This window comes from Coturnix japonica, chromosome Z (assembly GCF_054131305.1).
Source record: "Coturnix japonica strain WE chromosome Z, WE-NBRP24, whole genome shotgun sequence".
In the NCBI taxonomy this organism is placed as follows: Eukaryota; Metazoa; Chordata; class Aves; order Galliformes; family Phasianidae; genus Coturnix; species Coturnix japonica.
The window spans coordinates 74,460,055-74,604,233 of NC_140702.1; the positions used below are offsets into that span (position 1 = coordinate 74,460,055).

General features: G+C 48.8%; 2 protein-coding genes across 16 annotated transcripts in view; both read left to right on the forward strand.

Moving 5' to 3' along the window:
• Positions 1-18,634: 18,634 nt before the first annotated feature.
• On the forward strand, positions 18,635-117,141 carry TCF4 (transcription factor 4). 7 transcript variants are annotated; one of them, XM_085529158.1, is made up of 20 exons: positions 18,635-18,792; positions 20,224-20,315; positions 25,715-25,787; positions 30,279-30,340; positions 41,444-41,540; positions 63,001-63,050; positions 66,741-66,864; positions 68,923-68,972; positions 72,998-73,049; positions 73,149-73,231; positions 79,490-79,610; positions 82,373-82,434; positions 82,629-82,707; positions 96,311-96,387; positions 98,095-98,262; positions 104,316-104,451; positions 105,423-105,624; positions 107,590-107,819; positions 112,053-112,268; positions 115,964-117,141. In XM_085529158.1, exons 1-19 carry the CDS (start codon positions 18,678-18,680, stop codon positions 112,265-112,267), a joined length of 2,088 nt encoding a protein of 695 aa, XP_085385284.1. In that variant the 5' UTR covers positions 18,635-18,677; the 3' UTR covers position 112,268; positions 115,964-117,141. The 7 variants fall into 7 exon arrangements, with proteins under 7 accessions (XP_085385284.1, XP_085385285.1, XP_085385290.1 ...); XM_085529159.1 differs by having other exon boundaries at positions 105,423-105,612; XM_085529164.1 differs by lacking the exon at positions 115,964-117,141 and having other exon boundaries at positions 112,053-112,112; positions 112,168-112,264.
• Positions 117,142-129,774: 12,633 nt separating this feature from the next.
• The window catches only part of MBD2 (methyl-CpG binding domain protein 2), a 42,607-nt gene continuing 28,202 nt past the window's right edge, over positions 129,775-144,179 (forward strand). For 2 of the 9 annotated variants that reach the window (XR_014939480.1, XM_085529167.1), the window contains exons 1-2: positions 130,506-130,606; positions 140,133-140,292. Coding sequence is in view for 8 of the 9 variants with exons in the window: in XM_085529167.1 (XP_085385293.1) it covers positions 130,521-130,606; positions 140,133-140,292 (246 nt within the window). In the remaining variant the exon portion in view is untranslated. The other 7 variants (XM_085529169.1, XM_085529170.1, XM_085529173.1 and 4 more) reach the window with 7 other exon arrangements.

Consider the following 144,179-nt stretch of genomic DNA (forward strand, 5'->3'; position numbering starts at 1 on the left):
CGCACAGAGGGGCCGAGGTTGGTCCTGATGCACGTGGCTGGGTGCTCAGCTCTGCCTGTGCTCACAGCCTTTGGTTCTGTGTTCAGGAGCCCCTGAGACCTGGATGCTTGCAGGTTGCAATGGGCCACCACCACACATTTGGTGGAAGACACAACTTCAGGATCAGTCTCCATGCCCCAAACCCTTTGGACCCCATGAAGCAATCGCCTTCTGCATGGACTGCCCAGAAGACCCATCCCAGGGCAGAGGGTCCGACCCAGGCAGCCCTGGCTGCCAACACAGGACCAGGCAATGGGCTGAGGCTGTGTGTGCTGTGGGCAGGAGCCTCCGAGCAGCAAAGGGCAGGATCCTGTGTGAAGGACAACGTACAGACTGCTCTGCAGCATTCAACTGGGGGCACAGCCAAAGAATCAGCTCCTGTTCTTTGTTTCTCTTGAGACTGAGGGGAAAACAAGATTTTAGGACATTCTTATGTATGTCAAATGCAAGCATATCCAACAGTATTGCATGTGATAGCAGCTTTGATATAGCTAGAAAAACAGACAGACTTTGGGGCACAAAGTGCTCCTCCCATTCTGGAACAGGTGGGAAATGCACAGGTCAGTTTGGCTGCAGGTTAACTTCGTGTGCTGATTAAGCAAGAGGCAGCTTGAGGGAAACAGGTAATAAGTGTCTGCTGGGCTAAAGCAGAGACAGAGGTGGTAAACTTGCTAATCCCTTTAGGATGTGACGCAGTCATGTGTCAGCTCTGAAATCTGTGGCTGGTTGAACAGTAGGTGTGGTCAGATGAGTGGAATCCATCGTGCCTAACTATTACATGTGTAATATAGAGGCAAAGTGGCATCACACACACAATTAATTGTCGCACCGCGGGAAGGAGCTGAAACCAAAGTTCTGAAGGCAAAGCTGAAGTGTTAAAATTAACTGCGTTTTAGAAATTGAAAGTTTGAAATTTGCTCTCGGGGAATTAATCATTTCCTCAGATGGAAACACCAGCACTGGAGGCATCTGAGTGCAATGTGTGCTTGGGAGGCTGCTCTGCTACCTGCGTTCTGCTGTAAAATGGTTACGGGATCCCTGCAGACAGCAGCCCTGGCCATTGCCTTGGGGTTCACCACAGCGCTATGGCACGGAGCAGGGGTTTTTCCATGGCACCCGGATATCAGGTGAAACCTGAGGATAAACCAACACCTGTGTGAGAAGTAACTTGATTTTAATATATTAAACCCCACACCAGAAAAACCCACCTTCTTATTGCACCCGTTAGTTCTTATTGCACACTGCTGTGATCAGTTTAAAGACACGGACACTACCAAGAACTGTCCTTTCTCTTGCTTCAGCTGGGACAGATTTAATCAGTCTGAGTTCTCAGAAGCTGCAAACAAGGCCCTGTCGGTGAGCTGGTCTCCTTCCCACGTCACGGCAATGCCAGGACGCATGACAGCACTGCACAGGACCCCGCATGGGGGCTCACCAACACAACCTGAAATGGCTCTTCTGAACCTGATGGTTCTGAACCACTGTTAGTTCACAACTGGAGACGACGCTGCCACCAAACAGAGCAAGAAAGGAAAGCGTTTCCATCAGGAAATGTCGCCGTATTGCTACAGTCACAGGAAGGAAACAGGGCAGAGCAGTTTTAGGGTTAGACTCCAAAAGAGCACTAAATACACCGCTAATGTCAAACACATGTGTGCTCCCATCAAGGTTCAACACAGTGTAGGAGAGTGAAGCACAACTTAACCAGGATTTAAAAATACACCCACGGGATCCAGCCCAGACCTACGTGCTTAAACCACAGAGATAAAGCTGCCCTGTCCCTGCTGCGGAGCATGTATTGCAGTGCATCTTGTCATTGTGCAATAGCAGCTTGGGTGCTTTGTTACAGCAAAGGCTGCTGCACTGCTCCGCAGTGATCCAAGGACATCTGCTCTGAGTGCATGTTTCAGTGCAGTTCTCTGGAGCGAAGCCCGGGGTGTGGAAATAGATGGAAGGGAGGAAGCATCTGTTGTCATACGGAACGCATTGCTACGAGCAGACAGAGATTGTTTCCAACTTCTGAATAGAAGAACTACGAAAGAGGGAAACTCACTGCAACTTCCAGCTGTGAGAGTAAAGGATGTAAAGGAGCCGAGCAGAAATCCTGATGGGAAAAGGGATGAAGGCAGAGAGCCCACCAGGACCCCTGATGTACACACAGCGCCTGGATTGGGGCGGGGGTCCATGGGGATCTGAGGTGACCTGCTGCAGTGACAGAGGGCACCAAGCAAAGCGGGACATGGAACACGCAGCAAAACCACAAGAGTGTCATTGTCATAGAACTGTGGATTCAGTCAGGTTGGAAAAGACCTCCAAGAACCCCGGGCCCAACCTCACCATCCCCGCCATGCACACTGACCACATCTCCTGGTTATGGGACATCACATCTCCTGGTCATGGGACATCACATCTCCATGTTATGGGACATCACATCTCCTGGTTATGGGACATCACATCTCCATGTTATGGGACATCACGTCTCCATGTTATGGGACATCACATCTCCTGGTTATGGGACATCACATCTCCATGTTATGGGACATCACATCTCCTGGTTATGGGACATCACATCTCCATGTTATGGGACATCACATCTCCTGGTTATAGGACATCACATCTCCTGGTTATGGGACATCACGTCTCCATGTTATGGGACATCACATCTCCATGTTATGGGACATCACATCTCCTGGTTATGGGACATCACATCTCCATGTTATGGGACATCACATCTCCATGTTATGGGACATCACGTCTCCTCGTTATGGGACATCACATCTCCTTGTTATGGGACATCACATCTCCATGTTATGGGACATCACGTCTCCTCGTTATGGGACATCACATCTCCTGGTTATGGGACATCACATCTCCTTGTTATGGGACATCACATCTCCTGGTTATGGGACATCATGTCTCCATGTTATGGGACATCACATCTCCTGGTTATGGGACATCATGTCTCCATGTTATGGGACATCACATCTCCATGATATGGGACACTACATCTCCCGGTTGTGGAACACCTCCAGGGATGGGGACCACACCACCTCCATGGGCAGCTGTGCCCACGTTTTATTCTTTTATAGGGTTTATTATTTTATAGAGATGGTGACGGTGGTAACCAAGGAGGAGCACATCACGTCTGACATTGATAAGGTCCGGAGCAGACATGAAATTCAAACTGGAGAGTTTGTGGAATGAGATGGCAGAGTGGATTCTCACCCTGCAGAATGAGAATGTGACCCCTCTGCCTTGCATGTTCACCCACACGACACAATGGTGGGAGAGCTTCCAAGGCGCTTATTAACCCAAAGTGTGAATGTCGGCCAGATGGTTTTCTTGGATTCTGAATCGTCAAAGAGGATCAGAGCTGTGATTGATCGTGGGCTCGGTACGATGTGCAGCTACAACAGGCCGTGCTGCTGTTCTCCGGTCAGCAATGGCTGCATGTTCACGCTGCTTTTGCCTCACTAGATCCAGGTGCTTCGAGTGCGATGGGGGACTGACCAGGAGCCAGAACAGCAGTGTCCAAAGGGAGCTGAGCAGATTGTCCTGCAGCTCTTTGAACCGTCTCGCTGGTCATTTGAATAAAATCTGCCAAGTCTGATGCAGCGTTTTCATTGATGCCATTAGCAAGAACAGTCAGTTCAGATGGACGATTTAGAAACCAGCCGTAAACGTATTTCCCGAATGCTGGGACACGGAATCTTTGGACTCGCTCCCCAAACACTTTGTTGTGCACGAGGGGAAGGATTCCCTGGGGATTTCGCTTTCTCTTTGCATTGAGAAGTTTTTCCGATAACAGCAAAAGGATGAAGAATTCTACTCTTGTAATACGTAGCTGGTTTGGATACGCATTCAATGCTGGATTCTTGGGTGCTCTGCTCACACTTCCCAAAATGACAGCAGACTGTCGGGGTCCTTTTCCATTCTCAGTTCACCCTCCTGATATAGTCTATATCCATATATATCTATGTCTATATCTACTGTACATGGCACGGACAAGTACATAGAGAATGGATGCTCATTGCTGAAACTGAGCGGGCAGCTGTTGGTTCTGGGTCAGCACACGTGGACTGCCATGTGCAGTCTAGGATGTGTAAGAACAGAACTGATCAGAGGTAATTTGGGAGAGAAGATACAGAACCAGATAGAGACAACAGAGAGAAGATACGAAACCAGATAGAGACAACAGAGAGAAGATACAAAACCAGACAGAGACAACAGAGAGAAGATACGAAACCAGATAGAGACAACAGAGAGAAGATACAAAACCAGACAGAGACAACAGAGAGAAGATACGAAACCAGATAGAGACAACAGAGAGAAGATACAAAACCAGATAGAGACAACTGCGGCCCACGTTACACTGAGCGTGGTTTTTTGATGCAATAGATTTTCAAAATATTGACCCATAAAATCGGTGCTGAAATTCCGAAGGTGAGATCAGCCCTCCATGACAGTGAGAAGCTGTTACACCAGGTAACACAAACAACCTTCATTTAAACTCCTGACATGGTTACAGAATCTTTACAACAACCTGTGGCCATTATACTTCTATTTCCTGTACCTTTTCACCTCTGCAATAAGTCCTCTTTCAGTAGCCTTCATCTTACAGTTCTTATAGGAAACTCTTTATCTCACAGTTCTTATAGGAAAGTCTTCATCTTACAGTTCTTATAGGAATCTTTTTATCTTACAGTTCTTATAGGAAACTCTTTATCTTACAGTTCTTATAGGAAGTTACTAATATTTTTTCATGGGCATGTTTGATTTCCATGAAGCTCTCATGATAAACTATCACTGTAGGTCCCAGAGGTCTTTCCATTTCATTCAACTGTATCTGAGAATTTCTATGGAAAGTCCATTGAAGACGAAGAAAGACATGTTTCAGATAAGTTCCTCTACGTTATTTGATATTTTTGTTGTGTTCCATACAAATCCCTCAGCCCTTAATGACCTTATGTCACGATGTGGATGCCCCGCTTCCACCTTTTCCTCTCCCTTTTCATGTCTGTGTCTATTCATTGCCCAGCCATGCAGGTCTCCTGACACTCAGTCTTGCCTTTCCGCGTGTTGGGATGGCTCTTCATTCAGCTCTTCAGCTCTTCAGCTTGAAGGTCCTGGAAGATTAACCAGGTAATTCACTTCAGACCCATGGTTTGCCATGCAAAGAACTTGCAGATTCCAGTCTCCTGGCCCTGCCTGCATTGGGCTGTTGGGCCCATAACTCACTTTTTGGTTCTTTCTCAAAAACCTGAAACCAATTTGCTGTGACAGCTAATTCTACCGTAGAGTTTCCTACCTCACACTCATCCCATACAATCCATTTAATTTCAGTCAAATATTAGCAGTTAGCTGCTTTCAAGTGGCTGTTTTTCTGTTTCCCCAGCTGAGATGGCGCTCTCCCTGTCTGGATGGGGACAGTCAGACTCTGGTGAGCGTGTCAGAGAACGCAGTGATAAAGTTGTGAGTCTGTCAGCTGAAAAGCAGCCCAGTATCTAGAAATAACTGTATTCCTGTTTCTCCATTCCGGAGTATTTCAATAAATCCGGAGATTTTATGTTCAGTCTCTTTGCTGAGCGCAAATGAGTGTTTAGAAGAAATTGTCAGGTTGTGTCTCGGGCTGCTCCCAGGAAACTGCACTTGAAACAAAGGTTGAAATTTCTATCGTACGCTGCGTGGTTTAATAAAAGGAGCTTAATGCAGGAATAAGACAAATCTAGCATTAGAAGAAATAAGCAGAATCGAAATCCATTTAACTGAAACCTGCAGCTCTTTATATTCAAATCATAATACACTTACAGTAGCAGCTCCACTAACAACTGTCTTTGACAGAGATACCCCTTTATTCTTTCTCCTGTATCACTTGTCAAGGAGCTCATTCAAACAGCTAATTGTGCAAATAACTAATCCAACCGCCGTGTATTACTTCAATTATTTTCCTCTTCATCCTCTTTCTGTTCTTATTCCCGTGTATTTTTTTACATCATCTTTTAATTAGATTATAAGGACAAGCAACGTACATCAGCGCACAGAGCCCCAAGTCAAGCATCTCTGCTTGTCTTCTGTGCATCTAAGCTCAATAACAAAAGTAATATAACAGTATTAACAACAACACGACATTCCTCTCTAACCATGTCAAGTCTTCAAATAGCGCTCAGTGAGTTAAATAATACTGCTATGGTGAGCAGGCTATTAAATCCCATAAACTCTCTAAACTCTTTAGTTCCCTACACACAATGTACGGGCCAAGAAAATGCCGTCTATCCTGGCATCTTCCAAGCCAGATTTACAAAGTGCTGTGAACTTTCCCCTTGGCCTCGGGTAGTTTAAAACCATTTGTCTAGTAAAAACTACGAGGGTGAGGACTGCGTAGAAGAGGAATATTAGAGAGAGGAGAATTCCAGCTGTCGTAGCTTGACTTCGATTGGGTAAAACTGGGTATGGAAAATCTCGCCAGCCGACTGAAAACTCTTTGGTGCTTTACTTAATATTAAGAAGAAAAGCTGAGCAGCTATTTTTATGGCACTCGGCCTTGAGTGCAAACATATCACCTCAAATGAATTAGCCATCAGGTTTTTAATCACTTAGTCATGCAGCAGCTGCACACTCCTATTCTTCCATGAAGAGTGTCACTTTGAAAGACGCTTCCTATTTTTGCAAGTGAAGAACAAGCGTGTTTGATTTCAACACAAACAAGTAACTACGATATTCTCGTTCTATGAAATTCTAGGATGAAAGAAGAGAGAAAAAAAGATCTCCGAGTGGGTACATTTTCTTTTGCATTCTCCCATTACTGAGTCAGCACATTGGTTCCTTTGCGGATGGCGACGCTCGTCCCATCTCTCTAAGTTGTAGCCGGGCACATCACCACCCGCTCAGTGCTAACATGGATTTGAACCCAAGATCTCCTTCCTATTTCTTTATTTCTTTATATAGACTGTGAATTCAACATCAGCTGGAAAGAAAGCAAATTCTGAACTGTGATTCTGCTTCCAAATGGCGACTTTTATATGAAAAACTACATCTGACACTACAGCAACGTCTTGTAGATCTTGAAAGCTCCGCGCTACCTTCACACAGATAAAAATGAGTATTAACTCAGTGCAAGAACTACAAACAGAGCTACTGATGGGAATAAATCCATAGAAATTTAAATGAAGCTGTATGCAAAAACTTTAATATCTGCTCAATCTGGGGATGAGCTCCAGCCCAGAAGACTCAAGGAGCTGGCACACTAAACCACCAGTCTGTCAAACCATATATTATATATATAATACTGTTATATTAATGAATATTGAAGCACGGGGAATGTGGACACCTCTTCAGAAAAGGGGGGGAAATAATCTTAGCAGCCACCGAACTTCTAGAATTTACGCTATGAAACGTTTGAGTTTTGAATAAAGCAACAATAAGAACATGGATGTAAAATGGAAGGGGATTCGTGGAAGACGGATCCTATTAGGCAAATATAATGTTTTCTTTGACCTTATGGTTTAAGCAACCCAGATCATATTTGACCAGACTTTGGAAATATTTGATATTCTAATATATATAATATAATATACTGCTGATTTCATCAATGATCTCTGCAGTAAAGCTAATAAGACATTCCAGCTGCTGACAGCTCTTGTGGAGCTGAGGATCCGAATCTGTCCGGCTAAGATCGGGCGTTATGAGTCTCTGGGTTCAATAGCTGTTGGATAAAGGCGATAACCTGAAAGACAGAAACCAGAAATGGTTCAGGATCAGGATCTGGGTGTGATCCTGAATTCCAGGGTAAACATCAGATGGAGCTGAAAGAATTAAAAGTGATGCTAAGATGTGAGCCAGGCGACTTCTAGCCAATGTAGGCAACTGTTAATTGCGCTGTGCGAGATGCAGTAAGGCTTTATACGGGATGCTGAGTATAATCTATTCAACCTGTGTGGGAATGTTGAATTCAAAATGAAAAAAGAAAGGGAAAAAAAAGAAAAAATAAAATAAAATAAAAGCAAAGAAGGGCTACTTAGCAGAGCATGGAGAATCCATTGTGTAAGAGACGTCATTGATCCCTGCGTGATGATCATTGTTAGTGATAAGCCAAGAAAGGAAGAACTGCTCGAGTTAAAGGATGACACTGATAACAAAGATACTGCCACGCTCACATTTGTGTGAGGAATTGAGATGCTTTTATCAGTCAAATCACTGAGTTTCTGAGCAAAGGGAGCAATACAGGAGCATCCTGCGTGGTTTATGATGGATGACTGCACGCGCTTTGGAGAACATTATGCTGGGTGTTTCTCAAGGGGCCAATCGAGACATTTTATCTCCCTCACCTGGAAGGAAAATGCAATATGGAGTTCAAACATGTATTAAAATGTTGATATAAGGCAAACAGTGTTGGGCACTTCCCCAGATCCATTCAAATTTAAGCATTTCAGAAATACTAATGATGAAAATTCAGGTTGTTGTGTCATGCATAGTTCAGAACTTCTTCCTTTACTTACAATGTGAGATCTGTCCTCAAACAACGTCAGGGAGTTGCCTTTAAATCAGACATTTTCGTACCCGTGTCATTACACTGCGTGCTCACAAACCCAGATTAGAACAGGAAATAAAGGAGGCCCGAAGGAAAACAACAAACAAACAAACAAACAAACCCAGCTCTTTCCACACATACAGCGTGTTAACCCAACTGAAAAGCTGAAGACAAAACTCATCTGTTACCCAGAACTTTGTTAGTCTGGTCAAGCAAAAGGACATAAATCATCCCCAGTGACACTCATCACAATGGCCGCAGCCTGGACACCCCAAACACACTTTGTTTGACGCGACAGAGCAGCAAACTCCTGAGAAAAGAGCATTTTAGGTGCCGAGCCTCATTCCAAACATTTCATTCCTCCTTAAATCGGTCTGTTTGGTGAAGAAAGGCACAGATTTATCAGCAGCAGCGGAATATTGTTCTGTCCTTTAGGCATTAATAGTAGATGGCAAGCATTAGACAAAGAGTAGCACTGTCTCTAGTTGTACATGTGTATTACCAAGTTAATTGGCTGTGGTGCGCACCTCCAGTTAACACTGCCCTGTCTTTGCATTGAAAGCATTTCCACCAGAAAAGCGTTTTTTCCAGATGCGGCTCCTTGGGAAATATTAAAGTTCCCCGCTGAAATCTTCATAAGAAATGGTTTATTGCACATTGCGTGCTCTGAGCCGGGCTGTCATCACACCAACATAGCTCCATAACTACCTACATCTGCCCATTCACTCCAGTGAAGGAACTGACAGAACTAACCCCACTGTAGGACGGCTTGAAAAGGAATTCTGACACGCCAAATTTAAACAGCAAAAGGGTAAAACACTGTGTTTCATCTGGGACTGTAATGTTTTCCTCATAGTGCCTGGTACGATGTGATGCTTTGGTTCTAGAAGAAGAACACTGTTGGTAACACACCAATGCTTACAGTTGCCTGCTAAGCTGTGGCCATTCACTGCAAAGGTCCCAAGTTCCTGCAAGGGAACAGAATCAGGGCAGCTGACTTAAACTGGACAGTGGGATGTTCCATATCATATCAGTGGGATGTTCCATATCGTATCAGTGGGATGTTCCATATCATATCAATGGGATATTCCATACCATATCAGTGGGATATTCCATATCGTATCAGTGGGATATTCCATATCATATCAGTGGGATGTTCCATATCATATCATATCATACCATATCATATCATATCATATCATATCATATCATATCATATCGTATCGTATCGTATCGTATCGTATCGTATCGTATCGTATCGTATCGTATAATATCATAATCATATCATATCATATCATATCATATCAGATGGCATCACCTGGGAGGAGTTTTGAAGGGGCTGGAATTCACAGAGCTCTATTCTACTGCTCAGGGTCCAGCTGGGCATCAAGCAAGGTGAGCAACTGCTTGTGCATCACTTGCTACAGACACTCACGTATAAGTACAGTTGAACTATTCTCCTTTTATGTGTCTCAGTAAATGGTTTTGCCTCTTTCTCCGAGTTCCCCAGAGGTGGAACAAGAGTTCCCCAAGATATGGAACAAGGGCTGCTCTAAGCGCCTGCAACTGGTGTGGGTGGAAAAGAAGGGACAATCTTCTGCCCCCGCTGGGCTCAGGGCGCTGGTAGGACACACATCATTTCACCATGGACATGAAGCACCCTCTGTACTGTTGGCCTTTATACAACCCAAGTCTTTTCCCTCCTCCCCCACCTGCAATGGAAGAACATGAGGCCTATCTGTTAAAACTGCAGCACATCCCAAAATGATGACATTTCATTTTAATTGAAGTCAGGCACGCTCTTCCACTGGGGAATAAGAAAGTAAATGACGTTTTAATAGGAATTCACACAAGTGAAGGAGGATATTTTTCTCCCTCCTGTTTTATCTTTCCACAGGAACCCAAAATCTGATATTTCTGAGGCAGCAGATGGAACCTGCTCTCAGTTACAGGGCACTGAAATCAGTGCAGTCACTTCAGGCGTCGCTTTGGTGGCCAACTGCTCGAATCTGAGAACAGAGAGGAAGGCACGGCTGTTGTTTCTGTGTCTGGGCTGGGGGCAGTGACTCTTATAGGGCACGTTTATTTATTATTCTGAGGCCCTTACATATAGGGAAGACTCTCTGGTAATGACAATGTAATAAAGTCACAAATTCAAGTGCCCCAACTTTATTCTGTCCCCTCTTGTTTTCTGCCTTGTTTCCAGAGACCATCACACCACCCAACAAGGAGGCACACAGGGATAGAGGAGAGGCACACAGAGATGATGCAGGAGAGGCTGCATTGAGATGCTCCATGTTTTGGGTGCTCAGTTTTCCTACTTTTCTTTTTAAGAGAGTACATGGGGGTGAGCAGCAGTTTGGTGGGTTGTTCTATTTTGTTTGGTCCGTTCTATAGATCTCATGGAGTTCAATTGTGCTCCAGATGAGCTTCATCCCCAGACATCCCTGACAGCTCCGCGTCACCTCTCTTTAACTGACGAGATTAGCAGGAAGAAAATGATCAGGAAGCAATAGAGTGGACCTGGTGCAAATTATTTGCTTTTCTGTTCTGGGGGTTGAACACTCAATATCTGAAGTGCCGTCATGAATGAAGTACTTTATAGGGATGTGTGGTCTGAGTCCTCGGTCCATTCCAGAACTGAATGGTAACTGAGTGCAGGGTGTGTTAACTTCTGTGCAGGACGTGGCCATGCTCCGGATCCAGAGCCAAGAACAAGCGTGTTTCTGGAAACCACCCCTCACTGCCATGACTTCAAGCAAAGGAAAGACACACCCGCGGGAAGAGCCATTAGCAGCAATGAGGCTTCAGCCCCATTCCTTTAAAAGCAGCTCACCAGCAGCTCAGAGCAGTGGTGTTATAGCAGCGGTGTTATAGCAGTGCTCTGTCACAGCAGTGCTGTTATAGCAGTGCTCTGTCATAGCAGTGCTGTCACAGCAGTGCTGTTATAGCAGTGCTCTGTCATAGCAGCTGCCCCGGCTCCAAGGCGGCTCGTGCAGTGTCAGTGCTGGACCCACAGACACAGCTCCCTCCTGCTCTCACTGCTGGCAATGGAAAGGAACCACCAACGCTGCAGCTTCCCCAGCACCAGCGCCCCTCCTCCCTTGCTATTTCTTCCCATAGGGCCCATGTTGTTGTTCACCGCCTCCCAAGCAAGCTTCCATCTATCCCTGCTTTTGCCATCCCAGCTGACGTGTGGCTCCAAGGCTGAAGGCTGTCGTGGTGCACAGGCCGGGCACGTCACAGTGAGCAGCTTCCTCTGAGTTCTGCCATGTCCCAGCGCGGTGCTGCACATCAATAGCAGTGTGCAATTCAACACACCTTGTGGCGCCTCCAAAGACCCCATCTGCAAACGCACAGGGAGCATCGACCCAGCACGCGCACGCTCAGCTCCCCACGGGTTTATGGCAAGGCCGGATTTTGCAGGATTTTATAGCAATGAAGAACGTGCTCGTAGCCCCAGACCTGAACAGAACGGCATCCAGTGCTTTGCGTTGTGTTATTAAAGCCTGCAGACGGGTGACAGCGTTCCTTTGGAGACACGGCACCAACAGACGCATCCAGGATCCCAGAGATGTGAATTCCTGCCTAATGCTCCCACTTGTACCAGCTCTTACTTGTTAACACACAGCTCAGATACATGGATCCAAATTGCTTCACGTGTCAGATACATGGATCCAAATTGCTTCTCATGTCAGATACATGGATCCAAATGCTTCACGTGTCAGATACACGGATCCAAATTGCTTCACGTGTCAGATACATGGATCCAAATTGCTTCACGTGTCAGATACATGGATCCAAATTGCTTCTCCTGTCAGATACATGGATCCAAATTGCTTCTCATGTCAGATACATGGATCCAAATTGCTTCTCATGTCAGATACACGGATCCAAATTGCTTCATGTGTCAGATACACGGATCCAAATTGCTTCTCATGTCAGATACATGGATCCAAATTGCTTCACGTGTCAGATACACGGATCCAAATTGCTTCTCATGTCAGATACATGGATCCAAATTGCTTCACATGTCAGATACATGGATCCAAATTGCTTCACGTGTCAGATACATGGATCCAAATTGCTTCACGTGTCAGATACACGGATCCAAATTGTTTCTTATGTCAGATACATGGATCCAAATTGCTTCACGTGTCAGATACATGGATCCAAATTGCTTCTCATGTCAGATACATGGATCCAAATTGCTTCACGTGTCTTTGGAGGAGGGAAGGACCCAACTGTGGGAGCTCCTGCAGCCCAGCAACATCTGCACGCGTGGATCGGCGACATGGAACTCGCTGAAAGCTGAACAAAAGGGGACAGCAGGAAATACAGGGGGTTAAAGCCCAAGAATAAATAACTCTGGGGCCACCACGATGGCAATTGCGTTGTTCTTTTTCCTATTTAATTTAAAAGCAAAAAACCAAAGCTTTTATTATTTTATTATTAAGTGCGGCTGCTGTGTTATTTCAGTCTGCCATCCCAGTGTATTGTAAATACAGGGTCCTGCCACGGAGACCAGCTTCACTGTGTTGCTGTGCGTGAAGTTGTATACATCACTTTGAATCTGCATTTCATGTCCCATGAGGATTTCAGTGTTATGAGGTGAATAATCATGTTTTCCTCTATTTCCCCCGAAAGTGCAGCATTTCTATATGGCATTAATACAACCAGCGTTTCGGCCATCGCTAATATTAAAAATGGATTTAATTACGGCTTCATTCATCCAGAGCTGAACCGCGGCTGGTACCTGAGCAGGCCAGGCACAAATCAGGTGCAATTCACATCCCTAATTGTGATACCAACAATTTCTGGCTCCTGAAACATCAAAATGACGTGCCAGGATAATCGTGATGAAGAGCAGCACCCCAGGAAATGAAGAGGTGCTGAGCAAGGCGTACAGTGAGATATCTCAGCAGATAGATGGGAATTACACCCATGGAATATCAGAAATGGATGGATAGGAATTACACCCATGGAATATCAGAAATGGATGGATAGGAATTACACCCATGGAATATCAGGAATGGACGGATAGGAATTACACCCATGGAATGTTCAGGAATGGATGGATAGGAATTACACCCATGGAATATCAGAAATGGACGGATAGGAATTACACCCATGGAATATCAGAAATGGATGGACAGGAATTACACCCATGGAATGATCAGAAATGGACGGATAGGAATTACACCCATGGAATGCTCAGAAATGGATGGATAGGAATTACACCCATGGAATATCAGAAATGGATGGATAGGAATTACACCCATGGAATATCAGAAATGGGTGGATAGGAATTACACCCATGGAATATCAGAAATGGATGGATAGGAATTACACCCATGGAACCTTCAGGGCTGATTTTATTAACAATCTCATTGCTCAACATGCAGACAGAGCTGGGGTCACTGCTAGTGAACGACCATCCAGCTTTACAAAGGCCCTACGTTTATACAATCATTAAAACACGGCATCACGTACGTTATTCATTCTGGTGATTAATCAACATATCCTCAGTTCTTCCCCAAATTGCCGTGTTCCATCCTGGGCCAGGCTTCATGCTTCACGTCTTATCCCTCTTCTGAACTTGTCCAGACCTTCATTATCTTCTTCCACCCGAGCTGTTAGACCAGTCCATCCCATCTGCCTCATGGTTAAACTTTGCATTTTAACTTATTAACTCCTCAAAGCAACGTCAGCACTGCTATTGTCTAACTGCTGTCTATAACCTCACCATAGTCTAACACCCTACATGGCTCAGGGCTGTACAGGGGGGACATGAGTAGCAGATTGGGTGAGAACTTCACCATGTTCACCAAAACTTACCAGGTATTAAAGGGGGTCTGGAGATCAGAGACCCACAGAACCTCAGACCCACAGAAACACAGAACCATAGAACCACAGAACCATAGAACCATAGAACCATAGAACCATAGAACCATAGAACCATAGAACCACAGAACCATAGAACCATAGAACCATAGAACCACAGAACCATAGAACCACAGAACCACAGAACCATAGAACCACAGAACCATAGAACCACAGAACCACAGAACCATAGAACCACAGAACCATAGAACCACAGAACCACAGAACCATAGAACCACAGAACCACAGAACCATAGAACTACAGAACCACAGAACCACAGAACCATAGAACTACAGAACCATAGAACCACAGAACCACAGAACCATAGAACAATAGAACCACAGAACCACAGAACCACAGAACCACAGAACCATAGAACCATAGAACCATAGAACCACAGAACCATAGAACCACAGAACCACAGAACCACAGAACCATAGAACCACAGAACCATAGAACCACAGAACCACAGAACCACAGAACCACAGAACCATAGAACCACAGAACCATAGAACCACAGAACCACAGAACCACAGACCCACAGAACCGCAGGATTTCAGGGTCAGGATCCCCTGCAGACCCCCAGTCCCACCCCTCGTGTATCCTAAGGGCGCACACTGCAGCAGGTCCCAGGCTAAAGAATGAATTCAGTCCCTCCCTCTTTCCTCTGGGATCCCGCTGGTTTTTTCACCTGTTTCTCTGCGTTTACTCTGAGGAAACCAAATAAATAAGTAAATCTGAATTTACACAATAATCGTTTTGGCACCGGAACGGCGTCTGTCCTTTACACAATGTACAGCGCAAAGGACCAATAACGCACCGATAAAAAACAAGCTCTAATAATAATAGAGGGAAATGAGCTGAGTCCTACCAGGACTATGTCCTAATAGTGCCGGGATATGGGAAATGGGGACCCCACCCAAACCTGACCCACCCCACGCGGTGTGACCCCCCAGCGCTGCAGGCTGCAGTGGGGAGCAGGGCTTCTATTCTATGGGGTATCACCCCCAGACCCACAGCACTGCATGGGGCCGTTCTATTCTATGGGATATGACCCCCCAGACCCACAGCACTGCATGGGGCCATTCTATTCTATGGGGTATCACCCCCCAGACCCACAGCACTGCATGGGGCCGTTCTATTCCCACTTCTCCCCACTTCTCCCCCCACTTCTCCCCACTTCCCCCCACTTCTCCCCACTTCTCCCCCCACTTCTCCCCACATCTCCCCACTTCTCCCCTCTCTTCTCCCCCCACATCTCCCCACTTCTCCCCCCTCTTCTCCCCCCATTTCTCCCCATTTCTCCCCCCACATCTCCCCACTTCTCCCCACTTCTCCCCACTTCTCCCCCCACTTCTCCCCCCATTTCTCCCCACATCTCCCCACTTCTCCCCACATCTCCCCACTTCTCCCCACTTCTCCCCCCACTTCTCCCCCCTTCTCCTCACTTCTCCCCCCATTTCTCCCCCCACTTCTCCCCACTTCTCCCCCCATTCCCTATTCCCCCCCACACTTATGGGGGTCTTTGGTCCCCTGGGGGTCGTTGTGGGGCATCACAATGATGGGGGGGGACACAACGACACGGGGGACACAACGACCCCATACGGGGTCGTTGTGTCCCCCGTGTCGTTGTGTCCCCCCCGTATCGCTGTATGCGGGGGTCGTTGTGCCCACCCGGGGGTCGTGGGGGTCTTTGTCCCCCCCGAGGGTCGTATCCCCCTCCATCTTAACGCAGCCCCCGCCCCCCGTCCGTCGTCATTGTGTTATAAGGGGCTGGGCATTGCCCGGATGTGTTGCGATAACGAAGCGATAACGGAGAGATAACGAAGAGATAAGGCTGGGACCCTCCGTTTCACTCCGTGGGTGTCGCGTTTTTGAGGCGTTTTGTGCCGTTTTTGGGGGTTCTCGGGCCGAGTGTGTGTAAAAATAAAAGGGGAAAGTTCGGAATCGTGGGTTCTCATTGTGGGTTTTAGGTTCTTTTCTGGCGTTTTTGGCTTTTCTTTATTTTTATCTTGTTTTTTTATTTTTTTTTTTTACTGTTTCGCTTTTAAACTTTTTCCATCATTTTTAGTTTTTCATCATTTTTATCTTTTTTTTTTACTGTTTCATTTTTAATCTATTTTTTATTTTCTTTACTATTTCATTTTTAAACTTTTTTTTATTTTTTACTGTCTCATTTTTAAACTATTTATTTATTTATTTACTAATTCATTTTTTAAATATTTATTTTTTATTTTTTTTACTATTTCATTTTTAAACTTTTTTTTTGCTATTTCATTTTCAAACTCTTTTTTCTTTTTTTTTACTATTTCATTTTTAAACATTTTTTTTACTATTTCATTTTAAACTTTTTTTTTTTACTATTTCATTTTTAATCTTTTTTTTTTACTATTTCATTCTTAACTATATTTTTATTTTTTTATTTATTTTAACTTATTTCTTTTATTTATTACTGTTCTGTTATTTTAGATGGTCGTTATAATTTTATTTCTTTTTATTTTATTCTTTTTACTATTTCATTCTTAACTATTTATTATTATTTTTACTTCTCATTACTTTTACTTATTACCATCGCTATTATTTTTGTGATGGTCTCTATAATTTTATTTATTTCTATTTTATCCTATTTTCCATCTTTTCCCCTCATTTTGGTGCCTGGGGCGGCACTTTTTGTCTGTGTTACACAATGAATGAAGCACTTTTTGGGCAGAATACGTTTCATTCGCTCATTTTTCTACCCATATATATACATTTATTTTTTTTTTAAATTATATTTTATTGATTATATTTTTTAAATTATATTTTAAAATCATATTTTCAAATTACATTTTTAACTATATATATTTTAATTATATTTTAATTATATTTTAATTATTATATTTTTAATTATATTTTAATTATATTTTTTAAAATTTTATTTTTTAATTATATTTTTAAAAATTATATTTCCCCCCCTTTTTTTTTAATCCCTCGGAATATTGTGAGCACAATTTTGGCCATTTAAGGTAAATCTGCAATTCTCTCTCAGCGTAACTCCTTCCCCTTTTTTTCCATTATTATTATTTTTACATTTTTTACCATTATCGCCGATTTTCCGCCCATTTCAATGACCGGCCCCACGTGTCCGACCCGGGCGCAGGGAGTTGAGCGCAACCAGCGCCGCCGCCACGGGGCGATTTTGGGCCCAAAACGGGCAAAAAACGGGAAATAAAGTGACGGGGGGGTTAAAAACGTGCAAAAAACGGGAAATAAAGTGATGGGGGGGTTAAAAACGTGCAATAAAATGGGGGGGAAGGGTTAAAAATGGGTTAAAAACGTGAAATAAAGTGATGGGGGGGAGGGTAAAAAATGGGCAAAAAACGTGAAATAAAGTTCCAGGGGGTCAAAAAATGTGCAAAAAAAAATGTGCAATAAAGTGATGGGGGGTAAAAAATGGGCGAAAAACGTGGAATAAATTGATGGGGGGGGTTAAAAATATGCAAAAAAACGTGAAATAAAGTGACGGGGGGGGGTCAAAAAATGTGCAAAAAACGTGCAGTAAAGTGTGTGTGGGAGGGTAAAAATGGGTAAAAAACGTGCAAAAAAGTGGTGGGGGGGTTAAAAAAGTGCAAAAAAGGTGCAATAAAGTGGGGGGGGGGTAAAAATGGGTAAAAATCGTGCAATAAAGGTGCAGTAAAGTGCTGCTGGGTGCGAACAAAGCGCCGCGCTGGGCGCCGGGTCGGGGCCAAGTTTGTGGCGGTCGGTGTGAGGGGGGGGGAATAATGCAAAAAATGGTGCGAAAAAAGGCGAAATTGGTAAAAACGGCGGGGAAATAAATAACGGCAACAGAGCGGTTACGTTGTACGGACCCGTTACGGTACGTTGTACGGACCCGGTGTTGTTACTGTGTACGGCCCCGTTACTTTGTACGGCCCCGTTACTGTGTACGGCCCCGTTACACTCTGCACGGCCCGGTTACGTTGTACGGCCCCGTTGTTACGTTGTACGGCCCGGTTCGTTTTGGTTCGGCCCGGTTCCGTTGTACAGCCCGGTCACTGTTCCTGCCCATCCCGGTTACTCCGTTCATCCCGGTTAGTTTCTGCCCATCCCGGTTGTTGTGTTGTCCATCCCGTTCCTGTTGTTACTCCGTCCATCCCGTTGGTTCCCGTTGTCGCTCCGTCCATCCCGGTTTGTCCCCGTTGGTTCCGTACGAAGGGGCCGGTCCCGCCGCGTGTCACGTGTCCCGCCATGTGTCGGTGCGGGCGCTGCGCGCACTGTGCGCCGAAACCGGGCGGGCAGCGCAACACGGCGCGCATCCATGAGCGCAACGCGGGAACCGCAGCGCGCAGAGCCGCGACCGGCGGTACGGGATGAACGGGATGGACGGGATGGAACGGGATGGAACGGAACGGGATGGAACGGGATGGGATGGGATGGGACCGGGACAGGATGGAACGGGACGGGACGGGAGGGAGCTGCGGTTCGGTTCGGTGCGGTACGGGGAGGTTCGGTTCGGTACCGTACGGGTACAGCGCGGTACGGGGCGGAACAGCTCGGTGCGGTACTGCTCCGTTTGGTACGACTCGGTTCGGTTCGGTACGGCTCGGTACAGCGCGGTACGGGGCGGTACGGGTCGTGCGGTTCGGTACGGCTCGGTTTGGTTCAGTGCGGTACGGGGCGGTGCGACACAGCACGGAGCGGTGCGGGACTGCTCGGCTCGGTGCTCGGATCGGCACCGCTCGGTGTGGGGCACAGCTCGGCTCGGCACGCCGTGCTGCACGGCTCGGTGCGGGGAGATACAGCACAGCACGGCTCGGCGTGGGGCACGGCATGGGGTACGGCACAGCACGGCGTGCTGCACAGCTCAATGCACGGCTCGGTACTCTGCTCGGTGCACGGCGTGTTGCCCGGCTCGGCGCGGTGCGATACAGCGCGGCTCGGCTCGGTGCTGGGCTCGGTGCGGGGCGGAACGGCTCAACGCACGGCACAGCACGGCTCGATACAGCACGGCTCGATACAGCACGGCTCGATACAGCACGGCGTGGTGCTCGGCTCGGAGCGGGGCGGTCCGGCTCGGTGTACGGCACAGCACGGCACAGCACAGCTCAGCTCGGTGCACGGCGTGGTGCCCGGTTCGGTGCTCGGCTCGGAGCGGGGCGATACGACTCTCTGATACAGCCCGGCTCGGTGCAGCCCGGCTCGGTTCGGTGCTCGTTTCTCGTGTCGGTGCTCGCCGTGTCGCTCGTCCCTGCGCGGGGCGCGGCGCGGGGCTCCTTCCCGGCCTTCCTTCCTTCCTCCCTTCTCCCTCCTCCCTTCCTTCTCCCTCCGTCCTCCCCCGGTCCTGCTCTCGCTGTCCCGGTTCCCCCCGCCCGGTTCCCCCGCTCTCCCCGGTTCCGTGTCCCGCCGCTGTCCCCGCTCCCGGCACTTTCCTTCCTCCCTTTCCCCCTCCCCTTTTTGTTGTTGTTGTTGGTTTCCCGTCGCTCTTTCTGTTGCTCGCTCCCCGCCTTCCAGCGCCGCGTTGCGCGGACGGAGCAGGGTCGGAGCAGGGAAAGTTGTGTGTGCGCGGCCGCAGTTGGGCTGCGGGACCCTCCTGTTGCACGGCGATGCTCGGGCCGCCCGCAGCCGCCTCCCCCGCCCCGACCCCGCGGCGCTGAGCGGCGGCTCCCGGCTCCGTCCAGCCCCGTTTTGCGGCCCCTCCATCTTCCCTCCCTGCTCCCACCCCCCACATCCGGAGCCGGAGCCCCCTCGGATCCCCCCGGTTGTGATTTTGCTTCTTGTTTCCCTTGGTTTTTAGGTCGGCGTGATTGGGCTCCAATGCATCACCACCAGCGAATGGCTGCCTTAGGGACGGACAAAGAGCTGAGTGATTTACTGGATTTCAGCGCGGTAAGAAACCCGACGGTGGAAATTAACAACAGCTGTAAAACAAAATAGCTTTGAACCGATCTTTTAAACTAAAAAAAGCCGACAAAAAAAAAAAAAAAAAAAAAAGGCAAAGCCAACCCCAAAGCAGCGGATTGCGATCGCAGTGGGTAGTTTGTAAGCGGCAGCTCCGCATACGGTAAATACCTTCCTGCTCCGACCCAATACCCACAACCCCAACCTGAACCAGCCACTGTTCCGCTGATCTGGGAGCACACGGGATGGGGATGATGCTGACGATGATTCGCTGCAGCAGCTGATGTGAATCGCGGGGTTTATCTGCGCCGCACGGAGCCGACACGCAGCTCTCGGCCGGGAGCTGCCGCCGCACGGCAAGGGACGCGACGCTGCCTCCGTCCCTACAGACATCAGACATCCCGACATCTACCTGACATCCATCCCGATATCTGGATATCCATCCTGATACACATCCCGACATCATCCTCACATCCATCCCGACATCCGGATATCGATCCTTATGGACATCCTGACATCCATCCTGACATCCGGATATCAGTCCCGATGTCCATCCCGACGTCTACCCGACATCCATCCCGACATCCGGATATCTATCCTTATGGACATCCCAACATTCATACCGATATCCGGATATCGATCCCGACGTCCATCCCGACATCATCCCGACATCCATCCCAACATCTGGATATCTATCCTGATAGACAACCCGACATTTACCCGACATCCGGATATCGATCCTGATAGACATCCCGACATCATCCTGACATCCATCCAGACATCCATCACGACATCATCCCGACATCCGGATATCGATCCTTATGGACATCCCGACATTCATCCTGATATCCGGATATCGATCCCAACGTCCATCCCGACATCATCCCGACATCATCCCGACATCCATCCCGACATCCGGATATCTATCCTTATGGACATCCCAACATTTACCCGACATCCGGATATTGATCCCGATGTCCATCCCGATGTCTACCCGACATCCATCCCAACATCCGGATATCTATCCTTATGGACATCCCGACATTCATCCCGATATCCGGATATCAATCCCGACGTCCATCCCGACATCATCCCGACATCCGGATATCAATCCTTATGGACATCCCGACATTCATCCCGATATCCAGATATCGATCCCGACATCCATCCCAACATCTACCCGACATCCATCCCGACATCCGGATATCTATCCTTATGGACATCCCGACATCATCCCGACATTCATCCTGATATCCGGATATCGATCCCAATCGACATCTACCCAGCATCCATCCCGACATTCGGATATCTGGATATCTATCCTGATAGACATCCCGACATCATCCCGACATCCATCCCAACATCCGGATATCTATCCTTATAGACATCCTGACATCATCCCGATGTCCAGCCTGATATCCGGATATTGATCCCAATCGACATCTACCTGACATCCATCCCGACATCCGGATATTTATCCCGACGTCCATCCTGACATCCTGACATCTGGATATCAATCCCAATAGACATCTACCCGACAGACATCCCGACATCCATCCTGACATCTGGATATCGATCCTAATAGACATCTTGACATGATCCTGACGTCCATTCCGACATCATTCCGACGTCCATCCCAACATCCGGATATCTATCCCGACGTCCATCCTGACATCTACCTGACATCCATCCCGACATACGGATATCTATCCCGATGTCCATCCCGACATCCGGATATCTATCCTTATGGACATCCCAACATTCATACCGATATCCGGATATCGATCCCGACGTCCATCCCGACATCATCCCGACATCCATCCCAACATCTGGATATCTATCCTGATAGACAACCCGACATTTACCCGACATCCGGATATCGATCCTGATAGACATCCCGACATCATCCTGACATCCATCCAGACATCCATCACGACATCATCCCGACATCCGGATATCGATCCTTATGGACATCCCGACATTCATCCTGATATCCGGATATCGATCCCAACGTCCATCCCGACATCATCCCGACATCATCCCGACATCCATCCCGACATCCGGATATCTATCCTTATGGACATCCCAACATTTACCCGACATCCGGATATTGATCCCGATGTCCATCCCGATGTCTACCCGACATCCATCCCAACATCCGGATATCTATCCTTATGGACATCCCGACATTCATCCCGATATCCGGATATCAATCCCGACGTCCATCCCGACATCATCCCGACATCCGGATATCAATCCTTATGGACATCCCGACATTCATCCCGATATCCAGATATCGATCCCGACATCCATCCCAACATCTACCCGACATCCATCCCGACATCCGGATATCTATCCTTATGGACATCCCGACATCATCCCGACATTCATCCTGATATCCGGATATCGATCCCAATCGACATCTACCCAGCATCCATCCCGACATTCGGATATCTGGATATCTATCCTGATAGACATCCCGACATCATCCCGACATCCATCCCAACATCCGGATATCTATCCTTATAGACATCCTGACATCATCCCGATGTCCAGCCTGATATCCGGATATTGATCCCAATCGACATCTACCTGACATCCATCCCGACATCCGGATATTTATCCCGACGTCCATCCTGACATCCTGACATCTGGATATCAATCCCAATAGACATCTACCCGACAGACATCCCGACATCCATCCTGACATCTGGATATCGATCCTAATAGACATCTTGACATGATCCTGACGTCCATTCCGACATCATTCCGACGTCCATCCCAACATCCGGATATCTATCCCGACGTCCATCCTGACATCTACCTGACATCCATCCCGACATACGGATATCTATCCCGATGTCCATCCCGACATCTACCCGACATCCATCCCGACATACGGATATCTATCCCGATAGACATCCCGACATCCATCCCGACGTCATCCCGATATCCGGATATCTATCCCAATAGACATCCCGACATCCATCCTGAAATCCGGATATCCATCCCGACGTCTACCCGACATCCATCCCGACATCCCGACGTCTGGATATCGATCCCGATGTCCATCCCAATATCTACCCGACATCCATCCCGACATCCGGATATCGATCCCGATAGACATCCCGACATGATCCTGACGTCCATCCCGACATCTACTCGACATCCATCCTGATATCCGGATATCTATCCCGACATCCATCCCGACATCCGGATATCGATCCCGATGTCTACCTGACATCCATTCCAACATCCGGATATCTATCCTTATGGACATCCCGACATCCATCCCGACATCCGGATATCGATCCCGATGTCTACCTGACATCCATTCCAACATCCGGATATCTATCCTTATGGACATCCCGACATTCATCCCGATATCCGGATATTGATCCCGATAGGCATCACAACACCATCCCAACATCATCCTGACATCATTCCGACATCTGGATATCTATCCCGATGTCCATCCCGATATCTACCCGACATCATCCCGACATCCATCCCGACCTCCATCCCAATGTCCATCCCGACATCCATCCCAACATCCGGATATCTATCCCAACATCCATCCCAACATCCATCCCGACACCGGATATCTATCCCAACATCCATCCCGACATCCATCCTGACACCGGATATCTATCCCAACATCCATTCCGACATCCGGATATCTATCCTTTTATAGACATCCCGACAGACATCCCGATATCCCGACATCCATCCCGACATCCATCCCAACATCCGGATATCTATCCCAACATCCATCCTGACATCATCCTGACCTCCGGATATCGATCCCGATATCCATCCCAACATCCACCCGACGTCCATCCCGACATCATCCCGACGTCCATCCTGATAGACATCCTGACCTCTACCTGACGTCTATCCCAACATCCATCCCGACATCCCGACATCCGGATATCAATCCCGATGTCCATCCCGACATCATCCCGATATCCATCCCTAAATCCATCCCTAAATCCATCCCAATATCCATCCCGATATCCATCCCAATATCCATCCCATATCCATCCCATATCCATCCTGATATCAATCCTAATATCCATCCTAATATCCATCCTATATCCATCCCTAAATCCATCCCAATATCCATCCTAATATTGATCCCAGTATCGATCCCGATATCCATCCCTTATCCATCCCAATATCCATCCCATATCCATCCCATATCCATCCTAATATCCATCCCAATATCCATCCTAATATTGATCCCTGTATCGATCCCGATATCCATCCCATATCCATCCCATATCCATCCTAATATCCATCCCAATATCCATCCTAATATTGATCCCTGTATCGATCCCGATATCCATCCCATATCCATCCCATATCCATCCCATATCCATCCCATATCCATCCCATATCCATCCCAATATCTACCCCATCACATTCCCAATATCCATCCCATATCCATCCCATATCCATCCCATATCCATCCCGATATCCATCCCAATATCCATCCTATGGGGTCTTATGGGGTCCCTATGGGGTCTTATGGGGTTCTATGGGGTCTTATGGGGTCCTGTGGGATCCCTATGGGGTCCTATGGGGTCTTATGGGTCCCTATGGGGTCTTATGGTGTTCTATGAGGTCCTATTGATTCCTATGGAGTCTTATGGGGTCTTATGGGGTACTATGGGGTCTTATGGGGTTCTATGGGGTGATATGGGGTCCCTATTGGGTCCTATGGGGCTCAATGGGGTCCTATGGGATCCCTATGGAGTCTTATGGGGTTCTATGGGGTCTTATGAGGTCCTATGGGGTTCTATGAGGTGATATGGGGTCCCTATAGGGTGATATGGGGCTCTATGGGGTCCTATGGGGTCTTATGGGGCTCTATGGGGTGCTATTGATTCCTATGGAGTCTTATGGGGTCTCTATGGGGTCTTATGGGGCTCTATGGGGTGATATGGGGCTCTATGGGGTGCTATTGATTCCTATGGAGTCTTATGGGGTCTCTATGGGGTCCTATGGGGTCCTGTGGGATCCCTATGGGGTATCTATGGGGTCTTATGGGGCTCTATGGGGTCTTATGGGGCTCTATGGGGTGCTGTTGATTCCTATGGAGTCTTATGGGGTCTCTATGGGGTCTTATGGGGTCCTGCGGGGACATATGGATTTAGGGCCGATTTAGGGCCTCATTATCCACTTATAGGGTCAAGCTTCGGCCCTACAACCTCCCATATCCCCCATCCCTTCTTCGATCCCCTATAGACCAACATGGGATTATACGGGACGGAGGCGAAGAATCGAAGGGATTTGGGGTTTTTTTGGGGTTTTTTGGGGGGTTTTTTGGGATTTTGGGATTTTTAGGATCTTTTTTAATAGGGTTTTTTTTGGGTTTTTTTTAGATGTTTTCGCCTCCCGTCAGCGGTGGAAAGAACGGACCCACGTCGTTGGCGAGCGGCCACTTCAGCGGCTCCAGTACGTACCCTATAACCTTCTGTGGGGTGATACGGGGTCCCTATGGGGTCCTATGGGGTCTTATGGGGTAGTATGGGGTCTTATGGCGTTCTATGGGGTCCTATGGGGTCCTATGGGGTCCTATGGGGTCTTATGGGGCTCTATGGGGTCTTATGCGGTCCTATGGGGTTCTATGTGGTCCTATAGATTCCTATGGAGTATTATGGGGTCTCTATGGGGTATTATGGGGCTCTATGGGTTCTTATGGGGTCCTATGGGGTCTTATGGGGTACTATGGGGTTCTATGGGGTCCTATAGATTCCTATGGGGTCTTATGGGGTCCTATGGGGTCTTATGGCGTTCTAAGGGGTGATATGGGGTCCCTATGGGGTCCTATGGGGTCTCATGGGGCGCTATGGGTCTCTATGGGGTTCTATGGGGTCTTATGGGGTTCTATGGGGTCCTATGGGGTCTTGTGGGGGTCTGTGGGGTGATATGGGGTCCCTATGGGACTCTATGGAGTCTTATGGGGTTCTATGGGGCGCTATGGGATTCTGTGGGGTCTTATGGGGTTCTATGGGGTCCTATGGGGTGATATGGGGCTCTCTGGGGTCCTATGGGGTCTTATCACTTCAGCGGCTCCAGTACGTACCCTATAACCTACTATGGGGTGATACAGGGTCCCTATGGGGCTCTATGGGGTCTTATGGGGTTTTATGGGGTCCTATGGGGTCCTATGGGGCTCTATGGGGTCCTATGGGGTCCTATGGGGTCTTATGGGGCTCTATGGGGTCTTATGCGGTCCTATGGGGTTCTATGTGGTCCTATAGATTCCTATGGAGTATTATGGGGTCCTATGGGGTCTCATGGGGCGCTATGGGTCTCTATGGGGTTCTATGGGGTCTTATGGGGTTCTATGGGGTCCTATGGGGTCTTATGGGGGTCTATGGGGTGATATGGGGTCCCTATGGGACTCTATGGGGTCTTATGGGGTTCTATGGGGCGCTATGGTGTTCTGTGGGGTCTTATGGGGTTCTCTATGGGGTCCTATGGTGTAGTATGGGGTCCTATGGGGTCCTATGGGGTGATATGGGTCTCTATGGGGGCTCTATGGGTCTCTGGGGTCCTGTGGGGTCCTATCGGGTCCCTATGGGGTCATATGGGGTCTTATGGGGCTCTATGGGGTCTTATGGGGCTCTATGGGGTCTTATGGGGTGATATGGGGCTCTATGGGGTCCTATGGGGTCTTATCACTTCAGCGGCTCCAGTACGTACCCTATAACCTACTATGGGGTGATATGGGGTCCCTATGGGGCTCTATGGGGTCTTATGAGGTTTTATGGGGTCCTTTGGGGTCCTATGGGGCTCTATGGGGTCTTATGGGTTGATATGGGGCTCTATAGGGTTTTATGGGGTCTTATCACTTCAGCGGCTCCAGTACGTACCCTATAACCTACTATGGGGTGATACGGGGTCCCTATGGGGCCCTATGGGGTCTTATGGGGTTCTATGGGGTCCTATGGGGTCCTATGGGGTAGTATGGGGTCTTATGGGGTCCTATGGGGTCCTATGGAGCTCTATGGGGATCTATGGGGTCCTATGGGGTCTTATAGGGTCTTATGGGGTGATAATGGGGTCGTATTGATTCCTATGGAGTCTTATGGGGTCCCTATGGGGTCCTATGGGGTTGTATGGGGTCCAATGGGGTTCTTATGGGGTTCTATTGAGTGATACGAGGTCCTATGGGGTCGTATGGGGTCTGATGGGGTTCTATGGGGTGATATTAGGTCTTATGGGGTGATATGGGGCTCTACGGTGTCCTATGGGGTCCTATGGGGTAGTATGGGGTCTTATGGGGTATTATGGGGTCTTATGGCGTTCTATGGGGTCCTATGGGGTTCTATGGCGTCCTATAGATTCCTATGGAGTCTTATGGGGTCTCTATGGGGTCTTATGGGGTGATACGGGGCTCTATGGGGTGATACGGGGCTCTGTGTGGTCCTACTGATTCCTATGGAGTCTTATGGGGTCCCTATGGGGTCCTGTGGGGTCTTATGGGTTCTCTATGGGGCGCTGTGGGGCTCTATGGGGTCCCTATGGGGTCTTCTGGGGTCCTATGGGATTCTGTGGGTTCCCTATCTGTCTCTATGTGGTCCTATGGGGTCCTATGGGGTCTTATGGGGTGATATGGGGCTCTATGGGGAGATATGGGGTTCTATGGGGTCTTATGGCATTCTAAGGGGTGATATGGGGTCCCTATGGGGTCCTATGGGGTCTTATGGGGCTCTATGGGGTTCTATGGGGTCCTATGGGGTCTTATGGGGCTCTATGGGGTCCTGTGGGGTCCTATGGTGTCTTATGGGGTTCTATGGGGTGATATGGGGCTCTATGGGGTCCTGTGAGTTCTTACGGGGTCTCTATAGGGGTCCTATGGGGCACCTGTGGGGTCTTATGGGGCTCTATGGGGTCCTATTGATTCCTATGGGGTCTTATGGGGTTTTATGGGGTGATATGGGGCTCTACGTGGTGATGGTATGGCGTCACTATGGGTCCATTAGACCCCATAGCTGCCCCATAGGGATCCATAGAGACCCCATAAGACCCCATAGAGACCCCATAAGACCCATAGCTGCCTTATAGGGATCGATAGGACCCCATAAGACTCCATAGAGCCCCATAGGACCCCATAGAATCCCATAGAGACCCCATAAGACCCATAGAGCCCCATAGGACCCTATAGAGACCCCATAAGACCCCATAGGACCCCATAAGACCCCATAGAGCCCCATAGCTGCCAAATAGTGACCCATAGTGCCCTATAGGACCCCATAGGACCCATAGAGCCCCATAGAGCCCCATAGCTGCCAAATAGGGATCCATAGAGCCCCATAGAGACCCCATATTGCCCATAAGACCCCATAGAGCCCCATATAACACCATAGGACCCATAGAGCCCCATAGGACCCCATAGGACCCCATAGGACCCCATAGAGACCCCATAGGACCCCATAGAGACCCCATAAGACCCCATAGAACCCAATAGAGCCCCATATCACCCCATAGAACCCCATAGAACCCCATAGCTGCCAAATAGGGATCCGTAGGACCCCATAGGACCCCATAAGACCCCATAGAGCCCCATAGAGCCCCATAGCTGCCAAATAGTGACCCACAGAGCCCCATAGAGACCCCATAGTGCCCATAAGACCCCATAGAGCCCAATATAACCCCATAGGACCTATAGAGCCCCATAGGACCCCATAGAGACCCCATAGGACCCCATAGAGCCCCATAGAGCTCCATAGCTGCCAAATAGGGATCCATAGGACCCCATAAGACCCCATAGAGCCCCATAGGACCCCATAGAGCCCCATATCACCCCATAGAACCTCACAGCGCCCCATAGAGACCCCATAAGACCCCACAGGATCCCATAGAACCCCATAGAGACCCCATAGGACCCATAGAGCCCCATATCACCCCATAGAACCTCACAGAACCCCATAGAGCCCCATAGGACCCCATAGAGACCCCATAGGACCCCATATAGACCCCATAGGACCCATAGAGCCCCACAGAGCCCCATAGCTGCCAAATAGGGATCCATAGGACCCCATAAGAACCCATAGAGCCCCATAGGACCCCATAAGACCCCATAGAGCCCCATAAGACCCCATATCATCCCATAGAGACCCCATAAGACCCCATAGGACCCCATAGGACCCCATAAGACACCATAGAGATCCCATAAGACCATATAAGACCCATAGCTGCCAAATAGTGACCCATAGAGCACCATAGAGACCCCATAGAACCCCATAGAGCCCCATAGGACCCCATAGGACCCCATAAGACCCCATAGAGCCCCATATAACCCCATAGGACCCAATAGAGCCCCATATCACCCCATAGAACCCCATAGAACCCCATAGCTGCCAAATAGGGATCCATAGGACCCCATAGGACCCCATAAGACCCCATAGGACCACATAGAACCCCATAGAGACCCCATAAGGCCCATAGCTGCCAAATAGGGATCCATTGGACACCATAAAACCCCATAGAGCCCCATAGGACCCCATAGAATCCCATAGAGACCCCATAAGACCCATAGTGCCCCATAGGACCCTATAGAGACCCCATAAGACCCCATAGGACCCCATAAGACCCCATAGAGCCCCATAGCTGCCAACTAGTGACCCATAGTGCCCTATAGGACCCCATAGGACCCCATAGAGCCCCATAAGACCCCATAGATCCCCATAAGACCCCATAGAGACCCCGTAAGACCCCATAGGACCCATAGAGCCCCATAGGACCCCATAGAGCCCCATAGAAACCCCATAAGACCCCATAGGAATCAATAGGACCCCATAGAGCCCTATAGAACCCCATAGGACCCCATAAGACCCCATAAAACCCCATAAGACCCCATAAGACCCCATAGAGCCCCATATAACCCCATAGGACCCCATAAGACCCCATTAAAACCCCCTTTATTTTGCCCCATAGATGGAGAAGACAGAAGTAGCTCAGGGTCCTGGGGGAACGCGGGACATCCGAGTCCATCCAGGGTAAGTATATGGCGGCCATATTAATTATGGGGTCTTCATGGGGTCTTATGGGGTCCTATGGGGTCCTATTTGTCTCTATGGGGTCCTATGGGGTCTCCATGGGGACTTATGGGGTCCTATGGGGTCCTATGGGGTCTTATGGGGACCTATGCGGTCCTATGGGGTCTTATTGATTCCTATGGGGTCCTATGGGGTCTTATGGGGTCCTATGGGGTCCTATGGGGGCCTTATGGGGTCCTATGGGATCTATGAGGTCCTATTGATTCCTATAGGGTCTTATGGGGTCCTATGGGGTCCTATGGGGTCCTGTGGAACCTTATGGGGTCCTATGGGGTCTTATGGGGTCCTATGGGGTCTCTAAGGGGATTTATGGGGTCCTATGGAGACTTATGGGGTCCTATGGGGTCTACGAGGTCCTATTGATTCCTATGGGGTCTTATGGGGTCTTGTAGGGTCCTATTGGTTCCTATGGGGTCTTATGGGATCCTATGGGGACTTATGGGATCCCTATGGGGTCCTATGGGGACTTATGGGGTCCTATTGGTTTCTATGGAGTCCTATGGGGCCTTATGGGGTCCTATGGGTTCTCTATGGGGTCTTATGTGGTACTATGGGGTCCTATGGGGCCTTATGGGATCCTATGGGGTCCTATTGATTCCTATGGGGTCCTATTTGTCTCTATGGGGTCCTATAGGGTCTCCATGGGGACTTATGGGGACCTATGGGGTCCTATGGGGTCCTATGGAGTCCTATGGGGCCTTATGGGGTCCTATGCGGTTCTATTGATTCCTATGTGGTTCTATTGGTTTCTATGAAGTCCTATGGAGTCCTACAGGGTCCTATGGGGTCTCTATGGGGTCCTATGGGGTCCTATGGGGTCTCTATGGGGGTCCTATGGGGTCCTATGGGGTCTAATGGGGTCTATGAGGTCCTATGGGGTCCTATGGGGTCTTATGGGGACTTATGGGATCCTATGGGGTCCTATGGGGTCCTATGGTGTCTTATGGGGTCCTATGGGTTCTCTATGGGGTCTTATGTGGTACTATGGGGTCCTATGGGGCCTTATGGGATCCTATGGGGTCCTATTGATTCCTATGGGGTCCTATTTGTCTCTATGGGGTCCTATAGGGTCTCCATGGGGACTTATGGGGACCTATGGGGTCCTATGGGGTCCTATGGAGTCCTATGGGGCCTTATGGGGTCCTATGCGGTTCTATTGATTCCTATGTGGTTCTATTGGTTTCTATGAAGTCCTATGGAGTCCTACAGGGTCCTATGGGGTCTCTATGGGGTCCTATGGGGTCCTATGGGGTCTCTATGGGGGTCCTATGGGGTCCTATGGGGTCTAATGGGGTCTATGAGGTCCTATGGGGTCCTATGGGGTCTTATGGGGACTTATGGGATCCTATGGGGTCCTATGGGGTCCTATGGTGTCTTATGGGGTCCTATGGGGTCCTATGGGGTCTCTATGGGGTCCTATGGGGTCCTTTGGGGTCCTATTGATTCCTATGGGGTCCTATGGGGGCCTTATGGGGTCCTATGGGATCTATGAGGTCCTATTGATTCCTTTGGGGTCTTATGGGGTCCTATGGGGTCTTCATGGGGACTAATGGGGTCCTATGGGGTCTCTATGGGGTCTTATAGGGTCCTATGGGGTCCTATTGATTCCTATGGGGTCCTATGGGGGACTTATGGGGTCCTATGGGGTCCTATGGGGCTTTATGGGGTCCTATGGGGTCTATGAGGTCCTATTGGTTCCTATGGGGTCTTATGGGATCCTATGGGGCCTTATGGGTCCTATGGGGTCTTATGGGGTCCTGTGGGCTCTTATGGGGTCCTATGGGGTCTTATAGGGTCCTATTGGTTTCTGTGGGCTCTTATGGGGTCCTATGGGGCCTTATGGGGTCCTATGGGGTCCTATTGATTCCTATGGGGTCCTATTTGTCTCTATGGGGTCCTATGGGGTCTCCATGGGGACTTATGTGGTCCAATGTGGTCCAATGGGGTCCTATGGGGGCTTATGGGGTCCTATGGGGCCTTATGGGGTCCTATGGGGTCTATGGGTCCTATTTGTCGCTATGAGGTCCTATGGGGTCTTATAGGGTTCTTTTGGTTTCTGTGGGCACTTATGGGGTCCTGTGGGGTCCCTATGGGGTCTTATGGGGCCCTATGGGGTCCTATTGATTCCTATGGGGACTTATGGGGTCCTATGGGGTCTTATTGGTTCCTATGGGGTCTTATGGGGTTCTATGGGGCCTTATGGGGTCCTATGGGGTCCCTATGGGGTCTTATGGGGTCTTATGGGGTCTATGAGGTCCTATTGATTCCTATGGGGTCTTATGGGGTCTTGTAGGGTCCTATTGGTTCCTATGGGGTCTTATGGGGTCCTATGGGGCCTTATGGGGTCCTATGGGTTCTCTATGGGGTCTTATGTGGTCCTATGGGGTCCTATGGGGCCTTATGGGGTCCTATGGGGTCCTATGGGGTCCTATGGGGTCCTATTGATTCCTATGGGGTCCTATTTGTCTCTATGGGGTCCTATGGGGTCCTATGGGGTCTTATGGGGTCCTATGGGGTCCTATGGGGTCCTATTGGGTCCTATTGATTCCTATGGGGTCCTATTGATTCCTATTGGGGTCCTATGGGATCTATGAGGTCCTTTTGATTCCTATGGGGTCCTATGGGGCCTTATGGGGTCCTATGCGGTTCTATTGATTCCTATGTGGTTCTATTGGTTTCTATGAAGTCCTATGGAGTCCTACAGGGTCCTATGGGGTCTCTATGAGGTCCTATGGGGTCCTATGGGGTCTTATGGGGACTTATGGGATCCTATGGGGTCCTATGGGGTCTTATGGTGTCTTATGGGGTCCTATGGGGTCCTATGGGGTCTCTATGGGGTCCTATGGGGTCCTTTGGGGTCCTATTGATTCCTATGGGGTCCTATGGGGGCCTTATGGGGTCCTATGGGATCTATGAGGTCCTATTGATTCCTTTGGGGTCTTATGGGGTCCTATGGGGTCTTCATGGGGACTAATGGGGTCCTATGGGGTCTCTATGGGGTCTTATAGGGTCCTATGGGGTCCTATTGATTCCTATGGGGTCCTATGGGGGACTTATGGGGTCCTATGGGGCTTTATGGGGTCCTATGGGGTCTCTGTGGGGTCTTATATGGTCCTATTGATTTCTATGGGGTCCTATGGGGCCTTATGGGATCCTATGGGGTCTATGAGGTCCTATTGATTCCTATGGGGTCCTATGGGGTCCTATTGATTCCTATGGGGTCCTATGGGATCCTATGGGGTCTCTATGGGGTCCTATGGGGTCCTATGGGGTCTTACGGGGTCCTATGGGACCTTATGGGGTCCTATGGGGTCCTATGGGGTCCTATGGGGTCTATGAGGTCCTATGGGGTCCTATGGGATCCTATGGGGTCTTATGGGGACTTATGGGGTCTCTATGGGGTCTTATGGGGTCCTATGGGGTCTCTATGGGGCCTTATGGGGTCCTATTGATTCCTATGGGGTCTAATGGGGACTTATGGGGTCCTATGGGATCTTATAGGGTCCAATGGGGTCCTATGGGGTCCTATTGATTCCTATGGGGTCCTATTAATTTCTATGGAGTCCTATGGGGTCTCTATGGGGTCTCTGTGGGGACTTATGGGGCCTTATAGGGTCCTATGAGGTCTTATGGGGTTCTATTGATTGTATGGGGTCCTATTGATTCCTATGGGGACTTATGGGTCTCTATGGGGTCCTATGGGGTCCTATGGGGTCTCTATGGGGTCTTATAGGGTCCAATTGATTTCTATGGGGTCCTATTGGGCCTTATGGGGTCCTATGGGGTCTATGAGGTCCTATTGATTCCTATGGGGTCTAATGGGGAGTTATGGGGTCCTATGGGATCTTATAGGGTCCAATGGGGTCCTATGGGGACTTATGGGGTCCTATGGGGTCCTATTGATTCCTATGGGGTCCTATTAATTTCTATGGAGTCCTATGGGATCTCTATGGGGTCTCTGTGGGGCCTTATGGGCTCCTATGGGCCCCTATTGGTTTCTATGGGCTCTTATGGGGTCCTATGGGGTCATATGGGGTCCTATGTGGTCCTATGGGGTCTCTGTGGGGACTTATGGGGCCTTATAGGGTCCTATGGGGTCTTATGGGGTTCTATTGATTGTATGGGGTCCTATTGATTCCTATGGGGTCCTATGGGTCTCTATGGGGTCCTATGGGGTCCTATGGGGTCTCTATGGGGTCTTATAGGATCCTATTGGTTTCTATGGGGTCCTATGGGGCATTATGGGGTCCTATGGGGTCTATGAGGTCCTATTGATTCCTATGGGGTCTAATGGGGACTTATGGGGTCCTATGGGGTCTTATAGGGTCCAATGTGGTCCTAAGGGGGCCTTATGGGTCCTATGGGGCCTTATGGGTCCTATGGGCTCTTATGGGGTCCTACGGGATCTCTATGGGGACTTATGGGGTCTTATAGGGTCCTATTGGTTTCTATGGGCTCTTATGGGGTCCTATGGGGTCTCTATGGGGACTTATGGGGTCCTATCGGTTTCTATGGGGTACTATGGGGCATTATGGGGTCCTATAGTGTCCTATGGGGCCAAATAGTGACTCATAGAGCCCCATAGGATCCCATAGGAGCCCCATAGGACCCCATAGAACCCCATAGAGCCCCATATAACCCCATAGGGGCCCCATAGGACCCCATAGAGCCCCATAGGACCCCATAGGACCCCATAGAGCCCCATAGCTGCCCGACAGTGACCTATAGAGCCCCATAGAGCCCCATAGGACCCCATAGAACCCCATAGAGCCCCATAGCTGCCAAATAGTGACCCATAATACCCCATAGGACCCCATAGGATCCCATAGAGACCCCATAGGACCCTATAGAGCCCCATAGGACCCCATAGTGCCCCATAGAGCCCCATAGAGACCCATAGAGACCCATAGAGCCCCATAGGACCCCATAGACCCCATAGAACCCATAGAGACCCATAGAGCCCCATAGGACCCCATAGACCCATTGAACCCCATAGAGCCCCATAGCTGCCACATAGTGACCCACAGAGCCCCATAGGACACCATAGAACCCCATAGAGCCCCATAGCTGCCACATAGTGATCCATAGAGCCCCATAGAGCCACATAGGACCCCATAGAGACCCCATAAGACCCCATAGGACCCCATAGAGCCCCATAGAGACCCCATAGGACCCCATAGAGTCCCATAGGACCCCATAGAGCCCCATAGCTGCCAAATAGTGATCCATAGGACCCCATAGGACCCCATAAGACCCCATAGAGCCCCATAGCTGCCCCATAGTGACCCATAGAGCCCCATAGAGCCCAATAGCTGCCCCATAGGGATCCATAGGAACCCATAGAGCCCCATAGCTGCCAAACAGTGACCCTAGAGCCCCATAGGACCCCATAGAGACCCCATAGGACCCCATAGAACCCCATAGGACCCCATAGGACCCCATAGAGCCCCATAGAGTCCCATAGGACCCTATAGACCCCATAGGACCCCATAGAGCCCCATAGGACCCCATAGAGCCCCATAGAGCCCCATAGGACCCCATAGAGCCCCATAAGACCCCATAGAGACCCCATATAACCCCATAGAGCCCCATAGCTGCCAAATAGTGATCCATAGAGCCCCATAGAGCCACATAGGACCCCATAGAGCCCCATAGGAGCCCCATAGGACCCCATAGGACCCCATTGAGCCCCATAGTGACCCATAGAGCCCCATAGCTGCCAAATAGGGATCCATAGGACCCCATAGGACCCCATAGAGCCCCATAGAGCCCCATATAACCCCATAGGAGCCCCATAGGACCCCATAGAGCCCCATATAACCCCATAGAGCCCCATAGCTGCCCCATAGGACCCCATAGGAGCCCCATAGGACCCCATAGAGCCCCATATAACCCCATAGGACCCCATAGAGCCCCATAGCTGACAAATAGTGACTCATAGAGCCCCATAGAACCCCATAGAGCTTCATAGGACCCCATAGGACCCCATAGAACCCCATAGCTGCTCCATAGTGACCCATAGAGACCCATAGCTGCCAAATAGGGATCCATAGAGCTCCATAGAGCCCCATAGAGTCCCATAGGACCCCATAGAACCCCATAGGACCCCATAGGACCCATAGAGTCCCATAGGACCCATAGAGTCCCATAGGACCCCATAGAGTCCCATAGCTGCCAAATAGTGATCCATAGAGCCCCATAGAGTCCCATAGGACCCCATAGGACCCCATAAGAACCCATAGAGCCCCATAGGACCCCATAGAGCCCCATAGAGCCCCATAGAACCACATAGAGACCCCATTGAGCCCCATAGCTGCCAAATAGGGACCCATAGAGCCCCATAGGACCCCATAGAACCACATAGAGCCCCATAGCTGCCAAATAGGGATCCATTGAACCCCATAGGACCCCATAAGACCCCATAGGACCCCATATAACCCCATATAACCCCATAGAGCCCCATAGCTGCCAAATAGTGATCCATAGAGCCCCATAGAGCCCCATAGCTGCCAAATAGGGACCCATAGAGCCCCATTGAGCCCCATAGCTGCCAAATAGGGACCCATGGAGCCCCATAGAGCCCCATAGCTGCCAAATAGCGACCCATAGAACCCCATAGGACCCCATAGAGTCCCATAGGACCCTATAGACCCCATAGGACCCCATAGAGCCCCATAGAGCCCCATAGGACCCCATAGGACCCCATAGAGACCCCATAAGACCCATAGCTGCCAAATAGGGATCCATAGAGCCCCATAGAGCCCCATAGCTGCCAAATAGGGACCCATAGAGCTCCATAGAGCCCCATAGAGTCCCATAGGACCCCATAGAGTCCCATAGGACCCCATAGAGACCCCATAAGACCCATAGCTGCCAAATAGGGATCCATAGAGCCCCATAGGACCCCATAGAACCCCATAGGAGCCCCATAGGACCCCATAGAACCCCATAGCTGCCCCATAGTGACCCATAGAGCCCCATAGTTGCCAAATAGGGACCCATAGAGCTCCATAGAGCCCCATAGAGTCCCATAGGACCCCATAGGACCCCATAGAGCCCCATAGAACCCCATAGAGCCCCATAGCTGCCCCATAGAACCCCATAGGACCCCATAAGACCCTATAGAGCCCCATAGGACCCCATAGGACCCCATAGAACCCCATAGCTGCCCCATAGAGCCCCATAGAGCCCCATAGTTGCCAAATAGTGACCCCATAGAGCCCCATAGGACCACATAGAGACCCCATAGAGCCCCATAGAGCCCCATAGTTGCCAAATAGTGACCCCATAGAGCCCCATAGGACCCCATAGAGCCCCATAGAGCCCCATAGAGCCCCATAGCTGCCCCATAAAACCCCATAGAGCCCCATAAGACCCCATAGAGACCCCGTAAGACCCGATAGAGCCCCATAGAGTCCCATAGGACCCCATAGAGCCCCATAGAGTCCCATAGGACCCCATAGACCCCATAGAGCCCCATAGAGCCCCATAGGACCCCATAGAGCCCCATAGAGCCCCATAGCTGCCAAATAGGGACCCATAGAGCCCCATAGGACCCCATAGGACCACATAGAGCCCCATAGCTGCCAAATAGGGATCCATAGAGCCCCATAGGACCCCATAGGACCCCATAGAACCCCATAGCTGCCCCATAGTGACGCATAGAGCCCCATAGCTGACAAATAGTGACCCATAGAGCCCCATAGAGCCCCATAGGACCCCATAGAACCCCATAGTGACCCATAGAGCCCCATAGCTGCCAAATAGGGATCCATAGGACCCCATAGAGCCCCATAGAGACCCCATAGAGCCCCATAGAGCCCCATAGAGCCCCATAGCTGCCAAATAGTGATCCATAGAGCCACATAGGACCCCATAGAACCCCATAAGACCCCATAGGACCCCATAGGACCCCATAGGACCCCATAAGACCCCATAGAACCCCATAGCTGCCCCATAGGACCCCATAGACCCCATAGAACCCCATAGAGCCCCATAGCTGCCACATAGTGACCCCATAGACCCCATAGAGACCCCATAAGACCCATAGCTGCCAAATAGTGACCCATAGAGACCCATAGAGACCCCATAGGACGCCATAGAGCCCCATAGAGCCCCATAGAACCCCATGGGACCCCATAGAGCCCCATAGGACCCCATAGAGACCCCATAAGACCCATAGGACCCCATAGGACCCCATAGAGCCCCATAGCTGACAGATAGTGACCCATAGAGCCCCATAGAACCCCATAGAGCCCCATAGGACCCCATAGAGTCCCATAGCTGCCAAATAGGGATCCATAGAGCCCCATAGAGCCACATAGAGTCCCATAGGACCCCATAGGACCCCATAGAGCCCCATAAGACCCCATAGGACCCCATAGCTGCCAAATAGTGACCCATAGAGCCCCATAGAGCCACATAGGACCCCATAGAGACCCCATAGAGCCCCATATAACCCCATAGGAGCCCCATAGAGCCCCATAGAACCCCATAAGACCCCATAGAGACCCCATAAGACCCCATAGAGCCCCATCGCTGCCCCATAGTGACCCATAGATGCCAAATAGTGACCCATAGAGCCCCATAGAGCCCCTAGGACCCCATAGAGCCCAATAGCTGCCCCATAGGGATCCATAGAACCCCATAGTGACCCATAGAGCCCCATAGCTGCCAAATAGGGATCCATAGGACCCCATAGGACCCCATAAGACCCCATAGAGCCCCATAGCTGCCTCATAGTGACCCATAGAGCCCCATAGAGCCCAAAAGCTGCCCCATAGGGATCCATAAGACCCCATAGAGCCCCATAGCTGCCAAACAGTGACCCTAGAGCCCCATAGGACCCCATAGAGACCCCATAGGACCCCATAGAGCCCCATAAGACCCCATAGAGACCCCATAGGACCCTATAGAGCCCCATAGGACCCCATAGGACCCCATAGAGACCCCATAGAGCCCCATAGAGCCCCATATGAGCCCCATAGAGCCCCATAGAGCCCCATAGAGCCCCATAGGACCCCATAGACCCCATAGGACCCCATAGAGCCCCATAGAGCCCCATATAACCCCATAGGAGCCCCATAGGACCCCATAGAGCCCCATAGAGCCCCATATAACCCCATAGGAGCCCCATAGAGCCCCATAGGACCCCATAGAACCCCATAAGACCCCATAGAGACCCCATAGACCCTATAAGACCCTATAGGACCCCATAGAGACCCATAGACCCCATAGAGACCTATAGACCCTATAGACCCCATAGAGACCCCATAAACCCCATAGAAACCCCATAGACCCTATAGGACCCCATAGACCCCATAGAGCCCCATAGAACCCCATAGAGACCCCATAGACCCTATAGGACCCTAATAGGACCCCATAGAGCCCCATAGAGACCCCATAGGACCCCATAGAGACCCCATAGAAACCCCATAGACCCCCATAGGACCCCATAGAACCCCATAGAGACCCATAGAGCCCCATAGAGACCCATAGAGACCCATAGAGACCCCATAGAGACCCATAGAGACCCATAGAGCCCCATAGAGACCCATAGAGACCCCATAGGACCCCATAGAACCCCATAGGACCCCATAGACCCCATAGAACCCATAGAGACCCATAGAGCCACATAGGACCCCATAGGACCCCATAGAGCCCCATAGGACCCCATAGAGCCCCATAGAGTCCCATAGGACCCCATAGAGACCCCATAGGACCCCATAGAACCCCATAGGACCCCATAGAGCCCCATAGGACCCCATAGAGCCCCATAGAGCCCCATAGCTGCCAAATAGTGACCCATAGAGCCCCATATAACCCCATAGAGCCCCATAGCTGCCACATAGTGACCCATAGAGCCACATAGGACCCCATAGAGACCCCGTAAGACCCCATAGAACCCCATAGAGCCCCATAGCTGCCAAATAGTGACCCATAGAGCCCCATATGACCCCATAGAGCCCCATAGGACCCCATAGACCCCATAGAACCCCATAGGACCCCATATCACACCATAGAGCCCCATGGAACCCCATAGGACCCCATAGAGCCCCATAGAGACCCCATAGGACCCCATAGAGCCCCATAGCTGCCAAATAGGGATCCATAGAGCCCCATAGAGCCCCATAGGACCCCATAGAACCCCATAGGACCCCATAGGACCCCATAGACCCCATAGAACCCCATAGAGCCCCATAGCTGCCAAATAGGGACCCATAGAGCTCCATAGAGCCCCATAGAGCCCCATAGGACCCCATATCACCCCATAGAACCCCATAGAACCCCATAGAACCCCATAGCTGCCAAATAGGGATCCATAGGACCCCATAGGACCCTATAAGACCCCATAAGACCCCATAGGACCCCATAGAGACCCATAGAGCCCCATAGATGCCAAATAGTGTCCCATAGGACCCCATAGAGCCCCATAGGGCCCCATAGAACCCCATAGAACCCCATAGAGCCCCATAAGACCCCATAGAGCCCCATAGAGCCCCATATAACCCCATAGGACCCCATAGAGATCCCATAGAGCCCCATATAACCCCATAGGAGCCCCATAGGACCCCATAGAGCCCCATAGAGCCCCATATAACCCCATAGGACCCCATAGAGATCCCATAGAGCCCCATATAACCCCATAGGAGCCCCATAGGACCCCATAGAGCCCCATAGAGCCCCATATAACCCCATAGAGACCCCATAGGACCCTATAGAGCCCCATAGGACCCCATAGGACCCCATAGGACCACATAGAGCCCCATAAGACCCCATAGAGACCCCATAGGACCCCATAGAGCCCCATAGCTGCCAAATAGGGATCCATAGGACCCCATAGGACCCCATAGAGCCCCATAGCTGCCACATAGTGACCCATAGAGCCACATAGGACCCCATAGGACCCCATAAGACCCTATAGGACCCCATAGAACCCCATAGAACCCCATATAACCCCATAGAACCCCATAGAACCCCATAGGACCCCATATCACCCCATAGAGCCCTTCAAACCCGTCCAATCCTCTTTTTCCCCCCCAGAATTACGGAGACGGGACTCACTACGAGCACATGACGAGCAGAGACCTCGGCTCCCACGACAATCTCTCGCCTCCCTTCTCCAATTCGAGGATACCAAGTAAGGACCCGCCATTACCCGATCACGGCCTACTGAGGCCTAACTGAGGCCTAAATGTGGCCTACTGAGGCCTATTGCGGCCTACTGAGGCCTATTGCGGCCTACTGGGACCTATTGAGGCCTATTGAAGCCTAACTGAGGCCTAACTGCAGTCTACTGCAGCCTACTGAGGCCTACTGAGGCCTACTGAGGCCTAACTGCGGCCTATTGCGGCCTACTGAGGCCTAACTGTGGCCTACTGAGGCCTACTGCGGCCTACTGAGGCCTATTGCGGCCTACTGTGATCTACTGAGGCCTACTGCCCCTATTGAGGCCTACTGAAGCCTTACTGAGGCCTAGTGCCCCTATTGAGGCCTACTGAGGCCTAACTGCGACCTACTGAGACCTATTGAAGCCTAACTGAGGCCTATTGCGGCCTATTGCAGCCTAACTGCGGCTTACTGGGACCTATTGAGGCCTAACTGTGGCCTACTGAGGCCTACTGAGGCCTAACTGAGGCCTACTGAGGCCTACTGTGGCCTAACTGCGGCCTAACTGAGGCCTAACTGCGGCCTAACTGCGTCCTACTGAGGCCTACTGGGACCTATTGAGGCCTATTGCCCCTATTGAGGCCTACTGAGGCCTAACTGCGACCTACTGCGGCCTACTGAGGCCTAACTGCGGCCTACTGAGGCCTAACTGAGGCCTACTGCGGTCTACTGAGGCCTAACTGAGGCCTAACTGAGGCCTACTGAAGCCTTACTGAGGCCTATTGCCCCTGTTGAGGCCTACTGAGGCCTAACTGCGGCCTACTGAGGCCTATTGAAGCCTAACTGCGGCCTACTGCGGCCTAACTGAGTCTTACTGAGACTTACTGCGGCCTACTGAGATCTAACTGAGGCCTACTGCCCCTATTGAGGCCTAACTGCGGCCTACTGCGGCCTAATTGAGGCCTAACTGCGGCCTACTAAGGCCTAACTGCGGCCTAACTGAGGCCTACTGAGGCCTACTGAGATCTAACTGAGGCCTACTGCCCCTATTGAGGCCTACTGTGGTCTACTGAGGCCTAACTGTGACCTACTGAGGCCTACTGAGGCCTACTAAGGCCTAGCATTCTGGGGTCCCTCCTGGCACACTGGGGTCCCTAGTGAGGCCTACTGTGGCCTAACTGAGGCCTAACTGAGGCCTACTGAGGCCTAACTGCGGCTTACTGGGACCTATTGAGGCCTACTGAAGCCTTACTGAGGCCTAACTGCGGCCTACTGCCCCTATTGAGGCCTACTGAGGCCTAACTGTGGCCTAACTGCGGCCTAACTGAGGCCTAACTGAGGCCTACTAAGGCCTAACTGAGGCCTACTGTGACCTACTGAAGCCTTACTGAGGCCTATTGCCCCTATTGAGGCCTACTGAGATCTAACTGAGGCCTACTGCGGTCTACTGAGGCCTAACTGTGACCTACTGAGGCCTACTGCAGCCTAACTGCGGCCCAGCATCCTGGGGTCCCTAGAGAGGCCTAACTGAGGCCTAACTGAGGCCTAACTGAGGCCTACTGCGGCCTACTAAGGCCTAAATGCGGCCTACTGAGGCCTAACTGAGGCCTACTGCGGCCTACTGAGGCCTAGTGAGGCCTAACTGCGGCCTAACTGTGGCCTACTGTCCCTATTGAGGCCTAACTGTGGCCTACTGCGGCCTACTGAGGCCTACTGTGGCCTAACTGCGGCCTACTGCGGCCTAACTGAGGCCTAACTGTGGCGTACTGCGGCCTAACTGAGGCCTAACTGAGGCCTAACTGCAGCCTACTGAGGCTTACTGAGGCCTAACTGCGGCCTACTGAGGCCTACTAAGGCCTAACTTCGGCCTAACTTCATCCTAGCGAGCCAGGGCGATTATGAAGACGTCAGCGGGGCAGGCGAGACGGAGCCGCAGCTCCAGCTGAGCTCCCGGGGGGAAGCCGCCGAAGCTCGTCGGTGCCCGAGCGTGTGGACGTGTGTGACAGAGTGTGAAATGGGGCGGCGGTGAGCGGCTGCTCCGCACCTGGGCCCTTCAGCTGTGATTGATGGGCTCGCTCATGTGGAACGGGCCCATCTGCTGCAGCGAGTTTCGCTTCGGGCTTTGATTTATTCGACTGCTCGACGCCGTTCCCGGCGGCCGCGAGAGGGTGGGGGATGGTTTGGCGTCTCCGCTCGTCATTCGGCTTCGAAAAGTGGGAGGGGAGGGAGAGTTTTCTTCCATTTGGGGCTCGTTTGGCTCCGTGTCCGATGTGGGGCAGTGGGTTGGGGGGACACAACATGGCCCCTCCAATAGTGACTCTTATTGTGGCCTACTGAGGCCTAACTGCGGCCTACTGCAGCCTAGTGAGGCCTAGTGAGACCTAGTGAGGCCTGACTGCGGCCTACTGTGGCCTACTGAGGCCTAACTGCGGCCTAGTGAGGCCTAGTGAGGCCTACTGCAGCCTATTGCAGCCTAGCGAGGCCTACTGAGGCCTAACTGAGGCCTAGTGAGGCCTAGTGAGGCCTAACTGCGTCCTACTGAGGCCTAACTGTGGCCTACTGAGGCCTACTGCAACCTAGCGACTTTTACTGTGGCCTAGTGAGGCCTTGTGAGGCCTACTGTGACCTACTGAGGCCTACTGGGTCCTACTGAGGCCTAACTGAGGCCTAGTGAGGCCTAGTGAGGCCTACTGAGGCCTAACTGAGGCCTAGTGAGGCCTAGTGACTCTTACTGCAGCCTAGTGAGGCCTAGTGAGGCCTAACTGAGGCCTAACTGTGGCCTACTGTGACCTACTGAGGCCTAACTGCAGCCTACTGAGGCCTAACTGAGGCCTAGTGAGGCCTAGTGACTCTTGCTGCAGCCTAGTGAGGCCTAGTGAGTCCTATTGCAGCCTAGCGAGGCCTACTGAGGCCTACTAAGGCCTAACTGTGGCCTAGCGAGGCCTAGTGAGGCCTACTGTGACCTACTGAGGCCTAACTGCGGCCTACTGAGGCCTAGTGACTCCTACTGTGACCTACTGAGGCCTACTGGGTCCTACTGAGGCCTAACTGCGGCCTACTGCGGCCTACTGTGGCCTAGTGAGGCCTAACTGTGGCCTAGTGAGGCCTAGTGACTCTTACTGCAGCCTAGTGAGGCCTAGTGAGTCCTATTGCAGCGTAGCGAGGCCTACTGAGGCCTAACTGTGGCCTACTGAGGCCTACTGAGGCCTACTGTGACCTAGTGACTCTTACTGCGGCCTAGTGAGGCCTAACTGAGGCCTACTGTGTCCTACTGAGGCCTAACTGTGGCCTACTGAGGCCTACTGCGACCTAGCAACTCTTACTGTGGCCTAGTGAGGCCTATTGTGGCCTACTGAGGCCTAACTGCGGCCTAGTGTGGCCTACTGTGGCCTAGTGAGGCCTAACTGTGGCCTAGTGAGGCCTAGTGACTCTTACTGTGGCCTAGTGAAGCCTAGTGAGGCCTAACAGAGGCCTACTGAGGCCTACTGTGACCTAGTGACTCTTACTGTGGCCTACTGAGGCCTAGTGAAGCCTACTGCGGCCTACTGCAGCCTACTGTAACTCTTATTGCGGCCTAGTGAAGCCTAGTGAAGCCTAGTGAGGCCTAGTGACTCTTACTGTGGCCTACTGAGGCCCTACTACGGCCTACTGAGGCCTAGTGAGGCCTAACTGCGGCCTAGCGAGGCCTACTGAGGCCTAACTGTGTACTAGTGAGGCCTACTGTGTCCTACTGAGGCCTAACTGTGGCCTAGTGAGGCCTACTGCAACCTAGTGACTCTTACTGCGGCCTAGTGAGGCCTAGTGAGGCCTACTGCGTCCTACTGAGGCCTACTGCAACCTAGCGACTCTTACTGTGGCCTAGTGAGGCCTAGTGAGGCCTAACTGAGGCCTACTGCGTCCTACTGAGGCTTAACTGTGGCCTAGTGAGGCCTAGTGAGGCCTAACTGAGGCCTAGTGAGGCTTACTGCGACCTAGTGACTCTTACTGCGGCCTAGTGAGGCCTAGTGAGGCCTACTGCGACCTAGTGACTCCTACTGCGGCCTAGTGAGGCCTAGTGAGGCCTAACTGCGGCCTACTGTGGCCTAGTGAGGCCTACTGCGTCCTACTGAGGCCTGACTGCAGCCTACTGAGGCCTAACTGTGGCCTAGTGAGGCCTGCTGTGACCTTGTGACTCTTACTGCGGCCTAGTGAGGCCTAGTGAGGCCTACTGTGGCCTACTGAGGCCTAACTGCGGCCTAGTGTGGCCTACTGTGGCCTAGTGAGGCCTAACTGTGGCCTAGTGAGGCCTACTGCGACCTAGTGACTCTTACTGTGGCCTACTGCAGCCTAGTGAGGCCTACTGCGGCCTACTGAGGCCTAACTGCGGCCTAGTGAGGCCTACTGAGGCCTAGTGAGGCCTAACTGTGACCTAGTGACTCTTGCTGCGGCCTAGTGAGGCCTAACTGAGGCCTACTGCGGCCAAGTGACTTTTACTGCGGCCTAGTGAGGCCTAACTGAGGCCTAGCGAGGCCTACTGAGGCCTAACTGCGGCCTAGTGAGGCCTACTGTGACCTACTGAGGCCTAACTGCGGCGTACTGCGGCCTACTGCGACCTAGTGACTCTTACTGCAGCCTACTGAGGCCTAGTGAGGCCTAACTGAGGCCTACTGCGACCTAGTGACTCCTACTGTGGCTTAGTGAGGCCTACTGCGTCCTACTGAGGCCTAACTGTGGCCTAGTGAGGCCTAGTGAGGCCTACTGCAACCTAGCAACTCTTACTGCGGCCTAGTGAGGCCTAACTGAGGCCTAACTGAGGCCTACTGCGTCCTACTGAGGCCTAACTGTGGCCTAGCGAGGCCTAGTGAGGCCTACTGCGACCTAGTGCGGCCTAGTGAGGCCTACTGCGGCCTACTGCAGCCTACTGAGGCCTACTGTGGCCTAGCAAGGCCTACTGAGGCCTACTGAGGCCTAGTGACTCTTGCTGCAGCCTAGTGAGGCCTAACTGAGGCCTACTGAGGCCTACTGCGACCTAGTGACTCCTACTGTGGCCTAGTGAGGCCTAGTGAGGCCTAACTGAGGCCTAACTGCGGCCTACTAAGGCCTAACTGCGGCCTAGTGAGGCCTACTGAGGCCTAGTGAGGCCTAACTGCGGCCTAGCGAGGCCTAGTGAAGCCTGCAGCCCTCGCGGAGCCTCAGCAAGCAAGAATTTCATTGTAACCCAGCCAAAAGTTAATTAAACCCACCGCCGTAACGAACTACTAATTAACCGTGGCATTAATTAAGCCAGAATAACGATTTTTTCTCATTAAAACCCGATCTGAACGTGTAGGCCGCACCACAGGCCTCGCCGCGGGGACGAGGCGCTTAGGCCTCAAATTTAGGCCTTATTTTTTGCCTTTTTTTGCTGTTTTTTGCTGTTTTTTGGTGGTTTTTGGTGGTTTTTTGGTGGTTTTTGGTGGTTTTTTGGTGGTTTTTGGTGGTTTTTGGTGGTTTTTGGTGTTTTTTTGGTGTTTTTGGTGGTTTTTTGGTGTTTTTTGGTGTTTTTTAACCCAAAAACGGGCCTAATTCCGCCCTCCGGCAGCTGCATCCATCATCATGGAACGTAATAATTAACGAGCATGCAAATGAGCTCATTTGCATATTCATATGCCGCCTTCGTTAACGGCGCCGCTGACGAGGTTGTAATTAACGGAAGCCGCTGCCAAACTTGGAAGGCGCCAGATGTAGAGGGATGGGGGGAGGGGAGGATTAACCCTTTCCAGCCCCATAGAATCCCATAGGGTCCTATAGGGTTCTATAGGGCCCCATAGGGTCCTGTAGGGTCATATAGGGCCCCATAGGGTCCCATAGGGTCGTATAGGGCCCCATAGATTCCCATAGGATCCCATAGGGTCCCATAGATCCCCATAGGGTCCTATAGGGCCGCATAGGGTCGTATAGGGCCCCATAGGGTCCCATAGAACACAAGGGATCCCCATAGGGTCCTATAGGGTCCCATAGGGTCCTATAGGGTCCCACAGATCCCCATAGGGCCCCATAGAACACAAGGGATCCCCATAGGGTCCTATAGGGTCCCATAGGGTCCCATAGGGCCCCATAGAACACAAGGGATCCCCATAGGGTCCTATAGGACCCCATAGGGACCTATAGGGTCCCGTAGGGTCCCATAGAACACAAGGGATCCCCATAGGGTCCTATAGGGCCCCATAGATTCCCATAGGGTCCTATAGGGCCCCATAGATTCCCATAGGGTCCTATAGGGCCCCATAGATTCCCATAGGGCCCCATAGGGTCCTATAGGGCCCCATAGGGTCCCATAGGGTCCTATAGGGTCCCATAGAACACAAGGGAACCCCATAGGGTCCTATAGGGTCCTATAGGGCCCCATAGATTCCCATAGGGTCCTATAGGGTCCCATAGAACACAAGGGAACCCCATAGGGTCCTATAGGGTCCTATAGGGCCCCATAGATTCCCATAGGGTCCTATAGGGCCCCATAGATTCCCATAGGGTCCTATAGGGTCCCATAGAACACAAGGGAACCCCATAGGGTCCTATAGGGTCCTATAGGGCCCCATAGATTCCCATAGGGTCCTATAGGGTCCTATAGGGTCCCATAGGGTTGTATAGGGTCCCATAGATTCCCATAGGGTCCTATAGGGCCCCATAGATCCCCATAGGGTCCTATAGAGTCCTATAGGGTCCCATAGAACACAAGGGATCCTTATAGGATCCTATAGGGCCCCATAGGGTCGTATAGGGCCCCATAGGGTCGTATAGGGTCCCATAGGGTCCCATAGGGTCCCATAGGGCCCCATAGAACACAAGGGATCCCCATAGGGTCCTATAGGGCCCCATAGATTCCCATAGGGTCGTATAGGGCCCCATAGGGTCCCATAGGGTCCCATAGGGCCCCATAGGGTCCTATAGGGCCCCATAGTGTCCCATAGGGTCCTATAGGGCCCTATAGATTCCCATAGGGTCCCATAGAACACAAGGGATCCCCATAGGGTCCCATAGGGTCCCATAGAATCCCATAGAACACAAGGGATCCCCATAGGGTCGTATAAGGCCCCATAGGGTCCCATAGGGTCCCACAGGGTCCTATAGGGTCCCATAGGGTCCTATAGGGTCCCATAGAACACAAGGGATCCCCATAGGGTCCTATAGGGCCCCATAGATTCCCATAGGGCCCCATTGGGTCCTATAGGGCCCCATAGGGTCCCATCGGGTCCTATAGGGTCCTATAGGGCCCCATAGGGTCCTATAGGGTCCCATAGAACACAAGGGATCCCCATAGGGTCCTATAGGGCCCCATAGATTCCCATAGTGTCCTATAGGGCCCCATAGATTCCCATAGGGCCCCATAGGGTCCCATAGGGTCCTATAGGGCCCCATAGATTCCCATAGGGTCCTATAGGGCCCCATAGATTCCCATAGGGTCCTATAGGGCCCCATAGATTCCCATAGGGTCCCATAGAACACAAGGGATCCCCATAGGGTCCTATAGGGCCCCATAGATTCCCATAGGGTCCCATAGGGCCCCATAGGGTCCCATAGGGTCGTATAGGGCCCCATAGATTCCCATAGGGTCCTATAGGGCCCCATAGGGTCCCATAGGGTCCTATAGGGTCCCATAGATTCCCATAGGGTCGTATAGGACCCCATAGATTCCCATAGGGTCCCATAGGGTCCCATAGAACACAAGGGAACCCTATAGGATCCTATAGGGCCCCATAGGGTCGTATAGGGTCCCATAGGGTCCTATAGGGTCCCATAGGGCCCCATAGGGTCCCATAGAACACAAGGGAACCCCATAGGATCCCATAGAGCCCCATAGGGTCCTATAGGGCCCCATAGATTCCCATAGGGTCCTATAGGGCCCCATAGATTCCCATAGGGTCCTATAGGGCCCCATAGATTCCCATAGGGTCCCATAGGGTCCTATAGGGCCCCATAGATTCCCATAGGGTCCTATAGGGCCCCATAGATTCCCATAGGGTCCTATAGGGCCCCATAGAACACAAGGGATCCCCATAGGGTCCTATAGGGCCCCATAGATTCCCATAGGGTCCCATAGGGCCCCATAGATTCCCATAGGGTCCTATAGGGTCCCATAGGGTCCCATAGGGTCCTATAGGACCCCATAGATCCCCATAGATTCCCATAGAACACAAGGGAACCCTATAGGATCCTATAGGGCCCAATAGGGTCGTATAGGGCCCCATAGGGTCCCATAGATTCCCATAGGGTCCTATAGGGCCCCATAGGGTCGTATAGGGTCCTATAGGGCCCCATAGATTCCCATAGGGTCCCATAGAACACAAGGGATCCCCATAGGGTCCTATAGGGCCCCATAGGGTCCTATAGGGTCCTATAGGGTCCCATAGGGTCGTATAGGGTCCTATAGGGTCCCATAGATTCCCATAGAACACAAAGGATCCCATAGGGCCCCATAGATCCCCATAGATTCCCATAGAACACAAGGGATCCCCATAGGGTCCTATAGGGCCCCATAGGGTCCCATAGGGTCCCATAGAACACAAGGGATCCCCATAGGGCCCCATAGGGCCCCATAGATTCCCATAGGGTCCTATAGGGCCCCATAGGGTCCCATAGGGCCCCATAGAACACAAGGGATCCCCATAGGGTCCTATAGGGCCCCATAGATCCCCATAGGGTCCTATAGGACCCCATAGATTCCCATAGGGTCCTATAGGGTCCTATAGGGCCCCATAGATTCCCATAGGGACCTATAGGGTCCCATAGGGTCCCATAGAACACAAGGGATCCCCATAGGGTCCTATAGGGCCCCGTAGATTCCCATAGGGTCCTATAGGGCCCCATAGATTCCCATAGGGTCCCATAGGGTCCCATAGAACACAAGGGATCCCATAGGGCCCCATAGGGTCACATAGGGCCCCATAAATTCCCATAGGGTTGTATAGGGTCCATAGGGTCCAATAGAACACAAGGGAACCCTATAGGGTCCTATACGGCCCCATAGATTCCCATAGGGTCCTATAGGGCCCCATAGGGCCCCATAGATTCCCATAGGGTCGCATAGGGTCCTATAGGGTCCTATAGGGTCCTACAGGGCCCCATAGATTCCCATAGGGTCCCATAGGGCCCCATAGGGTCCCATAGGGTCCTATAGGGTCCTATAGGGCCCCATAGGGTCCCATAGGGTCCTATAGGGTCCCATAGGGTCCTATAGGGTCCCATAGGGTCCCATAGAACACAAGGGATCCCCATAGGGTCCTATAGGACCCCATAGATTCCCATAGGGTCCTATAGGGTCCCATAGAACACAAGGGATCCCCATAGGGTCCTATAGGGACCCATAGATTCCCATAGGGTCCTATAGGGCCCCATAGGGTCCTATAGGGTCCTATAGGGCCCCATAGAACACAAGGGATCCCTATACGGTCCCATAGGGCCCCATAGATTCCCATAGGGTCCCATAGGGCCCCATAGATTCCCATAGGGTCCTATAGGGCCCCATAGGGTCCCATAGGGTCCTATAGGGCCCCATAGATCCCCATAGGGTCCTATAGAACACAAGGGATCCCCATAGGGTCCTATAGGGCCCCATAGATTCCCATAGGGTCCTATAGGGCCCCATAAAGTCCCATAGGGTCGTATAGGGTCCCATACGGTCCCATAGGGTCCTATAGGGCCCCATAGGGTCCCATAGGGTCCTATAGGGCCCCATAGAACACAAGGGATCCCTATAGGGTCCCATAGGGCCCCATAGATTGCCATAGGGTCCCATAGGGTCCTATAGGGTCCCATAGGGTCCCATAGAACACAAGGGATCCCCATAGGGTCCTATAGGGCCCCACAGATTCCCATAGGTCCTATAGGGTCCCATAGGGTCCCATAGAACACAAGGGATTCTTATAGGGTCCTATAGGGCCCCATAGATTCCCATAGGGTCCCATAGGGCCCCATAGATCCCCCTTGGGCCCCATAGATTCCAATAGGGTCCTATAGGGTCCTATAGGGCCCCATAGATTCCCATAGAACACAAGGGATCCCCATAGGGTCCTATAGGGCCCCATAGGGTCCTATAGGGCCCCATAGGGTCGTATAGGGCCCCATAGGGTCCTATAGGGTCGTATAGCGTCCCATAGATTCCCATAGGGTCCTATAGGGTCCCATAGAACACAAGGGATCCCATAGGGTCCTATAGGGCTCCATAGGGTCCCATAGGGTCCTATAGGGTCCCATAGGGCCCCATTGGGTCCTATAGGGTCGTATAGGGTCCCATAGAACACAAGGGATCCCATAGGGTCCTATAGGGCCCCATTGGGTCCCATAGGGTCCTATAGGGCCCCATAGATTCCCATAGGGTCCCATAGGGCCCCATAGAACACAAGGGATCCCCATAGGGTCCTATAGGGCCCCATAGATTCCCATAGGGTCCTATAGGGTCCTATAGGGTCCTATACGGCCCCATAGGGTCCTATAGGGTCCCATAGAACACAAAGGATCCCATAGGGTCCCATAGGGTCCTATAGGGTCGTATAGGGCCACATAGGGTCCCATAGGGTCGTATAGGGTCCTATAGGGCCCCATAGGGTCCCATAGTGTCCTATAGGGCCCCATAGATTCCCATAGGGTCCCATAGGGCCCCCTAGATTCCCATAGGGTCCTATAGGGCCCCATAGGGCACCATAGGGTCCCATAGGGTCCCATAGAACACAAGGGATCCCCATAGGGTCCTATAGGGCCCCATAGATTCCCATAGGGTCCTATAGATCCCCATAGATTCCCATAGGGTCGTATAGGGTCCCATAGGGTCCCATAGGGTCCCATAGATTCCCATAGAACACAAGGGATCCCCATAGGGTCACCATAGGGTCCTATAGGGTCCTATAGGGCCCCATAGATTCCCATAGGGTCGTATAGGGCCCCATAGATTCCCATAGGGTCCCATAGGGCCCCATAGAACACAAGGGATCCCCATAGGGTCCTATAGGGCCCCATAGATTCCCATAGGGTCCTATAGGGCCCCATAGATCCCCATAGGGTCCTATAGGGTCCTATAGGGCCCCATAGGGTCCTATAGGGTCCCATAGGGTCCCATAGAACACAAGGGAGCCCCATAGGGTCCTATAGGGCCCCATAGGGTCCTATAGGGCCCCATAGGGCCCCATAGATTCCCATAGGGTCCTATAGGGCCCCATAGATTCCCATAGGGTCCTATAGAACCCCATAGATTCCCATAGGGTCCTATAGGGCCCCATAGATTCCTATAGGGTCCTATAGGGCCCCATAGATTCCCATAGGGTCCTATAGGGCCCCATAGATCCCAATAGGGTCCCATAGGGTCTTATAGGGCCCCATAGGGTCCTATAGGGTCCTATAGGGCCCCATAGATTCCCTTAGGGTCCTATAGGGCCCCATAGATTCCCATAGGGTCGTATAGGGCCCCATAGGGTCCCATAGAACACAAGGGATCCCCATAGGGTCCTATAGGGCCCCATAGATTCCCATAGGGTCCTATAGGGCCCCATAGATTCCCATAGAACACAAGGGATCCCCATAGTGTCCTATAGGGCCCCATAGATTCCCATAGGGTCCCATAGGGCCCCATAGAACACAAGGGATCCCCATAGGGTCCTATAGGGCCCCATAGATTCCCATAGGGTCCTATAGGGTCCCATAGGGTCCCATAGAACACAAAGGATCCCATAAGGTCCTATAGGGCCCCATAGGGTCCTATAGGGTCCCATAGGGTCCCATAGGGCCCCATAGAACACAAGGGAACCCCATAGGGTCCTATGGGGTCCCATAGGGTCCCATAGGGTCCTATAGGGCCCCATAGATTCCCATAGGGTCCTATAGGGCCCCATAGGGTCCCATAGGGTCCTATAGGGCCCCATAGGGTCCCATAGGGTCCTATAGGGCCCCATAGATTCCCATAGGGTCCTATAGGGCCACATACATTCCCATAGGGTCCTATAGGGCCTCATAGATTCCCATAGGGCCCCATAGGGCCCCATAGGGTCCCATAGAACACAAGGGATCCCCATAGGGTCCTATAGGGCCCCATAGATTCCCATAGGGTCCTATAGGGCCCCATAGATTCCCATAGGGTCCCATTGGGCCCCATAGGGACCTATAGGGTCCTATAGGGTCCCATAGAACACAAGGGATCCCTATAGGGTCCCATAGATTCAATATGGGGCTGGAGGACTCACTTATGGGGTCTCTATGGGGTCTATGGGGCACTATGGGGTCTATGGGGCGCTATGGGGCCCCATTGGTCTCTATGGGTCTCTATGGGTCTCTATGGGGCTCTATGGGTCTCTATGGGTCTCTATGGGTCTCTATGGGGTTCTATGGGTCTCTATGGGTCCCTATGGGTCTCTATGGGGCTCTATGGGGTTCTATGGGTCTCTATGGGTCTCTATGGGTCTCTATGGGTCTCTATGGGGTTCTATGGGTCTCTATGGGTCTCTATGGGTCCCTATGGGGCTCTATGGGGTTCTATGGGGTCTATAGGGCTGTATGGGGTTCTATGGGGTTCTATGGGTCTCTATGGGGTTTTATGGATTTCTATGGGGCTCTATGTGGTCTATGGGGCGCTATGGGGCCCCATTGGTCTCTATGGGTCTCTATGGGTCTCTATGGGTCTCTATGGGTCTCTATGGGTCTCTATGGGGTTCTATGGGGCTCTATGGATGTCTATGGGGTCTATGGGGCTCTATGGGGTTCTATGGGGCGCTATAGGGTTCTATGGGGCCCCATTGGTCTCTATGGGGCGCTATGGGGTCTATGGGGTTCTATGGGGCTCTATGGGTCTCTATGGGGTTTTATGGGTTTCTATGGGGCTCTATGGGGTCTATGGGGCACTATGGGGTCTATGGGGTCCTATGGGGCTCTATGTGGTCTCTATGGGTCTCTATGGGGCTCTATGGGGTTCTATGGGGCCCCATTGGTCTCTATTGGGACTCTATGGGGTTCTATGGGGCTGTATGGGGCGCTATGGGGTTCTATGGGGCGCTATGGGGTTTTATGGGTCTCTATGGGGTCTATGGGGTCTCTATGGGTCTCTATGGGTCGCTATGGGGCTCTATGGGGTCTATGGGGCCCCATTGGTCGCTATGGGGTTTTATGGATCTCTATGGGGCACTATGGGGCTCTATGGGGCGCTACGGGGCTCTATGGGGTTCTATGAGGCCCCATTGGTCTCTATGGGGCTCTATGGGATTCTATGGGGCGCTATGGGTCTCTAAGGGGTTCTATGGGGCTCTATGGGTCTCTATGGGGCTCTATGGGGTCTATAGGGCGCTATGGGGCTCTATGGGGTCTATGGGTCTCTATGGGGTCTCTATGGGTCTCTATGGGTCTCTATGGGTCTCTATGGGTCTCTATGGGGTCTGTGGGGCTCTATGGGTCTCTATGGGGTCTATGGGGTTCTATGGGGCTCTATGGGGTTCTATGGGGTTCTATGGGTCTCTATGGGGTTTTATGGATTTCTATGGGGCTCTATGTGGTCTATGGGGCGCTATGGGGCCCCATTGGTCTCTATGGGTCTCTATGGGTCTCTATGGGTCTCTATGGGTCTCTATGGGTCTCTATGGGGTTCTATGGGGCTCTATGGATGTCTATGGGGTCTATGGGGCTCTATGGGGCCCCATTGGTCTCTATGGGTTCTCTATGGGGCTCTATGGGGTTCTATGGGTCTCTATGGGTCTCTATGGGACTCTATGGGGTCTCTATGGGGTTCTATGGGTCTCTATGGGTCTCTATGGGGTCCTATGGGGTCTCTATGGGTCTCTATGGGTCTCTATGGGTCTCTATGGGTCTCTATGGGGTCTCTATGGGTCTCTATGGGGTCTCTATGGGTCTCTATGGGTCTCTATGGGTCTCTATGGGTCCCTATGGGTCTCTATGGGTCTCTATGGGTCTCTATGGGTCCCTATGGGTCTCTATGGGTCTCTATGGGTCTCTATGGGTCTCTATGGGGTCTCTATGGGTCTCTATGGGTCTCTATGGGGTCTCTATGGGTCTCTATGGGTCTCTATGGGTCTCTATGGGGTTCTATGGGGTTCTATGGGTCTCTATGGGGTTTTATGGGTCTCTATGGGGCTCTATGGGGCTCTATGGGGCTCTATGGGGTCTATGGGTCTCTATGGGTCTCTAGGGGTCTCTATGGGTCTCTATGGGGTCTCTATGGGTCTCTATGGGTCTCTATGGGTCTCTATGGGGTCTCTATGGGTCGCTATGGGGTCTCTATGGGTCTCTATGGGTCTCTATGGGTCTCTATGGGTCTCTATGGGTCTCTATGGGTCTCTATGGGGTTCTATGGGGTTCTATGGGTCTCTATGGGTCTCTATGGGTCTCTATGGGTCTCTATGGGGTTCTATGGCGCTCTATGGGGTCTATAGGGCTGTATGGGGCGCTATGGCGTCTATGGGGCGCTATGGGGCCCCATTGGTCTCTATGGGTTTCTATGGGTCTCTACGGGTCTCTATGGGGCTCTATGGGGCGCTATGGGTCTCTATGGGGTCTATGGGGCTCTATGGGGCTCTATGGGTCACTATGGGGTTCTATGGGGTTCTATGGGGCGCTATGGGTCTCTATGGGTCTCTATGGGGTCTCTATAGGGCTCTATGGGTCCCTATGGGGCTCTATGGGTCTCTATGGGGTCTCTATGGGTCTCTATGGGTCTCTATGGGTCTCTATGGGGTTCTATGGGGATCTATGGGGCTCTATGGGGCTCTATGGGGCTCTATGGGTCTCTATGGGTCTCTATGGGGTTCTATGGGGCGCTATGGGTCTCTATGGGTCTCTATGGGTCTCTATGGGTCTCTATGGGGTTCTATGGGTCTCTATGGGGCTCTATGGGGTCCTATAGGGCTCTATGGGGTTCTGTGGGTCTCTATGGGGCTCTATGGGGCTCTATGGGGTTCTATGGGGCTCTATGGGGCGCTATGGGGCCCCATTGGTTTCTATGGGGCGGTATGAAGCTCTATAGGGCTGTATGGGGCACTATGGGGTCTCTATGGGGTTCTATGGGGCTCTATGGGTCTCTATGGGTCTCTATGGGTCCCTATGGGGCTCTATGGGTCTCTATGGGGCTCTATGGGGCGCTATGGGGTCTCTATGGGTCTCTATGGGTCCCTATGGGTCTCTATGGGTCTCTATGGGTCTCTATGGGTCCCTATGGGTCTCTATGGGGTCTCTATGGGTCTCTATAGGGCTCTATAGGGTTCTATGGGGCCCCATTGGTCTCTATGGGGCGCTATGGGATCTATGGGGCTCTATGGGTCTCTATGGGGTTTTATGGGTCTCTATGGGGCTCTATGGGTTTCTATGGGGCTCTATGGGGTCTATAGGGCTGTATGGGGCGCTATGGGGTCTCTATGTGGTCTATAGGGTTCTATGGGTCTCTATGGGGTCTCTATGGGGCTCTATGGGTCCCTATGGGTCTCTATGGGTCTCTATGGGTCTCTATGGGTCTCTATGGGTCTCTATGGGTCTCTATGGGGTCTCTATGGGTCTCTATGGGTCTCTATGGGTCTCTATGGGTCTCTATGGGTCTCTATGGGGTTCTATGGGGTCTCTATGGGGTTCTATGGGGTCTCTATGGGTCTCTATGGGTCTCTATGGGTCCCTATGGGTCTCTATGGGTCTCTATGGGTCTCTATGGGGCTCTATGGGTCTCTATGGGTCTCTATGGGTCTCTATGGGGTTCTATAGGTCTCTATGGGTCTCTATGGGTCTCTATGGGTCCCTATGGGTCTCTATGGGTCTCTATGGGTCTCTATGGGTCTCTATGGGGTCTCTATGGGTCCCTATGGGTCTCTATGGGGTCTCTATGGGTCTCTATGGGTCTCTATGGGTCTCTATGGGGTTCTATGGGGTCTCTATGGGTCTCTATGGGTCTCTATGGGGTCTATGGGGTCTCTATGGGACTCTATGGTGTTCTATGGGGTCTATGGGGCTCTATGGGTCTCTATGGGGTGCTATGGGGTCTCTATGGGGTTCTATGGGTCTCTATGGGTCTCTATGGGTCTCTATGGGTCTCTATGGGTCGCTATGGGTCCCTATGGGTCTCTATGGGTCCTATGGGTCTCTATGGGTCTCTATGGGTCCCTATGGGTCTCTATGGGTCTCTATGGGGCTCTATGGGGTTCTATGGGTCTCTATGGGTCTCTATGGGTCTCTATGGGGTTCTATGGGGCGCTATGGGGTTCCATGGGGCGCTATGGGGTCTATAGGGCTGTATAGGGCGCTATGGGGTCTATGGGGCTCTATGGGTCTCTATGGGTCTCTATGGGTCTCTATGGGTCTCTATGGGTCGCTATGGGGTTCTATGGGGCCCCATTGGTCTCTATGGGGTGCTATGGGGTCTATAGGGCTCTATGGGTCCCTATGGGTCTCTATGGGTCTCTATGGGGCGCTATGGGGTTCTATGGGTCTCTATGGGGCCCCATTGGTCTCTATGGGTCTCTATGGGTCTCTATGGGGCTCTATGGGTCTCTATGGGTCTCTATGGGTCTCTATGGGTCTCTATGGGGTCTCTATGGGTCTCTATGGGTCTCTATGGGGTTCTATGGGTCTCTATGGGGTTCTATGGGGCGCTATGGGTCTCTATGGGGTTCTATGGGGCTCTATGGGGTCTATAGGGCTGTATGGGGTTCTATGGGTCTCTATGGGTCGCTATGGGGTCTCTATGGGTCTCTATGGGTCTCTATGGGTCTCTATGGGTCTCTATGGGTCTCTATGGGGTTCTATGGGGTTCTATGGGGCTCTATGGGTCTCTATGGGGTCTCTATGGGTCTCTATGGGTCTCTATGGGTCTCTATGGGGCGCTATGGGTCTCTATGGTGCTCTATGGGGTCTATGGGGCGCTATGGGGCCCCATTGGTCTCTATGGGGTTCTATGGGTCTCTATGGGGTTTTATGGGTCTCTATGGGTCTCTATGGGTCTCTATGGGTCTCTATGGGTCTCTATGGGTCTCTATGGGGTTCTATGGGGCTCTATGGGTCTCTATGGGTCTCTATGGGTCTCTATGGGTCTCTATGGGGTTCTATGGGGTTCTATGGGTCTCTATGGGGCTCTATGTGGTTCTATGGGGTCTCTATGGGTCTCTATGGGTCCCTATGGGGCTCTATGGGGTCTATGGGGCACTATGGGGCTCTATGGGGTCTCTATGGGGCCACATTGGTCTCTATGGGGCTCTATGGGTCTCTATGGGTCTCTATGGGGTTCTATGGGTCTCTATGGGGTCCTATGGGGCTCTATGGGGTGCTATGGGTCTCTATGGGTCTCTATGGGGATCTATGGGTCTCTATGGGGCTCTATGGGGTCTATAGGGCTGTATGGGGCGCTATGGGGTCTATGGGGCGCTATGGGGTTCTATGGGGTCTCTATGGGGCTCTATGGGGTCTATAGGGCTGTATGGGGCGCTATGGGGTCTATGGGGCGCTATGGGGTTTCTATGGGGCTCTATGGGTCTCTATGGGGTCTATGGGGTTCTATGGGTCTCTATGGGGTCCCTATGGGTCTCTATGGGTCTCTATGGGTCTCTATGGGTCTCTATGGGGTCTCTATGGGGTCCTATAGGGCTCTATGGGGTCTCTATGGGGCTCTATGGGGTCTATAGGGCTGTATGGGGCGCTATGGGGTTCTAAGGGGTCTCTATGGGGTTCTATGGGGTCTATGGGGCGCTATGGGGTTCTAAGGGGTCTCTATGGGGTTCTATGGGGTCTCTATGGGGCGCTATGGGGTTCTATGGGGTCTCTATGGGTCTCTATGGGTCTCTATGGGTCTCTATGGGGATCTATGGGTCTCTATGGGGCGCTACGGGGCTCTATGGGGTTCTATGGGGCCCCATTGATCTCTATGGGGTTCTATGGGGCTCTATGGGGTTTCTATGGGGCTCTATGGGGTCTATGGGGTCTATGGGGTTCTATGGGGCTCTATGGGGTTTTATGGGTCTCTATGGGGCTCTATGGGGTCTATAGGGCTGTATGGGGCGCTATGGGGTTCTAAGGGGTCTCTATGGGGTTCTATGGGGTCTATGGGGCGCTATGGGGTTCTAAGGGGTCTCTATGGGGTTCTATGGGGTCTCTATGGGGCGCTATGGGGTTCTATGGGGTCTCTATGGGTCTCTATGGGTCTCTATGGGTCTCTATGGGGATCTATGGGTCTCTATGGGGCGCTACGGGGCTCTATGGGGTTCTATGGGGCCCCATTGATCTCTATGGGGTTCTATGGGGCTCTATGGGGTTTCTATGGGGCTCTATGGGGTCTATGGGGTCTATGGGGTTCTATGGGGCTCTATGGGGTTTTATGGGTCTCTATGGGGCTCTATGGGGTCTATAGGGCTGTATGGGGCGCTATGGGGTTCTATGGGGTCCTATAGGCCTCTATAGGGTTCTATGGGGCCCCATTGGTCTCTATGGGTTCTATGGGGCTCTATGGGGTCTATGGGGTCTCTATGGGGTCTCTATGGGGCTCTATGGGGTCTATAGGGCTGTATGAGGCGCTATGGGGTCTATGGGGCTCTATGGGGTTCTATGGGGTCTATAGGGTTCTATGGGGCTCTATGGGGCTCTATGGGGCTCTATGGGGTTCTACGGGTCTCTATGGGGTTCTATGGGGCCCCATTGGTCTCTATGGGTCTCTATGGGTCTCTATGGGGCGCTATGGGGTCTATGGGGTTCTATGGGTCTCTATGGGGTCTCTATGGGTCTCTATGGGGTCTATAGGGCTGTATGGGTCTCTATGGGTCTCTATGGGTCTCTATGGGTCTCTATGGGTCTCTATGGGTCTCTATGGGGCTCTATGGGGCTCTATGGGGCTCTATGGGGTTCTATGGGTCTCTATGGGTCTCTATGGGTCTCTATGGGTCTCTATAGGGCTCTATGGGGCTCTATGGGTCTCTATGGGGTGCTATGGGGTTCTATGGGGTTCTATGGGGCGCTATAGGGTTCTATGGGGCCCCATTGGTCTCTATGGGTCTCTATGGGTCTCTATGGGGTTCTATGGGTCTCTATGGGTCTCTATGGGTCTCTATGGGTCCCTATGGGTCTCTATGGGTCGCTATGGGTCTCTATGGGGTCTCTATGGGGTTTTATGGGTCTCTATGGGGCTCTATGGGTCTCTATGGGTCTCTATGGGTCTCTATGGGGTTCTATGGGGTTCTATGGGTCTCTATGGGGTCTCTATGGGGCTCTACGGGGTCTATAGGGCTGTATGGGGCGCTATGGGGTCTATGGGGCGCTATTGGGTTCTATGGGGTTTCTATGGGTCTCTATGGGGCTCTATGGGGTTCTATGGGGCACTATGGGGTCTATGGGGCGCTATGGGGCCCCATTGGTCTCTATGGGTCTCTATGGGTCTCTATGGGGTTCTATGGGTCTCTATGGGTCTCTATGGGGTCTCTATGGGGCTCTATGGGGTCTCTATGGGTCTCTATGGGGCTCTATGGGTCTCTATGGGTCTCTATGGGGCTCTATGGGTCTCTATGGGTCTCTATGGGTCTCTATGGGTCTCTATGGGGCTCTATGGGTCTCTATGGGGTTCTATGGGTCTCTATGGGGTTCTATGGGTCTCTATGGGGTCCTGTAGGGCTCTATGGGTCTCTATGGGTCTCTATGGGGTTCTATGGGTCTCCATGGGGCTCTATGGGTCTCTATGGGTCTCTATGGGGTTCTATGGGATCTCTATGGGGTTCTATGGGGTTTTATGGGTTTCTATGGTGCTCTATGGGGTCTATAGGGCTGTATGGGGCGCTATGGGGTTCTATGGGGTCCTATAGGCCTCTATAGGGTTCTAAGGGGCCCCATTGGTCTCTATGGGTTCTATGGGGCTCTATGGGGTCTATGGGGTCTCTATGGGGTCTCTATGGGGCTCTATGGGGTCTATAGGGCTGTATGAGGCGCTATGGGGTCTATGGGGCTCTATGGGTCTCTATGGGTCTCTATGGGTCTCTATGGGGCTCTATGGGGTTCTATGGGTCTCTATGGGTCTCTATGGGTCTCTATGGGGTTCTATGGGGCCCCATTGGTCTCTATGGGGTCTCTATGGGTCTATGGGGTCTCTATGGGGTCTATGGGGTCCTATAGGGTTCTATGGGGCTCTATGGGTCTCTATGGGTCTCTATGGGGTTCTATGGGGCGCTATGGGTCTCTATGGGTCGCTATGGGTCTCTATGGGTCTCTATGGGGTGCTATGGGGCTCTATGGATCTCTATGGGGTCTATGGGGTTCTATGGGGCTCTATGGGGTTCTATGAGGCTCTATGGGGCGCTATGGGGTCTCTATGGGTCTCTATGGGTCTCTATGGGTCTCTATGGGGTTCTATGGGGCTCTATGGGGCGCTATGGGGCTCTATAGGGTCTATGGGGCGCTATAGGGTCTATGGGGCTCTATAGGGTCTATGGGGCGCTATGGGGTCTATGGGTCTCTATGGGGTACTATGGGGTCTATAGGGCTCTATGGGTCCCTATGGGTCTCTATGGGTCTCTATGGGTCTCTATGGGTCCCTATGGGTCTCTATGGGTCTCTATGGGTCTCTATGGGTCTCTATGGGTCTCTATGGGTCCCTATGGGGTCTCTATGGGTCTCTATGGGGTTCTATGGGGTTCTATGGGTCTCTATGGGTCTCTATAGGGTCTATAGGGCTCTATGGGTCTCTATGGGGTCTCTATGGGTCTCTATGGGTCGCTATGGGTCTCTATGGGTCTCTATGGGGTTCTATGGGGTCTCTATGGGGCTCTATGGGTCTCTATGGGTCTCTATGGGGTCTCTATGGGGTTCTATGGGTCTCTATGGGTCTCTATGGGTCTCTATGGGGCTCTATGGGGTCTATAGGGCTGTATGGGGCGCTATGGGGTCTATGGGGTCTCTATGGGTCTCTATGGGTCTCTATGGGTCTCTATGGGGTTCTATGGGGCTCTATGGGTCTCTATGGGTCTCTATGGGTCTCTATGGGGCTCTATGGGTCTCTATGGGGTTCTATGGGTCTCTATGGGGTTCTATGGGTCTCTATGGGTCTCTATGGGTCTCTATGGGTCTCTATGGGTCGCTATGGGTCTCTATGGGTCTCTATGGGTCTCTATGGGTCTCTATGGGGTCTCTATGGGGCGCTATGGGGCTCTATGGGTCTCTATGGGTCTCTATGGGTCTCTATGGGTCTCTATGGGGTTCTATGGGTCTCTATGGGTCTCTATGGGGTTCTATGGGTCTCTATGGGTCTCTATGGGTCGCTATGGGTCTCTATGGGTCTCTATGGGTCTCTATGGGATTCTATGGGGCGCTATGGGGTTCTATGGGGCTCTATGGGGCTCTATGGGGCTCTATGGGGTCTCTATGGGGCTCTATGGGTCTCTATGGGGTCTATAGGGCTCTATGGGTCTCTATGGGTCTCTATGGGGTTCTATGGGGCCCCATTGGTCTCTATGGGGTTCTATGGGGTCCTATGGGTCTCTATGGGTCTCTATGGGTCGCTATGGGGCTGACCCACATCTCCTATTCCCCTATAGGTAAAACAGAGCGCGGTTCCTATTCATCCTATAGAGACTCCAACATCCAGGTAAGTCATTATATATATATATATATATAAATAGGTGGAAAAGGACCCTATAGGATCCCATAAGACCCTATAAGACCCCATAGAACCCATAAGATCCTATAAGACCCCATAGAACCCCATAAGACCCTATAGGATCCCATAAGACCCCATAGAACCCCATAAGACCCCATAGACCCCATAAGACCCTATAGGACCCCATAGGACCCCATAGACCCTATAAGACACCATAGACCCCATAAGACCCCATAGAACCCCATAAGACCCTATAGATCCCATAAGACCCCATAGAACTCCATAAGACCCCATAGAACCCCATAGACCCAATAGGATCCCATAAGACCCTATAGGACCCCATAAGACCCCATAGGACCCCATAAGACCCTATAAGACCCTATAAGACCCCATAGAACCCCATAAGAGCCTATAGGACCCCATAAGACCCCATAGGATCCCATAAGACCCCATAGACCCCATATGACCCTATAGGGTCCCATAGACCCCATAAGACCCTATAGGATCCCATAAGACCCTATAAGACCCCATAGAATTCCATAAGACCCCATAGACCCCATAGACCCCATAAGACCCCATAAGACCCTATAGGACCCCATAGGACCCCATAAGACCCTATAAGACCCTATAGGACCCTATAAGACCCCATAGATACCCCATAAGACCCTATAGGACCCCATAAGACCCCATAGACCCCATATGACCCTATAGGACCCCATAAGACCCCATAGAACCCCATAAGACCCTATAGAACCCCATAAGACCCTATAGGATCCCATAAGACCCTATAGGACCCCATAGACCCCATAAGACCCTATAGGGTCCCATAAGACCCCATAGACACCCCATAGAACCCCATAAGACCCTATAGGATCCCATAAGACCCTATAAGACCCTATAAGACCCTATAGGACCCCATAAGACCCTATAGAACCCTATAAGACCCTATAAGACCCTATAAGACCCTATAGGATCCCATAAGACCCTATAGACCCCATAAGACCCTATAAGACCCCATAGGACCCCATAGACCCCATAGAACCCCATAGAACCCCATATGACCCTATAGGACCCCATAGACCCTATAAGACCCCATAAGACCCCATAGACCCTATAAGACCCCATAAGACCCTATAAGACCCCATAGACCCCATAAGACCCCATAGACCCCATAGACACCCCATAGACCCCATAAGACCCCATATGGGGTCTATAGGGTTCTATAGGGTCTATAGGGTCTATAGGGTTCTATAGGGTCTATAGGGTTCTATAGGGTTCTATAGGGTTCTATAGGATCCAATGGGGTTCTATAGGGTGTATAGGGTTAATAGGGTTATATAGGGTCAATAGGGTTCTATAGGGTTCTATAGGGTTCTATAGGGTCTATAGGGTCTATAGGGTTCAATAGGGTTCTATGGGGTCCTATAGGGTCTATGGGATCCTATAGGGTCTTATGGGATCCTATAGGGTCTTATGGGATCCTATAGGGTCTTATGGGGTCTTATAGGGTTCTATGGGGTCTTATGGGGTTCTATGGAGTCTATGGGGTCCTATAGGGTCTATGGGGTCCTATAGGGTCTTATGGGGTCTTATGGGGTCTATGGGGTCTTATGGGGTTCTATGGGGTCTATGGGGTCTTATGGGGTCTTATGGGGTCCTATAGGGTCTTATGGGGTTCTATGGGGTCTTATGGGGTCCTATAGGGTCTTATGGGGTCTATGGGGTCTTATGGGATCCTATAGGGTCTTATGGGGTCCTATAGGGTCTATGGGATCCTATAGGGTCTTATGGGGTGTCTATGGGGTGTCTATGGGGTCCTATGGGGTCTATGGGGTCTTATGGGATCCTATAGGGTCTTATGGGATCTTATAGGGTCTTATGGGGTCTTATGGGGTTCTATGGGGTGTCTATGGGGTCTTATAGGGTCTTATGTGGTCTATGGGGTCCTATAGGGTCTTATGTGGTCCTATAGGGTCTTATGGGGTCTTATGGGATCCTATAGGGTCTTATGGGGTCTATGGGGTCTTATGGGGTCTATGGGGTGTCTATGGGGTGTCTATGGGGTCTTCTGGGGTCCTATAGGTCTTATGGGATCCTATAGGGTCTTATGGGATCCCATAGGGTCTTATGGGGTCTATGGGGTCCTATAGGGTCTTATGGGATCCTATAGGGTCTTATGGGGGTCTATGGGGTGTCTATGGGGTCTTATGGGGTTCTATGGGGTCCTATGGGGTTTTATGGGATCTATGGGGTCTTATGGGATCCTATGGGTTCCTATAGGGTCTTATGGGGTTCTATGGGGTCTATAGGGTCTTATGGGGTCCTATAGGGTCTTATGGGATCCTATAGGGTCTTATGGGGTCCTATGGGGTGTCTATGGGGTCTTATGAGGTTCTATGGGGTCCTATAGGGTCTTATGGGTTTCTATGGGGTTCTATGGGGTCTATAGGGTTCTATAGGGTTTATGGGGTCTATGGGGTCTATAGGGTCTATAGGGTTATATAGGGTCTATAGGGTTCTATAGGGTTTATAGGGTTCTATAGGGTTCTATAGGGTCTATAGGGTTCTATAGGGTTCTATAGGGTTCTATAGGGTCTTATAGGGTTCTATGGGGTCTATGGGGTCTTATGGGGTCTTATGGGGTTCTATGGGGTCTTATGGGGTCTTATAGGGTCTTATGGGGTATCTATGGGGTCAATGGGGTCCTATGGGGTGTCTGTGGGGTCTTATAGGGTCTTATGGGGTCTATGGGGTCTTATGGGATCCTATAGGGTCTTATGGGGTCTATAGGGTCTATGGGGTCTTATGGGGTCTTATGGGGTCTATGGGGTCTATGGGGTCTTATGGGGTCTATGGGATCCTATAGGGTCTTATGGGGTTTAATGGGGTGTCTACGGGGTCTTATAGGGTCTTATGGGGTCCTATAGGGTCTTATGGGGTCTTATGGGGTCTATGGGGTCTTATGGGGTCTTATAGGGTCTTATGGGGTCTATGGGGTCTATGGGGTTCTATGGGGTCTTATGGGGTCTTATGGGGTCTATGGGGTCCTATAGGGTCTTATGGGGTCTATAGGGTCCTATAGGGTCTATGGGGCCAATGGGGTCCTATGGGGTTCTATGGGGTCTTATGGGATCCTATAGGGTCTTATGGGGTCTATGGGGTCTATGGGGTCTATGGGGTCCTATAGGGTCTTATGGGGTTCTATGGGGTGTCTATGGGGTCTATGGGGTCTTATGGGGTCTATGGGGTCTTATGGGGTTCTATGGGGTCTTATAGGGTCATATGGGGTGTCTATGGGGTCTTATGGGGTCTATGGGGTCCTATAGGGTCTTATGGGGTCCTATGGAGTCTTATGGGGTCTATAGGGTCTATAGGGTTCTATAGGGTTCTATAGGGTCTATAGGGTTCTATAGGGTTCAATAGGGTTCTATAGGGTTCTATAGGGTCTATAGGGTTCTATAGGGTCTTATAGGGTCTTATGGGGTTCTATGGGGTCTTATAGGGTTCTATGGGGTCCTATGGGGTCTATGGGGTCTTATGGGATCCTATAGGGTCTTATGGGGTCTTATGGGATCCTATAGGGTCTTATGGGGTTCTATGGGGTCTTATAGGGTCTTATGGGGTCTATGGGGTCTTATGGGGTTCTATGGGGTCCTATCTCTCTCCTTCCCCCCATAGCAAACCCTATTAACCGGCGACATGGACCTGGCTCACCCCACAACCTTATCCCCCCCGAAATCCCATTACTTCCAATATGGCGGCTCCAACCCGCGACGGCGGCCATTACACTCCGCCACCGGGGGTGAGTCACTTCCTGTTTCCTCCCCCCCCCACTTCCTGTTTACTTCGGGCCTACTTCCTGTTTACTTCGGGCCTACTTCCTGTTTCCTTCGGGCCTACTTCCTGTTTCCTCCCGGCCTACTTCCTGTTTACTTCGGGCCTACTTCCTGTTTACTTCGGGCCTACTTCCTGTTTACTTCCTGGTTCCTTCGGGCCTACTTCCTGTTTACTTCGGGCCTACTTCCTGTTTCCTCCCGGCCTACTTCCTGTTTCCTCCCTATCTACTTCCTGTTTCCTCCCGGCCTACTTCCTGTTTCCTTCGGGCCTACTTCCTGTTTACTTCGGGCCTACTTCCTGTTTACTTCCTGGTTCCTTCGGGCCTACTTCCTGTTTCCTCCCTACCTACTTCCTGTTTACTTCGGGCCTACTTCCTGTTTCCTCCCTGCCTACTTCCTGTTTCCTCCCGGCCTACTTCCTGTTTCCTCCCTACCTACTTCCTGTTTACTCCCGGCCTACTTCCTGTTTCCTCCTTATCTACTTCCTGTTTACTTCCTGGTTCCTTCGGGCCTACTTCCTGTTTCCTTCGGGCCTACTTCCTGTTTCCTCCCTACCTACTTCCTGTTTCCTCCCGGCCTACTTCCTGTTTCCTTCGGGCCTACTTCCTGTTTCCTCCCTCCCTACTTCCTGTTTCCTCCCAGCCTACTTCCTGTTTACTTCCTGATTCCTTCGGGCCTACTTCCTGTTTACTTGCGGCCTACTTCCTGTTTCCTCCCCCCCTACTTCCTGTTTACTTCCTGTTTCCTTCGGGCCTACTTCCTGTTTCCTCCCTACCCACTTCCTGTTTCCCCCCTATCTACTTCCTGTTTCCTCCCTGCCTACTTCCTGTTTCCTCCCGGCCTACTTCCTGTTTCCTCCCGGCCTACTTCCTGTTTACTTCGGGCCTACTTCCTGTTTACTTCGGGCCTACTTCCTGTTTCCTCCTTATCTACTTCCTGTTTCCTCCCGGCCTACTTCCTGTTTCCTCCCGGCCTACTTCCTGTTTCCTTCGGGCCTACTTCCTGTTTCCTCCCGGCCTACTTCCTGTTTCCTCCCTATCTACTTCCTGTTTACTTCCTGGTTCCTTCGGGCCTACTTCCTGTTTACTTCGGGCCTACTTCCTGTTTCCTCCCCCCCCACTTCCTGTTTACTTCCTGGTTCCTTCGGGCCTACTTCCTGTTTCCTCCCTATCTACTTCCTGTTTCCTCCCGGCCTACTTCCTGTTTCCTCCCCCCCCACTTCCTGTTTACTTCCTGGTTCCTTCGGGCCTACTTCCTGTTTCCTTCGGGCCTACTTCCTGTTTCCTTCGGGCCTACTTCCTGTTTCCTCCCGGCCTACTTCCTGTTTCCTCCCGGCCTACTTCCTGTTTCCTCCCGGCCTACTTCCTGTTTCCTTCGGGCCTACTTCCTGTTTCCTCCCGGCCTACTTCCTGTTTCCTTCGGGCCTACTTCCTGTTTCCTCCCTACCTACTTCCTGTTTCCTTTGGGCCTACTTCCTGTTTCCTTCGGGCCTACTTCCTGTTTCCTCCCTACCTACTTCCTGTTTCCTCCCTATCTACTTCCTGTTTACTTCCTGGTTCCTTCGGGCCTACTTCCTGTTTCCTCCCGGCCTACTTCCTGTTTCCTCCCTATCTACTTCCTGTTTCCTCCCTACCTACTTCCTGTTTCCTTCGGGCCTACTTCCTGTTTCCTCCCTATCTACTTCCTGTTTACTTCCTGGTTCCTTCGGGCCTACTTCCTGTTTCCTCCCTATCTACTTCCTGTTTCCTCCCTATCTACTTCCTGTTTCCTCCCTATCTACTTCCTGTTTCCTCCCCCCCCACTTCCTGTTTACTTCCTGGTTCCTTCGGGCCTACTTCCTGTTTCCTTCCGGCCTACTTCCTGTTTCCTCCCTATCTACTTCCTGTTTCCTCCCGGCCTACTTCCTGTTTCCTCCCCCCCCACTTCCTGTTTACTTCGGGCCTACTTCCTGTTTACTCCCTACCCACTTCCTGTTTACTTCCTGTTTACTTCCTGTTTACTTGCGGCCTACTTCCTGTTTCCAGACCTCCAAGCAAAGAGAGTCCGCAAGGTCCCGCCTGGTTTACCCTCATCCGTGAGTACTTATGGGGCAGCCCCATAGAGACCCATAGAACCCCATAGAGACCCATAGAGACCCATAGAGACCCATAGAGCCCCATAGAGCCCCATAGAGCCCCATAGACCCCATAGAGACCCCATAGGACCCCATAGACCCTATAGGATCCCATAGACCCCATAGAGACCCATAGAGCCCCATAGACCCTATAGGACCCTATAGGACCCTAGTAGGATCCCATAGGACCCCATAGGACCCCATAGACCCATAGAGACCCATAGAACCCCATAGGACCCCATAGAGACCCCATAGACCCTATAGGACCCATAGAACCCCATAGAGACCCATAGAGCCCCATAGGACCCTATAGGATCCCATAGACCCCATAGGACCCCATAGGACCCCATAGACCCCATAGACCCTATAGGACCCTATAAGACCCCATAGGACCCCATAGACCCCATAGACCCCATAAAACCCCATAGACCCTATAGGGACCCCATAGACCCTATAGAAACCCCATAGGACCCCATAGAACCCCATAGGACCCCATAGAGACCCATAGAGACCCCATAGAGCCCCATAGAACCCCATAGAGACCCCATAGAGACCCCATAGACCCTATAGGACCCTATAGGATCCCATAGGACCCCATAGACCCCATAGAGCCCCATAGACCCCATAGACCCTATAGGACCCCATAGAACCCCATAGAGACCCATAGACCCTATAGGACCCTATAGAGCCCCATAGAGACCCCATAGGACCCCATAAGACCCCATAGAGACCCATAGAGACCCCATAGAGACCCATAGAGACCCATAGAGACCCATAGAGACCCCATAGAGACCCCATTAAACCCCATTAAACCCCATTAAACCCCATTAAAACCCCATTAAACCCCATAGAGCCCCATAGAACCCCATTAAATCCCATATAACCCCATAGAACCCCATTAAACCCCATAGAACCCCATAGAACCCCATTAAACCCCATTAAACCCCATAGAACCCCATAGAACCCCATAGAACCCCATTAAAACCCCATTAAACCCCATTAAATCCCATTAAAACCCCATTAAACCCCATTAAACCCCATTAAAACCCCATTAAACCCCATAGAACCCCATTAAAACCCATTAAAACCCCATTAAACCCCATTAAACCCCATAGAACCCCATTAAAACCCCATTAAACCCCATAGAACCCCATTAAACCCCATTAAACCCCATTAAAACCCATTAAAACCCCATTGAACCCCATTAAAACCCATTAAACCCCATAGAACCCCATAGAACCCTATTAATCCCATAGAACCCCATAGAACCCCATAGAACCCCATAGACACCATAGAGACCCATAGAGACCCCATAGGACCCCATAGGACCCCATAGACCCTATAGGACCCCATAGAGACCCCATAGGACCCCATAGACCCTATAGGACCCTAATAGGACCCCATAGACCCTATAGAGACCCCATAGACCCCATAGGACCCCATAGACCCCATAGAACCCCATAGACCCCATAGAAACCCCATAGAGACCCTATAGGACCCTATAGAGACCCCATAGAACCCCATAGAGACCCATAGAACCCCATAGAGACCCATAGAGACCCATAGAGACCCCATAGAACCCCATAGAACCCCATAGAACCCCATAGAACCCCATTAAAACCCTATTAATCCCATAGAACCCCATAGAACCCCATAGGACCCCATAGAGACCCCATAGGAACCCATAGACCCTATAGGACCCTATAGGACCCTATAGGACCCTATAGAACCCCATAGGACTCCATAGACCATATAGGGACCCCATAGAGCCCCATAGGAACCCATAGAGACCCATAGAGACCCATAGAGACCCCATAGGACCCCATAGACCCTATAGGACCCCATAGACCCTATAGGACCCCATAGACCCCATAGACCCTATAGGACCCCATAGACCCTATAAGACCCCATAGAGACCCCATAGAGACCCATAGAAACCCCATAGAGACCCCATAGGACCCCATAGGACCCCATAGACCCCATAGAACCCCATAGAGACCCATAGAGCCCCATAGAGCCCCATAGAGCCCCATAGAGACCCCATAGAGACCCATAGAACCCCATAGAGCCCCATAGACCCCATAGGACCCCATAGAGACCCCATAGGACCCCATAGACGCCATAGGACCCCATAGAACCCCATAAGACCCCATAGACCCCATAGACCCCATAGGACCCCATAGAGCCCCATAGGACCCTAATAGGACCCCATAGACCCCATAGGACCCCATAGAGCCCCATAGACCCTATAGGACCCTATAGGATCCCATAGACCCCATAGAGCGCCATAGAACCCTATAGGACCCTAATAGGACCCCATAGACCCTATAGGACCCCATAGAGACCCCATAGACCCCATAGAGACCCCATAGACCCTAATAGGATCCCATAGAGACCCCATAGGACCCCATAGACCCTATAGGACCCCATAGAGACCCATAGAGACCCATAGAACCCCATAGGACCCTATAGGACCCTAATAGGATCCCATAGACCCCATAGGACCCCATAGACCCTATAGGACCCTAATAGGATCCCATAGACCCTATAGGACCCCATAGAGCCCCATAGGACCCCATAGACCCCATAGGACCCCATAGACCCCATAGAGCCCTATGGGACCCTATAGGACCCCATAGAGCCCCATAGAGCCCCATAGAGACCCCATAGAGCCCCATAGACCCTATAGAACCCCATAAGACCCCATAGACCCCATAGGACCCCATAGAGACCCCATAGGATCCCATAGAACCCCATAGGACCCTATAGGACCCTAATAGGATCCCATAGAGACCCCATAGGACCCCATAGACCCTATAGGACCCCATAGAGCCCTATAGAGACCCCATAGGACCCTAATAGGACCCCATAGACCCTATAGGACCCTATAGGACCCCATAGGACCCCATAGACCCCATAGAGCCCCATAGAGACCCATAGAAACCCCATAGGACCCCATAGAGACCCCATAGGACCCCATAGACCCTATAGGACCCTATAAGACCCCATAGGACCCCATAGACCCTATAGGACCCTATAGGACCCTAGTAGGACCCCATAGGACCCCATAGAGACCCCATAGAAACCCCATAGGACCCCATAGACCCCATAGGACCCCATAGACCCCATAGAGACCCCATAGGACCCCATAGAGACCCATAGAACCCTATAGGACCCTAATAGGACCCCATAGAGCCCCATAGAGCCCCATAGAGACCCCATAGACCCTATAGACCCCATAGACCCCATAGAGACCCCATAGGACCCTATAGACCCCATAGGACCCCATAGGACCCCATAGAAACCCTATAGACCCCATAGAAACCCCATAGAGACCCCGTAGACCCCATAGACCCCATAGGACCCTATAGGACCCTAATAGGACCCCATAGAACCCCATAGAGACCCATAGACCCCATAGACCCTATAGGACCCTATAGGACCCCATAGACCCTATAGGACCCTATAAGACCCCATAGACCCTATAGGACCCTATAAGACCCCATAGAACCCCATAGACCCCATAGGACCCCATAGGACCCCATAGATCCCATAGACCCCATAGAGACCCATAGAACCCCATAGGACCCTAATAGGACCCCATAGACCCTATAGGACCCTAATAGGACCCCATAGGACCCCATAGACCCCATAGAGCGCCATAGAACCCTATAGGACCCTAATAGGACCCCATAGACCCTATAGGACCGTATAGAGACCCCATAGAACCCCATAGAATCCTATAGGACCCCATAGGACCCCATAGACCCCATAGGACCCCATAGACCCTATAGACCCCATAGGACCCCATAGAGCCCCATAGGACCCTATAGGACCCCATAGAGCCCCATAGGACCCTATAGGACCCTAATAGGATCCCATAGAACCCCATAGACCCCATAGGACTCCATAGGACCCCATAGAAACCCCATAGACCCCATAAAACCCCATAGACCCCATAGAAACCCCATAGAATCCTATTCCAGGTCTACGCCAGCCCGGGAGACTACAGCCGGAGCAGCTCATTTTATATGCAAGGTAATTAGCATAAAAAAAATTAGCATACCATTTAAATATATCCATATACGTCTATGCGAAGGGCTCATTACCATATGCTAATGAGACGCCCATATATAGACAACCATCATGGCGACCCATGGACGGCGGCGGGAGGAATCAACCAATCAGCTTACGGCTACGGCCACCCCCATGAGAGACTGGTAAGGCCTATAGGATCCTATAGGGTCCTATAGGGTCCTATAGGGTCTATGGGGTCCCTATAGGGTCCTATGGGGTCTATGGGGGTCTATAGGGTCTATGGGGTCCTATGGGGCTCTATGGGGTTCTATGGGGCTCTATGGGGTCTCTATAGGGTCCTATGGGGTCTCTATGGGGTTTCTATGGGGTCTCTATAGGGTCTATGGGGTCCTATGGGGTCCCTATAGGGTCTATGGGGTCTCTATGGGGTCTCTATGGGGTCTCTATGGGTCTCTATGGGGTCTCTATGGGGTCCCTATAGGGTCTATAGGGTCCTATAGGGTCCTATAGGGTCCTATGGGGTCTCTATGGGGTCTATGGGGTCTATGGGGTTTCTATGGGGTCCTATGGGGTCTATAGGGCTCTATGGGGTCTTATAGGGGCCCTATAGGGTCTATGGGGTCCCTATAGGGTCCTATGGGGTCCTATAGGGTCCTATAGGGTCCTATGGGGTCCCTATAGGGTCTATGGGGTTCTATGGGGTCTATGGGGTTTCTATGGGGCTCTATGGGGTCTATAGGGTCCTATAGGGTCTATGGGGTTCTATGGGGTCCCTATAGGGTCCTATGGGGTCTCTATGGGGGCTCTATGGGGTCCTATAGGGTCTATGGGGTCTTATAGGGTCCTATAGGATCCTATGGGGTCCCTATAGGGTCTATGGGGTCCCTATAGGGTCTATGGGGTCTCTATGGGTTTCTATGGGGTCCTATGGGGTCCTATGGGGTCTATAGGGTCCTATAGGGTCCTATGGGGTTTCTATGGGGCTCTATGGGGTCTATGGGGTCCCTATAGGGTCCTATGGGGTCCTATAGGGTCTATGGGGTCTATGGGGCTCTATGGGGTCTATAGGGTCCTATAGGGTCTATGGGGTCCTATGGGGTCTCTATGGAGTCTATGGGGTCTCTATGGGGTCCTATAGGGTCCTATGGGGTCCTATGGGGTCCTATAGGGTCCTATAGGGTCCCTATAGGGTCTATAGGGTCCTATAGGGTCTATGGGGTCTTATAGGGTCCTATAGGGTCCTATGGGGTTCTATGGGGTTCTATGGGGTCCCTATGGGGTCCTATGGGGTCCTATGGGGTTTCTATGGGGTTCTATGGGGTCTATGGGGTCTCTATAGGGTTCTATGGGGTCTATAGGGTCCTATGGGGTTTCTATAGGGTCTATGGGGTCTATGGGGTCCTATAGGGTCCTATGGGGGTCCTATGGGGTCCTATGGGGTTCTATGGGATCCTATGGGGTTCTATGGGGTTCTATGGGGTCTATAGGGTCCTATAGGGTCTCTATGGGGTCCTATAGGGTCCTATAGGGTCCTATGGGGTCCTATAGGGTCCTATAGGGTCCTATGGGGTCTATGGGGTCCTATGGGGTCCTATGGGGTCTATAGGGTCCTATGGGGTCTCTATAGGGTCCTATGGGGTCTATAGGGTCCTATAGGGTCTATGGGGTTTCTATGGGGTCTATGGGGTCCTATGGGGTCTCTATGGGGTCTATAGGGTCCTATGGGGTCTATAGGGTCCTATGGGGTCTCTATGGGGTTCTATGGGGTCCCTATAGGGTCCTATAGTGTCTATAGGGTCCTATGGGTTCCTATAGGGTCCTATGGGGTCCTATAGGGTCCTATAGGGTCTATGGGGTCCCTATAGGGTCTATGGGGTCCTATAGGGTCTATGGGGTCCTATGGGGTCCTATAGGGTCCTATGGGGTCCTATAGGGTCCTATGGGGTCCTATGGGGTCTCTATGGGGCTCTATGGGGTTCTATGGGGTCCTATGGGGTCCTATGGGGTCCTATAGGGTCTATGGGGTCCCTATAGGGTCTATGGGGTCCCTATAGGGTCCTATGGGGTCCTATGGGTTCTCTATGGGGTTCTATGGGGTCTATGGGGTCCTATGGGGTCTCTATGGGGTCTATGGGGTCCCTATAGGGTCCTATGGGGTCTCTATGGGGTCTATGGGGTCCTATAGGGTCTCTATGGGGTCCTATGGGGTCTATAAGGTCCTATGGGGTCTATGGGGTCTCTATGGGGTTCTATGGGGTCCTATAGGGTCCTATGGGGTCCTATAGGGTCCTATGGGGTCTATGGGGTCCTATGGGGTTCTATGGGGTCTATGGGGTTTCTATGGGGTCTATGGGGTCTATAGGGTCCTATAGGGTCCTATGGGGTCTCTATGGGGTCTATGGGGTTCTATGGGGTCCTATAGGGTCCTATGGGGTCTTTATGGGGTCTATGGGGTTTCTATGGGGTCTATGGGGTCTATAGGGTCCTATAGGGTCCTATGGGGTCCGTATAGGGTATATGGGGTCCTATGGGGTCCTATGGGGTCTCTATGGGTCTCTATGGGGTTCTATGGGGTCTATAGGGTCTATAGGGTCCTATGGGGTCTCTATGGGGTCCTATAGGGTCCTATGGGGTTCTATGGGGTCTCTATGGGGTTCTATGGGGTCTATAGGGTCCTATGGGGTCTCTATAGGGTCTATGGGGTCCTATAGGGTTCTATGGGGTCCTATAGGGTCTATGGGGTCCTATGGGGTTCTATGGGGTCCTATAGGGTCTATGGGGTCTCTATGGGGTCCCTATAGGGTCTATGGGGTTCTATGGGGTTCTATGGGGTCCTATGGGGTCCTATGGGGTCCTATAGGGTCCTATGGGGTCCTATGGGGTCCCTATAGGGTCCTATGGGGTCCTATAGGGTCTATGGGGTCCCTATAGGGTCCTATGGGGTCTCTATGGGGTTCTATGGGGTCCTATGGGGTCTATGGGGTCTCTATAGGGTCCTATAGGGTTCTATGGGGTCTATGGGGTCCTATGGGGTCTCTATGGGGTTCTATGGGGTCTCTATGGGGTTCTATGGGGTCCTATAGGGTCCTATAGGGTCTATGGGGTCCTATGGGGTCTCTATGGGTCCCTATAGGGTCCTATGGGGTCTCTATAGGGTCCTATAGGGTCCCTATAGGGTCTATGGGGTCCTATGGGGTCCTATAGGGTCTATGGGGTCCTATGGGGTGTCTGTGGGGCTCTATGGGGTCTATGGGGTCCTATGGGGTTCTATGGGGTTCTATGGGGTCCTATAGGGTTCTATGGGGTTTCTATGGGGTTCTATGGGGTCTATAGGGTCCCTATAGGGTCTATGGGGTTCTATGGGGTCTATAGGGTCCTATGGGGTCTCTATGGGGTCTATGGGGTCCTATGGGGTCCCTATAGGGTCTATGGGTCTCTATGGGTCTCTATGGGGTTCTATGGGGTTTCTATGGGTCTCTATGGGTCTCTATGGGGTTCTATGGGGTCTATAGGGTCCTATAGGGTCCTATAGGGTCCTATAGGGTTCTATGGGGTCTATGGGGTCTTATAGGGTCCTATAGGGTCCTATGGGGTCTCTATGGGGTCTATGGGGTCCTATAGGGTCCTATAGGGTCTATGGGGTCCTATGGAGTCCCTATAGGGTCTATGGGGTCCCTATAGGTTCTATGGGGTCCTATGGGGTCTATGGGGTCTATAGGGTCCTATAGGGTCCTATAGGGTCCTATGGGGCTCTATGGGGTCTATGGGGGTCTATAGGGTCTATGGGGTCCTATAGGGTCCTATGGGGTCCCTATAGGGTCTATGGGGTCTTATAGGGTCTATAGGGTCCTATAGGGTTCTATGGGGTCTATGGGGTCCCTATGGGGTCCTATAGGGTCTATGGGGTCTATGGGGTCCTATAGGGTCCTATAGGGTCTATGGGGTCCCTATAGGGTCTATGGGGTCCTATGGGGTCTATGGGGTCCCTATAGGGTCTATAGGGTCCTATGGGGTCTCTATGGGGCTCTATGGGGTCTCTATGGGGTTTCTATGGGGTTCTATGGGGTCCTATGGGGTCTATGGGGTCCTATGGGGTCTCTATGGGGTCCCTATAGGGTCTATGGGGTCCTATGGGGTCCCTATAGGGTCCTATGGGGTCTATGGGGTTCTATGGGGTCCTATGGGGTCTATGGGGTCCTATGGGGTCCTATGGGGTCCTATGGGGTCTATGGGGTCCTATAGGGTCTATGGGGTTTCTATGGGGTCCTATGGGGTCCTATAGGGTCCTATAGGGTCTATGGGGTCCTATGGGTCTCTATGGGGTCTCTATAGGGTCCTATGGGGTCGTATGGGGTCCTATGGGGTCTATGGGGTTCTATGGGGTCTATGGGGTCCCTATAGGGTCTATGGGGTCTATAGGGTCCCTATAGAGTCTATGGGGTCCTATGGGGTCTCTATGGGGTCTATGGGGTCCTATGGGGTCTCTATGGGGTTCTATGGGGTCTATAGGGTCCTATAGGGTCCTATGGGGTCCCTATAGGGTCTATGGGGTCCTATGGGGTCCTATGGGGTCTCTATGGGGTTTCTATGGGGTCTCTATGGGTCCCTATAGGGTCCTATGGGGTCTCTATGGGGTCTATGGGGTCTCTATGGGTCTCTATGGGGTTCTATGGGGTCCTATAGGGTCCTATGGGGTCCCTATAGGGTCTATGGGGTCTATAGGGTTCTATAGGGTCTATGGGGTTCTATGGGGTCCTATGGGGTCTATAGGGTCCTATAGGGTCTATAGGGTCTATGGGGTCCCTATAGGGTCTATGGGGTCTATGGGGTCCTATAGGGTCCTATAGGGCCTATGGGGTCCTATAGGGTCTATGGGGTCTCTATGGGGTCTATAGGGTCCTATAGGGTCCTATGGGGTTCTATGGGGTCTATAGGGTCCTATGGGGTCCCTATAGGGTCTATGGGGTCCTATGGGGTCTCTATGGGGTCTCTATGGGGTCTATGGGGTCCTATGGGGTCTATGGGGTCTATGGGGTCCTATGGGGTCTCTATGGGGTCCTATGGGGTCTCTATGGGGTCTATGGGGTCCTATGGGGTCTCTATGGGGTTCTATGGGGTCTATGGGGCTCTATGGGGTCCTATGGGGTCCCTATAGGGTCTATGGGGTCTCTATAGGGTCTATGGGGTCTATGGGGTCCCTATAGGGGCCCTATAGGATCTATGGGGCTCTATGGGGTCCCTATAGGGTCCTATAGGGTCCTATGGGGTCCTATAGGGTCCTATAGGGTTCTATGGGGTTCTATAGGGTCCCTATAGGGTCCTATGGGGTTTCTATGGGGTCCTATGGGGTCTATAGGGTCCTATAGGGTCTATGGGGTCTCTATGGGGTTCTATGGGGTTTCTATGGGGTCTATGGGGTCCCTATAGGGTCTATGGGGTCCTATAGGGTCCTATAGGGTCCTATGGGGTCCCTATAGGGTCTATGGGGTCCTATGGGGTCTCTATGGGGTCTATGGGGTTTATAGGGTCCTATAGGGTCCTATGGGGGCTCTATGGGGTTCTATGGGGTCCTATGGGGTCCCTATAGGGTCTATGGGGTCTATAGGGTCCTATAGGGTCTATGGGGTCTATGGGGTCCTATGGGGTCTATGGGGTTCTATGGGGTCCCTATAGGGTCTATGGGGTTTCTATGGGGTCTATGGGGGTCTATGGGGCTCTATGGGGTTCTATGGGGTCTCTATGGGGTTCTATGGGGTCTATGGGGCTCTATGGGGTCTCTATGGGGCTCTATGGGTCTATATGGGGTCTCTATGGGGCTCTATGGGGTCTATGGGGTCCTATGGGGTCTCTATGGGGTCTATGGGGCTATGGGGTCCCTATAGGGTCTATGGGGTCCTATGGGGTCTCTATAGGGTCCTATAGGGTCTATGGGGTCAATGGGGTCCTATGGGGTCTCTATGGGGTTCTATGGGGTCCTATGGGGTCTATGGGGTCTCTATGGGGTCTATGGGGTTCTATGGGGTCTCTATGGGATCCTATGGGGTCTATAGGGTCCTATGGGGTCTCTATGGGGTCCTATGGGGTCCTATGGGGTCCTATGGGGTCCTATGGGTCTCTATGGGGTCCCTATAGGCTCTATGGGGTCCTATGGGGTCTCTATGGGGTCTATAGGGTCTATGGGGTCCCTATAGGGTCTATAGGGTCCTATAGGGTCCTATGGGGTCTCTATGGGGCGCTATGGGGTCTATAGGGTCGGTTATAGGGTCTATAGGGCCGAAACCCTATAAGTTATAGGGTCGACCCTATATGGCCCCATTGAAATGAATGGGGCCCAAACCCCCATTGAAATGAATGGGGACCGAACCCCCATTGAAATGAATGGGGACTAAAACCCCCATTGAAATGAATGGGGAAGCTTCTGATTGGTCGCTTGCTTTCAGGCCTACCCTTCCCATTCGTCGGCCGATTTGAATCCACCAATGGCGGCCTTCCATCGCGGAGCCAACCAATACAACGCGGCCGCCTGCAGCCCGTCGGCCAATGGGACGGAAGGGATGATGGGTGAGTTAATGTATGCAAATAGATGCGTGAATACGTAATGAGGCGGGGGTTATAATGGGGTTCTATGGGGTTTTAATGGGGTTTAATGGGGTTTAATGGGGTTTAATGGGGTTTAATGGGGTCTATGGGGTCTATAGGGTCCTATGGGGTCCTATGGGGTCTCTATGGGGTTCTATGGGGTTCTATGGGGTCTCTATGGGGTTCTATGGGGTCTATAGGGTCCTATAGGGTCCTATAGGGTCCCTATAGGGTCTATGGGGTCCTATGGGGTCCTATAGGGTCCTATGGGGTCTCTATGGGGTTCTATGGGGTTCTATGGGGTCCCTATAGGGTCTATGGGGTCCCTATAGGGTCTATGGGGTCCCTTATAGGGTCTATGGGGTCCTATGGGGTCCTATGGGGTTCTATGGGGTCCTATAGGGTCCTATGGGGTCTCTATGGGGTTCTATGGGGTTCTATGGGGTCTCTATGGGTCTCTATGGGGTCCTATGGGGTCCTATGGGGTCTCTATGGGGTCTCTATGGGGTTCTATGGGGTCTATAGGGTCTATGGGGTCCTATGGGGTCTCTATGGGGTTCTATGGGATTAATAGGGTTTTAATGGGGTTCTATGGGGTTCTATTGGGTTCTATGGGATTAATAGGGTTTTAATGGGGTTCTATGGGGTTCTATGGGGTCCTATGGGGTCTATGGGGTTCTATGGGGTCTATAGGGTCCTATAGGGTCCTATGGGGTCCTATGGGGTTCTATGGGGTCCCTATAGGGTCTATGGGGTCCTATGGGGTCCCTATAGGGTCTATGGGGTCCTATGGGGTCTCTATGGGGTTCTATGGGGTCTATAGGGTCCTATAGGGTTCTATGGGGTCTCTATGGGGTCTCTATGGGGTTCTATGGGGTTTCTATGGGGTTCTATGGGGTTCTATGGGGTCCTATAGGGTCCTATGGGGTCTCTATGGGGTTCTATGGGGTCTATAGGGTCCTATAGGGTCTATGGGGTCTCTATGGGGTCTCTATGGGGTTCTATGGGGTCCCTATAGGGTCTATAGGGTCCTATGGGGTCCCTATAGGGTCTATGGGGTCCCGATAGGGTCTATGGGGTCCTATGGGGTTCTATGGGGTTCTATGGGATTAATAGGGTTTTAATGGGGTTCTATGTGGTTCTATGGGGTCCTATGGGGTCCCTATAGGGTCTATGGGGTCTCTATGGGGTCTCTATGGGGTTCTATGGGGTCTATAGGGTCCTATGGGGTCCTATGGGGTCTCTATGGGGTTCTATGGGGTCTATAGGGTTCTATAGGGTCCTATGGGGTCCTATGGGGTCTCTATGGGGTTCTATGGGGTCTATAGGGTCTCTATGGGGTCCTATGGGGTCTCTATGGGGTTCTATGGGGTTCTATGGGGTCCCTATAGGGTCTATGGGGTCCTATGGGTTCTCTATGGGGTCTCTATGGGGTCTATGGGGTCCCTATAGGGTCTATGGGGTCCTATGGGGTCCCTATAGGGTCTATGGGGTCCTATGGGGTCTCTATGGGGTTCTATGGGATTAATAGGGTTTTAATGGGGTTCTATGGGGTTCTATGGGGTTATATGGGATTAATAGGGTTTTAATGGGGTTCTATGGGGCTCTATGGGGTTCTATGGGGTCCCTATAGGGTCCTATGGGGTCTCTATGGGGTCCCTATAGGGTCTATGGGGTCTCTTTGGGGTTCTATGGGGTCCTATGGGGTTCTATGGGGCTCTATGGGGTCTATGGGGTCCCTATAGGGTCTATGGGGTCCTATGGGGTCCCTATAGGGTCTATGGGGTCCCTATAGGGTCTATGGGGTCCTATGGGGTCTCTATGGGGTCCTATGGGGTTCTATGGGGTTATATGGGATTAATAGGGTTTTAATGGGGTTCTATGGGGTTCTATGGGATTAATAGGGTTTTAATGGGGTTCTATGGGGTTCTATGGGGTTCTATGGGATTAATAGGGTTTTAATGGGGTTCTATGGGGTTCTATGGGGTTCTATGGGATTAATAGGGTTTTAATGGGGTTCTATGGGGTCTCTATGGGGTCTATGGGGTCTATAGGGTCCTATAGGGTCCTATGGGGTCTCTATGGGGTTCTATGGGGTCCTATGGGGTCCCTATAGGGTCTATGGGGTCCTATGGGGTCTCTATGGGGTCCTATGGGGTCTATAGGGTCCTATAGGGTCCTATAGGGTCCTATGGGGTTCTATGGGGTCTATAGGGTCCTATAGGGTCCTATGGGGTCCCTATAGGGTCTATGGGGTCCTATGGGGTCCCTATAGGGTCTATGGGGTCCCTATAGGGTCTATGGGGTCCTATGGGGTCTCTATGGGGTTCTATGGGGTCTATAGGGTCCTATAGGGTCCTATGGGGTCTCTATGGGGTTCTATGGGGTCTATAGGGTCCTATAGGGTCCTATGGGGTCTCTATGGGGTTCTATGGGGTCCTATGGGGTCCCTATAGGGTCTATGGGGTCTATAGGGTCCTATAGGGTCCTATGGGGTCTCTATGGGGTTCTATGGGGTTCTATGGGGTCCCTATAGGGTCTATGGGGTCCCTATAGGGTCTATGGGGTCCTATGGGGTTCTATGGGGTCTATAGGGTCCTATAGGGTCCTATGGGGTCTCTATGGGGCCCTATGGGGTCTATAGGGTCCTATGGGGTCCTATAGGGTCCTATGGGGTCCTATGGGGTCCTATGGGGTTATATGGGATTTAATAGGGTTTTAATGGGGTTTTTTTTCCCCTATAGGAAATAGGGGAGGAGCCGGAAGTTCCCAGACAGGCGACGCATTGGGCAAAGCACTCGCATCCGTAATGAGCCTTAATTAATTCATTAATTAACCCTAATTAATATTCATGAATTAACGAGGCCATAGAAGTCAATGGCGACCCCATACCCTATATATCAACCCCCCCCTATTGATTCTAATAGGGGTCTTATAGGGGATATAGGGTCTATGGGGTCTCGTATTAATGATATGCTAATGAGATGGTAATTTATGCAGATTTATTCGCCGGATCACACCAATGCCAGCTTCCCATCCAACCCTTCGACCCCGGTGGCTTCGCCCCCTTCGTTAACAGGTGGGTCCCATAGATCCCATATAAACCCCATAGATCCCATATAGACCCCATAGATCCCATATATACCCCATAGATCCCATATAGACCCCATAGATCCCATATAGACCCCATAGATCCCATATAGACCCCATAGATCCCATATAGACCCCATAGATCCCATATAAACCCCATAGATCCCATATAAACCCCATAGATCCCATATAAACCCCATAGATCCCATATATACCCCATAGATCCCATATAGATCCCATATAGACCCCATAGATCCCATATAAACCCCATAGATCCCATATAAACCCCATAGATCCCATATATACCCCATAGATCCCATATAAACCCCATAGATCCCATATAAACCCCATAGATCCCATATAAACCCCATAGATCCCATATAAACCCCATAGATCCCATATATACCCCATAGATCCCATATAAACCCCATAGATCCCATATAGACCCCATAGATCCCATATAAACCCCATAGATCCCATATAAACCCCATAGATCCCATATATACCCCATAGATCCCATATAAACCCCATAGATCCCATATAGACCCCATAGATCCCATATAAACCCCATAGATCCCATATAGACCCCATAGATCCCATATAGACCCCATAGATCCCATATAAACCCCATAGATCCCATATATACCCCATAGATCCCATATAAACCCCATAGATCCCATATATACCCCATAGATCCCATATAAACCCCATAGATCCCATATATACCCCATAGATCCCATATATACCCCATAGATCCCATATAAACCCCATAGATCCCATATAAACCCCATAGATCCCATATAGATCCCATATATACCCCATAGATCCCATATAAACTCCATAGATCCCATATAAACCCCATAGATCCCATATATACCCCATAGATCCCATATATACCCCATAGATCCCATATAGATCCCATATATACCCCATAGATCCCTTATAAACCCCATAGATCCCATATAGACCCCATAGACCCCATATATACCCCATAGATCCCATATAGACCCCATAGATCCCATATAGACCCAATAGATCCCATATAGACCCCATAGATCCCATATAAACCCCATAGATCCCATATAAACCCCATAGATCCCATATATACCCCATAGATCCCATATAAACCCCATAGATCCCATATAGACCCCATAGATCCCATATGAACCCCATAGATCCCATATAAACCCCATAGATCCCATATAGATCCCATATAAGCCCCATAGATCCCATATAAACCCCATAGATCCCATATAAACCCCATAGATCCCATATAGATCCCATATATACCCCATAGATCCCATATAAACCCCATAGATCCCATATATACCCCATAGATCCCATATAGACCCCATAGATCCCATATATACCCCATAGGTCCCATATAGACCCCATAGATCCCATATAAACCCCATAGATCCCATATAGACCCCATAGATCCCATATAAACCCCATAGATCCCATATATACCCCATAGATCCCATATAAACCCCATAGATCCCATATAGATCCCATATAAACCCCATAGATCCCATATAGACCCCATAGATCCCATATTCACCCCATAGATCCCATATAAACCCCATAGATCCCATATAAACCCCATAGATCCCATATAAACCTGGTCTGGGCCTACTAGGCCCGACTAGGCCCGACTAGGCCGCAGTCTTGGGCCTACCTCAAATTTAACCCTAAATCCCCCATTTTAACCCCAAAATCACCCCATAAAACCCCAAAATCTCCCTATTTAACCCCAAAACTACCCATTAAAACCCTAAAATCACCCCATAAAACCCTAAAATCCCCCTTTTTAACCCCAAAATCCCCTTTATTAACCCCCATTTATATGGCTGGGCCTACTAGGCCTGACTAGGCCCGACTAGGCCGCAGTCTTGGGCCTACCTCAAATTTAACCCTAAATCCCCTGTTTTAACCCCAAAATCACCCCATAAAACCCCAAATTCCCCCCTTAAAACCCTAAAATGACCCCAAAAAACCCTAAAATCACCCCTAAAAACCCTAAAATCCCCCTTTTTTACCCCAAAATCCCCTTTATTAACCCCCCTTTATATGGCTGGGCCTACTAGGCCCGACTAGGCCCGACTAGGCCGCAGTCTTGGGCCTACCTCAAATCCAACCCTAAATCCCCCATTTTAACCCCAAAATCCCCCCTTAAAACCCCAAAATCTCCCTATTTAACCCCAAAATTACCCCTAAAAACCCTAAAATCACCCCTAAAAACCCTAAAATCACCCCATAAAACCCTAAAATCCCCCTTTTTAACCCCAAAATCCCTTTTATTAACACCCTTCTATACTGCTGGGCCTACTAGGCCCGACTAGGCCGCAGTCTTGGGCCTACCTCAAATCGAACCCTAAATCCCCCCTTTTAACCCCAAAATGCCCCCATAAAACCCCAAAATCACCCAATTTAACCCCAAAATCACCCCATAAAACCCTAAAATTACCCCATAAAACCCTAAAATCCCCGTTTTTAACCCCAAAATCCCCTTTATTAACACCCCATTATATGGCTGGGCCTACTAGGCCCGACTAGGCCCAACTAGGCCTCAGTCTTGGGCCTACCTCAAATTTAACCCTAAATCCCCCATTTTAACCCCAAAATCACCCCATAAAACCCCAAAATCTCCCTATTTAACCCCAAAATCACCCCATAAAACCCTAAAATGACCCTATAAAACCCTAAAATCCCCCTTTTTAACCCCAAAATCCCTTTTAATAACACCCCTCTATAGGGCTGGGCCTACTAGGCCCGACTAGGCCCGACTAGGCCGCAATCTTGGGCCTACCTCAAATTTAACCCTAAATCCCCCATTTTAACCCCAAAATTCCCCCATAAAACCCCAAAATCTCCCTATTTAACCCCAAAATCACCCCTAAAAACCCTAAAATGACCCCAAATAACCCTAAAATCCCTGTTTTTTACCCCAAAATCCCCTTTATTAATCAAGCTTTATATGGTTGGGCCTACTAGGCCCGACTAGGCCGCAACTAGGCCGCAGTCTTGGGCCTACCTCAAATTTAACCCTAAATCCCCCATTTTAACCCCAAAATCACCCGTTAAAACCCCAAAATCTCCCTATTTAACCCCAAAATCACCCCATAAAACCCTAAAATCACCCCATAAAACCCCAAAATCCCACTTTTTAACCCCAAAATCCCCTTTATTAACCCCCCTTTATATGGCTGGGCCTACTAGGCCTGACTAGGCCGCAATCTTGGGCCTACCTCAAATCCAGCCCTAAATCCCCCATTTTAACCCCAAAATAACCCCATAAAACCCCAAAATCTCCCTATTTAACCCCAAAATCACCCCATAAAACCCTAAAATCACCCCATAAAACCCTAAAATCCCCCTTTTTAACCCCAAAATCCCCTTTATTAACACCCCTTTATATGGCTGGGCCTACTAGGCCCGACTAGGCCCGACTAGGCCGCAGTCTTGGGCCTACCTCAAATTTAACCCTAAATCCCCCATTTTAACCCCAAAATCACCCCATAAAACCCCAAAATCTCCCTATTTAACCCCAAAATCACCCCATAAAACCCTAAAATGACCCCATAAAACCCTAAAATCCCCATTTTTTACCCCAAAATCCCCTTTATTTAACTCCATTTATATGGCTGGGCCTACTAGGCCCAACTAGGCCCGACTAGGCCGCAATCTTGGGCCTACCTCAAATCCAACCCTAAATCCCCCATTTTAACCCCAAAATCACCCCATAAAACCCCAAAATCTCCCTATTTAACCCTAAAATCACCCCATAAAACCCTAAAATGACCCCAAAAAACCCTAAAATCCCCCTTTTTCACCCCAAAATCCCTTTATTTACCCCCCTTTATATGGCTGGGCCTACTAGGCCCAACTAGGCCCGACTAGGCCGCAACCTTGGGCCTACCTCAAATCCAACCCTAAATCCCCCATTTTAACCCCAAAATCACCCCATAAAGCCCCAAAATCTCCCTATTTAACCCCAAAATTACCCCTAAAAACCCTAAAATCACCCCAAAAAACCCCAAAATCCCCCTTTTTAACCCCAAAATCCCCTTTATTAACCCCCCTTTATAGGGCTGGGCCTACTAGGCCCGACTAGGCCCGACTAGGCCGCAATCTTGGGCCTACCTCAAATTTAACCCTAAATCCCCCATTTTAACCCCAAAATTCCCCCATAAAACCCCAAAATCTCCCTATTTAACCCCAAAATCACTCCTAAAAACCCTAAAATCACCCCATAAAACCCTAAAATCCCCCTTTTTAACCCCAAAATCCCCTTTATTAACACCCTTCTATATGGCTGGGCCTACTAGGCCCAACTAGGCCCGACTAGGCCGCAATCTTGGGCCTACCTCAAATTCGACCCTAAATCCCCCATTTTAACCCCAAAATAACCCCATAAAACCCCAAAATCTCCCTATTTAACCCCAAATTCCCCCCTTAAAACCCTAAAATCACCCCATAAAACCCCAAAATCCACCTTTTTCACCTCAAAATCCCCTTTATTAATCCCCCTTTATATGGCTGGGCCTACTAGGCCCGACTAGGCCGCAGTCTTGGGCCTACCTCAAATCCAGCCCTAAATCCCCCATTTTAACCCCAAAATCTCCCCTTAAAACCCCAAAATCTCCCTATTTAACCCCAAAATCACCCCTAAAAACCCTAAAATCACCCCATAAAACCATAAAATCCCCCTTTTTAACCCCAAAATCCCCTTTATTAATCCCCCTTTATATGGCTGGGCCTACTAGGCCCGACTAGGCCCAACTAGGCCGCAATCTTGGGCCTACCTCAAATCCGGCCCTAAATCTCCCCTTTTAACCCCAAAATCACCCCATAAAACCCCAAAATCTCCCTATTTAACCCCAAAATTACCCCTAAAAACCCTAAAATCACCCCATAAAACCCTAAAATCCCCCTTTTTAACCCCAAAATCCCCTTTATTAACCCCCCTTCTATATGGCTGGGCCTACTAGGCCCGACTAGGCCCGACTAGGCCGCCATCTTGGGCCTACTTCAAATCCAACCCTAAATCCCCCATTTTAACCCCAAAATCACCCAATAAAACCCCAAAATCTCCCTATTTAACCCCAAAATGACCCCATAAAACCCTAAAATCACCCCAAAAAACCCTAAAATCCCTGTTTTTAACCCCAAAATCCCCCTTATTAACACCCCATTATATGGCTGGGCCTACTAGGCCCGACTAGGCCCGACTAGGCCTCAGACTTGGGCCTACTTCAAATTTAACCCTAAATCCCCCGTTTTAACCCCAAAATTCCCCCATAAAACCCTATTATCACCCCATAAAACCCTAAAATGACCCCAAAAAACCCTAAAATCACCCCAAAAAACCCTAAAATCCCCCTTTTTAACCCCAAAATCCCCTTTATTAACCCCCTATATATATAGGTAGGCCTACTAGGCCTGACTAGGCCCGACTAGGCCGCAGTCTTGGGCCTACCTCAAATCCAACCCTAAATCCCCCATTTTAACCCCAAAATCACCCCTTAAAACCCCAAAATCTCCCTATTTAACCCCAAAATCACCCCATAAAACCCTAAAATCCCCATTTTTTCCCCAAAATCCCCTTTATTAACACCCTTCTATATGGCTGGGCCTACTAGGCCCGACTAGGCCCGACTAGGCCGCAGTCTTGGGCCTACCTCAAATTTAACCCTAAATCCCCCGTTTTAACCCCAAAATTCCCCCATAAAACCCTATTATCACCCCATAAAACCCCAAAATGACCCTATAAAACCCTAAAATGACCCCAAAAAACCCTAAAATCCCCCATTTTAACCCCAAAATCCCCTTTATTAACCCCCCTTTATATGGCTGGGCCTACTAGGCCCAACTAGGCCCGACTAGGCCGCAATCTTGGGCCTACTTCAAATTTAACCCTAAATCCCCCATTTTAACCCCAAAATCACCCCATAAAACCCCAAAATCTCCCTATTTAACCCCAAAATCACCCCATAAAACCCTAAAATGACCCCAAAAAACCCTAAAATCCCCATTTTTTACCCCAAAATCCCCTTTATTAACCCCCTATATATATAGGTAGGCCTACTAGGCCTGACTAGGCCCGACTAGGCCGCAGTCTTGGGCCTACCTCAAATCCAACCCTAAATCCCCCATTTTAACCCCAAAATCACCCCTTAAAACCCCAAAATCTCCCTATTTAACCCCAAAATCACCCCATAAAACCCTAAAATCCCCATTTTTTACCCCAAAATCCCCTTTATTAACCCCCTATATATATAGGTAGGCCTACTAGGCCTGACTAGGCCCGACTAGGCCGCCATCTTGGGCCTACCTCAAATCCAACCCTAAATCCCCACTTTTAACCCCCAAATCACCCCTTAAAACCCCAAAATCTCCCTATTTAACCCCAAATTCCCCCCTTAAAACCCTAAAATCACCCCATAAAACCCTAAAATCACCTCATAAAACCCTAAAATCCCCCTTTTTAACCCCAAAATCCCCTTTATTAACACCCTTCTATATGGCTGGGCCTACTAGGCCCAACTAGGCCCGACTAGGCCGCAATCTTGGGCCTACCTCAAATTCGACCCTAAATCCCCCATTTTAACCCCAAAATAACCCCATAAAACCCCAAAATCTCCCTATTTAACCCCAAATTCCCCCCTTAAAACCCTAAAATCACCCCATAAAACCCCAAAATCCACCTTTTTCACCTCAAAATCCCCTTTATTAATCCCCCTTTATATGGCTGGGCCTACTAGGCCCGACTAGGCCGCAGTCTTGGGCCTACCTCAAATCCAGCCCTAAATCCCCCATTTTAACCCCAAAATCTCCCCTTAAAACCCCAAAATCTCCCTATTTAACCCCAAAATCACCCCTAAAAACCCTAAAATCACCCCATAAAACCATAAAATCCCCCTTTTTAACCCCAAAATCCCCTTTATTAATCCCCCTTTATATGGCTGGGCCTACTAGGCCCGACTAGGCCCAACTAGGCCGCAATCTTGGGCCTACCTCAAATCCGGCCCTAAATCTCCCCTTTTAACCCCAAAATCACCCCATAAAACCCCAAAATCTCCCTATTTAACCCCAAAATTACCCCTAAAAACCCTAAAATCACCCCATAAAACCCTAAAATCCCCCTTTTTAACCCCAAAATCCCCTTTATTAACCCCCCTTCTATATGGCTGGGCCTACTAGGCCCGACTAGGCCCGACTAGGCCGCAGTCTTGGGCCTACTTCAAATCCAACCCTAAATCCCCCATTTTAACCCCAAAATCACCCAATAAAACCCCAAAATCTCCCTATTTAACCCCAAAATGACCCCATAAAACCCTAAAATCACCCCAAAAAACCCTAAAATCCCTGTTTTTAACCCCAAAATCCCCCTTATTAACACCCCATTATATGGCTGGGCCTACTAGGCCCGACTAGGCCCGACTAGGCCTCAGACTTGGGCCTACTTCAAATTTAACCCTAAATCCCCCGTTTTAACCCCAAAATTCCCCCATAAAACCCTATTATCACCCCATAAAACCCTAAAATGACCCCAAAAAACCCTAAAATCACCCCAAAAAACCCTAAAATCCCCCTTTTTAACCCCAAAATCCCCTTTATTAACACCCCATTATATGGCTGGGCCTACTAGGCCCGACTAGGTCCGACTAGGCCTCAGTCTTGGGCCTACCTCAAATCCAACCCTAAATCCCCGCTTTTAACCCCAAAATCACCCCATAAAACCCCAAAATCACCCCATAAAACCCTAAAATCACCCCATAAAACCCTAAAATCCCCCTTTTTAACCCCAAAATCCCCTTTATTAATCCCCCTTTATATGGCTGGGCCTACTAGGCCCGACTAGGCCCGACTAGGCCGCAATCTTGGGCCTACCTCAAATCCAACCCTAAATCCCCCATTTTAACCCCAAAATCACCCCATAAAACCCCAAATTCCCCCATAAAACCCTAAAATCACCCCATAAAACCCTAAAATCACCCCATAAAACCCTAAAATCCCTGTTTTTAACCCCAAAATCCCCTTTATTAACCCCCCTTTATATGGCTGGGCCTACTAGGCCCGACTAGGCCCGACTAGGCCGCAATCTTGGGCCTACCTCAAATTTAACCCTAAATCCCCGCTTTTAACCCCAAAATCACCCCATAAAACCCCAAAATCTCCCTATTTAACCCCAAAACGACCCCATAAAACCCTAAAATCACCCCAAAAAACCCTAAAATCCCCCTTTTTAACCCCAAAATCCCTTTCATTAACACCCTTCTATAAGGCTGGGCCTACTAGGCCCGACTAGGCCCGACTAGGCCGCAATCTTGGGCCTACCTCAAATTTAACCCTAAATCCCCCATTTTAACCCCAAAATTCCCCCATAAAACCCTATTATCACCCCATAAAACCCTAAAATGACCCTATAAAACCCTAAAATGACCCCTAAAAACCCTAAAATCCCCATTTTTTACCCCAAAATCCCCTTTATTAACCCCCTATATATATAGGTAGGCCTACTAGGCCCGACTAGGCCCGACTAGGCCGCAATCTTGGGCCTACCTCAAATCCAACCCTAAATCTCCCCTTTTAACCCCAAAATCACCCCTTAAAACCCCAAAATCTCCCTATTTAACCCTAAAATCTCCCCAAAAAACCCTAAAATCACCCCAAAAAACCCTAAAATCCCTGTTTTTTACCCCAAAATCCCCTTTATTAATCAACCTTTATATGGTTGGGCCTACTAGGCCCGACTAGGCCCGACTAGGCCGCAATCTTGGGCCTACCTCAAATCCAACCCTAAATCCCCCATTTTAACCCCAAAATCACCCCATAAAACCCCTAAATCTCCCTATTTAACCCCAAAATTACCCCATAAAACCCCAAAATCACCCCATAAAACCCTAAAATCCACCTTTTTCACCCCAAAATCCCCTTTATTAACCCCCCTTTATATGGCTGGGCCTACTAGGCCCGACTAGGCCGCAATCTTGGGCCTACCTCAAATCCAACCCTAAATCCCCCATTTTAACCCCAAAATCACCCCATAAAACCCCAAAATCTCCCTATTTAACCCCAAAATCACCCCAAAAAACCCTAAAATCACCCCATAAAACCCTAAAATCCCCCTTTTTAACCCCAAAATCCCCTTTATTAACACCCTTCTATATGGCTGGCCCTACTAGGCCCGACTAGGCCCGACTAGGCCGCAATCTTGGGCCTACCTCAAATCCAACCCTAAATCCCCCGTTTTAACCCCAAAATCACCCCATAAAACCCCAAAATCTTCCTATTTAACCCCAAAATCACCCCATAAAACCCCAAAATCACCCTATAAAACCCTAAAATCCCCCATTTTAACCCCAAAATCCCCTTTATTAATCCCCCTTTATATGGCTGGGCCTACTAGGCCCGACTAGGCCCGACTAGGCCGCAACCTTGGGCCTACCTCAAATTTAACCCTAAATCCCCCGTTTTAACCCCAAAATTCCCCCATAAAACCCCAAATTACCCCCTTAAAACCCTAAAACCACCCCATAAAACCCTAAAATGACCCCATAAAACCCTAAAATCCCCCTTTTAAACCCCAAAATCCCCTTTATTAACACCCCATTATATGGCTGGGCCTACTAGGCTCGACTAGGCCGCAACTAGGCCGCAATCTTGGGCCTACCTCAAATTTAACCCTAAATCTCCCCTTTTAACCCCAAAATCACCCCATAAAACCCCAAATTCCCCCATAAAACCCCAAAATGACCCTATAAAACCCTAAAATGACCCCAAAAAACCCTAAAATCCCCCTTTTTTACCCCAAAATCCCCTTTATTTAACTCCATTTATATGGCTGGGCCTACTAGGCCCGACTAGGCCCGACTAGGCCTCAGTCTTGGGCCTACCTCAAATCCAACCCTAAATCCCCCATTTTAACCCCAAAATCACCCCTTAAAACCCCAAAATCTCCCTATTTAACCCCAAAACTACCCCTAAAAAGCCTAAAATGACCCCCAAAAACCCTAAAATCCCCATTTTTTACCCCAAAATCCCCTTTATTAACCCCCCTTTATATGGCTAGGCCTACTAGGCCCGACTAGGCCCGACTAGGCCGCAATCTTGGGCCTACCTCAAATTTAACCCTAAATCCCCCATTTTAACCCCAAAATTCCCCCATAAAACCCTATTATCACCCCATAAAACCCCAAAATGACCCTATAAAACCCCAAAATGACCCCATAAAACCCTAAAATCCCCATTTTTTACCCCAAAATCCCCTTTATTAACCCCCTATATATATAGGTAGGCCTACTAGGCCCGACTAGGCCCGACTAGGCCGCAATCTTGGGCCTACCTCAAATCCAACCCTAAATCCCCCGTTTTAACCCCAAAATCACCCCATAAAACCCCAAAATCTCCCTATCTAACCCCAAAACTACCCCTAAAAACCCTAAAATGACCCCAAAAAACCCTAAAATCCCCATTTTTTACCCCAAAATCCCCTTTATTAACCCCCTATATATATAGGTAGGCCTACTAGGCCCGACTAGGCCCGACTAGGCCGCAGTCTTGGGCCTACCTCAAATTTAACCCTAAATCCCCCATTTTAACCCCAAAATCACCCCATAAAACCCCAAAATCTCCCTATTTAACCCCAAAACGACCCCATAAAACCCTAAAATCACCCCATAAAACCCTAAAATCCCCCTTTTTAACCCCAAAATCCCCTTTATTTACCCCCATTATATGACTGGGCCTACTAGGCCCGAGTAGGCCGCAATCTTGGGCCTACCTCAAATCCAACCCTAAATCCCCCATTTTAACCCCAAAATAACCCCATAAAACCCTATTATCACCCCATAAAACCCCAAAATGACCCCAAAAAACCCTAAAATGACCCCATAAAACCCTAAATCCCCCTTTTTAACCCCAAAATCCCTTTTAATAACACCCCTCTATAGGGCTGGGCCTACTAGGCCCGACTAGGCCCGACTAGGCCGCAATCTTGGGCCTACCTCAAATCCAACCCTAAATCCCCCCTTTTAACCCCAAAATCACCCCATAAAACCCCAAAATCTCCCTATTTAACCCCAAAATCACCCCATAAAACCCTAAAATCACCCCATAAAACCCTAAAATCCCCATTTTTTACCCCAAAATCCCCTTTATTTAACTCCATTTATATGGCTGGGCCTACTAGGCCCGACTAGGCCGCAACTAGGCCGCAGTCTTGGGCCTACCTCAAATCCAACCCTAAATCCCCCATTTTAACCCCAAAATCCCCCCTTTTAACCCCATAATCCCCCCTTAAAACCCTAAAATCAGCCCATAAAACCCTAAAATCACCCCATAAAACCCTAAAATCCCCGTTTTTTACCCTAAAATCCCCTTTATTAACCCCCCTTTATATGGCTGGGCCTACTAGGCCCGACTAGGCCCGACTAGGCCGCAGTCTTGGGCCTACCTCAAATTTAACCCTAAATCCCCCGTTTTAACCCCAAAATAACCCCATAAAACCCTATTATCACCCCATAAAACCCCAAAATGACCCCAAAAAACCCTAAAATGACCCCTAAAAACCCTAAAATCCCCGTTTTTAACCCCAAAATCCCTTTTAATAACACCCCTCTTTAGGGCTGGGCCTACTAGGCCCGACTAGGCCCGACTAGGCCGCAATCTTGGGCCTACCTCAAATCCAACCCTAAATCCCCCGTTTTAACCCCAAAATAACCCCATAAAACCCCAAATCACCCCATAAAACCCTAAAATGACCCTATAAAACCCTAAAATGACCCCAAAAAACCCTAAAATCCCCCTTTTTAACCCCAAAATCCCCTTTATTAAACCCCCTTTATATGGCTGGGCCTACTAGGCCCGACTAGGCCCGACTAGGCCGCAGTCTTGGGCCTACCTCAAATTTAACCCTAAATCCCCCATTTTAACCCCAAAATTCCCCCATAAAACCCCAAATTACCCCATAAAAACCTAAAACGACCCCATAAAACCCTAAAATCACCCCTAAAAACCCTAAAATCCCCCTTTTTAACCCCAAAATCCCTTTTAATAACACCCCTCTATAGGGCTGGGCCTACTAGGCCTGACTAGGCCCGACTAGGCCGCAATCTTGGGCCTACCTCAAATCCAGCCCTAAATCCCCCCTTTTAACCCCAAAATCACCCCATAAAACCCCAAATTCCCCCTTAAAACCCCAAAATCACCCCATAAAACCCTAAAATCACCCCAAAAAACCCCAAAATCCCCCTTTTTAACCCCAAAATCCCCTTTATTAACCCCCCTTTATATGGCTGGGCCTACTAGGCCCAACTAGGCCGCAATCTTGGGCCTACCTCAAATTTAACCCTAAATCCCCCCTTTTAACCCCAAAATCCCCCCATAAAACCCCAAAATCACCCAATTTAAGCCCAAAATTACCCCTTAAAACCCCAAAATCACCCCATAAAACCCTAAAGTCCCCCTTTTTAACCCCAAAATCCCCTTTATTAACCGCTGTTTATATGGCTGGGCCTACTAGGCCCGACTAGGCCCGACTAGGCCGCAATCTTGGGCCTACCTCAAATCCAACCCTAAATCGCCCCTTTTAACCCCAAAATCACCCCATAAAACCCCAAAATCTCCCTATTTAACCCCAAAATTACCCCTAAAAACCCTAAAATCACCCCATAAAACCCTAAAATCCCCCTTTTTAACCCCAAAACTCCCATTATTAACCCCCGTTTATATGGCTGGGCCTACTAGGCCCGACTAGGCCGCAATCTTGGGCCTACCTCAAATCCAACCCTAAGTCCCCCATTTTAACCCCAAATTCCCCCCTTAAAACCCTATAATCCCCCTTAAAACCCTAAAATCACCCCATAAAACCCTAAAATCACCCCTAAAAACCCTAAAATCCCCCTTTTTAACCCCAAAATCCCCTTTATTAACACCCCATTATATGGCTGGGCCTACTAGGCCCGACTAGGCCCGACTAGGCCGCAATCTTGGGCCTACCTCAAATCCAACCCTAAATCCCCCCTTTTAACCCCAAAATCACCCCATAAAACCCCAAATTCCCCCCTTAAAACCCCAAAATCACCCCATAAAACCCCAAAATCACACCATAAAACCCCAAAATCCCCATTTTTTACCCCAAAATCCCCTTTATTAATCCCCCTTTATATGGCTGGGCCTACTAGGCCCGACTAGGCCGCAGTCTTGGGCCTACCTCAAATTTAACCCTAAATCCCCCGTTTTAACCCCAAAATAACCCCATAAAACCCCAAATTCCCCCCTTAAAACCCTAAAATGACCCCAAAAAACCCTAAAATCACCCCATAAAACCCTAAAATCTCCCTTTTTAACCCCAAAATTCCCATTATTAACACCCTTCTATATGGCTGGGCCTACTAGGCCTAACTAGGCCCGACTAGGCCCGACTAGGCCGCAGTCTTGGGCCTACCTCAAATTTAACCCTAAATCCCCCATTTTAACCCCAAAATTCCCCCATAAAACCCTATTATCACCCCATAAAACCCCAAAATGACCCCAAAAAACCCTAAAATGACCCCAAAAAACCCTAAAATCCCCCTTTTTTCCTATAGGAGGCCCGGCTGTATGGTCTAGAAATGGCGGCCAAGCGGCGACGTCCCCCCATTACGATGGGCCCCTCCATTCGTTGGTAGGTTCCTATATAGGGTGGGGGATATAGGGGATTTAATAGGATTTAGGGGATATATAGGGGATTTAATAGGGTATATGGGGATATATGGGGATATATAGGGTATATAGGGGGTATAGAGGCCATATAGGGGGTTATAGGGTCCTATAGGTCGCCTATATGGGATTTACGGCCCCGACCCTATAACCGACCCTATAACCGACCCTATAGGGGATATAGGGGGATATAGGGTGGATATAGGGGATATAGGGGGATATAGGGGGCATATAGGGGGATATATGGGATATAGGGGGGATATAGGGTCGTTATAGGGTCCTATAGGCCTCTTATATGGGATTTCTGGCCCCGACCCTATAACCGACCCTATAACCAACCCTATAACCGACCCTATAGGGGATATAGGGGATATAGGGGGTATAGGGGGATATAGGGGGATATAGGGGGGGTATAGGGTAACATAAGGGGGTATAGGGGGATATAGGGTCGTTATAGGATCCTATAGACCTCTTATATGGGATTTACGGCCCCGACCCTATAACCGACCCTATAAGCGACCCTATAGGGGATATAGGGGGATATAGGGTGGATATAGGGGGGATATATGGGATATAGGGTGGATATAGGGGGATATATGGGGTTATAGGGTCGATATAGGGTATATAGGGGGATATAGGGTCGTTATAGGGGGATATAGGGTGGATATATGGGATTTCTGGCCCCGACCCTATAACCGACCCTATAAGCGACCCTATATCCGACCCTATAACCGACCCTATAGGGGATATAGGGGATATAGGGGGATATAGGGTAACGTAATGGGGTATAGGGGCCATATAGGGGGTTATAGGGTGGATATAGGGTGGCTATATGGGATTTAGGACCCCGACCCTATAACCGACCCTATAAGCGACCCTATACCCGACCCTATAACCGACCCTATATCCGACCCTATATCTGACCCTATATCCGACCCTATAACCGACCCTATATCCAACCCTATATCCGACCCTATAACCGACCCTATAACCGACCCTATAGGGGATATAGGGCGATATAGGGGGATATAGGGGACGTAATAGGATATAGGGGGGATATAGGGTCGTTATAGGATCCTATAGGCCTCTTATATGGGATTTCTGGCCCCGACCCTATAACCGACCCTATAACCGACCCTATAGGGGATATAGGGGGATATAGGGGGATATAGGGGGATATAGGGGTATATAGGGGGATATAGGGTGGATATAGGGTATATAGGGGGGTATAGGGGATATAGGGTCGTTATAGGGTCCTATAGACCTCTTATATGGGATTTATGGCCCCGACCCTATAACCGACCCTATAAGCGACCCTATAGGGGATATAGGGGGATATAGGGTGGATATAGGGGGATATAGGGGGATATAGGGGGATATAGGGTAACATAAGGGGGTATAGGGGATATAGGGTCGTTATAGGGTCCCATAGACCTCTTATATGGGATTTCTGGCCCCGACCCTATAACCGACCCTATAAGCGACCCTATATCCGACCCTATAGATCCCTCCTATGGGGAGATATGGGGGATATAGGGAGATATATGGGACGTAATAGGATATAGAGGCCATATATGGGGTTATAGGGTGGATATAGGGTGGCTATATGGGATTTAGGACCCCGACCCTATAACCGACCCTATAAGCGACCCTATAACCGACCCTATAACAGAGTCGCATCGAGGACAGGCTGGAACGACTGGACGACGCCATCCACGTATTGAGGAACCACGCGGTCGGGGTCGGCCCTAATACGGGGGAGACGTTTATAGGGTCGGCCGGTAACGGGGTCGCGGGGACGGCTTATGGGGTCGGCTTGATGGCAAGGCATACGGTCATGGTGAGTTCTATGGGGTTTTATAGGGTTTTATGGGGTTTTATGGGGTTTTATGGGGTTTTATGGGGTTATATGGGATTTGGGGTTTTATAGGGTCGCTATGGGGTCGATATGGGATTTGGGGTCGATATGGGGTTATAGGGTGGGGATATGGGGTCGATATGGGGTTATATGGGGTTGGGGCTCCAATAGGGGGATATAGGGTCGATATGGGGTCGATATGGGGTTATATGGGGTCGATATGGGGTCGATATAGGGTTGGGGTGGGATATGGGGTCGATATGGGGTTATATAGGGTCGATATGGGGTTATAGGGTGGGATATGGGGTTATATGGGGTCGATATGGGATATATAGGGTCTATATGGGATATAGGGTCGATATGGGGTTATATAGGGTGGGATATGGGGTATGGGGTCGATATGGGGTCGATATGGGGTTATATAGGGTCTATATGGGATTTGGGGTCGATATGGGGTTATATAGGGTCTATATGGGATGGATATAGGGCCAGGGGTCCAATAGGGGGATATGGGGTCGATATGGGGTTATATGGGGTCGATATGGGGTTATATGGGATATGGGGTTTTATAGGGTCGATATATAGGGTCTATATAGGATTTGGGGTCGATATGGGGTCGATATGGGGTTATATAGGGTCGATATGGGATCGATATGGGGTCGATATGGGGTTATAGGGTGGGATATGGGATATGGGGTCGATATGGGGTTATATGGGGTTATATGGGGTCGATATGGGATATGGGATCAATATGGGGTCGATATGGGGTTATATAGGGTCTATATGGGATATGGGGTCGAAATGGGGTCGATATGGGGTTATATAGGGTCTATATGGGATTTGGGGTCGATATGGGGTCGATATGGGGTCGATATGGGGTCGATATGGGGTCGATATGGGGTTATATAGGGTCGATATAGGGTCGATATGGGGTCGATATGGGGTTATAGGGTGGGGATATGGGGTTATATGGGATTTGGGGTCGATATGGGGTCGATATGGGGTTATATAGGGTCTATATGGGATTTGGGGTCGATATGGGGTCGATATGGGGTTCTATGGGGTTATATAGGGTCTATATGGGATATGGGGTCGATATGGGGTGGGTATGGGGTTATATAGGGTCGATATGGGGTTTTATAGGGTCTATATGGGGTTATATGGGATTTGGGGTTTTATAGGGTCGATATGGGGTTATAGGGGGGGGATATGGGGTTATATGGGGTTATATGGGATTTGGGGTCGATATAGGGTGGATATGGGGTCGATATGGGATATGGGGTCGATATGGGATATGGGGTCGCTATGGGGTTATATGGGGTCGATATGGGGTTATAGGGTGGGGATATGGGGTCGATATGGGATTATATGGGATTTGGGGTTTTATAGGGTCGATATGGGGTTATATAGGGTCTATATGGGATGGATATAGGGCCAGGGGTCTAATAGGGGGACATAGGGTGGGATATGGGGTTATATGGGGTCGATATAGGGTTGGGGTGGGATATGGGGTTATATAGGGTCGATATGGGGTTATATGGGGTCGATATGGGGTTATATAGGGTCTATATGGGGTTATATGGGATATGGGGTCGATATGGGGTTATATAGGGTCAATATGGGGTTATAGGGTGGGGATATGGGGTCTATATGGGATGTAGGGTCGATATGGGGTCGATATGGGGCTTTATGGGGTCTATATGGGATATATAGGGTCGATATGGGGTATAGGGTGGGGATATGGGGTCGATATGGGGTTATATGGGATTTGGGGTGGATATGGGGTCGATATGGGGTTATATGGGGTCTATATGGGATTTGGGGTCGATATAGGGTCGATATGGGTCCATATGGGGTCGATATGGGGTTTTATGGGGTCTATATGGGGTCGATATAGGGTCGATATGGGATATGGGGTCGATATGGGGTTATATAGGGTCGATATAGGGTCTATATGGGATATGGGGTCGATATGGGGTCGATATGGGGTCGATATGGGGTTATATGGGATTTGGGGTTTTATAGGGTCGATATGGGGTTATAGGGTGGGGATATGGGGTCTATATGGGGTCGATATGGGGTTATATGGGGTTATATGGGATTTGGGGTCTATATAGGGTCGATATGGGGTTATATGGGGTCGATAGGGGTGGGTATGGGGTTATATAGGGTCGATATGGGATATGGGGTCGATATGGGGTCGATATGGGGTTTTATAGGGTCAATATGGGATATGGGGTGGATATGGGGTCGATATGGGGTTATATGGGGTTATATGGGGTTATATGGGGTTATAGGGTGGGATATGGGGTCGATATGGGGTTATATAGGGTCGATATGGGATATATAGGGTCTATATGGGATATGGGGTCGATATGGGGTCGATATGGGGTTATATGGGGTTATATGGGATATGGGGTTGATATGGGGTCAATATGGGGTTATATGGGGTCGATATGGGGTTATATAGGGTCTATATGGTATATGGGGTCGATATGGGGTTATATGGGGTCTATATGGGGTCAATATGGGGTATGGGGTCGATATAGGGTCGATATGGGGTTATATAGGGCCTATATGGGATTATATAGGGTCAATATGGGGTTATATGGGATTTGGGGTCGATATAGGGTGGGTATGGGGTTATATGGGGTCTATATGGGATATGGGGTCGATATGGGGTTATATAGGGTCGATATGGGAGGATATAGGGGATATGGGGTCGATATGGGGTTATATGGGGTCGATATGGGATATGGGATTGATATGGGGTCGATATGGGGTTATATAGGGTCTATATGGGATATAGGGTCGATATGGGGTTATATAGGGTCTATATGGGATTTGGGGTCGATATGGGGTTATATAGGGTCGATATGGGATATGGGGTCGATATGGGGTTATAGGGTGGGGATATGGGGTCGATATGGGATATGGGGTCGATATGGGGTCGATATGGGGTTATATGGTGGGGATATGGGATCGATATGGGGTCGATATGGGGTTATATAGGGTGGGATATGGGATATGGGGTCGCTATGGGGTCGATATGGGGTTATATAGGGTCTATATGGGGTCGATATGGGGTTATAGGGTCGCTATGGGGTTATATAGGGTCTATATGGGATATGGGGTCGATATGGGGTCGATATGGGGTTATAGGGTGGATATAGGGTCGATAAGGGCTTATATGGGGTCGATATGGGGTTATATGGGGTTATATGGGATATAGGGTTTTATAGGGTCGATATGGGGTCAATATGGGGTTATATAGGGTCTATATGGGATATGGGGTCGATATGGGGTTATATAGGGTCTATATGGGATATGGGGTCGATATAGGGTCGATATGGGGTCTATATGGGGTCTATATGGGATTATGGGGTCGATATGGGGTTATAGGGTGGGGATATGGGGTCGATATGGGGTTATATAGGGTCTATATGGGATATGGGGTCGATATGGGGTTATATGGGATATAGGGTCGATATGGGGTCGATATGGGGTCAATATGGGGTTATATGGGGTCGATATGGGGTTATATAGGGTCGATATGGGGTTATATAGGGTCGATATGGGGTTATATGGGATTTGGGGTGGATATAGGGTCGATATGGGGTCGATATGGGGTCGATATGGGGTTATATGGGGTTATATGGGATTTGGGGTCGATATAGGGTGGGTATGGGGTTATATAGGGTCGATATGGGGTTATATGGGGTCGATATGGGGTTATATGGGGTTTTATAGGGTCTATATGGGATTTGGGGTTATATAGGGTGGGATATGGGGTTATATAGGGTCTATATGGGATATAGGGTCGCTATGGGGTCGATATGGGGTTATATAGGGTCGATATGGGGTTGATATGGGGTTATATAGGGTCTATATGGGGTCGATAAGGGGTTATATGGGATATGGGGTGGGATATGGGGAGATGCTTATAGGGTCGGCCGCTAACGGGGTCGCGGGGGCGGCTTATGGGGCCGGCTTGTTGGCAAGGCATTCGGTCATGGTGAGTTCTATGGGGTTATATGGGGTTTTATGGGGTTATATGGGATTTGGGGTCGCTATGGGGTTATATGGGGTTATATAGGGTCTATATGGGATTTGGGGTCGATATGGGGTTATATGGGGTCTATATGGGGTCTATATGGGATATGGGGTGGATATGGGGTTATATGGGGTCGATATGGGGTTATATAGGGTCGATATGGGGTTATAGGGTGGGGATATGGGGTCGATATGGGATATGGGGTCGCTATGGGGTCGATATGGGGTTATATGGGATATGGGGTCGATATGGGGTTATATGGGGTCGATATGGGGTTATATGGGGTCGATATGGGGTTATAGGGTGGGGATATGGGGTCGATACGGGGTTATATGGGGTTATATAGGGTCTATATGGGATATGGGGTCGATATGGGGTTATAGGGTGGGGATATGGGGTCGATATGGGGTCGATATGGGGTTATATGGGGTTGGGGTGGGATATGGGGTCGATATGGGGTTATATAGGGTCGATATGGGGTTATAGGGAGGGGATATGGGGTTATATGGGATTTGGGGTCGATATAGGGCGGGTATGGGGTTATATGGGGTCGATATAGGGCCAGGGGTCTAATAGGGGGATATGGGGTCGATATGGGGTCGATATGGGGTTATATGGGGTCAATATGGGATATGGGGTCGATATGGGGTCGATATGGGGTTATAGGGTGGGATATGGGATATGGGGTCGATATGGGGTTATATAGGGTCTATATGGGGTCGATAAGGGGTTATATGGGATATGGGGTGGGATATGGGGAGATGCTTATAGGGTCGGCCGCTAACGGGGTCGCGGGGACGGCTTATGGGGCCGGCTTGTTGGCGAGGCATTCGGTCATGGTGAGTTCTATGGGGTTATATGGGATTTGGGGTCGCTATGGGGTTTTATGGGGTCTATATGGGATTTGGGGTGGATATGGGGTGGATATAGGGTCGATATGGGGTTATATGGGATTTGGGGTCGATATGGGGTCGATATGGGGTTATATGGGGTTATATGGGGTCGATATGGAGTTATAGGGTGGGATATGGGATATGGGGTCGATATAGGGTGGATATGGGGTCGATATAGGGTGGATATGGGGTCGATATGGGGTTATATGGGGTCGATATGGGGTTATATAGGGTCTATATGGGGTTATATGGGATATGTGGTTATATGGGGTTATATGGGGGTATATGGGGTGGATATGGGATATAAGACCCCATAGACCCCATAGGACCCCCATAGAATCCCATAGAACCCATAGGACCCCATAGAGACCCCATAGAGACCCCATAGAACCCCATAGAGACCCCATAGGACCCCATAGGACCCCATAAGACCCCATAGGACCCCATAGAGACCCCATAGAACCCCATAAGACCCCATAGAATCCCATAGAACCCTATAGACCCCATAAGACCCCATAGAGACCCCATAGAGCCCCATAGGACCCCATAGGACCCCATAGGACCCCATAAGACCCCATAGACCCCATAGGACCCCATAGAACCCCATAGAGACCCTATAGACCCCATAGAACCCCATAGGACCCCATAGGGCCCCATAGACCCCATAGGACCCCATAGACCCCATAGGACCCCATAAGACCCCATAGAACCCCATAAGACCCCATAGGACCCCATAGACCCCATAGAACCCCATAAGACCCCCATAGGACCCCATAAGACCCCATAGGACCCCATAGGATTACATAGAGACCCCATAGACCCCATAGGACCCCATAGACCCCATAAGACCCCATAGACCCCATAGAACCCCATAGAGACCCCATAGGACCCCATAAGACCCCATAGATCCCCCATAAGACCCCATAGGACCCCATAGAACCCATAGGACCCCATAGAGACCCCATAGGACCCCATAGAGCCCCATAGGACCCCATAGAACCCTATAGGACCCCATAGACCCCCATAGACCCCATAGACCCCATAGACCCCATAGGACCCCATAACCTTGCATTGCTCTTCCCCTATAGGTCGGTGCCCACAGGGACGATCCAATGGGGTTGCGTTCCGCTCACTCGCTGCTGCCCAATCAGGTGACGGTGCCGCAGCTCCCCGTCCAATCAGCGACGTCGCCCGAGCTCAATCACGGCCACGATCCGTATAGGGGTGAGGAGCAACGGGGGTTGCATTGGGTTGCATTGGGTTGCATTGGGTTGCATTGCTTTGCATTGCATTGCATTGCTTTGCAACCTATTGCATTGCATTGCATTGCATTGTATTGCATTGCATGGGGTTGCATTGCATTGCATTGCAAAGCATTGGACCCCATTGCACTGCAATGCATTGCATTGCACCCACCTTGCATTGCATTGCACCCTTCTTGCTTTGCATCCTATTGCATTGCTTTGCAAGCTATTGCATTGCACGTGGTTTGCTTTGCATTGCAACCTATTGCATTGCATTGCTTTGCAAGCTATTGTATTGCATTGCTTTGCAAGCTATTGCATTGCATTGCATCCTATTGCAACCCATTGAATTGCATTGCATTGCAACCTATTGCATTGCATTGGGTTGGGTTGCATTGCTTTGCATTGCATTGCATTGCATTGGGTTGCATTGGGTTGCATGGGGTTGCATTGCATTGCATTGCATTGCATTGTATTGCATTGCATTGCTTTGCAAGCTATTGTATTGTATTGCATTGCATTGCATCCCATTGCATTGCACCACATTGCACCCAGCTTGCATTGCATCCCATTGCATTGCATCGTATTGCAACCAGCTTGCATTGCACGTGGCTTGCTTTGCTTTGCTTTGCATTGCATTGAATCCCATTGCACCCTATTGCATTGCATTGCATTGCATTGCATCTCATTGCCTTGCATCCTATTGCATTGCATTGCAACCTCTTGCATTGCACTCCTTTGCACCCAGCTTGCATTGCATCCCATTGCATTGCACACAGTTTGCATTGCTTTGCATTGTATCCCATCCCATTGCACCCACTTTGCATTGCATTGCATCACACCCACTTTGCATTGCGTTGCATTGCATTGCATTGCACCCACTTTGCATTGCATTGCATTGCATTGCATTGCATTGCATTGCATCTCATCGCCTTGCATTGCACCTTGCAGGCCTGGCGTCCGGTTTGCAAGGTCAGAGCGTGTCGTCGGGCAGCTCGGAGCTGAAATCGGACGATGAAGGCGGCGCCGACGAGAATCATTTGCACGAGGCCAAAAGCGGCTGCAACAGCAACAGCAGCAACAACGGCAGCGACGACAAGAAGCCGGAGGACGACAAGAAGGAGCTGAAAGCAATTACGAGGTCAAGGTCTAGGTAACAAGATTGCAAGTGCAACGGGGGTTGCAATGCAAACGGGGGTTGCAATGCAAAAGTGAAGGGGGTTGCATTGCAAAAGGGGGTTGCAAAAGGTTGCAATGCAAAAGGTTGCAATGCAAAAGCAAAAGGGGTTGCATTGCAAAAGCGAAGGGGGTTGCAATGCAAAAGGGGGTTGCATTGCAAGTGCAACGGGGGTTGCAATGCAAACGGGGGTTGCAAAAGGTTGCAATGCAAAAGGGGGTTGCAATGCAAAGGGGGGTTGCAATGCAACCGGTTGCAATGGAAAAGGGGGTTGCAATGCAAAAGTGGGGCTTGCAATGAAGTATTGCAATGCAAAAGGGTGTTGCAAAAGGAAAAGGGATTGCAATGCAAAAGGGGGTTGCATTGCAAAAGGGGGTTGCAATGCAAAAGGTTGCAATGCAAAAGGGGGTTGCAATGCAAAAGCAATTGGGGTTGCATTGCAAAATGGGGTTGCATTGCAAAATGGGGTTGCAATGCAAAACGTTGCAATGCAAAACGGGGTTGCAATGCAAACGGGGGTTGCAATGCAAAGGGGGGTTGCAATGCAAAAGCAATTGGGGTTGCAATGCAAAAGAGGGTTGCAAAAGGAACAGGGGTTGCATTGCAAAAGGTTGTAATAGAAATGGGGATTGGAATGCAAAAGCAAAAGGGGTTGCATTGCAAAAGTGAAGGGGGTTGCAATGCAAAAGGGGGTTGCAAAAGGAACAGGGGTTGCATTGCAAAAGGGGGTTGCAATGCAATTAGGGGTTGCAATGGAAATAGGGATTGCAATGCAAAAGTGAAGGGGGTTGCATTGCAAAATGGGGTTTCATTGCAAAATGCGGTTGCAATGCAAAAGGTTGCAATGCAAAAGGGGGTTGCAATGCAAAAGTGTAGGGGGTTGCAATGCAAAAGGGGGTTGCAATGCAAAAGCAATTGGGGTTGCAATGCAAAAGTGGGGCTTGCAATGAAGGGTTGCAATGCAAAAGGGGTTGCAATGCAAAAGGGGGTTGCAATGCAAAAGTGAAGGGGGTTGCAATGCAAAAGGGGGTTGCAAAAGGAAAAGGGTTTGCATTGCAAAAGGTTGCAATGCAAAGAGGGGTGGCAATGCAAAAGGGGATTGCAATGCAAAAGGAACAGGGGTTGCATTGCAAAAGGTTGTAATAGAAATGGGGATTGCAATGCAAAAGCAAAAGGGGTTGCATTGCAAAAGTGAAGGGGGTTGCAATGCAAAGGGGGGTTGTAATGCAAAAGGAACAGGGGTTGCATTGCAAAAGGTTGCAATAGAAATAGGGGTTGCATTGCAAAAGGGGATTGCAAAAGGAAAAGGGTTTGCATTGCAAAAGTGAAGGGGGTTGCATTGTAAAAGAGGGTTGCAGTGGAAAAGGGGGTTGCAATGCAAAATGTTGCAATGGAAATGGGGGTTGCAATGCAGAGAAGGGTTGCAATGCACAAGCAACAGGGCTTGCAATGCAAAAGGTTGCAATGCAAAAGGTTGCAATGCAAAAGGGGGTTGCAATGGAAAAGGGGGTTGCAGTGCAAAAGCAATTGGGGTTGCAATGCAAAAGGGGGTTGCAAAAGGAAAAGGGTTTGCATTGCAAAATGGGGTTGCAATGCAAAAGGGGGTTGCAATGCGAAAGCAATGGGGGTTGCAATGCAAAAGGGGGTTGCATTGCAAAATGGGGTTGCAGTGCAAAAGGTTGCAATGCAAAATGGGTTTGCAATGCAGAGAAGGGTTGCAATGCAAAAGCAATAGGGGCTGCAATGCAAAACGTTGCAATGCAAAAGGGGGTTGGAATGCAAAAGCAATTGGGGTTGCATTGCAAAAGGGGATTGCAATGCAAAAGTGGGGCTTGCAATGAAGGGTTGCAATGCAAAAGGGGGTTGCAATGCATTGCACGCTTGCAAGTTGCAAACAAAGCAGCCTGAGATTGATGCCGTTTGCTTTTGCGACCCCAACAGCAACCCGGAAGAGGAAGACTTAACCCCGGAGCAAAAAGCAGAGAGGGAAAAGGAGCGACGCATGGCCAACAATGCAAGAGAGAGACTGAGAGTGAGGGACATCAACGAGGCCTTCAAGGAGCTGGGCAGGATGGTGCAGCTGCATCTGAAGAGCGACAAACCGCAAACCAAGCTGCTCATCCTGCATCAGGCCGTGGCCGTCATCCTCAGCTTGGAGCAGCAAGTCAGAGGTGAGGGGGTTTGCAATGCAATGCAATGCAATGCAAATGGAGGTTGCAATGCAAAAGGGGGTTGCAATGCAATGCAAAAGGGTTTTGCAATGCAATGCAATGCAATTGGGTCTTGCAATGCAAAGGCCTGTTGCAATGCAAAGGGGTCTTGCAATGCAAAAGTTTATGGGGTTGCAATGCAATGGAGGATTACAATGCAATGCAAAAGGGGGGCAGGTTGCAATGCAAAAGGGTCTTGCAATGCAATGCAATTGGATTTTGCAATGCAATGCAATTGGGTCTTGCAATGCAAAAGGGTTTGGGGTTGCAAAGCAATGGAGGATTGCAATGCAATGAAGGATTGCAATGCAATGCAATTGGGTCTTGCAATGCAATTGGGTCTTGCAATGCAAAAGTGCATGGGGTTGCAATGCAAAAGGGTTTGGGGTTGCAATGCAAAAGGGTCTTGCAATGCAATGCAATTGGGTCTTGCAATGCAACAGGGTCTTGCAATGCAATGCAAAAGCGGGGCAGGTTGCAATGCAAAAGGGGGTTGCAATGCAAAAGTGGGTTGCAATGCAATGCAATGCAAAAGGGTTTGGGGTTGCAATGCAATTGGGTCTTGCAATGCAAAGGGGTCTTGCAATGCAACAAAGGATTGCAATGCAATTGGGGTTTGCAATGCAAAAGTGCATGGGGTTGCAATGCAAATTCGGGTTGCAATGCAAAAGGGTTTGGGGTTGCAATACAATGCAAAAGTCTTTGGGGTTGCAATGCAATTGGGTCTTGCAATGCAATAGGGGACGGGGTTGCAATGCAAATTCGGGTTGCAATGCAAAAGGGGAGGGGATTGCAATGCAATGCAATGGGGTCTTGCAATGCAAAAGGGTTTGGTGTTGCAATGCAAAGATGGCTTGCAATGCAATGCAATTGGGTCTTGCAATGCAATGCAAAAGTGCATGGGGTTGCAATGCCATTGGGTCTTGCAATGCAAAAGGGGAGGGGGTTGCAATGCAAAGGTGGGTTGCAATGCAATGCAATGGGGTCTTGCAATGCAATACAACAAAGGATTGAAATGCAATGCAGTGCAATTGGGGGTTGCAATGCAAAAGTGGATGGGGTTGCAATGCAAAAGGGTTTGGGGTTGCAATGCAAAGGGGTCTTGCAATACAATGCAAAGGGGTCTTGCAATGCAATTGGGTCTTGCAATGCAATGCAATGCAATTGGGTTTTGCAATGCAATTGGAGCTTGCAATGCAAAGGCCTGTTGCAATGCAACAAAGGATTGCAATGCAACAAAGGATTGCAATGCAATGCAAAAGGGTTTGGGGTTGCAATTGGGTCTTGCAATGCAATTGGGTTTTGCAATGCAAAGGGGTCTTGCAATGCAATTGAGGACTGCAATGCAATGAAGGATTGCAATGCAAAAGAGGGTTGCAATGCAATCGGGGGTTGCAATGCAAAGGGGTCTTGCATTGCAAAAGTGCATGGGGTTGCAATGCAAATTCGGGTTGCAATGCAAAAGGGGGGGGATTGCGATGCAAAGGTGGGTTGCAATGAAAAAGGGGAGGGGGTTGCAATGCAAAAGGGGAGGGGGTTGCAATGCAATGGGGTCTTGCAATGCAATGCAATTGGGTCTTGCAATGCAATTGGTGGTTGCAATGCAATGCAATGCAACGAAGTATTGCAATGCAAAAGGGTTTGGGGTTGCAATGCAATGGGGTCTTGCAATGCAAAAGTGGATGGGGTTGCAATGCAAAAGGGTTTGGGGTTGCAATGCAAAGGGGTCTTGCAATACAATGCAAAGGGGTCTTGCAATGCAATTGGGTCTTGCAATGCAATGCAATGCAATTGGGTTTTGCAATGCAATTGTGTCTTGCAATGCAATACAAAGGGTTCTTGCAATGCAAAAGTGCATGGGGTTGCAATGCAAAGATGGCTTGCAATGCAATGCAATTGGGTCTTGCAATGCAATGCAAAAGTGCATGGGGTTGCAATGCATTTGGGTCTTGCAATGCAATAGGGGAGGGGATTGCAATGCATTTGGGTCTTGCAATGCAAAAGTGCATGGGGTTGCAATGCAAATTCGGATTGCAATGCAATGCAATTGGCTCTTGCAATGCAAAGGCTTGTTGCAATGCAATTGACGATTGCAATGCAAAGGGGTCTTGAAATGCAAAGGTGGGGTGCAATGCATTGCAGTTGGGGGTTGCAATGCAATGAAGGATTGCAATGCAAAAGGGGAGGGGATTGCAATGCAATGCATAAGGGTCTTGCAATGCAAAAGGGAAGGGGGTTGCAATGCAAAAGGGTTTGGGGTTGCAATGCATTTGGGTCTTGCAATGCAATGCAAAGGGGTCTTGCAATGCAAAGCATATTAGGGTTGCAATGCAATTGGGTCTTGCAATGCAATGCAATTGGGGGTTGCAATGCAATGCAAAGGGTTCTTGCAATGCAAAAGTGCATGGGGTTGCAATGCAAATTTGGATTGCAATGCAATGCAAAGGGGTTGTGCAATGCAAAAGGGGAGGTGATTGCAATGCAATGCAATTGGAGCTTGCAATGCAAAAGGGGGGCAGGTTGCAATGCAACAAAGGATTGCAATGCAAAAGTGTTTGGGGTTGCAATGCAATGCAATTGGGTTTTGCAATGCAATTGTGTCTTGCAATGCAATGCAAAAGTCTTTGGGGTTGCAATGCAATTGGGTCTTGCAATGCAATGCAAAGGGGTCTTGCAATGCAATGCAAAAGGGGAGGGGGTTGCAATGCAAAGGTGGGTTGCACTGCACTGCAAAGGGGTCATGCAATGCAATGCAATTGAGGATTGCAATGCAAAAGTGGATGGGGTTGCAATGCAAAAGGGGAGGGGGTTGCAATGCAAAGATGGCTTGCAATGCAATGCAATTGGGTCTTGCAATGCAATGCAAAAGGGTTTGGGGTTGCAATGCAATTGAGGGTTGCAATGCAATTGAGGGTTGCAATGCAAAAGTGCATGGGGTTGCAATGTAAATTCGGGTTGCAATGCAAAAGGGTTTGGGGTTGCAATGCAATTAGGTCTTGCAATGCAAAAGGGGAAGGGATTGCAATGCAAATTCGGATTGCAATGCAAAGGGGTCTCGCAGTACAATGCAACAAAGGATTGCATTGCAATGCAATTGAGTCTTGCAATGCAATAGGGGAGGGGCTTGCAATGCAAAGATGGCTTGCAATGCAATGCAAAGGGGTCTTGCAATGCAAAGATGGCTTGCAATGCAATGCAAAGGGGTCTTGCAATGCAATGCAAAAGTGCATGGGGTTGCAATGCAATTGGGTCTTGCAATGCAAAAGTGCATGGGGTTGCAATGCAAAGGTAGGTTGCAATGCAAAGGTGGGTTGCAATGCAATGCAAAAGGGTCTTGCAATGCAAAAGTGCATGGGGTTGCAATGCAATTGAGGATTGCAATGCAAAAGTGCATGGGGTTGCAATGCAAAAGGGTTTGGGGTTGCAATGCATTTGGGTCTTGCAATGCAATGCAACAAAGGATTGCAATGCAATTGGGGGTTGCAATGCAAAAGTCTTTGGGGTTGCAATGCAAGTAGGTCTTGCAATGCAATGCAATTGGGTCTTGCAATGCAATGCAATGCAACTGGGGGTTGCAATGCAATGCAATTGAAGATTGCAATGCAAAAGTGCATGGGGTTGCAATGCAAATTCAGGTTGCAATGCAAAAGGGGAAGGTCTTGCAATGCAAAGGTGGGTTGCAATGCAATGCAATTGGGTCTTGCAATGCAAAGGGGTCTTGCAATGCAATGCAAAAGGGTCTTGCAATGCAATGGGGGAGGGGGTTGCAATGCAATGCAACAAAGGATTGCATTGCAATGCAATTGGCTCTTGCAATGCAATGCAAAGGGGTTGTGCAATGCAAAAGGGGAGGGGATTGCAATGCAAAGGTGGGTTGCAATGCAAAGGGGTCTTGCAATGCAATTCAATTGGGTCTTGCAATGCAAAAGGGGAGGTGATTGCAATGCAATACAGATGGGTCTTGCAATGCAATGCAAAAGGCTTTGGGGTTGCAATGCAATTAGGTCTTGCAATGCAAAAGTGTTCGGGGTTGCAATGCAAAGGGGTCTTGCAATGCAATGCACTTGGGTCTTGCAATGCAATGCAAAAGGCTTTGGGGTTGCAATGCAAAGGGGTCTTGCAATGCAAAAGTGCATGGGGTTGCAATCGGTTTTGCAACACGATCATCTCATGCATCTCCCGTTTGCTTTGCAGAGCGCAACCTGAACCCGAAGGCGGCTTGTTTGAAGCGTCGGGAGGAAGAGAAAGTGGGGGGGGGGGGGGGAGGGGGGGGAGGCGACCCCCACCCCCCCCCCCACCCCCCCCCCACCCCCCCCCCCAGCTTTGGCTTTGGCCGCTTCCCATCCGGCCATGGGGGACGGGGGGGCTCATATGGGGCAGATGTGACCCCCCCCATTAATAGGGTTTAAGGTGGGTTATATGGGGTTATATGGGGTTATATGGGGTTCTATGGGGTTCTATGGGGTTATATGAGGTTATATGGGGTTATATGGGGTTCTATGGGGTTCTATGGGGTTCTATGGGGTTTAATGGGGTCTATATGGGGTTATATGGGGTTATATGAAGTCTTGGGGGGGGTTAATGGGGGTTTAATGGGGTTTTATGGGGTTATTAGTGGGTTATTAGGGGATTATTAGGCACTAATAGGGTTATTAATGGGGTTATATGGGGTTATATGGGGTTATATGGGGTTATATGGGGGGTATAAGGGGGGTATAAGGGGGTTTAATGGGGATTAATAGGGATTAATAGGGTTATTAGTGGGTTATTAGGGGGTTAATAGGGGATTAATAGGGATTAATAGGGATTAATAGGGGTTAATAGGGATTAATAGGGGTTTATTAGGGATTAATAGGGATTAATAGGGTTATTAGTGGGTTATTAGGGGTCTTGGGGGGGTTTAATGGGGTTTAATGGGGGTTTAATGGGGTTTAATGGGGATTAATAGGGGTTTATTAGGGATTAATAGGGATTAATAGGGGTTATTAGGGATTAATAGGGGATTAATAGGGATTAATAGGGATTATTAGGCACTAATAGGGTTCTTAATGGGGTTGGCTTTGGCCGCTTCCCATCCGGCCATGGGGGACGGGGGGGCTCATATGGGGCAGATGTGACCCCCCCCCATTAATAGGGTTGGAGGTGGGTTATATGGGGTTCTATGGGGTTCTATGGGGTTATATGGGGTTATATATGGGGTTATATGGGGTTATATGGGGTTCTATGGGGGTTTAATGGGGTTTAATGGGGATTAATAGGGTTATTAGTGGATTATTAGGGGATTTAATGGGGTTTAATGGGGTTATTAGTGGGTTAATAGGGGATTAATAGGGATTAATAGGGATTAATAGGGGTATAATGGGGTTTAATGGGGTTATTAGGGGGTTAATAGGGATTAATAGGGGATTTATTAGGGATTAATAGGGATTAATAGGGATTTATTAGGGATTAATAGGGGTTTAATGGGGTTTAATAGGGATTAATAGGGGTTATTAGTGGGTTATTAGTGGGTTAATAGGGGATTAATAGGGATTTATTAGGGATTAATAGGGATTAATAGGGGATTATTAGGGATTAATAGGGGTATAATGGGGTTTAATGGGGTTATATGGGGTTATATGGGGTATAATGGGGTTATATGGGGTTATATGGGGGTTTAATGGGGATTAATAGGGATTAATAGGCACTAATAGGGTTATTAATGGGGTTATATGGGGTTATTATGGGGTTTAATGGGGTTTAACGGGGTTTAATGGGGGTTAATGGGGGTTTAATGGGGTATAATGGGGTTATATGGGGGTTATATGGGGTTATTAGTGGGTTAATAGGGGATTAATAGGGGATTAATAGGGATTAATAGGGGTTTATTAGGGATTAATAGGGGTTATTAGGGGTTATTAGTGGGTTAATAGGGGATTAATAGGGATTTATTAGGGATTAATAGCGATTTATTAGGGATTAATAGGGATTAATAGGGATTAATAGGGATTATTAGGCACTAATAGGGTCATTAATGGGGATTAATAGGGATTAATAGGGATTATTAGGCACTAATAGGGTTATTAATGGGGTTTAATGGGGTTTAATGGGGTTATATGGGGTTATATGGGGGTTATATGGGGTTCTATGGGGTTAATGGGGTTATATGGGGTTCTATGGGGTTCTATGGGGTTATATGGGGTTCTATGGGGTTAATGGGGTTATATGGGGTTCTATGGGGTTCTATGGGGTTATATGGGGTTCTATGGGGTTATATGGGGTTATATGGGGTTCTATGGGGTTATATGGGGGTATATGGGGTTCTATGGGGTTATATGGGGGTTATATGGGGTTATATGGGGTTCTATGGGGTTATATGGGGTCTATATGGGGTTATATGGGGTTATATGGGGTTATATGGGGTTATATGGGGTTATATGGGGTTATATGGGGTTATATGGGGTTATATGGGGTTATATGGGGTTATATGGGGGTATATGGGGTTATATGGGGTTATATGGGGGTATATGGGGTTATAATGGGGGTTAATGGGGTTATATGGGGTTATATGGGGTTATATGGGGTTATATGGGGTTATATGGGGTTCAATGGGGTTTAATGGGGTTATATGGGGTTATATGGGGGTTATATGGGGTTATATGGGGTTATATGGGGTTATATGGGGTTATATGGGGTTCTATGGGGGTTATATGGGGTTATATGGGGTTCTATGGGGTTCTATGGGGTTATATGGGGGTATATGGGGGTTATATGGGGTTCTATGGGGTTATATGGGGTTATATGGGGTTCTATGGGGTTATATGGGGTTATATGGGGTTATATGGGGTTATATGGGGTTATATGGGGTTATATGGGGGTTATATGGGGTTATATGGGGTTATATGGGGTTGTATGGGGTTATATGGGGTTCTATGGGGTTCTATGGGGTTATATGGGGTTATATGGGGTTATATGGGGTTATATGGGGTTATATGGGGTTATATGGGGTTATATGGGGTTCTATGGGGTTATATGGGGGTTATATGGGGTTATATGGGGTTATATGGGGTTATATGGGGTTATATGGGGTTCTATGGGGTTCTATGGGGTTATATGGGGTTATATGGGGTTATATGGGGGTTATATGGGGGTATATGGGGTTATATGGGGTTCTATGGGGTTATATGGGGTTATATGGGGGTATATGGGGGTATATGGGGTTATATGGGGTTCTATGGGGTTCTATGGGGTTATATGGGGTTATATGGGGTTATATGGGGTTTAATGGGGTTCTATGGGGTTCTATGGGGTTATATGGGGTTATATGGGGTTATATGGGGTTATATGGGGTTATATGGGGTTATATGGGGTATATGGGGTTATATGGGGTTATATGGGGTTATATGGGGTTATATGGGGTTATATGGGGTTATATGGGGTTATATGGGGTTCTATGGGGTTATATGGGGTTATATGGGGGTTATATGGGGTTATATGGGGTTATATGGGGTTATATGGGGTTATATGGGGTTTAATGGGGTTATATGGGGTTATATGGGGTTATATGGGGTTCTATGGGGTTATATGGGGTTATATGGGGTTATATGGGGTTATATGGGGTTTAATGGGGATTAATGGGGTTAATAGGGATTATTAGGGCTATTAATTAATTATTAGGGCTATTAATGCCATTATTAGGGCTATTAATTAATTATAAGGGCTATTAATTAATCATTAATTAATTATTAATTAATTATTAGGGCTATTAATGCCATTATTAGTGCAATTAATTAATTATTAGAGCATAAATTAATTATTAGGGCCATTATTAGAGCTATTAATTAATTATAATGGCCATTAATTAATTATTAATTAATTATTAATTAATTATTAGGGCTATTAATTAATTATTAGGGCTATTAATGCCATTATTGGGGACTAATAATTAATTAATACGGCTAATAATGAATTAATAAGGCTAATAATGAACTAATAAGGCAATTAATTATTAGGATTATTAATTAATTATTAGGGCTATTAATTATTAATTAATTAATTAATTATTAATTATTAATTAATTATTAGCCCTAATTAACCCTAATTAACTCCATCTTTTCCCTTTCCAGGTCCATACCGATGTCGGATCATCCCCCCCCCCTTAATTAATTAATTAATTAATTAATGATTAATTAATTAATGACCGGCCATTAATTAATTAATCCATTAATCCAGGCCTCATTAGCACTCAATAGGGGACCTAGAAGGGGGCGGGGCTATGCAAATCAGGCTCATGAATATATAATCACGTGCTAATGAGGCCTCTATGGCTGTTAATGGGGGTGGGGGCGGGGCTTGACGGAGCCACGCCCCTTCATTTGCATAAAGGGGCGGGGTTAAAGAGGACGCATCCATATATGGATAAAGGGGGCGGGGCTACGGAGGTCACACCCATATATGGAGGTGGGGGGGGGCTATGCCCATATATGGAAAGGGGGCGTGGCTACGGACACGCCATATATGGAAAGGGGGCGGAGCTATGCAAATCATGCCCATATATGGTAAAGGGGGTGGAGCTAAGCCCATATAGTGTCTTATAGGGAAGCCCCGCCCACATATATGCAGATTAGACGCTCCATATAAGGCAATGTGGGCGTGGCTTATGGAGCCCTGCCCATATATGGAAAGGGGGCGGGGCTAAGGACTCCATATAAGGAAATATGGGCGTGGCCAAGAGCCCCCATAGACTATAATGGGAGGGGGCGTGGCCAAGAGCCCCCATAGACTATAATGGGAGGGGGCGTGGCCAAGAGCCCCCATAGACTATAATGGGAGGGGGCGTGGCCAAGAGCCCCCATAGACTATAATGGGAGGGGGCGTGGCCAAGAGCCCCCATAGACTATAATGGGAGGGGGCGTGGCCAAGAGCCCCCATAGACTATAATGGGAGGGGGCGTGGCTTAGCGCAGCCCATGCCCATATAAGGAGAAGTGGGCGTGGCCAAGAGCCCCCATAGACTATAATGGGAGGGGGCGTGGCTTAGCGTAGCCCCGCCCCCTCCCATTCAACTCAATGGGGATAAGAGGGACCGAGGGGGGAGGGGGGGGGGGGGGTTAATTAAGGGTTAATGAATATTCATGAGCGACTTAATTAATGAATTAACGACTAATTAATCGGAGCCGGTGGGGATTTCTTCTTATTTCTCGCTTCATTTCTGTTCCCCTTTTCTTTAATCCCGGAACCGCGGTGCCTTTCTTTCCCCTTCCTGTTCTTAATTATGTTAATGAATATGCTAATGAGTATGCTAATGAGTCGGGCTAATTAAGGTTTAATTAAGGGGGTCATTCATTACTATGGGGGGGGGGTCTTAACGAGCCTTATAATGAGCACTTTGATTCTGTATATGGGGTTGGGGGGGCGGCGCTAACGAAGGAGGCCTTAATGTGGTTCATTTGCATAAATTTGCATAGATTTGCATACATTTCCATCCAGGGATCCCATTGGTTCGTCGACATGAGGCCTTAATTGAATATTAATTAGGTGTGAATATTAATTAAGCAAGATGACGGCCCTGATTGGCTTCCATTCGGTCGAATCCGGGTCTCATTTGCATAAATTAGCATACTGAGCTCATTTGCATAGATTAGCATCCAGGGATCCCAATGGTTCATCGACATGAGGCCTTAATTGAATATTAATTAGGAAAGAAGCAAGATGGCGGCTTCCAAGGCACTAAGCAGGTCCTCATTTGCATAAATTATGATCCTAATTTGCATAAATTAGCATACACAGCTCGTTTGCATAGATTAGCGAAGAGGGATCCCATTGGTTCGCTGATAATGAGGCCTTACCTGAATATTAATTAGGTAAGGAGCAAAAAGGGGGTCCTGATTGGTTTCAGTCTGTGCCTCATTTGCATAAATTAGCATACAGGTTCATCTGCATAAATTAGTGCTCATTTGCATAAATTAGAAGGATCCCATTGGATCTCATAGGCCTTAATGGAAGGAACAAGATGGCGGCCCAGGTTGGCTTGGCAGCTCGTCCTCATTTGCATAAATTAACATAGATGGCTCATTTGCATAGATTAGCATACAGGGATCCCATTAATTAGTTGGAATCCAATAACCATTAATGAGGTATTGACTAATTAATTGATCTAATGAGCTCTAGATCAAGATGGCAGCCCAGATCACCCTCATTTGCATACATTTGCATACAGGGATCCCTTAATTAGCATATCTAATGATGAAGCCCTCATTTGCATAAATCAGCATAGGCGAAACACTCCTATGTCCGTCATGGTGTTAATTAAGAAGCCATATTACTTAATGTGGGTGGATAATTGAATATTAATGAGGCGTATGCTAATCACCCTCGCCATGCTAATTAGGTTTATGCTAATTAGGCTCCTCATTAACGAAGCCGCTTCGTTAGCGCCGCTACATTGGAGTCAATGGGGATCGGCCCATAGGGGGGAATATAGGGCCTGTTTCATGGGGTTTTAATGGGGTTTTAATGGGGTTTTAATGGGGTTTTCAATGGGGTTTTTTAATGGGGTCCTTATGGGGTCTTTAATGGGACTTTGGGGTCGATTTTAGGGTGAATTTGGGGCTTTTTGGGTCTTTTTTGGGGTATTTTTTGGGGTTTTTAGGGCCATTTTAGGGCCTGTTTTGAGGCCTTTTTTGGGGCCTTTTTGGGGTTATTTATGGGGTTTTAATGGGGTTTTCAATGGGGTTTTTTAATGGGGTCCTTATGGGGTCTTTAATGGGTCTTTGGGGTCGATTTTAGGGTGAATTTGGGGCTTTTTGGGTCTTTTTTGGGGTATTTTTAGGGTTTTTTGGGTGTTTTTGAGGCCTATTTTGAGGCCTATTTATAGGCCTGTTTTGAGGCCTTTTCTGAGGCCTTTTTGGGGTTATTTATGGGGTTTTTGGGGCTATTTCAATGGGGTTTTTTAATGGGGTCCTTATGGGGTCTTTAATGGGGTTTTAGGGTCGATTTTGGGGTGAATTTGGGGCTTTTTGGGTCTTTTTTGGGGTATTTTTAGGGTTTTTTGGGTGTTTTTGAGGCCTATTTCAGGGCCTACTTTGAGGCCTTTTCTGAGGCCTTTTTGGGGTTATTTATGGGGTTTTTGGGGCTATTTCAATGGGGTTTTTTAATGGGGTCCTTATGGGGTCTTTAATGGGTCTTTGGGGTCAATTTTGGGGTGAATTTGGGGCTTTTTGGGTCTTTTTTGGGGTATTTTTAGGGTTTTTTGGGTGTTTTTGAGGCCTATTTTGAGGCCTACTCTGAGGCCTTTTTTGAGGCCTTTTTTAGGGCCTTTTTGGGGTTATTTATGGGGTTTTGGGGGCTATTTTAATGGGGTTTTTTAATGGGGTCCTTATGGGGTCTTTATGGGGTTTTTGGGGTCGATTTTGGGGTGAATTTGGGGCTTTTTGGGTCTTTTTTGGGGTATTTTTAGGGTTTTTTGGGTGTTTTTGAGGCCTATTTCAGGGCCTACTTTGAGGCCTTTTTTGGGGCCTTTTTGGGGTTATTTATGGGATTTTTGGGGTTATTTGAATGGGGTTTTTTAATGGGGTCTCTATGGGGTCTTTAGGGATCAATTTTGGGGTGAATTTGGGTCTTTTTGGGTTAATTTGGGTCTTTTTTGGGGTATTTTTGGGGTATTTTTGGGGTTTTTGAGGCCTATTTTGAGGCCTATTTATAGGCCTTTTCTGAGGCCTTTTTAGGGCCTTTTTGGGGTTATTTATGGGTTTTTTGGGGCTATTTTAATGGGGTTTTTTTATGGGGTCCTTATGGGGTCTTTAATGGGTCTTTGGGGTCGATTTTGGGGTGAATTTGGGGCTTTTTGGGTCTTTTTTGGGGTATTTTTGGGGTATTTTTAGGGTGTTTTTTAGGCCTATTTCAGGGCCTACTTTGAGGCCTTTTTAGGGCCTTTTTGGGGTTATTTATGGGGTTTTAATGGGGTTTTCAATGGGGTTTTTTAATGGGGTCCTTATGGGGTCTTTAATGGGTCTTTGGGGTCGATTTTGGGGTGAATTTGGGGCTTTTTGGGGCTTTTTTGGGGTATTTTTAGGGTTTTTTGGGTGTTTTTGAGGCCTATTTCAAGGCCTACTTTGAGGCCTTTTCTGAGGCCTTTTTGGGGTTATTTATGGGGTTTTTGGGGTTATTTGAATGGGGTTTTTTAATGGGGTCCTTATGGGGTCTTTATGGGGTTTTGGGGGTCAATTTTGGGGTGAATTTGGGTCTTTTTGGGTGAATTTGGGGTAATTTTTGGGGTATTTTTAGGGTTTTTGAGGCCTATTTTGAGGCCTATTTATAGGCCTTTTTTAAGGCCTTTTTAGGGCCTTTTTGGGGTTATTTATGGGGTTTTTGGGGCCATTTCAATGGGGTTTTTTAATGGGCTCTCAATGGGGTCTTTATGGGGTTTTGGGGGTCGATTTTGGGGTGAATTTGGGGCTTTTTGGGTCTTTTTTGGGGTATTTTTTGGGGTTTTTAGGGCCATTTTAGGGCCTGTTTTGAGGCCTTATTTGGGGCCTTTTTGGGGTTATTTATGGGGTTTTAATGGGGTTTTCAATGGGGTTTTTTAATGGGGTCCTTATGGGGTCTTTAATGGGTCTTTGGGGTCGATTTTGGGGTGAATTTGGGGCTTTTTGGGTCTTTTTTGGGGTATTTTTAGGGTTTTTTGGGTGCTTTTGAGGCCTATTTCAAGGCCTAATTTGAGGCCTTTTCTGAGGCCTTTTTAGGGCCTTTTTGGGGTTATTTATGGGGTTTTTGGGGCCATTTCAATGGGGTTTTTTATGGGGTCCTTATGGGGTCTTTAATGGGCTTTTGGGGTCGATTTTGGGGTGAATTTAGGGCTTTTTGGGTCTTTTTGGGTCTTTTTTGGGGTATTTTTGGGGTTTTTGAGGCCTATTTTGAGGCCTATTTAAGGCCTTTTTCTGAGGCCTTTTTAGGGCCTTTTTGGGGTTATTTATGGGGTTTTTGGGGCCATTTTAACGGGGTTTTTTAATGGGTTCCCTATGGGGTCTTTAGGGGTCGATTTTGGGGTGAATTTGGGGCTTTTTGGGTCTTTTTTGGGGTATTTTTAGGGTTTTTAGGGTGTTTTTGAGGCCTATTTCAAGGCCTACTTTGAGGCCTTTTCTGAGACCTTTTTGGGGTTATTTATGGGGTTTTTGGGACCATTTCAATGGGGTTTTTTATGGGGTCCTTATGGGGTCTTTAATGGGGTTTTAGGGTCGATTTTGGGGTGAATTTGGGCCTTTTTGGGTCTTTTTTGGGTTAATTTTTGGGGTTTTTAGGGCCTTTTTGAGGCCTACTTTGAGGCCTTTTCTGAGGCCTTTTTAGGGCCTTTTTGGGGTTATTTATGGGGTTTTAATGGGGTTTTCAATGGGGTTTTTTAATGGGGTCCTTATGGGGTCTTTAATGGGTTTTGGGGCTCGATTTTGGGGTGAATTTGGGGCTTTTTGGGTCTTTTTTGGGGTATTTTTAGGGTTTTTAGGGTGTTTTTGAGGCCTATTTCAGGGCCTACTTTGAGGCCTTTTCTGAGGCCTTTTTGGGGTTATTTATGGGGTTTTAATGGGGTTTTCAATGGGGTTTTTTAATGGGGTCCATATGGGGTCTTTAATGGGTCTTTGGGGTCGATTTTGGGGTGAATTTGGGGCTTTTTGGGTCTTTTTTGGGGTATTTTTTGGGGTTTTTAGGGCCATTTTAGGGCCTATTTTGAGGCCTTTTCTGAGGCCTTTTTGGGGTTATTTATGGGGTTTTTGGGGCTATTTCAATAGGGTTTTTTAATGGGGTCCTTATAGGGTCTTTAATGGGTCTTTGGGGTCAATTTTGGGGTGAATTTGGGGCTTTTTGGGTCTTTTTTGGGGTATTTTTTGGGTTTTTGAGGCCTATTTTGAGGCCTACTTTGAGGCCTTTTCTGAGGCCTATTTTAGGGCCTTTTTGGGGTTATTTATGGGGTTTTTGGGGCTATTTTAACGGGGTTTTTTATGGGGTCCTTATGGGGTCTTTAATGGGTCTTTGGGGTCAATTTTGGGGTGAATTTGGGCCTTTTTGGGTCTTTTTTGGGGTATTTTTGGGGTTTTTAGGGTGTTTTTGAGGCCTATTTCAAGGCCTACTTTGAGGCCTTTTCTGAGGCCTTTTTAGGGCCTTTTTGGGGTTATTTATGGGGTTTTTGGGGCTATTTTAACGGGGTTTTTTAATGGGGTCCTTATGGGGTCTTTATGGGGTTTTTGGGGTCGATTTTGGGGTGAATTTGGGGCTTTTTGGGTCTTTTTTGGGGTATTTTTTGGGGTTTTTAGGGCCATTTTAGGGCCTACTTTGAGGCCTTTTTTGAGGCCTTTTTGGGGCCTTTTTTGGGGTTATTTATGGGGTTTTTGGGGCTATTTCAATGGGGTTTTTTAATGGGGTCCTTATGGGGTCTTTAATGGGTCTTTGGGGTCGATTTTGGGGTGAATTTGGGGCTTTTTGGGTCTTTTTTGGGGTATTTTTGGGGTTTTTGAGGCCTATTTTGAGGCCTACTTTGAGGCCTTTTCTGAGGCCTTTTTAGGGCCTTTTTGGGGTTATTTATGGGGTTTTTGGGGCCATTTCAATGGGGTTTTTTAATGGGGTCCTTATGGGGTCTTTAATGGGGTTTTAGGGTCGATTTTGGGGTGAATTTGGGGCTTTTTGGGTCTTTTTTGGGGTATTTTTAGGGTTTTTTGGTGTTTTTGAGGCCTGTTTTGAGGCCTACTTTGAGGCCTTTTCTGAGGCCTTTTTGGGGCCTTTTTTGGGGTTATTTATGGGGTTTTTGGGGCTATTTTAATGGGGTTTTTTAATGGGGTCCTTATAGGGTCTTTATGGGGTTTTTGGGGTCGATTTTGGGGTGAATTTGGGGCTTTTTGGGTCTTTTTTGGGGTATTTTTGGGGGTTTTAAGGACCTTTTTGTGGCCTGTTTTGAGGCCTTTTTTGGGGCCTTTTTGGGGTTATTTATGGGGTTTTAATGGGGTTTTCAATGGGGTTTTTTAATGGGGTCCTTATGGGGTCTTTAGGGATCAATTTTGGGGTGAATTTGGGTCTTTTTGGGTTAATTTGGGTCTTTTTTGGGGTATTTTTAGGGTTTTTTGGTGTTTTTGAGGCCTATTTCAGGGCCTACTTTGAGGCCTTTTCTGAGGCCTATTTTGGGGCCTTTTTGGGGTTATTTATGGGGTTTTAATGGGGTTTTCAATGGGGTTTTTTAATGGGGTCCTTATGGGGTCTTTAATGGGTCTTTGGGGTCAATTTTGGGGTGAATTTGGGGCTTTTTGGGTCTTTTTTGGGCTATTTTTAGGGTTTTTTGGGTGTTTTTGAGGCCTATTTCAGGGCCTACTTTGAGGCCTTTTCTGAGGCCTTTTTTGGGGCCTTTTTGGGGTTATTTATGGGGTTTTTGGGGCCATTTCAATGCAGTTTTTTAATGGGGTCCTTATGGGGTCTTTAATGGGTCTTTGGGGTCGATTTTGGGGTGAATTTGGGGCTTTTTGGGTCTTTTTTGGGGTATTTTTGGGGGTTTTTAGGGCCTTTTTGAGGCCTATTTTGAGGCCTATTTTGGGGCCTTTTTTGGGGTTATTTATGGGGTTTTTGGGGCTATTTCAATGGGGTTTTTTAATGGGGTCCTTATGGGGTCTTTAATGGGTCTTTGGGGTCGATTTTGGGGTGAATTTGGGTCTTTTTTGGGTCTTTTTTGGGGTATTTATGGGGTTTTTTGGGTGTTTTTGAGGCCTATTTCAAGGCCTACTTTGAGGCCTTTTCTGAGGCCTTTTTGGGGCCTTTTTGGGGTTATTTATGGGGTTTTTGGGGCTATTTTAATGGGGTTTTTTAATGGGGTCCTTATGGGGTCTTTAATGGGTCTTTGGGGTCGATTTTGGGGTGAATTTGGGGCTTTTTGGGTCTTTTTTGGGGTATTTTTAGGGTTTTTTGGGTGTTTTTGAGGCCTATTTCAAGGCCTACTTTGAGGCCTTTTCTGAGGCCTATTTTGGGGTTATTTATGGGGTTTTTGGGGCTATTTTAACGGGGTTTTTTATGGGGTCCTTATGGGGTCTTTAATGGGTCTTTGGGGTCGATTTTGGGGTGAATTTGGGCCTTTTTGGGTCTTTTTTGGGGTATTTTTAGGGTTTTTTGGGTGTTTTTGAGGCCTATTTTGAGGCCTTTTCTGAGGCCTTTTTAGGGCCTTTTTGGGGTTATTTATGGGGTTTTTGGGGCTATTTTAATGGGGTTTTTTAATGGGTTCCCTATGGGGTCTTTAGGGATCAATTTTGGGGTGAATTTGGGTCTTTTTGGGTCTTTTTGGGTCTTTTTTGGGGTATTTTTAGGGTTTTTTGGGTGTTTTTGAGGCCTATTTTGAGGCCTATTTATAGGCCTTTTCTGAGGCCTTTTTGGGGTTATTTATGGGGTTTTTGGGGCTATTTGAATGGGGTTTTTTAATGGGGTCCTTATAGGGTCTTTAATGGGTTTTTGGGGTCGATTTTGGGGTGAATTTGGGGCTTTTTGGGTCTTTTTTGGGGTAATTTTTGGGGTATTTTTGGGGTTTTTGAGGCCTATTTCAGGGCCTACTTTGAGGCCTTTTCTGAGGCCTTTTTGGGGTTATTTATGGGGTTTTTGGGGCTATTTCAATGGGGTTTTTAATGGGGTCCTTATGGGGTCTTTAATGGGTCTTTAGGGTCGATTTTGGGGTGAATTTGGGTCTTTTTGTGTCTTTTTTGGGTTAATTTTTGGGGTTTTTAGGGCCTTTTTGAGGCCTATTTTGAGGCCTTTTTTGAGGCCTTTTTTGGGGTTATTTATGGGGTTTTAATGGGGTTTTCAATGGGGTTTTTTAATGGGGTCCTTATAGGGTCTTTAATGGGTCTTTGGGGTCAATTTTGGGGTGAATTTGGGGCTTTTTGGGTCTTTTTTGGGGTATTTTTAGGGTTTTTTGGGTGTTTTTGAGGCCTATTTCAGGGCCTACTTTGAGGCCTTTTCTGAGGCCTTTTTGGGGTTATTTATGGGGTTTTTGGGGCTATTTTAACGGGGTTTTTTAATGGGGTCCTTATGGGGTCTTTAATGGGTCTTTGGGGTCGATTTTAGGGTGAATTTGGGTCTTTTTGGGTCTTTTTGGGTCTTTTTTGGGGTATTTTTAGGGTTTTTTGGGTGTTTTTGAGGCCTATTTTGAGGCCTATTTTGGGGCCTTTTTTGGGGTAATTTATGGGGTTTTTGGGGCCAAAATGGGTCAAAAATGGGCAAAAATGGGCAAAAAATGGGTAAAAAACCACAAAAAAAGCAAAAAAAGGCCAAAAAAAGGCAAAAAAAGGCCAAAAAAATAAAGAATAAAAACAAAAATGACCCAAAAAGGGTCGAATTGGCCCCAAAATGGGGCCTAAAAGTGAGTGCGAACGTGGGGGGGGGGGAGGGGGGTTAATTAATGTTAATTAATGTTAATTAATGCGCACGCGTTAACGAAGCCGGAGCCCGATTGGTCGGCGTCTCGTTCTTCCTTCGTTCCAATGGGGGTTTAATTGGGGGGGGGGGGTTAATTAAGGGGTTAATTAAGGGGTTAATTAAGGGGTGGGTTAATTAATGGGGTTAATTAATGAATGGGGGGGGGGGGGGGGGGAGATGATGGACGCGGTTGGATGAGAATAAAGATGGCGGAAGAGCGACGGGGTCTGGTGTTATTGGGGGGGTTATGGGGTATATGGGGGGGGTGGAGCCTATAAGACCCCATAGGGACCCCATAGGAATCAATAGGACCCTATAGACCCCATAGGAATCAATAGGACCCTATAAGACCCCATAGAACCCTATAGGACCCCATAGGAATCAATAGGACCCCATAGGACCCCATAGGATCCCATAGGAATCAATAGGACCCTATAAGACCCCATAGGACCCCATAAGACCCCATAGGACCACATAGAGACCCCATAGGACCCCATAGGACCCTATAAGACCCCATAGGACCCCATAAGACCCCACTTGACCCCATAAGAGCCCATAGGAATCAATAGGACCCTATAAGACCCCATAGACCCCATAAGATCCCATAGGACCCCATAGGACCCCATAGGAATCAATAGACCCCATAGGACCCCATAGGAATCAATAGGACCCTATAAAACCCCATAGGACCCTATAGGACCCCATAGAACCCATAAGTCCCCATAAGACCCCATAGGACCCTATAAGACCCCATAAAACCCTATAAGACCCCATTAGACCCCATAGGACCCCATAGAGACCCCATAGGATCCCATAGGAATCAATAGGACCCTATAAACCCCATAGGACCCCATAAGACCTCATAAGACCCCATAAGACCCCATAGGAATCAATAGGACCCCATAAGACCCCATAAGACCCCATAGAGACCCCATAGGAATCAATAGGATCCTATAAGACCCCATAGGACCCCATAAAGACCCCACAGGACCCCATAGGACCCCATAAGACCCTATAGAACCCCATAGAACCCCATAGGACCCCATAAGACCCCATAGGAATCAATAGGACCCTATAAGACCCCATAGAATCCCATAGGACCCCATAGGAATCAATAGGATCCCGTAGAACCCCATAGACCCCATAGGACCCCATAAGACCCCATGGGAATCAATAGGACCCTATAAGACTCCATAAGACCCCATAGGAATCAATAGGACCCTATAAGACCCCATAGAGACCCCATAGGACCCCATAGACCCCATAAGACCCCATAGGACCCCATAGGAATCAATAGGACCCTATAAGACCCCATAGGACCCCATAGAGACCCCATAGAACCCCATAAGACCCCATAGGGCCCCATAGGACCCTATAGAACCCCATAAGACCCCATAAGACCCCATAGGACCCCATAGAACCCCATAGGACCCCATAAGAGCCCATAGGACCCTATAGACCCCATAGGACCCCATAGAAATCAATAGGACCCCATAGGACCCCATAGATCCCATAAGACCCCATAGGAATCAATAGGACCCCATAAGACCCCATAAGACCCCATAGGACCCCATATAGGACCCCATAGGACCCCATAGGAATCAATAGGACCCCATAGACCCCATAGAACCCTATAAGACCCCATAAGACCCCATAGGAATCAATAGGACCCTATAAGAACCCATAGAGACCCCATAGAACCCCATAAGACCCCATAAGACCCTATAGAGACCCCATAGGACCCCATAAGACCCTATAGAACCCCATAGAACCCCATAGGACCCCATAAGACCCCATAGGAATCAATAGGACCCTATAAGACCCCATAAAACCCCATACGACCCCATAAGACCCTATAAGATCCCATAGGACCCCATAGGAATCAATAGGACCCTATAAGACCCCATAGGACCCCATAGAACCCCATAGGACCCCATAAGACCCCATAGGACCCCATAGGAATCAATAGGACCCCATAGGACCCCATAAGACCCCATAAGACCCCATAAGACCCCATAGAGCCCCATAAGAGCCCATAGGAATCAATAGGACCCTATAAGACCCCATAGAAGCCCATAGGACCCCATAGGAATCAATAGGACCCTATAAGACCCTATAAGACCCCATAGAGACTCCATAGGAATCAATAGGACCCTATAAGACCCCATAGGACCCTATAGGACCCCATAGAACCCATAAGTCCCCATAAGACCCCATAGGACCCTATAAGACCCCATAAAACCCTATAAGACCCCATTAGACCCCATAGGACCCCATAGAGACCCCATAGGACCCCATAGGAATCAATAGGACCCTATAAACCCCATAGGACCCCATAAGACCTCATAAGACCCCATAAGACCCCATAAGACCCCATAGGGCCCCATAGGAATCAATAGGAATCAATAGGACCCCATAGAACCCCATAGGACCCCATAGGAATCAATATAACCCCCTTAGACCCCATAGGAATCAATAGGACCCCATTAGACCCCATAGGACCCCATATAAACCCAGGGTCTTATGGGGTCTCTATGGGGTCTATGGGGTCTATGGGGTCCTATGGGGTCTTATAGGGTTTTATGGGGTCTATGGGGTTCTATAGGGGTCTATGGGGTTCTATAGAGTCCTATGGGGTCCTATTGGGTCTTATGGGGTCCTATGGGGTCCTATGGGGTTCTATGGGGTCTTATAGGGTTTTATGGGGTCTTATGGGGTCTTATGGGGTCCTATGGGGTCTCTATGGGGTCTATGGGGTCTTATGGGGTTCTATGGGGTTCTATGGGGTCCTATGGGGTCTATGGGGTCTTATGGGGTCTCTATGGGGTCTTATGGGGTCTTATAGGGTCCTATTGATTCCTATGGGGTCTTATGGGGTCTATGGCTCTTATGGGGTCCTATGGGGTCCTATGGAGTCCTATGGGTTTCTATGGGGTTCTATGGGGTCCTATAGGGTCTCTATGGGGTTCTATGGGGTCTTATGGGGTCTCTATGGGGTTCTATGGGGTTAATGGGGTTCTATGGGGTCTTATGGGGTTCTATGGGGTCTCTATGGGGTCCTATGGGGTCTATGGGGTGTCTATGGGGTTCTATGGGGTCCTATAGGGTCTCTATGGGGTCCTATGGGGTCCTATTGATTCCTATGGGGTCTTATGGGGTCTATGGGGTCCTATGGGATCCTATGGAGTCCTATGGGGTGGTATGGGGTCTTATAGGGTCTTTTGGGGTCCTATGGGCTCTCTATGGGGTCTATGGGGTCCTATGGGGTCTCTATGAAGTCCTATTGATTCCTATGGGGTCTTATGGGGTCTTATGGGGTCTCTATGGGGTCTATGGGGTCCTATGGGGTCTTATAGGGGTCTATGGGGTCCTATAGGGTCTCTATGGGGTTCTATGGGGTTAATGGGGTTCTATGGGGTCTCTATGGGGTCCTATTGATTCCTATGGGGTCCTATTGGGTCTTATGGGGTCTCTATGGGGTCCTATGGGGTCTTATGGGGTCCTATGGGGTCTCTATGAAGTCCTATTGATTCCTATGGGGTCTTATGGGGTCTTATGGGGTCTCTATGGGGTCTATGGGGTCTATGGGGTCCTATGGGGTCTTATAGGGTTTTATGGGGTCTATGGGGTCTCTATGGGGTCCTATGGAGTCCTATGGGGTGGTATGGGGTCTTATAGGGTCTTATGGGGTCCTATTGATTCCTATGGGGTCTATGGGGTCCTATGGGGTCTTATAGGGTTTTATGGAGTCCTATGGGGTGGTATGGGGTCTTATAGGGTCTTATGGGGTCCTATTGATTCCTATGGGGTCTTATGGGGTCTTATGGGGTCTCTATGGGGTCTTATGGGGTCCTATTGATTCCTATGGGGTCTTATGGGGTCTCTATGGGGTTCTATGGGGTCCTATGGGGTTCTATGGGGTTAATGGGGTTCTATGGGTCTCTATGGGGTTCTATGGGGTTTCTATGGGGTCCTATGGGGTCTTATGGGGTCCTATTGATTCCTATGGGGTCTTATGGGGTCTTATGGGGTCCTATGGGGTCCTATGGGCTCTCTATGGGGTCTATGGGGTCTTATGGGGTCTCTATAGGGTCTTATGGGGTCTTATGGGGTCTTATGGGGTCCTATAGGGTCCTATGGAGTTCTATGGGGTCTTATGGGGTCCTATGGGGTCCTATTGATTCCTATGGGGTTTTATGGGGTCTCTATAGGGTCTTATGGGGTCCTATGGGGTCCTATAGGGTTCTATGGGCCCCCATTCAATCCTATGGGGCTCCGAGTGTTTCCGAAGTGAACCCGAGCGCTTCCGAAGAGTTCCGAAGTCTAAATCGAAAGAACCCGGAAGTAAACCGGAAGTCCTTCCGAAAACACCCGAGCGCTTCCGAAGAGTTCCGAAGTCGATCTCCTTCAAACCCGGAAGTAAACCGGAAGTCGCATCAAGACGACCCGAGCGCTTCCGAACAGTTCCGAAGATACCCGAAGCGAACCGGAAGTGACGCCACCAACCCGGAAGTAAACCGGAAGGCCCATCGGGAGGCTCGTCTTGACGCCGAACCGGCTCCGTAGAGCGGCCGAACTTCGGCTTTTTTCGGCTTTTTTCGGCTATTTTCGGTTATTTACCGGAGATGGAGAAACAAGGACGGGTGGATTGTCCGGCTTTACCGGCTGGGTGGAAGAAAGAGGAAGTTATAAGGAAATCGGGGCTGAGCGCCGGGAAAAGCGACGTCTATTACTTCAGGTAACGGGGGCGGCTTCGGGCGGCTTCGGAAACGATCGGAAACGATCGGAAATGTTCGGAAATGTTCGGAAACGTTCGGGTCTTTTCGGCTCTTTTCGGGTCCCATTGGGTTCTATGGGGGTCTATGGGGTCTATGGGGTCCTATGGGGGCGGGTTCGGCTCGGTTCGGAAACGATCGGAAAACTTCGGAAAACTTCGGAAACGTTCGGGTGTTTTCGGCTCTTTTCGGCTCTTTTCGGGTCCCATAGGGTCCTATGGGGTCCTATGGGGGCCGGTTCGGCTCGCTTCGGAAACGATCGGAAAACTTCGGAAACGTTCGGGTCTTTTCGGCTCTTTTCGGGTCCCATAGGGTTCTATGGGGTCCTATGGGGTCCTATGGGGTCCTATGGGGTCCTATAGGGTCCTATGGGGGCGGGATCGACTCGGTTCGGAAACGTTCGGCTATTTCCGGAGATCTTCGGAAATGATCGGAAAACTTCGGGTCTTTTCGGGTTCTATAGAGTTCTATGGGGTCCTATGGGGTCCTATGGGATCCGGTTCGGCTCGCTTCGGAAACGATCGGAAACGTTCGGAAAACTTCGGAAAACTTCGGCTCTTTTCGGGTTATTTCGGCTCTATAGAGTTCTATGGGGTCCTATGGGGTTCTATGGGGTCCTATAGGGTTCTATGGGGTTATATAGGGTCCTATGGGGTCTATGGGGTCTTATAGGGTCCTATGGGGTCCTATGGGATCCTATGGGGCTCTATGGGGTCCTATGGGGCTCTGTGGGGCTCTATGGGGTCCTATAGGGTTCTATGGGGTCTTATAGGGTTCTATGGGGTCCTATAGGGTCCTATGGGGTCCTATGAGTCTCTATGGGGTCCTATAGGGTTCTATGGGGTCCTAAAGGGGTCTATGGGGTCTCTATGGGGCTCTATGGGGTCCTATGGGGTCCTATGGGGTCCTATGGGGTTCTATAGGGTCCTATGGGGCTCTATGGGGTCCTATGGGGTGTCTATGGGGTCTTATAGGGTTCTATAGGGTCCTATAGGGCTCTATAGGGTCTTATAGGGTTCTATGGGGTCCTATAGGGTTCTATGGGGGTCTATGGGGTCCTATGGGGGCCGGTTCGGCTCGGTTCGGAAACGATCGGAAACGTTCGGAAACGTTCGGAAATGTTCGGGTTATTTCGGGTTCTATAAGGGTCTATGGGGGTCTATGGGGTCCTATGGGGTCCTATGGGGGCGGGTTCGGCTCGGTTCGGAAAACTTCGGAAACGTTCGGAAACGTTCGGGTCTTTTCGGGTCTTTTCGGCTCTTTTCGGTTTCTATAGAGTTCTATGGGGGTCTATGGGGTCCTATGGAGTCCTATGGGATCCGGTTCGGAAACGTTCGGGTATTTTCGGAAATGTTCGGAAAAGTTCGGCTACTTTCGGGTTTTTTCGGGTCCGATAGAGTTCTATGGGGTTCTATGGGGTCCTATGGGGGCGGGTTCGGCTCGGTTCGGAAACGATCGGAAAACTTCGGAAAACTTCGGAAAACTTCGGGTCTTTTCGGGTCTTTTCGGGTTCTATAGAGTTCTATGGGGTCCTATGGGGTCCTATGGGGGCGGCTTCGGCTCGGTTCGGAAACGATCGGAAGACTTCGGAAAACTTCGGAAAACTTCGGAAAACTTCGGAAAACCTCGGGTTTTTTCGGCTCTTTTCGGGTTATTTCGGGTCCCATAGAGTTCTATGGGGGTCTATGGGGTCCTATAGGGTCCTATGGGATCCGGTTCGGAAACGATCGGAAAACTTCGGAAACGTTCGGCTCTTTTCGGCTCTTTTCGGCTCTTTTCGGGTCCGATAGAGTTCTATGGGGGTCTATGGGGGTCTATGGGGTCCTATGGGGGCCGGTTCGGCTCGCTTCGGAAACGTTCGGGTATTTTCGGAAATGTTCGGAAAACTTCGGCTCTTTTCGGGTTATTTCGGGTTCTATAGAGTTCTATGGGGGTCTATGGGGTCCTATGGGGGCCGGTTCGGCTCGGATCGGAAACGATCGGAAAACTTCGGAAACGTTCGGAAAAGTTCGGGTCTTTTCGGCTCTTTTCGGGTCTTTTCGGGTTGTATAGAGTTCTATGGAGTCCTATGGGGTCCTATGGGGTTCTATGGGGTCCTATGGGTCTCTATGGGGTCCTATGGGGTCCTATGGAGCCCTATGGGGCTCTGTGGGGGTCTATGGGGTCCTAAGGGGTCTCTATGGGGTCCTATGGGGCTCTATGGGGTCCTATAGGGTTCTATAGGGTCTTAAAGGGTTCTATGGGGTCTTATAGGGTTCTATGGGGTCCTATAGGGTTCTATGGGGTCTTATAGGGTTCTATAGGGTCTTATAGGGTTCTATGGGGTCTTATAGGGCTCTATAGGGTCTTATAGGGTTCTGTGGGGTCCCATAGGGTTCTATGGGGTCCTATGGGGGCGGGTTCGGCTCGCTTCGGAAACGTTCGGAAAACTTCGGAAAACTTCGGAAAACTTCGGGTCTTTTCGGCTCTTTTCGGTTTCTATATAGTTCTATGGGGGTATATGGGGTCCTATAGGGTTCTATGGGGTCTTATAGGGTCCTATGGGGGTCTGTGGGGTCCTATGGGGTCTCTATGGGGTCCTATGGGGCTCTATGGGGTCCTATAGGGGTCTATGGGGCTCTATGGGGCTCTATGGGTCTCTATGGGGTCCTATGGGTCTCTATGGGGTCCTGTGGGGGGTCTATGGGGTTATATGGGGTCCTATGGGGCTCTATGGGGTCCTATGGGGTTTTATGGGGCTCTATGGGGCTCTATGGGGTCCTATGGGGTTTTATGGGGCTCTATGGGGTCCTATGGGGTTTTATGGGGTCCTATAGGGCTCTATGGGGTCCTATGGGTCTCTATGGGGTCAATGGGAGGGAACGGAAGAGAAACAAAGGGGATTTCGGGGTCGAAAATGGGCTTTTTGGGGTCATTTTATAGGATTTTAGGGTCCGAATTGTGCCTTATAGGGTTTAGTCCACCCTATATTTCGTATTTAGGGTCAAAATGGGACATTTTGGGCTAAAAAACATCAATTTTAGGGCTAAAAAAGGCACTTTTGAGGCCTAGTCTCCTGTATTGAGGCCTAGTCTCCTGTATTGAGGCCTACCTTCCTAATAGGGTTTCTTATAGGGTTTTTATAGGGTTTTATAGGTTTTTAGGGTCAGAATTGGGTCTTATAGGGTTTAGTCCATCCTATATTTCATATTTAGGGTCAAAATGGGTGATTTTGGGGTGAAAAAAGCCAATTTTGGGGCTAAAAAAGGCACTTTTGAGGCCTACTTTCCCGTATTGAGGCCTACCTTCCTTATAGGGTTTCTTATAGGGTTTTTATAGGGTTTTATAGGGTTTTAGGGTCCGAATTGTGCCTTATAGGGTTTAGTCCACCCTATATTTCATATTTAGGGTCAAAATGGGTAATTTTAGGGTGAAAAAAGCCAATTTTGGGGCTAAAAAAGGCACTTTTGAGGCCTAGTCTCCTGTATTGAGGCCTAGTCTCCTGTATTGAGGCCTACTTCACTTATAGGGTTTCTTATAGGGTTTTTATAGGGTTTTATCGGGTTTTAGGGTCAGAATTGAGTCTTATAGGGTTTAGTCCACCCTATATTTCATATTTAGGTTCAAAATGGGTTATTTTAGGGCGAAAAAAGCCAATTTTGGGGCTAAAAAAGGCACTTTTGAGGCCTACTCTCCTGTATTGAGGCCTAGTCTCCTGTATTGAGGCCTACTTCACTTATAGGGTTTCTTATAGGGTTTTTATAGGGTTTTATAGGGTTTTAGGGTCAGAATTGTGCCTTATAGGGTTTAGTCCACCCTATATTTCATATTTAGGGTCAAAATGGGACATTTTGGGCTAAAAAACATCAATTTTAGGGCTAAAAAAGGCACTTTTGAGGCCTACTTTCCTGCGTTGAGGCCTACTTCACTTATAGGGTTTCTTATAGGGTTTTTATAGGGTTTTATAGGGTTTTAGGGTCAGAATTGTGCCTTATAGGGTTTAGTCCACCCTATATTTCATATTTAGGTTCAAAATTGGTTATTTTTGGGCAAAAAAAGCTGATTTTGGGGCTAAAAATGGCACTTTTGAGGCCTACTTTCCTGCGTTGAGGCCTACTTCACTTATAGGGTTTTTTATAGGGTTTTTATAGGGTTTTTATAGGGTTTTAGGGTCAGAATTGGGTCTTATAGGATCTTTTCCACCCCATATTCATATTTAGGGTCTAAATGGGTAATTTTAGGGTCAAAAAAGCCAATTTTGGGGCTAAAATAGGCACTTTTGAGGCCTAGTCTCCTGTATTGAGGCCTACTTCACTTCTAGGGTTTCTTATAGGGTTTTTATAGGGTTTTATAGGGTTTTAGGGTCAGAATTGGGTCTTATAGGGTCTAGTGTACCCTATATTCATATTCAGGGTGAAAAAGGGTTATTTTGGGGTGAAAAAAGCCAAATTTGGGGCTAAAAAAGGCACTTTTGAGGCCTAGTCTCCTGTATTGAGGCCTAGTCTCCTGTATTGAGGCCTACTTCACTTATAGGGTTTTTTATAGGGTTTTTGGGGTCATTTTATAGGGTTTTAGGGTCAGAATTGGGTCTTATAGGGTTTAGTCCACCCTATATTTCATATTTAGTGTCAAAATGGGTGATTTTAGGGCGAAAAAAGCCGATTTTGGGGCTAAAAAAGGCACTTTTGAGGCCTACTCTCCTGTATTGAGGCCTAGTCTCCTGTATTGAGGCCTACTTCACTTATAGGGTTTCTTATAGGGTTTTTATAGGGTTTTGTAGGGTTTTAGGGTCAGAATTGAGTCTTATAGGATCCTTTCCACCCTATATTTACATTTATTGTCAAATTGGGGTATTTTAGGGTGAAAAAGGCAGATTTTGGGGCAAAAAAAGGCACTTTTGAGGCCTACTTTCCTGCGTTGAGGCCTACTTCACTTATAGGGTTTCTTATAGGGTTTTTATAGGGTTTTATAGGGTTTTAGGGTCAGAATTGGGTCATATAGGGTTTAGTCCACCCTATATTTCATATTTAGGGTCAAAATGGGTGATTTTAGGGCCAAAAAAGCCAATTTTGGGGCTAAAAAAGGCACTTTTGAGGCCTAGTCTCCTGTATTGAGGCCTAGTCTCCTGTATTGAGGCCTACTTCACTTATAGGGTTTTTATAGGGTTTTATAGGGTTTTAGGGTCAGAATTGTGCCTTATAGGGTTTAGTCCATCCTATATTTCATATTTAGGGTCAAAATGGGCTATTTTAGGGCGAAAAAAGCTGGTTTTGGGGCTAAAAAAGGCACTTTTGAGGCCTAGTCTCCTGTATTGAGGCCTAGTCTCCTGTATTGAGGCCTACCTTCCTAATAGGGTTTTTTATAGGGTTTTTATAGGGTTTTATAGGTTTTTAGGGTCAGAATTGGGTCTTATAGGGTTTAGTCCACCCTATATTTCATATTTAGGGTCAAAATGGGTTATTTTGGGCTAAAAAACATCAATTTTAGGGCTAAAAAAGGCACTTTTGTGGCCTAGTCTCCCGTATTGAGGCCTACTTCACTTATAGGGTTTCTTATAGGGTTTTTATAGGGTTTTATAGGGTTTTAGGGTCAGAATTGAGTCTTATAGGGTCTAATGTACCCCATATTTCATATTTAGGGTCAAAATGGGTTATTTTAGGGTGAAAAAAGCCAATTTTGGGGCTAAAAAAGGCACTTTTGAGGCCTACTTTCCTGTGTTGAGGCCTACCTCACTTATAGGGTTTCTTATAGGGTTTTTATAGGGTTTTATAGGGTTTTAGGGTCAGAATTGTGCCTTATAGGGTTTAGTCCACCCTATATTTCATATTTAGGGTCAAAATGGGTAATTTTAGGGCGAAAAAAGCCAATTTTGGGGCTAAAAAAGGCACTTTTGAGGCCTACTTTCCTGCGTTGAGGCCTACTTCACTTATAGGGTTTCTTATAGGGTTTTTATAGGGTTTTTATAGGGTTTTAGGGTCAGAATTGGGTCATATAGGGTCTAGTCCACCTTATATTTCATATTTAGGGTCAAAATGGGTAATTTTGGGCTAAAAACATCAATTTTAGGGCTAAAAAAGGCACTTTTGAGGCCTACTTTCCTGCGTTGAGGCCTACATCACTTATAGGGTTTCTTATAGGGTTTTTATAGGGTTTTATAGGGTTTTATAGGGCTTTAGGGTCCGAATTGTGCCTTATAGGGTTTAGTCCATCCTATATTTCATATTTAGGGTCAAAATGGGTTATTTTTGGGCAAAAAAAGCTGGTTTTTGGGCTAAAAAAGGCACTTTTGAGGCCTACTCTCCTGTATTGAGGCCTAGTCTCCTGTATTGAGGCCTACTTCACTTATAGGGTTTCTTATAGGGTTTCTTATAGGGTTTTTATAGGGTTTTATAGGGTTTTAGGGTCCGAATTGGGTCTTATAGGATCTTTTCCACCCCATATTCATATTTAGGGTCAAAATGGGACATTTTGGGCTAAAAACATCAATTTTAGGGCTAAAAAAGGCACTTTTGAGGCCTACTCTCCTGTATTGAGGCCTAGTCTCCTGTATTGAGGCCTACTTTCCTAATAGGGTTTCTTATAGGGTTTTTTATAGGGTTTTTATAGGGTTTTATAGGGTTTTAGGGTCAGAATTGTGCCTTATAGGGTTTAGACCATCCTATATTTCATATTTAGGGTCAAAATGGGTTATTTTAGGGTGAAAAAAGCCAATTTTGGGGCTAAAAAAGGCACTTTTGAGGCCTAGTCTCCTGTATTGAGGCCTACTTCACTTATAGGGTTTCTTATAGGGTTTTTATAGGGTTTTATAGGGTTGTAGGGTCAGAATTGTGCCTTATAGGGTTTAGTCCAGCCTATATTTCATATTTGGGGTCAAAATGGGACATTTTGGGCTAAAAAACATCAATTTTAGGGCTAAAAAAGGCACTTTTGAGGCCTACTCTCCTGTATTGAGGCCTAGTCTCCTGTATTGAGGCCTACCTCACTTATAGGGTTTCTTATAGGGTTTTATAGGGTTTTAGGGTCCGAATTGGGCCTTATAGGGTTTAGTCCATCCTATATTTCATATTTAGTGTCAAAATGGGTGATTTTAGGGCGAAAAAAGCCAATTTTGGGGCTAAAAAAGGCACTTTTGAGGCCTACTCTCCTGTATTGAGGCCTAGTCTCCTGTATTGAGGCCTACTTCACTTATAGGTTTTTTTATAGGGTTTTTATAGGGTTTTAGGGTCAGAATTGAGTCTTATAGGGTTTAGTCCACCCTATATTTCATATTTAGGGTCAAAATGGGTGATTTTGGGGTCAAAAAAGCCAATTTTGGGGCTAAAAAAGGCACTTTTGAGGCCTAGTCTCCTGTATTGAGGCCTAGTCTCCTGTATTGAGGCCTACTTCACTTATAGGGTTTCTTATAGGGTTTTTATAGGGTTTTATAGGGTTTTAGGGTCAGAATTGTGCCTTATAGGGTTTAGTCCATCCTATATTTCATATTTAGGGTCAAAATGGGCTATTTTGGGGCAAAAAAAGCCGATTTTGGGGCTAAAATAGGCACTTTTGAGGCCTACTCTCCTGTATTGAGGCCTAGTCTCCTGTATTGAGGCCTACTTCACTTATAGGGTTTCTTATAGGGTTTTTATAGGGTTTTATAGGGTTTTAGGGTCCGAATTGGGTCTTATAGGGTTTAGTCCATCCTATATTTCATATTTAGGGTCAAAATGGGTGATTTTAGGGCGAAAAAAGCCAATTTTGGGGCTAAAAATGGCACTTTTGAGGCCTACTTCCCCGTGTTGAGGCCTACTTCACTTATAGGGTTTTTTATAGGGTTTTTATAGGGTTTTATAGGGTTTTATAGGGTTTTAGGGTTTTAGGGTTCGAATTATGCCTTATAGGGTTTAGTCCATCCTATATTTCATATTTAGGGTCAAAATGGGTTATTTTAGGGTAAAAAAAGCCGATTTTGGGGCTAAAAAAGGCACTTTTGAGGCCTACTTTCCCGTATTGAGGCCTACTTCACTTATAGGGTTTTTTATAGGGTTTTTATAGGGTTTTATAGGATTTTAGGGTCAGAATTGAGTCTTATAGGGTCTAATCCACCCTATATTTTATATTTAGGGTCAAAATGGTTAATTTTGGGGCAAAAAAAGCCAATTTTGGGGCTAAAAAAGGCACTTTTGAGGCCTACTTTCCCGTATTGAGGCCTACTTCACTTATAGGGTTTCTTATAGGGTTTTTATAGGGTTTTATAGGGTTTTAGGGTCCGAATTGTGCCTTATAGGGTTTAGTCCACCCCATATTTCATATTTAGGGTCAAAATGGGTAATTTTAGGGTAAAAAAAGCCGATTTTTGGGCTAAAAAAGGCACTTTTGAGGCCTAGCCTCCTGTTTTGAGGCCTACTTCACTTATAGGGTTTCTTATAGGGTTTTTGGGGTCATTTTATAGGGTTTTTGGATCACATTTGGGTCTTATAGGGTCTACTGTGCCCTATATTCATATTCAGGGTGAAAAAGGGTTATTTTGGGGTGAAAAAAGCCAAATTTGGGGCTAAAAAAGGCACTTTTGAGGCCTACTCTCCTGTATTGAGGCCTAGTCTCCTGTATTGAGGCCTACTTCACTTATAGGGTTGTTTATAGGGTTTTTAGGGTCATTTTATAGGATTTTAGGGTCCGAATTGTGCCTTATAGGGTTTAGTCCATCCTATATTTCATATTTAGGGTCAAAATGGGTTATTTTGGGGCTAAAAAACATCAATTTTAGGGCTAAAAAAGGCACTTTTGAGGCCTAGTCTCCTGTATTGAGGCCTAGTCTCCTGTATTGAGGCCTACTTCACTTATAGGGTTTTTTATAGGGTTTTTAGGGTCGTTTTATAGGGTTTTAGGGTCAGAATTGGGTCTTATAGGGTCTAGTGTACCCTATATTCATAGTTAGTGTCAAAATGGGTTATTTTGGGGGGAAAAAAGCCAATTTTGGGGCTAAAAAAGGCACTTTTGAGGCCTACGCTCCTGTATTGAGGCCTAGTCTCCTGTATTGAGGCCTACTTCACTTATAGGGTTGTTTATAGGGTTTTTATAGGATTTTATAGGGTTTTTGGGTCAGAATTGGGTCTTATAGGATCTTTTCCACCCCATATTCATATTTAGGGTCTAAATGGGTGATTTTAGGCCAAAAAAGCCAATTTTGGGGCTAAAAATGGCACTTTTGAGGCCTAGTCTCCCGTGTTGAGGCCTACTTCACTTATAGGGTTTCTTATAGGGTTTTTATAGGGTTTTTATAGGGTTTTATAGGGTTTTAGGGTGAGAATTGGGTCATATAGGGTCTAGTTTACCCTATATTTCATATTTAGGGTCAAAATGGGTGATTTTAGGGCAAAAAAAGCCAATTTTGGGGCTAAAAAAGGCACTTTTGAGGCCTACTTTCCTGCGTTGAGGCCTACTTCACTTATAGGGTTTTTTATAGGGTTTTTATAGGGTTTTATAGGGTTTTATAGGGTTTTAGGGTCAGAATGTTGCCTTATAGGGTTTAGTCCACCCTATATTTCATATTTAGGGTCAAAATGGGTTATTTTGGGGTCAAAAAAGCCAATTTTGGGGCTAAAAATGGCACTTTTGAGGCCTACTCTCCTGTATTGAGGCCTAGTCTCCTGTATTGAGGCCTACATCACTTCTAGGGTTTTTTATAGGGTTTTTATAGGGTTTTATAGGATTTTAGGGTCCGAATTGTGCCTTATAGGGTTTAGTCCATCCTATATTTCATATTTAGGGTCAAAATGGGACATTTTGGGCTAAAAAACATCAATTTTAGGGCTAAAAAAGGCACTTTTGAGGCCTAGTCTCTTGTATTGAGGCCTAGTCTCCTGTATTGAGGCCTACTTCACTTATAGGGTTTCTCATAGGGTTTTTATAGGGTTTTATAGGGTTTTAGGGTCCGAATTGTGCCTTATAGGGTTTAGTCCATCCTATATTTCATATTTAGTGTCAAAATGGGTAATTTTAGGGCCAAAAAAGCCAATTTTGGGGCTAAAAAAGGCACTTTTGAGGCCTACTTTCCTGTGTTGAGGCCTACTTCACTTATAGGGTTTCTTATAGGGTTTTTATAGGGTTTTTGACCCTTTTAACACCTTCAGCCCTACAGGGAAGAAGTTCCGGAGTAAACCTCAACTCGCTCGATATCTCGGTAACGCCGTCGATTTGAGTTGTTTCGATTTCCGCACGGGGAAAATGATGCCGTCCAAATTACAGAAGAATAAACAGAGGTTAAGGGGAGACGCCATGCAAGCCAATAAGGTGAGCGACCCTATAAGATACTATAGGATCCCATAAGACCCTATAAGACCCTATAAGACCCCATAGGAAACAATAGGACCCCATAGGATCCCATAAGACCCCATAGACCCCATAGGACCCCATAAGACCCTATAAGACCCTATAAGACCCTATAAGACCCCATAGGAAACAATAGGACCTCATAGGACCCCATAGAACCTATAAGACCCTATTAGACCCCATAGGAAACAATAGGACCCCATAAGACCCTATTAGACCCCATAGGACCCCATAGAACCCATAAGACCCTATAAGAACCCATAGAACCCATAGGAAACAATAGGACCCCATAGAATCCCATAAGACCCCATAGGAACCAATAGGACCCCATAAGACCCCATAGGATCCCATAAGACCCCATAGGATCCCATAAGACCCCATAGGATCCCATAAGACCCCATAGGAACCAATAGGATCCTATAAGACCCCATAGGACCTTATAAGACCCTATAAGACCCCATAGGATCCCATAAGACCCTATAAGACCCCATAAGACCCCATAGGAAACAATAAGACCCTATAAGACCCCATAGAACCCATAAGACCCTATAAGAACCCATAGGACCCCATAAGACCCCATAAGATCCCATAGGATCCGATAAGACCCCATAAGACCCCATAAGACCCTATTAGATCCCATTAGACCCTATAAGACCCCATAGAACCCATAAGACCCTATAAGACCCTATAAGACCCCATAAGACCCCATAAGACCCTATAAGATCCTATAAGACCCCGTAAGACCCCATAAGACCCCATAGGACCCCATAAGACCCCATAGGACCCCATAAGACCCTATAGGACCCCATAGACCCCATAGACCCCATAGAACCCCATAAGACCCCATACGACCCTATTAGACCCCATAAGACCCTATAAGACCCCATAAGACCCTATAAGACCCTGTAAGACCCCATAGGACCCCATAAGACCCTATAAACCCCATAGGATCCCATTAGACCCTATAAGACCCCATAGAACCCATAGGAAACAATAGGACCCCATAGAACCCATAAGACCCCATAGAACCCATAGGACCCCATAGGACCCTATAAGACCCTATAAGACCCCATAGGATCCCATAAGACCCTATAAGACCCCATAGAACCCATAAGACCCCATAGGAACCAATAGGATCCTATTAGACCCCATAGACCCCGTAAGACCCTATAAGACCCCATAGGAAACAATAGGACCCCATAGGACCCCATAGAACCCATAAGACCCTATAAGACCCCATAGAACCCATAAGACCCCATAGGACCCTATAAGACCCCATAGGACCCCATAAGACCCTATTAGACCCCATAAGACCACATAGAACCCATAAGACCCTATAAGAACCCATAGAACCCATAGGAAACAATAGGACCCCATAGAACCCATAAGACCCCATAGGACCCTATAAGACCCCATAGAAACCAATAGGACCCTATAAGACCCTATTAGACCCTATAAGACCCCATAGAAGCCATAAGGCCCTATTAGACCCTATAAGACCCCATAGAACCCATAAGACCCCATAGGAACCAATAGGATCCTATTAGACCCCATAGACCCTGTAAGACCCTATAAGACCCCATAGGAAACAATATGACCCTATAAGATCCCATAAGACCCTATAGGACCCCATAAGACCCCATAAGACCCCATAGGAAACAATAGGACCCCATAGGACCCACAAGACTCTATAGGATCCCATAGAAACCCATAAGACCCTATAGGACCCCATAGAACCCATAGGACCCCATAAGAACCTATAAGACCCTATAAGACCCCATAGGATCCCATAAGACCCTATAGGACCCTATAGACCCCATAGAGACCCCATAGGACCTTATAAGACCCCATAGGACCCCATAAGACCCTATAGAACCCATAAGACCCCATAGGACCCTATAAGACCCCATAGGACCTTATAAGATCCTATAAGACCCCATAGGAAACAATAGGACCCCATAGGATCCTATAAGACCCCATAAGACCCCATAGAACCCATAGGACCACATAGGACCCTATAAGACCCTATAAGACCCCATAGGACCCTATAAGACCCTATAAGACCCCATAAAAACCCTATAAGACCCCATAAGACCCCATAGACCCCATTAAACCCCATAGGATCCAATGGAGCCCCATAGACTCCCATTGGATTCCATTATATAGCGCCACCTAGTGGCCGCTAATGGTATTGCAGCCCCCATAGGAATCAATGGCTCCCATAGACTCCCATTATAGCGCCCCTAGTGGCCGCTAATGGTATTGCAGCCCCCATAGGAATCAATAGGACCCTATAAGACCCTATAGGGCCGATCCTATATGGGATTTCTTATAGGATTTCTCGATTTCTATGGGGTTTCTTATAGGATTTCTCGATTTCTATGGGGTTTCTTATAGGATTTGGGTCCTTCTATGGGATCTGGGTCCTTCTATGGGATTTCTATGGGGTTTCTTATAGGATTTGGGTTCCCTATAAGACCCATTAGACCCCATAAGACCCTATAAGAACCCATAGGACCCTATAAGACCCTATAAGAACCCATAAGACCCTATAAGACCCCATAGGACCCTATAACACCCTATAGGACCCCATTAAACCCCATAGAACCCCATAGAACCCCATAAGACCCCATAAGACCCCATCGGACCCCATAGGACCCCATAGAAACCCTATAAGACCCCATAGGATCCCATAGAGCTCCATAGGATCCAATGGAGCCCCATAGACTCCCATTGGATTCCATTATATAGCGCCACCTAGTGGCCGCTAATGGTATTGCAGCCCCCATAGGAATCAATAGGACCCTATAAGACCCCATAGAGACCCCATAGAGACCCCATAGACCCTATATAGACCCTATAGGACCCTATAGGACCCCACAGACCCTATAGGACCCCATAAGACCCCATAAGACCCTATGAGACCCCATAGAGACCCTATAAGACCCCATAGAACCCCATAGGACCCCATTAAGCCCCATAAGACCCTATAGGACCCCATAGAGCCCCATAGAGACCCCATAGAACCCCATAGAGACCCCATAGGACCCCATAGACCCTATATAGACCCTATAGGACCCCATAGACCCTATAGGACCCCCATAGAACCCCATAGAGACCCCATAGAGACCCCATAGGACCCCATAGACCCTATAAGACCCCATAAGACCCCATAAGACCCCATAGACCCCATTAAACCCCATAGGATCCAATGGAGCCCCATAGACTCCCATTGGATTCCATTATATAGCGCCCCCTAGTGGCCGCTAATGGTATTGCAGCCCCCATAGGAATCAATAGAGCCCCATAGGAATCAATGGCTCCCATAGACTCCCATTATAATCTGCTATAGCGCCCCCTAGTGGCCGCTAATGGTATTGCAGCCCCCATAGGAATCAATAGGACCCCATAAGACCCCATAGGACCCCATAGACCCCATAAGACCCTATAAGACCCCATAAGACCCCATAGAGACCCCCTAAGACCCCATAAGACCCTATAAGACCCCATAGACTCCCATTATAACCCCATAAGACCCCATAGAACCCCATAAGACCCCATAGGACCCCATAAGACCCCATAAGAACCCAGAAGACCCCATTAAACTCTATAGGACCCCATAAGACCCCATAGGACCCCATAGGATCCCATAGAGCTCCATAGGATCCAATGGAGCCCCATAGACTCCCATTGGATTCCATTATATAGCGCCACCTAGTGGCCGCTAATGGTATTGCAGCCCCCATAGGAATCAATGGCTCCCATAGGAATCAATGGCTCCCATAGACTCCCATTATAGCGCCACCTAGTGGCCGCTAATGGTATTGCAGCCCCCATAGGAATCAATA

Bases quoted from the DNA above. Each gene is read 5' to 3' on its own strand.
- TCF4 (XM_085529158.1), top strand. From the start codon at position 18,678: ATGTGTCGGTGCGGGCGCTGCGCGCACTGTGCGCCGAAACCGGGCGGG. The intron at 63,051-66,740 runs GTAAGTCATTAT...TTCCCCCCATAG, and splicing joins ATAGAGACTCCAACATCCAG to CAAACCCTATTAACCGGCGA. The intron at 73,232-79,489 runs GTAAGGCCTATA...GCTTGCTTTCAG, and splicing joins GCCACCCCCATGAGAGACTG to GCCTACCCTTCCCATTCGTC.